At 36.6% G+C, this 144,179-nt stretch overlaps 3 protein-coding genes across 10 annotated transcripts in view; all 3 read right to left on the minus strand.

Moving 5' to 3' along the window:
• map3k9 (mitogen-activated protein kinase kinase kinase 9) overlaps positions 1 to 8,450 on the minus strand; it is a 32,838-nt gene extending 24,388 nt beyond the window's left edge. For all 4 annotated transcript variants that reach the window (XR_012388835.1, XR_012388834.1, XM_073920181.1 and 1 more), the window contains exons 1-2: positions 7,792 to 8,450; positions 3,260 to 3,673 (exon numbers count right to left, since the gene is read on the minus strand). Coding sequence is in view for 2 of the 4 variants with exons in the window: in XM_073920181.1 (XP_073776282.1) it covers positions 3,260 to 3,673; positions 7,792 to 8,173 (796 nt within the window). In the remaining 2 variants the exon portion in view is untranslated. The remainder of the gene's footprint in view (positions 1 to 3,259; positions 3,674 to 7,791) is intronic.
• A 9,827-nt stretch (positions 8,451 to 18,277) lies between these two features.
• Positions 18,278 to 114,456, minus strand: slc8a3 (solute carrier family 8 member 3). Of its 5 annotated transcripts, none has more exons than XM_009307477.5 (8): positions 113,827 to 114,456; positions 86,860 to 88,716; positions 47,529 to 47,635; positions 31,497 to 31,514; positions 30,079 to 30,203; positions 29,887 to 29,986; positions 24,563 to 24,832; positions 19,454 to 21,105 (listed from the first exon to the last, which is right to left on the minus strand). In XM_009307477.5, the coding sequence occupies exons 2-8, from the start codon at positions 88,629 to 88,631 to the stop codon at positions 20,729 to 20,731; spliced, it is 2,769 nt and encodes a 922-aa protein (XP_009305752.1). In that variant the 5' UTR covers positions 88,632 to 88,716; positions 113,827 to 114,456; the 3' UTR covers positions 19,454 to 20,728.
• Positions 114,457 to 135,694: 21,238 nt separating this feature from the next.
• On the minus strand, positions 135,695 to 143,050 carry cox16 (cytochrome c oxidase assembly factor COX16). Its single transcript, NM_001017594.1, is given in 4 exon segments — positions 135,695 to 136,499; positions 141,074 to 141,142; positions 142,645 to 142,722; positions 142,865 to 143,050. Coding segments are annotated over 4 exon segments (324 nt in total). The 5' UTR covers positions 142,928 to 143,050; the 3' UTR covers positions 135,695 to 136,385.
• Between the last annotated feature and the right edge of the window lie 1,129 nt (positions 143,051 to 144,179).

The raw sequence follows: 144,179 nt of genomic DNA on the forward strand, positions 1-144,179 counted from the left end.
ATCACCTTGACTCTCAGTAAAGACGTCTACATCCATATACATACATCCACATTCATATTCATCTGCTTTTCTGACACGCTGTCTCTGTTTTTGACTGTTTGGTGCCATCTTGTGGTTGCATTATGCACGCTCTATCAGCTGTTTTCGTTTCTGTAGGCGTTGCTTTAAATCAAAGAACGAATAGACTACAATGGTTCAGAGCAATGTTTTGTGTCTCAGTTTTGCGGCAGGTAGTCGTATAATAAGCAGGAAAAAGCTTGGGCTGCCAATAAGCCTGTCGGGATTTTTTCTGTGCTAACAAGCTCCTGGATGAACTTTATCGCTAACTTAATGTTCGTAGTAAACAAATGTTTCAAAAAGATTTGAAACAATTTACAGTAATGACTCCTTAGTCATCAACGTTGACAAATAGCTACATTTGTTACAGAAGTTCTTATTCTAATATTAGTTTAAAAATAAAACTGACCTTTATTATTTTTTAGCTATATTAATAAATAAGGAAGTTATGACTTTTGATTTGAATAAGTTATTAAAAATTAACATCACCCAAGATTAATAAATGCTTTACCAGTAGCTTTTATTGCTAACTAACTTGTGTTACGTTAACAAATGGAGCCTGTAGAACACTGTAAAAAATTTTGACAAAAAGTTGACAACAAAATATTTTTATGTTGCTTACAATTATTACAAAGTTCATCATGTTTCAAGAAATTTTTACTTAATATTTTTAGTCAGATGGATTGATGTAAGTTGAGATGACTAGAAAAGTTAATTTGATTCAACTAAAAAATTAAGGAGGCAAACATTTTTACAGTGTATAGTATAGTGTTAAAAAACAAAAGGTTTTTCTCGGCCATGTTACATGTTAGATAATAAACAGACTATTATGTTTTTTCAGTATTTTGTGTTGTGATCAGTTTTTTATCTACAATCTGATGATTCTTAAAAGGCAGTCTAAAGGTTTAAATAATAAATAATTATTTACTGAATTTTTAAGTGTCCACAATAACAATCTCATGCATATTTGTTATGTTCTTGTATTGAGTCACTGAATCACAAGGGATACAATATTCATAATCACAATAGTACTCTTGAATCATATCCAGTCATGCTTGGTGGTGCAGTCCAATATCAGAGTTTGTTTTTTGATTTGCATCACAGTTTGCGTTGATAAAATTAGCTGACTTTGTTTTTCAACACAGCACAGCCAATGAAAAGCTTAGAGACTTATCTTTGAACTACAGCGTCCAATGGTCTGCAAGGTCCTATGCTAATCATCTCTGAGTGGCCAATGAGAGGCAAGGAGATGTTTTGATCAGCCAATCAAGCGGCGGAAAGTGAAGGCGAGTGCAAATCCCCTGTAATAAGCTTTGGGTTTAAAGGATCCAATCAGACAAGTGAACTGCCAAACACAGGATTACAAACCACTTACACACTCGGAGAGCCAAAACATGAGTCTACACAACACAAACCAACGCACTCTTACCATGAACAATACCGTACACAACCACATGAGAAAAGCACCATACTGTACACAACCACTGCAAAGGGGTGTTAGGAAAAGTTTAAGGGGAAAAAACATTATGTTGCTAAAGTGAATACTGAAAATCAATATTCAGTTGACATGTTCATTTCAGACATAAAAAATATTATTAAATATACTGATGATATTAGTTCTTATAATATATAATAATCATTAAATCAATATACAGTCAAGCTCAACATTATTCACACCCTTGGCAAATTCAAACTTAAAGTTTGTGTTCAAATGTAAACATAAGTGGAGAAATATTATTTTCCACAATGATGCCTCTTGAACATCATCTTCTTATCTTTTGCGAGAAGCCTTTGTCATTTCCAGTCAAAAAATAAATAAAATATATAGTTGAAGTCAGAATTATTAGCCCTCCTGAATTATTAGCCCCGCTGTATATTTTTTAATACATTTCTAAACATAATACAACCCCAAATCAGAAATTGGGACAGTTTGAAAAATGCAAATAAAAAGAAAGTGATTTTTAAATTTACTTTAACTTGTATTTCATTGCAGACAATACAACAAACATTATATAATGTGTTCCTTATGATTTTTATAGTTTTTTTTTTTTCAAGATAAACATGTATTCCAATTTTGGTTATTGCAACACATTTCAAAACAATTTGCAACAGTAAAGCATTTACTACTTTGTAATGTTGCCATTCCTTTTCACACCACTTAAAATATGTTTAGGGACTGAAGACACCAAGTGAGGAAATGTTTCAGGTGTAATTTTGTCCCATTCGTCCTGCAAATAAGTTTTAAGGTGGGTAACAACGCAGATTCTTCGTTGTTTCATTTAGCGCTTCAAAAAACACCACAGATTCTCTGTTGGAGACAAGTTGGGACTACAGGCAGGCCAGTCAAGGACCTGTGTCCTCTTTCTCTGTAGCCAGGACTATGTAATGTATGCAGAATGTGGTTTATCATTGTCTTGTTGAAATATGCATGGGCATCCATGGAAAAGAAAGAACCATATTGTTCTCCAAAATCTTTATATACTTTTCAGCAATAATGGTGTCAGCACAAATGTGCAAGTTACCTTTGCTAAGGGCACTGACACAACCACATATCATGAGAGACCCTATATGAATGAGGATTTTTGATGCTGTGCTGTCTGAGGGATCAGAGAAGCTTAGGCTTGTGCCCTTGTCCTTTATGAACTGATTTTTTTTTTTTTAAACATTTCAATAATTTTCTCACGTATTTGTAGACAAACTGGTGATCCTCTGCTCATCTTAGCTCCTCAAGGACTAGACCATTCTAGGATGCTGCTTTTGTACCAAATCATAATTACAATCACCTGCTGAAATCACCTGTTTCAAATCGCATCATTATTTAACCAATTTACCTGATTACAAACTCTAAATTGCTCCTGTCCCAGCTTTTTTGTAATGTGCTGCAGGTCTGAATGATAGGAAAAGACGTATATTTACAAATGAAATGAAGTTTACCAGACAAAACATGAATTATTTTGGGCTCATATTGTCTGCAATAAAATACATGTCAGAGTAAATTTGGAAATCACTGCTTTCTTTTTTTATTATTGCATTTTCCATACTGTCCCAACTTTTTTCTGATTTAGGGTTGTATATATATATATATATATATATATATATATATATATATATATATATATATATATATATATATATATATATATATATATATATATATATAAGTAAAAAGTAATATAAGAGAATGTTAGTAATGAGGTCTTACTGTTGCTGGACTTGAGGTCTCTGTGGATAACAGGTACGATGGCCTGGCAGTGCAGGTACAGCATGGCGCGTGCGATCTGCACAGCCCAGTCCACCAGCGTGTGTGGAGGGATGCGTTTCCCTGCGAGGGCCCGGTTGAGCGGCCCGCCGCGGGCGTACTCCATAACCAGACACAGGTTGGGCTCCTGCAGACACACACCCAGAAGAGCCATGATGTTGGGGTGTGTGAGCATGGCAAAGAGCTTGGCCTCCTGACGAACACTCTCCAACGTCTGAGACACGTCCTCATCCGGGTCCCGGCGGGCCGCCTTTACCGCCACCTCCTGCCCATTCCAAATGGCACGGTACACTTTCCCAAAACCACCAACCCCGATCATCTCCTCCAGAGCCAGCTCACTGAAATCTATCTGCAGCACTGATGATAGACACACAATACAGGGAGATATTCATTTTAAACAAAACAGACCTGTTATCTTTTTCTCTAACGTGCTTATGAAATGATCACCCAACTATTACTAAACTATTAACCATATATAGTAGATATTTTTCATCAAATTTTCCTAGTGGAAGTGTGATTAGCCTAATACACTGTGACAGAAGTCTTGTCGCCTATCCAAATTTAGGAACAACAAATAATAACTTGACTTCTAGTTGAGCATTTGGTATTAGGAGTGACTAATATGAAAGGCAAAGGCCTCTAGATTAAGCTTATTTTACCTAATAAAATATGATCATGCCTTGATTTTTAATTATTTAATTAGAACAGTAAGGTCTGACTTTGCTTAGACAAAAGTCTTGTCACTTAACAGAAACAATGTATAGTATAGAATATAAAGTCATGGTGCAGTGGATAAATAATTAAAACTTGTGTATGGAGGACTGCATCCATACATCTCTGCAATGACTCAAATATCTTATTAATAAAGTCATCTTATTACTTAAAGAAAGCTCTTGCAGGACTCCTAGAGTTCATCAAGATTCTTTGGATTCATCTTCAATGCCTCCTCCTTCATCTTACCCCAGACATGCTCAATAATGTTCATGTCTAGTGACTGGGCTGGCCCATCCTGGAGCGCCTTGATCTTCTTTGCTTTCAGGAATTTTGATCTGGAGGTTGAAGTATAAGAAGGAGCGCTATCCTGCTGAAGAGTTCGCCCTCTCCTGTGGTTTATAATGTAATGGGAAGCACAAATGTCTTGATTCCTCAGGCTGTTGATGTTGCCATCCACTCTGCACATCTCTCTTACACCCCCCCCCCCCTCCCATAAACACACAGTGAATGAAACCCCAAACCGTGATTTTTCCTATTAGTTGTTGCCTTTTAAATGGGATCGATGACAAGCCTTTGTATGGTTACAATAATCAGTCACAAAAGCACTTTAACTGTTGCTCATTATTTAGTATTTTACATTACGTTGTTTTAAAACTGCTTATGGTGGTCTGTCTTTTAAATATTCTGGGGTATTGCTACTGAATAAACTGCCTGTGGATATTAAAAGCATTACAAATGTGGTTAGTTTTAGTTTCAAATCTAAAGCTGGCTCTTAAGCAGAACAGTATATTGATGGATTTTACAGGATTTTTAATGATTTTTTCTGATTGTTTTTGTATTTATTTTATAATGTAGTATCACCATGTGTCTGTTACTGAGAGTAGTATAATCTGTACTTCACATCAAGGACCACAATGGAAACAAGTTTAGTTTTTTAAACTTCATTGTGTATATTCTGGGCAGCGCTGTGGCAAAGTGGTTAGCACTGTCACCTCATAGCAAGAAGGTCGCAGGTTCAAGCTTTTAGTTAGCATTTCTGTGTGGAGTTAGCATGTTCTCCCCATGTTTGCGTGGGTTTCTCCAGGTGCTGGAAGGGCTTCTGCTGCCTAAAACATATGCTGGATAAGTTGGCGGTTCATTCCGCTGTGGCGACCTCAGATTAATAAAGAGACTAAGCCGAAAAGAAAATGAATGACTGAATGAATGAATGTGTATATCCTTGACGAATTAAGCATATTCACGACTTTTTGGTCAAATCAAGAGAAAGTATAATAGAAAACAATAGGCCAACTGTTTTTAAATGTGTTTAACTGCAGTTCAAGCTGTGAGATGATCCTGTTGGTTTTTGTAAAATTGCAAGATTTTATTTGTCTTTAAATAGACCTCCGAGGCTATATCTGTTGTGGTTTTATGTATTTGTTGGTAAGTAAAAATGAAGTAAAGAACTCAACCTATTAACATAAGCCAGTGGGTGCTTAATGTATTTATAATACATTTATCAAAATTATAAAACTGTTTTATTTGGCTGATGTTCAGTTATAAATATATGAACTATTTCATGTTTCATGATTTTACCCATGAGTCACAAGCTGCCAATTTTCCAAGTCTATCATTTCTTTTCTGAATCTGCATTTTCAAATGTGGATTTCCCATTTTGGATACACCTTGCAATACATCAAAGGATCTGAAACTCAAAAATCGTCCCACTTTGGGGTAATTCACTCACACTGCTGCAGATAATATTTCTCCACCTGTGAATCGTGTTTATTTGAGAGACCGAACTACTACTGTTACATGAAAATAAACCCTTATTCGGATTTGTGTGTCCTTCATACAGTATATGAGTAACAGCTGATAGACTGAGGCAGAAAGAGAGCCGCATTAATCGGCAGAAAGCAAATTTGGATGGCAGGATGCATGATTTAAAATGACGGATGACGTGGGAGAAAATGGAAAGCAGTAAAACAAAGATGTGCGTGAGATTGTCTCCTCTTCTCCTGTCTGTGGTGATGACGGTGTGTCTGGGCCACTGTGTCTCTTATTAATATTGCAGTTGGCAGGAACCACATGATAAAAAGTAGGCCAGCAGCCATTCAGGAAAAGCGAGACGACCACCGACATGCGACTGGCAACACGAGGACACACACACATGATAACCAATAATGTTTTAAAGGCTATTAAATATGGTAATGTTTTGTAAAAACATTTACAAATGTGGGGGCTCAACATTTTTGGTTATTTTGTGTAATACATACTTCAGCTATTTATGTATTTAAATATAGTTACGTGTAGTTTATTAATAAAACGTAACCTGTTTAAGTTTGTAATCTGGCATACATTATTCTCTGATTAGCCATTGCAGATGTTAGATTGTAGACTTTCAGACTAAATGTAGATACAAACACTTACTTTACGAGAAAACGATGTCTTTGTAAACACAATATCCATTGGTGCTCTAGATCGGACAATTTCAGACTTTTTTCTCGAATAGACTGATTGGCGCGATTATGCATTCACAATGGTTTGAACTGTTATAAGGGTGATTAAATGCATATTTATATTATCGATTATTTTAGTTATTAACATTATTATTTAAAATAGAGATCAGAGTGAAATATTTCTCAGTAAAGGATTGACCCACACACATCTTGTTCTAATGTCCTTTAGGTGGGATCAAGCATTAATTAGGGAGGTCAATCCCCCCCAACCCTGCCTGTATTTTGCACCCTGATCTGATGTTCAGTAAAAGTCCTGTTGTTTTGACCCCAGTAACTTTTTAAAGGCTGGAGTAAGATTTAGAGTAAATAAAGGTAAAAAAATGGTCTTTTGGAATTAGATAGTTCTTATAAGTTGGTCCAAACAGCTAGTACTTCTAGTTCTGCTTGACAAGCTACAGACCATTTTGGAAGAATCTGAAGCCAGATTTTAGATTTTAGTGTTGGTCTCCCAGCCCAGTCAAGGGTTGTTTATTTATTTCTTTATTTTTTTTTGAACTTCTGGGCTGGTAAGGCTGGGAAACCTGCCTAAAATCCAGATGAGCATCAGTTTGTACATATTGGATAAAGGGATAGTTCACCCAAAAATTTAAATTCTGTCATGAATTGGTGGTCCATAAGGAGATTCCACCCAAAAATGTGTAAAGCTCTTTGAGTGTCCAGAAAAGCTCTACATAAATGTAAGGAATTATTATTATTATTATTATTATTATTATTATTATTATTATTACCCTTGTTTCAAACCTTAATGAGTTTCCTTCTTCTGTTGAAAACAAATGAAAATATTTCCAAGAAAGCAGGAAACCTGTAACAATATTTGTACCTATGGAAGATTTCAGCTTTCTTCAAAATATCTTATTTTGAGTTCAACAGGAGAAAGAAGCTCATAAAGATCTAGAACAGGAGTGGGCAAACTCTGTCCTGGAGGGCCGATGCCCTGCACATTTTAGCTCCAACTCTAATTATACACACCTGCTTATAGATTTCTAGTGATCTTGAAGACACTGATTAGTTTGTTCAGGTGTGTTTGACTAGTGTTGGAACAAAACTCTGCAGGGACACCGGCCCTCGAGGATCAAGTTTGCCCATCCCTGGTCTAGAACCACTTAAATCACACTAAATAGTAAATTTTCATTTTTGGGTGAACTACCCTTTAACCAGAACAATCAAGGTGTGTTGAAGTGATTATAGATCAGTGTGGGCCAAATCAACTCAACCCTCTGCAGACACCTTTATGTTTTCTGTAGATGCGGTCAGCGTACTCACAGTGTAACGGTGGCACCGAATAGTCGCAATAGTCCTCCGGCGTGTCCCGGATCTTCTCCGAGATTCCGTTACTGCTCACGTAGTTACTAGGGAAAATACCGACCCGGTCCTCGATCATACCTGTCCACCAGCCCTCATCCCCGGACACCAGCGAGTCCTTGGACAGCACCTCTACCCGATCCCCCTTCCGCAGGCTGAGCTCGTCCTCGGCGGTCGCCTCGTAGTCGAACACGGCGGTCCAGTAACCGGCACCGGATGGGGTCGCCGCCGCCGCAGGGCCAAACCCGAGGAGACGAGCCCCCGGCTGAGGCTCTGCGGCGGCTCCATCTCCGTCTGCGCTGTCCGGGCCACTGCTGTTAAAGGGGAAACTGAAAGCATCCATGCTGCCGATCCATAGGGGCGACCGGCCCGGTTCTGCTGCTCCTCACCTGCCGCAGAGCTCAAGACCGGGCGCAAAGCCGCAGCATAAGTAGCGGTTAATCCGAGCAGCCTCTCGCCTCAACGAGCTCCAGACCTGCCGCCCTCCTCATACGGGACTGCTCAGGGTTCATGAAACGATCTTTCGGTCCCGAACATAAGGCACTTCTTGCGTTAATTGGCTACAACATTGTCCCGCACCCTCATCCGCTCCTGAGCCTGCACTCGCCCCCTCCCAGCACATGATTCCAGTGGTTTACCGTCTTGACGAATCCCCGGCTCTTGTGAGTTGAGTGGCAGAAATGCGCATCAATCCCATCTCGCCTCTTTATAAGACCCGCCCACTAAATCTCTGTCACAGCAAATGCGGGGAATGTTTCAGCACCGCGGGACCGGACAGCGCGCGCACCGCAGGAGGAAACAGTGGAGCTGAGAAGAATCGATCCATTTCTATTTAACACAGCAAACATGGTCAGAATCGCTTTCGTGAGTGGTTTCTTTTATCGCATTTATCTTTTAAAAAGACAAGGAAGAAAATTGAGGTCGAGATAGGGTTAACCGTTACGTGTACTCCCAGAATCAGAATCAGAGAGAGCTTTATTGCCAGGTAGCCTTCACACATACGAGGAATTTGTTTTCTTGGCAGAGCTTCTACAGTGCAACAGAATGACAGAGACAGGACAATAAAAAACAACAACAAAAAAACAAAACAAAACAGATAGGCTAATAAATACATTTAGAAGTAAATAGTGAATGCAAATATACACATTTGACTAGTGTAGATACAGGTATATTAATACATTGTTATATTTGCAGCTGTTATTTGCAACTAGGCATGTAAAGTACGTCGTTAAATAAATAAGTGTATATGTGAATAAAAAGTAGTGATGTTGTTTGTTTACAATTACTATCATAAAGTGTTCAAGAGATGGATTGCCTGAGGGAAGAAACTCTTTCTGTGTCGGGCTGTTCTGGTGCACTGTGCTCTGTAGCGTCTACCAGAAGGTAACAGTTCAAAGACACAGTGTGCTGGGTTTGAGGGGTCCAGAGAGACTTTGCCAGCCCGTCTGCTCGCAATGGATAAGTACAGTTCTTAATGAGTAGTGAGGGTTGTACCAGTGATTTGCTCTTTCTATATAAACATTGTAAAGATATTAAACAGTGGGCCTAATTGCTTAGAAATATAATGTAGTTCAGTGGCGTAGGTGTGAAAACATTCACTAGTTGCAGAGATCTTGTCAGACTTTAGGGTAGCCTAGATAACAATCCCATACCCTCTCGATTTTGGGTACAAATCTTAACAGTATTAGACACATGTATGAGAGTCATAAAGAGTGCCATGTCCATTCTAGCAGACGAGACCCACCCACTTTATTCAAAGTTTTGCCACCTGCCATCAGGCAGAAAGTATACTTATTCTACACTCAGAAAAACAAGATAAGTGGTACAAATAATGTTCCTTAAGGAACAGATTTGTACCTTGGTAAAAGTTGTACTTTATATGGCACAGAAAAGACCTCTTATGATACTGTTTTGTACCTTTTATGGTACAATTGACATGAAGGTACACAATTGTTCTCATAAAAAGGTACACAAGTGTTGGACAATTCTTCTTCATTACAATATCTATGAAAATAAATACTACTGGAAGGTAAAGTGATTTTTTGAATAACTTCTATATTAAAGCATGAATCATCAATTAAAAGCACATGTTTAAAGAACCTCAAAAATGTTAATTATTAAATTTTATAATACAAAACAATTGGTAAAACAAAACTATAGGTATTGTAAACTAAACATTTGTTAAGAATTTTTTGATAAATACATTTTCATTATTGATATCCGCACCTTTGGCATTTGCCTTCCACTATGCATGTGAGCAGGCAAAAGTCCTGCATATGCAAAGGGTTCATGCAGACATTTTAGTATTGTAAAGCTAATCAAACATTGTGCATATCTCGTTACAAAACATTTGCATAATTCTATTTTAAAATTAATTAAATTAAATGAACTGTTAAGTGATTATAAAAGTATTGTTTGAAAATTGGAGAAAAATGTTTTTATATTGTACATGGGAGAATGTTTCTGTAACATTTTTGTGAAAAGTGTTGTGAAATGTTTAGCATAAAATAGATCTTTCTGTTAAAGTATTTTTAATTCTTTATTGTAAATGGAAAAGGTGCATTTACACATTTTTTTATATTTACTGAAAAAAATGGACACATCTTGGATAAAGCAAAATGCCTTTAAAAAGTTCTTGAAGGAACACATTTGACACTGTTAAGGTACAAAGTGTCTTGTCACTGTTGTGGTACCTTCATGGGTCAGATTTGTACGTCTGATGAAGGTACAATATTGTATCTTCAGGTTTTAAAAACCAAAGGTACACTTTGGTTTCCCATGGTACAAATCATGTACTTAAAGGTTCAAACTGCAATGGTACAAATTAGTTTTTTGTCTTAAGGTACAATTCTGTTCCAGAAAAAGGTACTGCCCCAGTGACAAGAGTTTCTTTGGTACAGCATTGTACTATTTTTTCTGAGTGTGTAGATGGGCAAGGCCAAACAGATATTGGCATTCATTTGATACAACTTTTTTTACTTGATTATGATTCATTTTATTGTTTACTTTTACTTCTTTGTTGTCGAGTTTGATCTGTTGCTGTTAACTGTAAAATATTGCTGGAAACCTAATTACACTTCGGGGACAATAAAGACATTCCAACTCAATTCAATCAGGCATCAAAAGCTTTCTTTCAATAGTTATAAACCATAATGAAAATCATGCATAACAATTTTTAATGTTTTAGATGAAGAATATTGTAAGGAATTTGTCAAATTAAAACTGGTGTTTCCCAAACCCTGACAATTACGAACAATACTGTTATCCTAAGAACTGAGGTAAAGTTAAACTGTACCTTTTTTAGTTATGTATCTCTGTCCAGGACTTCTGTAATTTGACTTAAAATTGACCAAATTGAAGCATAAATTTAACCATAATTTTAAGTTTCTCAAAACAAAAGTGGTATTAATTTGAGAATGTATTTTGATTTTTGATGGATTTAACATTTTTTTACACTCTACAAATGAAGACCTTTAAGGCTTTAATTAGTGGAAGATCTAACTAACACTTATAAGGGCCTTTTTAAGACCTGCCAAAAACCCTGCATATGTTATTGTGCATTTATTGTATTATCGCTACAGAAAAATATAATGTTAAAATGTATAACATACAGCTCAATCTCAAATATATCACAACCAATACCAGAAAGATTTTTCAAATATATTTTTTTATTTTTCTGTTGACCAAAAGAATTCAAAATAAATAAACCAGCGGACATAAATTAATTAAATTAAGGTAAATTTCATGCATAATTCCCTGAAAATAAAACATGATATCCGTGTGTGTGTGTGTGTATGTGTGCGTGAGAGAGAGAGATAAGAGTATAAAACAAATCAAAACAAGAAAGAAAACAACAATAGATGAACATAACCACCATCTGCTTTATCACCAGGCTGAAGAGGAGTGTGTTTGTGTGTGCGCGAGTGTGTGTATGTGTAAGAGAGTCAGACCCCTGATACATTAGTAAGACTTGTGTGACTTCAAGGACATAAGTGTTATCATCTGAAATCTGGTTTAAACAAGTTCACCTGCATCTAAACAGCTGGAAGTGTGAGTTGGCAGTAGTAAAGCTGACTTTAACGTTAAACCATCCAACTACATCAAGACCCAACCGAACCTACAGCACCCTCCAATAATACTGGCAACCTTGTGGGAAAGAAAATATCTTTCGAAATGTTGATCGAAAATCAAGAAAAATTGCAAACACTTGAGTTTGTCTTTAGATGAGAGTAGAAGCTTTTGTTTCTTGAAACATTTCAAACTATTAGTGGTTTTAGTTTTGGAGACATTTTGACAGAAACAAATTTCTGCAATTCTACAGCTTGGTGATTCTGGTGAAATTTTATTGGCCCGTCCTAATGCATTTTAGACAAGATAAACAATTTCTTCAAGGCTGATTCTTTCAGTTGACTGTGAAATTAAAAGAATGTTTTTAAGATGTTAGTATCAGTATGTTAGTTTTAGGGATATCTTTAGGGGAATTACCCACCTACGTCACACATGACGTCACATGGGTTCAACTGCACATGTTGGGCAGCAGGATGCCAAAATCGAAAACCTAATATTTACCGTACACCACACTTGTTTTAATGCCAACCGCAGACGTCTTTGGCTAACAGCCATCAGAAGAGCTGAATGGAGTGAGGAACTAATTAAAATTGCTCGACTCTGCAGTTCTCATTTCATATCAGGTAAGTTCATGGTATTCTGAATCATACACATTACTCATTTTTGACTACAGCAATGATTTTAGCAAAACAGTTACATGTGGTTAATTAAACTGCGGACACTGAATGCTTAGAATGAAGTGTAAAAATCTAAGTTCACATACCCTGCCGTACAGGTGCAGTTTGCTGTCAGAATGCAGTTGTTTTGCTTGTTGATGATTACCCACAACATTACAGTTCTGTCCACATTACTTCCTTGTCTTCGGCTTGGCAGAACATCGGTTTTTAGCTCTACATAGTTTTGAATCCGGTAATCATGGAACATTATTTCTAGCACATGACCACACAGAACTAATTGTTGGCATCCAAAGACCTGTAGGCCCTTAACTTCTCTCTTGTAAAACCACTTGGCGTTTCAATGAGATAGTTGTATATTTGGGGCTGAATGCTTGGCCATTTCATCTGATCCAATATCCATAGGGTGCCCTCACAAATGGACCTGTCAGAAGAATGCCGCTTACTTTAACGTTAATTTTGCGGAATAACTGTGCTTATCACTAAGTGACAAACTGTTATAATATGCTGAAAGCATTATGTAAATAATATATATGTAGTCAATATAACTTATCTCTAATACAACAACAAACTCTGTACCGTATCGGATATCATTCCCTCGCTGTAAATGCTAGCACTCCCGGGTTTTTTCTGCAACCTCATTGCACACGCACGGTAATTTGTCTATATGCTGTGTGCTACAAAACAGTGATAAAATTTGTTTTTAGAAGATATAAAACTGATATAAACATCCAAAGCTTGCAGTTAGTAACTTCTGCCTAAATAGATCAACGTCTGTTTTATGTGTATCTTATAGAACAGGGGTGGAAAACTCGGCCCTGGAGGGCTGGTGTCCTTCACAGTTTAGCTCCAAAACTAATCTAACACACCTGCTTATAGATTTCTAGTGATCTTGAAGACACTGATTAGCATGTTCAGGTGTGTTTGATTAGTTTTGGAGCTAAACTATGCAGGACACCGGCCCTCCAGAACTGAGTTTGCCCACCCCTGTCATAGAATCTTGACGAATCAAATGCTCTCTAGTATCTGATATGCCCTGCCCCCTTTAAGACACTTCTCATTTGCTTTTCATTTGATGCGCTTGATCTCAACCACTCTCACTGGCAGAGCGATGATAAAAGAAAATACTATTGGCTGTTTTTGTAAAGGGGAGGAGCTGCTCTATGTCCCACCCTCCCTTCATGTTTCTGTTGAGATTACGCCAAACAATTAATAAGAAATGCTAATTTTAAAGCACTTTATGGGATCTTTCATTTAAATCATTGTTTAATATATTTTTGTTTTTCATATGTTGCTTAGAGGTTCAGATTTGAACTTTGTAAGTAGTGAGGGGGTGGGGGCTATGTTATGGTGGACATATCCCTTATTTTCACATACCATTGTGCAAATGTGTACATTTTGAAAAGCCTACTATAGCCTCACTGACTGCTTTTGTCTAGCCAAGCGACTTCCTACTTTGTGAAGCTTAACAACCTTCTGCTATAAATCACAACAATGTTATTTGGTTTTACATGACATAATGAATTACTTAGAATCTGTGTCTGAAATCACCCCTATACCCTTAAACAGTGCACTATTTGAGGGAGCATCTGTTTTAGTAGTGTCTGAAACCATAGTAGACGTTCTGAAGTGCACTCAATCAATCCCACAATGACGAGTGTACAACCCATGTACACTCAACAGCTGAAAAATACCTATAAAGCACTGTAAGAGTTAGCGCATCAAATAAACTTCCATGTGTAACCACAAGACGGCATCCGCAACAAAATCCTATACTCAAAAAATGACATTTGCTGTTTCTTCAAACTACTTATTTAAAATGAGCTGAAACAACACAATTCTTGGAGTTTTTAGATTCAATCCACTTAAAAATGTACAACTAATAATTCCTGTCAAGTCCAGGTGTCAAGTCCTGTTCCTGGAGGGCCACAGCTCTGCACAATTTAGTTCCAACCCTGCTCCAATATAGTTACTTGTAGGTTTCAAACAAACCTGAAGGACTCAACTAGTTTGATCAGGTGTGTTTAACCCTTTAAGGTGCACTCCTTGAAAATATATTTTTTAAATAATTTGCTGACACAACTCTGATAAATATTAATAAACAATTAAAATAATATTGATAACCTTTGGCTAACCAGGACAACCAGGTGGTTATGATGTCTGTTAAAGGGTGAATTAGGGTTGAAACTAAACTGTGCAGAGTTCAGTTCCCTCCTGGAACTGGAATTGACACCTGTGTGACCTAACACAAATTAGATTGTGTGGGACACAGCATTTTTTACAACGTATCAATGTGTTACAAAATAATTAAATATTAAATGAATGTTTGAGTACATTACGGATTTAAAATACTTTGTTTTATTACTAACAGACAGTTCGCTCAATGTTAAATAACTATCACAGGGTCAGACCAATAAGTTTAAAATCAAATTTATCTGGGGGATTTCAGCAAAACGCAAACAAAAGGGCATTACTTCCGGTGCACTGAGACATTAATTTATTAGTGGATCAATGTATAGGGGACAGATTTGGATATAGCATGAGTAAATTTGGCTTTTGTGTTTCCTCACATTTAGACTTTTGTGAAACAGTAGATCATGGATAAACAATCTCCTCTTCCTGTTCACCCAATTCATTAAAAAAATATTTTGCTCATATCAATGGTCAGCATAATTGAGTACACCCCATTTAGAAAAAGAATATTTTTATCGATTTCTCAGTGAATATGTGTAATATATTTTGGTGCATTTTAACAGAACAGATTTATTGAACAGATATTTATTAATAAAACATTTTAGTCACAAAACATTTTTAGAAATGGAAAGCTATACAGTTAAATTCATGCAAAATATTGCAAAAAGAAATTACAAACTGCACAATTTCAACAAAATTGTATATATATTTTGTTATGTATATGTTTTTATTTTTGGTATTTTTGAAAATTCTATTAAATATTTTCCCATAACATATAAATTTGGGCTGCTAATTTTTAAATCATTATTGTAAGTTATTTTGTTACGTCCGATTTACACGTGGCTTTAGCGTCAACGGATGACAGAGGGCATGTCTGAAGTTGGGGCCGACGCGATTGTCATAGCAGCTTCAGCCAATGAAATTAGTCCGCAATGGGCTACTGTTTGGGCCGGTGTATTTGCATAAAGTTATCTGATTGGCTGACACGTCCGTTGGCGCCTGAAAAGCCATTCAAAGTGAATGGGAAGCGTTGACATTGATGCCCCGTTGGAATGGGGCGTTAGATATATATATTTTTATATTATTTGAGTTAGTTTTTAAAAATTTTTTATAAAAGTAATGGAACATTTTATGGAATTAATTAGTTGAATCAATTAGGAATTAATTGATTTTACTTCATTAATACAACAAAAAGTACAAAAGCAGACACACTGCATTAAACTTTCATTCATCTGTAAATACGCCTTGAATAGATTTAGGGTCAGGAAGTTCTCAGATGACACTATCCTAAATTTTCATTGTATGATGTGTTTTTTAAAAGGAAATGAAGGTTATATAGTGTGTTGTTAATTGCAGAGCTCCTCTATTTCCAAAAAAAAAAAAAAAAAAACAATACTGCAAGTTCTGAAAGAAATCAAGCATCAGCCAGGTAATAAAAAGTAGCTCAAAAGTAACATAATTTATTACTTTAAATAAAAAGTAATGCAGCTAGTGACTTATTTTTGCAGAGTAACTCTATATTGTAATGCATTACTACTTAAAAGTAACTTTCCTCAACACAGATTTTGAGATAAAAGACATTTTCACAGCAGTCTTTACTAATATTTACCAAGGGTGCCAATACTAGTGTAGAGCACTGTATTCTTAACATCCCTCCCCTGGCATCAGGAGTGTTTAGTTAACTCAAGTGTAATGTGCGAGTGCATACTGCATGTGTAAGTGTGTGTGATTTGATGCAGGCAGGGCAATGCAAACTACAAAACGCTCCAAGACTGTCAGTCGAACTGGAAAATAAGCTTTATAAGACTGCTACTTCTACCATGAAGCATCTAAATGATACTCAAGCACACATGTGCACGGATGTGGTGAAGATCGGCTGTAGTTTAGCTGCCCTTTGACTCACACGGGACACATTCAGCAACACATGCTGGCAGGACAAAAAAAAAAAAAACTAAACAAAAACAAGCAGCGCACTGAGAGTCACAGAGTGAATACTGTATGAATGCACAGTTAATGTCAGAATTATTAGCCCCCCTATGATTTAAAAAAAAATATATTTCCCAAATGATGTTTAACAGAGCGAGGATATTTTCACTGTATGTCTGATAATATTTTTTCTTCTGGAGAAAGTCTTATTTGTTTTATTTCGGCTAGAATAAAAGAGGTTTTTAATTTAAAAAAAAACATTTTAAGGTCAATATTATTAGCCCCTTTCAGCTAGATTTTTTTTCGATGGTCTACAGAACAAATCATCGTTATACAATAACTTGCCTAATTACCCTAACCTGCCCTTTTAACCTAATTAACCTAGTTAAGCCTTTAAATGTTACTTTAAGCTGCATATAAGTGTCTTCAAAAATATCAAGTCAAATATTATTTACTGTCATCATGGCAAAGATTAAATAAATCAGTTATTAGAGATGAGTCATTAAAACAATTATGTTTAGAAATTTGCTGAAAACATCTGCTCTCTGTTAAACAGAAAATAAACAGGGGGTCAAATAATTCAGGGGGCTAATAATTCTGAGTTCAACTGTATACTGATATTTCTCTTCATAAAACATACTCATTATGCCTCATATTAGAACACAGACCAGCTTATGAGGTGTGTGAGTAGCTGTTTTAAACAATACAGTAGTGAGCTGTTTTGGTGTCACCTGCCTACATAGGGAACATCAGAAGTGACTGATTTGGAACGCTGCAAAGCACCAAAAAACTAAAAAAATCAATCAATCAATGAATAAAAATTACATTGCAAGGCAACATTTGTTTGATAAAAAAATTATCAAATAATTTTATATAATAATTAAAATGTTTTTTTTTTATATAATTTTATGTCATAAATAATTTATAATTTAATATTTTATTTTATTGCACAAAATTAAATAAATAAATAAATAAACTAACTTGTAGCTCTTATTGATTTAGAAATTTACTTAAATATTCAGAAATATAGAAAATGTGTTGCTTTATATTTCTGTTAAAACAAATAATTTCTTTCAGGATTCTTTGATGAACAGATAAATGAAAAGAACAGCATACTTTTGTTAAAGTATAAAAGTATTTACCGTATCTTTAAATCATAGGTCCTGGAGGGCTGCAGCTCTGCATAGTTTTGCTCCAACCATAATCAAACTCAGCTGATTCAAATAATCAAAGTATTCAAGACTCCGCGTCCCAATTCGCATACTATCCATCCTAAATAGTATTCGAAAATAGAATTAGTAAGTCCCAAACCATAGTATGTTGAAAAGAGTATGCCAAAGGTTCCTGGATGGTTTACCATTTCAGGTAAAAATTTGAAGTGTAGAAGCGTCCAAACTCTAACCGCTGATATTGTTTACAATACATTGCGCATTGAACGTGAATTTGATTAGAACTACAAACTAGGGTAAAAAGTGTAAACAAACTACAAACATGGCGCACACACAAGACCAACCATCAAGTAGAGAGGCTTTGGTAAAGTTGTTTGAATGACTATTAGTTAATATCTAGCCCACTGAAACATATTTAAGCCACATTTTCTGTTTTATTTCATCTGCAACAACAATGAGAACTTATATCAAGATATGTTTGGACATTAACGTCTGCATGCATAATTACCCAAAGACCTGAGAAGATTTCTCTGCATGAAAGACTCTTGATTTGCAGATTATCCTGCTGCTGCTTCTCAAATAAGGTAGGTAATTAAATATGAAAGAAATGTGGATGATGTACCGAGATTATTGACAGGGGACATAACTAAGCAACATAATGATCTGTTAATGAAGAAGTAGTATGTCCCGAAGCTTGCCTACTCTTCTTTTACTATTAAGCATGTGTGAGTCGGAGGTGGTTGGAGCTAAACTGAGCAGAGCTGTGGTCCTCCAGGAGTTTGAGACCATTGCTTTAAATCTAGGCTAGTCGTCAAATAGACAGATTAGACAGACTTTATATGTGTAGTCATTCATTTCTGTCTATTTGTTGACTAATCTAGTTTCTAATCTAGATTAGACTAATTAAGGCCTATTCTTAGATATTAGATTAAATCTTTATTGCATCTATTAGATTTTCAGAATCAGAATCAGAAAGAGCAAGTATGTGCGAACATACCTGGCAATAAAGCTCTTTCTGATTCTGATTCTGAAATCAATAAACTTTAATGCATTCTTGCGGAGTCAAATCATGAATGTGTTAAAAAAAATTACTATTCATACTTCGCGAAAAGGGGATTTTAAATTAAATAATTAAATTAATTTCCATTTAAAATTCACCACAAGCAACGCCGCTTAAAAGCTGGTCAAATTATGATATCTTACGGTATGTTGCATAATAATTGCATATATGAGATGTATATGATGCTGTCTATATAGGCAATACAAAGTCAGTGCTGTGTTTGCTAACACACTTTCCCGCCTTTGTGTACTCAAACAAATGTTTACCACTAATACCTGATGAGCTTGAGCCTGCATGAGCCATAAAGAGCATGAGCAAATGTTCAGTGTGATTGGTATCGATACTTGTGTTCTGAAGCACATTGATTATGAACAGAGTAGGAAGCACAGATCAGGCTGAAGCAATGCCGTCAGGTACATCCCCATTTTGCCTCTCTCTCTTCCACGCGCACACATAAACAACTGCATCTGAATGTAAACATAATACAAGTAGAACATATTAGCTGCAGGTGCTGTGATCCAAACACTGCTGTTCAGGATTCAAACAGTTTGGCTTGTATTTTAAATGAGACTGCTGAAATAAATATACAAAAACGTTTGAAGATCTAGAGGAGGAGCGGGACTGTGGCCTCCCTGTGGCCCAGAGAAACACTGCAGCTTCAGGGTGGCAATCCAAGGCTCTGTTCTTTGGTTCTAGGCTCCTATTGGCCAGCCTAAACAGCTCTTTATCACCTCACTTTCCTCTGATAATACACAAGCCCCACCCACAACCTCATGTTTTCAGTTCACTACAACAAAAATAGGCACAAAAACACTACAGACTTCAACGTAATGTTGCTCTCCTCATCTAGCGCTCCATTCTCACTCTATTCTGCTTGTAAACATTACAAACCACAGTAAAGGCCCCAATGAAACAGACTCCCAATTCACCACCAACACTTCAGACACTGTTTAGATGCACAGATAGGGAGCTCCTGGTAAAAATATTCATGTGTTTCTATATGGAGGGACACTCTGGGGGTGAAATGGGGAGTGGGGGATCTCCATGGGGTGCTTTATGTTTGTTCAAGAACACTGAGAGACTAAAATACAAACGGATAAAAAACAACAACAATGCAGTGTGCTCTCCTTTTCGGAAAATACACTAGTGATGAACGTGTTCGAATGCAAAAAGGCCTCTTTTTTTCCCCTCTGTATTTTTTTTTGCGGTCTGTTCTCCTCCAACACCTCTGTGATGCTTGCAAAAACAACACTTGGCAAGGAAATACACAGAAAATAAAAATATGGAAGCAGGTTATATCCATACGGGAATATCAGGGGGAAAATGCAGTGTTCAGCCGTAGTTCATATCCATCTCTCTAGTGTTTCCGTAGCCAGAAAGGCAAAAAGCTCTGTGAGTTCTTACCAAACTAAATGAGGAAAAAAATTCAATAAATAAATAAATAATGACTTTATGGGTCCTCCAAATGTCACTCAATAACAGATTTCATGTAGTTATATATATATATATTCGTTTTCTGTTGAAATATTATTTCTAATCCTGGAAGCAGATTTGAAAATAGTCATTTGAATCCTTTTTTGTTATTTTTTGTGTCTTTTTTTCCCAAAATACTTCATTTAGAAAAAAGTCGTTCTCAGCAGGTGTTGAGAAAAATATAGACTGTGAAAAGCTCAGACTCCAGGTTAAGACTGTCCCACTCGTCCTTCATCTTCAGCACGAATGTATCTGAAGAACGAATGTCCTGTTCACAGCTCTGATCTTGAAATCTTTCTGATGTAGTCCTGGTCTCCCTCCCCATCCCGCCCCTTTCAGAAGCCCTGTATATGACAGTAAGCTTCCAGACTGGAGAAGAGAATGTAGAGAAACCAAAGACTGAAGAAGAAGAGTGTGGTGAGGATGCGGTGTCCCCGTGGGCCGCCCAGCTCACCACCGATGTGAGGCCTGCGCCGGTACAGCAGGACACCCACTGCCAGAAAGGCAAAGATGGTGAAGAGAGTGACAGAAAATGCAAGGGAACCTGCAGGCACCTCGAACGCACGACCCTGCATGTGCCAGTAGATGGCAGCCACTGACCAGGCCACGCCGATTCCCAGGAAAACGTTCACGGCGTTGCTTCCGGTCACGTTACCGATGGACGCGTCTGCGTAACTGTCCTGCACCGCCGCCACTTTACTAGCAAAGGTGTCTGAGGAGAAAACAGACATCATTTACTGTAGTTATCAGTGCTTTAACAAGCCTTATCAAGAGGGAAATCAGAAGGAAACAGATGTACACTGATTTTATGAGGCAAAACATTGTAAAAAACAAAAAATACTGTTTAAAATTTCTCCCCATTTCAGAAAGAGTATTAGCTGAAACCACAGCTCTGAACCGTACCAGTAACACACATGGAAATGAAACCACTGAACAGAAATGCTTATTTAAAATCATCTTTAACTCATTAAAACATGTCAGAAACATTACTTTATTTTACTCAGTCATTTAATAATCTCTTACCGCGAGAGCAAGCTTTATATAATTAATTACTACAAAGAAGCAGCAATGAAAAGTGTTTATGAATGTTGTGAATGTTTTGCTATTTGACAGAAATTTGTTGAAGTTAAAATATAATTATTTAGACACAAGCCTCCCATCACGGTAGTTTAAACACATTATTAAGACAGTAGTTGAGCAGAATACAATGAATAAATATAATATAGTGCATACTTTAGCAAAGCACTCTTCAATACAGGTAGATTTATTGCTAAGTGATGCTGCTTACAAGCTGAAACACTGATTAAGCCATTAACATGAGATATGTGATCTTCATTCATGTTTGTTTTGTGCTATAACTAGTAGTAAAGACTAAGGAATACTTCTAATAAATAAATACTTTTAATAAAATGGACAGAATTTAAAGGATTCGACTGTTTCTAACTGAAGATTGGGCAGAAAATGTTCTATATAGAGTAACTTATATTTAAGTTATTTTCATGCATGAACTTAAAGTTAAAAAAAATAAATAATCGAATATAATTAAAACCAAAAATTGATCTTGGGATTGCAGAAATAATACATTTCAATAATATGTAAATTTATAAAAGTAAAAGATTACATGTAATGATGCTGTAAATTGTTTTAGGTTTCTTGCAGAGACAGGTTATTTTGCTTCATAAGACCTCAATGTATCGTCAGGAGCCATGAGTATCCATTTTGTGGTTTATTTGTTTTATTTTTGACTATTAAAGTTCCAGTATTTGTTGACTGGATTTAATGAATCACTAAGGACCACAGCTTCAACTAAAAAAAAGTTATTTAATGGTCTACTAACGACAAAAGTCACCTTGGATGGCCTGAGGGTGAGTAAATAGACTGCAAATTTTAATTTCCCTTAATTAAATTTTTTTTCCTGAATAAAAGTATTAAAGGGATAGTTCACCCAAAATAAAAATTCCTGTCAATTTACTCATAACTTTTTTTCTTTAGCAGAACATTCAAAATATATTTTTAGCTGAATCTGTAGTCCCTGGTGATTCATATAATGGCAGTCAATGGTTAACAATTTTTAGATTAAAAATCAAACATACAAACACAGCCACAGCCATATCACCCTGCAGCCCAAGACTCACTGAAGCTAAGCAGGGCTGAGCCTGGTCAGTCCCTGGATAGGAGACCACATGGGAAAACTAGGTTGCTGTTGGATGTGGCAGCAGGGGGCGCACAACCTGTGGTCTGTGTGAGTCCTAATGCCCTAGTAAAAGTGAAGGGGACACTACACTGTTAGTGGGTGCCGTCTATCGGATGAGGCGTTAAACCGAGGTCCTGACTCTCTGTGGTCATTAAAAATCCCATGGCACTTCTGGTATAGAGTATGCTTACAAAGCATGGCCTCCCAATCATCCCCATCAACTGAATTGACTCTAACTCCATCTCTCCACTCCAACAATTGCTGGTTTGTGGTGAGCGCACTGGCGCCGTTGTCCTGTGACCGCCGTTGCGTCACATCATCCAAGTGGATGCTGCACACTGGTGGTGGTGTGGAGAGACCCTGCCCATGATTGTGAAGCACTTTGGGTGGATAGCCATACACAATAAATGCGCTACATAAATACACAATACATAACAAACAATTCCAAATCAAAAGTTCTGGCGACAAACTGATGTCTTGTGAAGCAAAACAATCAATCTTTGTAGAAAACTGAACATTACTGAACAGTTCTCGGTGCTCTCAAGAGTGTAGTGAGCACAAGCTTCTGTTTGCTTGATGAAGTATGCGAGAGTGCATGTACAGACCCTAGTTTAATTAATCAGAGTGAGTGTAATTTATAGCAGTTGCCACCTTGGACAATCACAGGTAAGAATCGTTTTGACAAAAATGTGCCTTCTCAATCTCTTGTCACCTCATGCTTGAATGCGTGCTCATGCATACGTCATCAAGCAACCAGAGGTGACTATCAACTTTTTGCCCAGGCTGTGGATTAAAGCTAATAATATTGTAAATAATGCCATTTCTTGCACAAAACAATCAACCTCCAATTGACTTTTTGTTTTTAAAAGATGTCTAATAGACGTCTAAACATAGTCGTCTTGGCTAAAACAAGGCTAAACTTGGGCTTTCAGTGAAAATCTAATAGATTTAATAAAGATTTAATCTAATATCTAAGAATAGGCCAAAACTAGACTAGTTATTAAATAGACAGAAATGAATGACTACACATATAAAGTCTGTCTAATCTGTCTATTTGACGACTAGTCTAGTTTTGGGCTATTCTTAGATGTCTATTAGATTTTCACTGACAGCCCAAGTTTAGTCTTGTTATAGCCAAGCTGTCTACGTTTAGATGTCTACTAGACATTTATTAAACACAAAACTGTTTGCTAGGATGGGGATTAATTTGGACTAGTTTGTATTTAGTTTGTATTTATTGTGTTTATTTTTTATCTTAGAAACGAGTGACCACTAACTTGTATTTTATCAATCACTAAGGACTATGGATTCAGTTAACAAACTTTTTTTTTACTTCTACAAAAGAAAAAAAGCCAACTAAATCTTCAATAGCCTAAGGGTGACTAAATTAACAGCAAACTAGCATTTTAGGTAAACTAACTATTGTTACTGATCACAAACTTTCCAATAGTACTGTAAATGATGACCCTTTTAAAGGTCCGATGAAATTAATAAATGAAATAGTTTTTTAGATGTTCGTATCATTATGGTTAGTTTGTAGGACATCTATAAGCTAGTGTGCTCCAAAACAAAACAGTGACAAAATTCTTGTTTAGAAGAATTTAAACATGTAAGGCTTGTAGTTTGTCACTACCACTAAAATGAATCAATGATTTTATTCACTTCACCTCATACTTAAGTTTCCCATCAAATCATGACCAATCAAATGCTCTTTAGTATCTGGCATGCCCCGTCCCCTTCAAAACACTTTACATTTGATGCACTTGAGCTCAACAACTCTGGCAGAGCGGTGAAAAAACAAATGTTATTGGCTGTTTATTTTTTAAGGGGAGGAGCTACACTTTGTGCCACCCTCTCTTTGTGTTTTGGTTAAGATTACATCAAACATCAATTACAAAATGCACATTTCAAAGCCCTTCACATGACCTTTAAAAGATATTTGCAAAAATGCATTATATAAGCAAGCAATACTCACCAGGAATGGATGTTCCCAGAGCTACAAACACCACAGCAGTGACAGAGTCCTTGAGGCCGATAGTGCAGCCGAAGTGACTGGCCAGGTCACCAATCACAGCAGTCAGAAGACCGATGATGATGATGGAGACGATGAAGCAGGCCCATCCGTTCCAGTATTCTGTGGGCGGAACACAGGCAAACAGAACCTTCCAGAACACCGTCAGGAAGTGCATGACATAGTCAAAACAAGATGGCAGACGCTCCTCTGCACCCTCATCCTCGTCCTCATCTCCTGAGATAAATGCAGAGAGAAAGAGAGAGAGAAAGAAAAGAAAGGAGAACATGGTAGGGGAAAAATCAAAATAAAATGAAAAATGTTAGTATTGTTTTGTCATCGTACAGCTTCCACACCTGACCAAAGACATCGAGGGGTCTTGTTGCCTTGGAAACGCAGGCTGATTGATAGTCACGTAATTGATGGCTAGACAAGGCAAGAGCTGTGCTTATATTTCAACACTGGTCATAAAAGATTAACATGTGGGAAGTCCTATTGCATTTAAAATGAATGTTTTTTGGGTTTTAGTATTTAGCTAGTGCACTTGAAGATAAAATTTAGGTTAATTTAAAAACCAGCAAGCATTCTAATCTTGCATTTTACTTCTGCTAATATAGATAAATGATTTTCATGGCATCATTAAGTACTTTTCAGATATTCCGACCAATCAAATGCTATATTTCATCTTAAGTGTCCTACCCCCTAAGAGACGCTAAAGACTGACTTAGGCCACGTTTACACTGTCAGGTCTTGATGCTCAATTCCAATTTGTTGCCTGTATCTGATTTTTTTGCCAGTCCGTTTACACATTCTTTTAATCGTGACCCATATCTGATTCATGTTTTTACACTTGCCATACAAATTACGAGGTTGCGAATGCGTAAAGGCAGGTTCTAGCATCTGCGCCACACTAGCCATGATGGAAGAAATTGTCTTGCTTTTAGCTCTGCGAAAAATGGGAAGTTTGCCCAACTTTAAAATGATTTTGAGGCAGAGGAGGAGGGAAAGAATCGTCTTCACAGCTTGCACCTATGGTTTATATATGGTGTCCTCCACCATTCAGAGGAATTTGTAGGTACGAGAGAGATCTCAGGTTTGGTGGGAGCAAATTGTGGCAGGCTTTAATGAGGAGCACTGGGTTCGAAAATTTAGGATGAGCACCCACACGCTCTTTCTTCTACTTCATTAAACCAGAGAAGTACCACACTGTCACAAGTTTAATGATGTACAAAATGGAATGCCTAAAAAAATCCGATCTGCCTGTTTACATGATAGTTGCATTGTCACATATCCGATTTATAAATGATTTACTTCCACATATGTAGGACGCCTGAAACCGATGAATATCCGAATGCATGCTTTGTTTTCATGTTTACACGTTCATAGAACAGATCCGATCTGTCACATATGAGCAAAAAATTGGAATTGGGTCACTTTTAACTGGCAGTGTAAACAGGGCTTTATTCACATTTAACAGAGCAGTTTGCCATGGGTATTTTCATAATGTTTTAAAATATAATATTATAAATCAAATTAACTGATGCAGTATAAGTTTTTGAATTATAACTTAATGCAATAAAAACATAAACAATCACATTTATAACACAGTAGAGTTCAATGCTGATGCAGAATCTGCCTTTGCGTTTTCCTCTATCAGTCGGGTGACAGTATGTACATTTAAACAAAATATGATTAAAGGTGCTGTATGTCAGTTTGACACCCAGTGGTTTAACTAGGTATTGCATTCCTGGGTCAAAGTAAACACAAGCGCAGGTTGTAAAATTGAGGACCAAGGAGCGAGTATGACGATCGAGCCTAAAGGCTGATTTAAGTCATGTTCTAAATAAAAGCAGCGGCTCGAGATAGAAGGAATATTCTCCATATTAAAAGGAGTTTTTATTTTAACCAACACCTGAAATTTATATTTTAGAAACAGCTTCAGTTTCTTGCAGCTGAACAACAGAAAACTGACAATAGATCACCTCAGGTCCACCTTATGTGCTTTATTCAGTGTTAAATACTAATATTTTGAGTTTGAATGCCATTTTACATGACAATTATTGCTATACTACTGAAAGCAGCAGCAGATAGTTCACCTCAGATCTTGAAAATAAAATAAACTGTTTGAAATTGAACTTTAAAACTGTCAAATTATGCAAACTAACACATATCAGTGATTCAGCATGTGCATTTAATAATGTTAAATAGGTTTAATATGTATTAATTAGATTATAAACCTTACCATTTTGTGTTAGGACCCGAGGTTACAATGTTACCTGCTAGCCTAATGTTTACGCTTATAATATTTTTATTATTTGCTTATTAATAACCTCATGTGGAACTCTGAATCTGTCTCTCATTTCGGAATCTGCTACTGTCCACTGGAGGTCACATTTTGGTCATAAGCGCACGCTTTGAGAGCCTTTCTGAATGAATGAATGAAAAACGCTGTTTTCAAAGGCAATCCGGGGTGCTGAAATATAATTGGCTAAACTGGCATTGGGCAGGTTAAGGAGGCCAAAACAAAGACACATTCCGGCATGGAAAACACATTTTCAAAGCAGAATATCTGACTTTAGCGTTGTTTTTCAGATAAACAAGAATGTTCACTTGGCATGTTTCTTAAATATCTGCAAACATATTATGGTATTTTGATGCTTTAGAAGAGTCAAAAACTTACGTACAGCACCTTTAAGTTCCACTATTTCATTAAAATATTGAACTATTGTTAGAATTTAACAGTAAAACAAACAAACAAACAAACAAACAAACAAACAAACAAACAAACAAACAAACAAACAAACAAAAGATTAAATAAGATTTGTAATATCAAATCTCTTAACCATCCCCTTCATTTTCCTCCTCTTCTCAGATGGGATGGTGGGCCAAATTAAAGGGTACAATGGGCCAACTTTGGTCCGCAATCAAAAAAACCTAGTTTGGGCATCCCAAGCCTAAACATTTGCATATTTAAGAAAATAATAAATAGTAGCTGTGTTGATCTGAACCCCTTCACATTTATTAAGATAAAAATGCACAAACACAGTCTATACGCAAGTTGGTGCTGACCACAAAACATATTGTACTTGATTAAATTATACACTGAATGCAGTATTTTGATGCAGACTCAGCATTGCTATTAGTGACTGTGGCTCTAATGACTAAAATATGCTTTAATTTAATGACTCTGATTGGCAGAGATGTGCTATAAACAAAACTCCATTGGATATTTGTTAAAGAGAGGAGGGGCTAATCCAAAGGCCCTGCCCTGTTTTCAGTTGAAATTGTCACACATTAACCAAAACAAATGTAAAGAAGCGGATAATAATACACTGTAACTGAAAGCTGAAGCTGCTATCAAATTAGTCAAAATGTTAAGAAAATGGACACATTAGGGTTGTAGGATGAGTAGATCCATGTAGGAGTGTTGTGGGCACAGTTTTCATGTGGGCCGTGTGATGTGTCACAATAGATAAAAATAAATGTGTGTGTGTGCAGTATGACCATGAGTTTATGTTTATATAACAACTAAGATGTAAGCTTTTATTACATGTCATCAAAAACTAGGGTCCTTATGATTTCTGCAATGTGGAAAAACAGACAGAACCATTGAAAACAGCCATAACAATGGGATCTACTGGACAAGTTCAGGAATATGATTGAATGTGGCAAATTAAGGACGAATGAATCAAAAGTAGAACCGTGCACCTAAACAAATTGCAATTTAGACTCATGTTTAAGAATATCAAAACACAAAATGTATTTAAATATTGTATGGATGTTCAGATCACAAAGCATTTCTTAAAAAAATAAAATAAAAAAAATCATACTGAGGTATTAAAGCATTTATAAATGGCTCAATAGTAAGCATTTTATGAATCCAATTATTCACATAGGCTTTGTGGATTTATTAATTATTCCAAGCAAAAAATAATTAAATAAAAAAAAATTCCAGAAAATTTTTAAAGAAGATTAAATGAAATCTTATATTTGCCTCAAAACAAAACCCTTGCACACTCTACCATTTAATAGTCAGGGGTTGACATGATTTTAAAAATATGATTAAAAATAACAACTCAGGTTTATTATTGATATGTACCCCAATATACATTTCTGGAGATTGAAAAATACATCCTAGGAGCTACCTTTTAGCAGTTTTTGTTTTCTCGAATCCACCAGAGGGCACTGTGTAGGCTTTATCAGATCTCAAATTTTTCTCGCGAGTGCCATTCGTGCCGGCTGTTCTAACGGAAATCCTCTAGAAAGTGATGTCGAGTGACTGACTGATCGACCGTGACCCTCACCCACCCCCTTCCTAAACCCAATTGACAGTGTTTTCAAAAGCAATCCTAAAAAAGAAAACGCCTCGCCTAATTTTTACCATGCTTTAAGATCTTACCACTTTTTCACCCTGTTATGTATTTGTTTATTTAATTTTTTGCCTTTTTTTGTTTTACCTGCTTTTTGGAACTGTTCTTCGGCAGACTTGAACCCCGTCGTAGCAGTCCCTCCTCCCTGTGCCTCAAGCCCGCTGACATACATGACGAGCTACTGGGCAAACTGGTAACAGCGGAAAAGCCATGCACACGGAGGTAAGCGGTCAGCTAGTAGCGCGAAAAGAAACAGAAGCCGTCGGTGGCATCATACCGCCCTGTAGCATTTGTTTTAAAGACAAAATGCAGCCATAAATAGCTCTGGCCACATAATTCGCGCTCTCCAGAAATGTATAAAGGGGTACATTTCACAATGAGCCAGTATTGCAACAAGTAATATGGTAACACTTTACAACAGTTCATTAGTTAATGCGTTTACTAACATAAACTAATCATGAACAACACATGTACAGCATTTATTAATCATAATTGAACATTTCCTAATGCATTATTAACATCCAAGTCCATGCTTGTTAACATTAGTTAATGCACCATGAGTTAACATGAACTAACAATGAACTACTGTATTTTCATTAACTAACGTTAACTAACATGAACAAATACAGTAGTAAATGTATTGTTCATTATTTGTTCATGTTAGTAAATGCATTAATAAACATTAACTAATGAACCTTATTGTAAAGTGTGACCAGTGATATTGTTAAACATTATCGCAATGTATAATAATGACCCATCAAAAATGAACCTAATATGGTGAATGATTTGTGTGTGTGTGTGTGTGTGTGTGTGTGTGTGTGTGTGTGTGTGTGTGTGTGTGTGTGTGTGTGTTTGTGTGCTTGTAATATAAATGTGTTTAATGACACTTGTTGAGAGTTGTTCAGAGCTGATAGTCACCTGCACTGACAGTTATGGCCTCCATGAATTGCTCTCTCCAGGAATTTGTGCCCACGACCAAAGCCAAGTTAGTCTTTTTAATCAGCTTATCTACAGTACTCTACAGCAAAACACAAAAACAGACGAATTACAAAACATAGGCAGGCATATCAAAAATCTTCCTCATGAAAAAGTCTGCTGGTCTGAGTGTACCTTAAACTCATACGACTCCTCGATGATGATCTCTATTTTTGAATGCTCGCCCAATATAGGCTTTCCCATCTCTGCTATTCTTCTTGCTTCCTCTTCCTCTGATGACAACTTCCTGTCCTGAATATCTACAAGAGATGAAAAAACAGAGAGAAACTTTTGTGTCATTTTAGTAGTGAAGACTTAATTAAACAATGATTTCTATAAGAATAGACAGAAAAAACACAACATGCACCTGTCTTGGGGAACGTTTTGGCCAAATTAAAGAATTTTTTAAAATTTAAACACTCTTAATAAATCAATCAAATATTCACCTACTGTTCATTTGTGAATATTTATTGTGCATTTATTGTCACTATAAAAATTCAAAAGTGTATTTTTCTGTTGGCTAATTATTTAATTACGATCAAATTACTGGAAAAACAAATTATGTTTCATATTAAGTCTTAATTTCTTAATTTAGGTTCTAAAAAAGAATCAAGCGATTTTGTGCTTTAAACAAGAACTTACACTCACTGGCCACTTTATTAGGTACACCTTACTAATACTAGGTTGGTCCCGCTTTTGCCTTCAGAACTGCCTTTATCCTTCATGGCATAGATTCAAAAAGGTACTGGAAATATTCCTGAGAGATTTTGGTCCATATTGACATAATAGCATCACGCAGTTTATATGTGTTTACATGCCTAAATGCATTGAGTTGCTGCTATGTGATTAGCTGATTAGAAATTTGCGTCAACGAGCAGTTAGACAGATGTACTTAATAAAGTGGCCGGTGAGTGTATATTTTACTGGAGTCCAATATGTAAACTTAACTCAAAGACAAAAACAAGATACCTTTCCTGACATCTTTATATTTTTCCTTTTTAAAGAATGAACTCAATTAATTTGTATAAATACAAGTGACAAACCATTTTGCTTCATAAGTAACTATATCTTGATTTAGATATTTGTACTAGAAATACAAAGAAAATCTTATTTTACAGCATTTAGTCAAAAAGATTCATTTATGAAACAAGCCAAGTGAATTTGTGCAAAATGTTCATAAAATCATTCTTATGTAACTCGTCTCACCCAATTGAATGTGACTACTTACATAACACTACTTTTTACGAACTATTTATGCAGAAATTGGCTCTGCTTTTGTTTTATGAATGAAGCAGCAGTGTCACTAAAATTACTCTTATTAGAAAATCTACACATGCAAACACACACAGATTAATAGCCAAACTTACTTTGACTGAACCTTTGAGTTGAAGAAATAACAAGCACAACACTCACCAAACACACACCAACTGAAAGTTGAGATTACCACCTTCAACACATAGCTTATCTTCTCATGCATGTGAAAGTGAGGCAGACGAGACCACAATTTGTGCCTCATTATACCTCATAAAACACACATTCACGCTCCCACTTACCATCAGCTAATAACAGAGCTGTGTGTGGAAAAACAGAGAGAGAGAAAGAGAGAGAGGGAGGGGTGGAATGACATGAAGAGCACATTAGACAGATAATGGTGGAGGGAAATGCAGTGAGATGTTGGACAGGGTTTATTTGCTCAGGTAAACAGGAGTATAAATATTTGCAGCCTGTGGCGTTTCATCACACAGCCCAGACTCTGGAGCCGGACAGGTGTGAGCGGACAGATGTGATCAGATGTGATCCAGGGCGCCGAAGCAGGGGGTTGCCTGTGGCAACGGGAGTGTCGTAGTAACATTTGAGATGTGGAGACAGAATAAAGTAGTGCTTAGGATACGCTAATTACACACACACATACACGCGCACTTGCTTTCCAGTTGGGATTATTGCATGTTTTTACATTGATTTCAGTGGCTTTTACACTGAGCTAATTATAATGTCAGTCCTCTAACCCTGAGAAAAGAAGTTTTGTATTATTAGATTGTCATAAAAGTGCCATACGATTAAAATCTAGATATACCTAGGCAGAGGATATGACAATTATCTCACAGCAAGAAGGTTGCTTGTTCGAGCCTTGGCTTGGTCAGTTGGTGCTTGTGTGAAGCTTGCATGTTCTCCTTGTGTTGGTGTGGGTTTTCTCTGGGTGCCAAGTCCCAAAACATGCGCTATAGGTGAATTGGGTAAGCAAAAATTGTCCATAGTGCATGTGTGTGAATAAGTGTTTATTGATGTTTCCTAGTGATGGGTTGCAGCTAGAAGGGCATCCGCTGCGTAAAACATATGTGGTTCATTCCGCTGTGGCGACCCCAGATTAATAAAGGGACTGAGCCGAAAATAAAATAAATGAATGAATGATTTAGGCATAACTGATATATATATATAACAGTTAAGTGTGTGGCATAGAAACAATGGCACACCATGATCTGGAAAATCCAGTAAGTGCACAATGGCAGTGAAAAACAGGAGAATCAGAACAAAACAGACTGTTACACAGTAGATCGTTATTTGATTGATTGGAGACAACATTTTTCATTTGACTACTGCTGCATCCGAATTCGCATACTTCCATACTATATAAATAGCTAAAAGCAATATGCAGGCCAAGTATATGCTCAACGTATATGTCTGAAACCACCTTGGAACTTGGACGTATTATATCTGCCATTTTGTCATGATCCAACCCATCGCTTAAAGCATACATTAGATCTAATTCTGTCTTATGGAATCGAGGTTATTGACGTAGACATTATACCACAAAGTGATGATATTACAGATCACTACCTCTTACTATATAAGCTATGTTTACCTGAAATCAACAAACCCGCTCCAATACTCCGCCCTAGTAGAACTATTGTTCCGTCAACTAAAGATGAATTTATAAATAACTTACCTGATCTCTCTCTATTTCGTAATGCACCCGCAAACTCAAATGATCTTGATGTAGTAACCAGCAGTATGGATGCCATCTTTACTAGCACACTAAATACTGTGGCACCCATCAAATTAAAAAAGGCTAGAGAGATTAAAACTATACCATGGTATAATAGTCATACTCGTGCGCTCAAAACAGCAACCCGCGCCCTGGAACGTAAATGGAAAAAAACTAATTTAGAGGTCTTTAGAATTGCGTACAAAGACAGTATGTCCAGCTATAGGAGGGCTCTAAAATCTGCCAGGACCGAGCACCTGCGCAAACTGATAGAAAATAATCATAACAATCCTAGATTTTTATTTAACACCATCTCTAAATTAGCAAATAATCGGTCATCCTTGGAACAAACTACTCCACCGCAAATTAGTAGTGATGACTTCATGAATTTTTTCAGTAATAAAATAGAAGGCTTTAGACAGAAAATAGGAGATGCCAAACTTTCTGCACCGGCTTATACTCCAAATCCTGTAAATATTTCATTAAATCATAATAATAACCTACACTGCTTCAAAATCATAGAACATGAAGAGTTAGTAAAAATTATAAATAACTCTAAACCAGCTACGTGTATGCTGGACTCAATTCCAACAAAATTACTGAAAGAGCTGCTACCTGCTATAGGAGAACCTCTTCTTAACATTATCAACTCTTCTTTATCTATAGGCCATGTTCCAAACTCTTACAAGCTAGCTGTTATTAAGCCTATTATTAAGAAACCGCAACTAGACACCAACAACTTAGCTAACTATAGGCCTATTTCAAATATTCCATTTATGTCTAAAATACTAGAAAAAGTTGTTTCCACTCAATTATGCTCTTATCTGCAGACGAACAATATTTTTGAAGTGTTTCAGTCAGGTTTCAGGGCTCACCACAGTACAGAAACCGCCTTAGTGAAAATAACCAACGATTTACTCTTAGCTGCTGATCGAGGGTGCGTCTCGCTATTAGTTTTACTCGATCTTAGTGCGGCATTTGATACCATTGACCACAATATCCTCATAAATCGTTTAAAGTCTACAGGTGTCCAGGGACAGGCTCTACAATGGTTTAAGTCATACTTAACTGACCGCTACCAGTTTGTAAATCTTAATGGACAGCCTTCACAAATCTGCCCAGTAAAGTATGGGGTGCCTCAAGGATCAGTTTTAGGCCCTTTACTGTTTACAATTTACATGCTACCTATGGGAGACATTATTAGAAGACATGGGATCAGCTTTCACTGCTATGCAGATGATACTCAATTATATATTTCCACTAAACCTGACGAGACGTCTGAACTTTCTAAACTAACTGAGTGTATCAAAGACATCAAAGACTGGATGACCAACAATTTTCTTCTCTTAAACTCAGACAAAACAAAATTTATTACTTATTGGGCCTAAATCTTGCACACAGCAGATCTCGCAACTCAATTTACAATTAGAGGGATACAAAGTTAGCTTTAGCTCTACTATAAAAGATCTGGGTGTCATATTAGACAGCAATCTAACTTTTAAAAACCATATATCCCATGTCACAAAAACTGCCTTCTTTCATCTGAGAAATATCGCTAAATTACGAAATATGCTATCCATCTCAGATGCAGAAAAGCTAGTCCATGCTTTTATGACTTCGAGACTGGATTACTGTAATGCTCTATTTGCTGGCTGCCCAGCATCCTCTATTAACAAACTTCAATTAGTACAAAATGCAGCAGCCAGAGTTCTGACCAGGTCTAGAAAATATGATCATATAACCCCAATTTTATCCTCCTTACACTGGCTGCCTGTTAAATTTCGTATTGAATTTAAAATATTACTTCTCACCTATAAAGCTCTAAATAATCTAGCTCCTGTTTATCTAACCAACCTTCTGTCTCGCTACGAACCAACTCGCTCCTTAAGATCTCAAAATTCAGGGCTTCTGGTAGTACCTAGAATAGCAAAATCAAGTAAAGGAGGTCGAGCCTTCTCTTTCATGGCTCCTACACTCTGGAATAGCCTTCCTGGTAATGTCCGAGGCTCAGACACACTATCCCAGTTCAAAACTAGATTAAAGACCTATCTGTTTAGTAAAGCATACACTCAGTGCATCACCTAGCGGGTTCCACACTGGCTTCTACATCTTGCTTATATACACTATGAACAGCAGCTACGCTAATTATTCTCTTTTCTCTATTTTCACCTGGGGATACTCATCCCGAGGTCCTCAGATTAGGCGGAGTCACTGATTGGATCCAAGACCAGCGACGTGATGATCCCAAGGATTCCATATCCGGGACCAGGCCATATCCTGAGCTGCTGCTGCGCTGATGGTCGTGGGGAGTGGAGAACATGAGTCTGATTCCAGCGACGCTCCAGGGACAGACGAGTCTTCATTGAGGCCATCTTCCAGCATAAACCACGGCGAATGAAGTTCTGCACAAGACTTTTGGCCAGCGGAGAAATTAAAATGGTCGTGCCCAACTGAGTCTGGTTCTCTCAAGGTTTTTTTTCTTCACTCCCATCAGGTGAAGTTTTTTTTCCCTCTCCGCTGTCGCCACTGCCTCGCATGGTTCAGGATTGGTAGAGCTACGCATCGATGAATTTGCTCTTCGGTGTTTGAACTCTCAGTAATGATTAAATCACACTGAACTGAGCTAAACTGAACTGAACTGAACTTAAACACTAAAACCTGAACCACACTGTTCCAGTTACTATGACCATTTATGTGAAGCTGCTTTGACACAATCTACATTGTAAAAGCGCTATACAAATAAAGCTGAATTGAATTGAATTGAATTGAATCACCCGAACTACCCTTGAGAGATCCATTCACTCCCATTCATAAATTCTCTAAAGGGGCATCATGGGATAGCGCAGCGTGCCTGGGATGCGCACTTCAGAATCTCGCCGGAAATAGTAGGTCATCCGGGTACTTCTCACATACTGATTTTTGAATTCTATAAATTTGGACATACTACTCAGTAGGGCCGCACGATTAATCGAAAAAAGATCACAATCTCGATTCGACCCTACACACAATCTTAATTCTGCTTTTCTATGATTCAGCCAATTATATTTTCAAGGTCAGAAGAGAAGCTTAAAGGCTGTCGCACAAGTCTTCACAGGAACATGAACACCTTCCACTAAAAGTGGAACATTCTTTATTTATAAGGTATAATTCACCCATACATTTCTGTCTTCATGTAATGATGTTTTTTGTGGCTGCGAAATAACATGTGAGCTGACCACAAACTGTTTGTGTACTTCTGAGAACGCGCTCGTGCACGCAGTATGCCATTGATGGCTACTTTAGTGAATAGAACCTGCATAGGCTGTGAACAACAGGTAATAAATTTGTAAATAACATTCAGTTTGTTGCACAGAGCAATTGTTTGAGAGCCGCGCTGAAAGAATAATTTGCATGTGTGTGTTTTTTATCACAGTGACGGCAGCCATGTGCTGCACTCGTAAGTGAAAATGAAACTGGCCGCACATCATTTAAATGATCATATGGCATTTTACAATTATGATTATGACAAGCATTTGATGTGTTTTTTCTTTCATAGCTAACAAAAAGTGTTGTGCATGAAAATAAATGTTTTACAGTGTCAGTATAGCTACTCAAGCTTATATAATGTTAAATATAATGCAAGAAGAAATCTGATCATGACAAATGTCTGATTTTACCAGTGAAAACAAATGGTCTAATAATGTTGTCAATGACAAATGACAAGGACATGTCTTAAACATAATTCAGTTTTCTAATTATGAATAGTTGTATTCAGATGTCATCATTTAACTGTGAATTAACAAACAGTACATATTGAAAGTCCACCATAATGACTGTACAAAATTTAGCATTTTAAGCAACAGTAGACTTACAAATAGGCCTAATTTAATTATTGTTGTTTTAACATATCGTCATCTTAGAATTATAAGGTTCTGACATTTTTGTCAAAATTGAGTTATTGACATATTCTTATTAAATGACAAATTATTTACATTATGGGATGTTTTTTATAAGTTGTTTACATTTTAAGACTGTAAAAAAAATGTTACACACATACTGTTTGCTATATGGATTGCAAAAACTTTGAAGCATTACTTAGAATGCAAATAGAACCTTATAATTCCAAGGTGACAATATGTTTGAGAATTAACAATAATAATAGCCTACTCATATTAACCTTTATTTACATCTAAAGAATAGTGAGAAAATCGTGATCTTGATTTTAAGAATCGTGATTCACATTTTTAGCCAGAATCGAAGTTCTATTCTTAGCCAGAATAGAACCCTACTATTCAGCTGGCATACTGATTTTAGGGTACTTTATAGTATGGAAGTATGCAGTTTAAGATGCAGCCATTGAATCGAAAAACAGTATGTGAGAACTACCTGGATGACCTACTACTTTAGGTGAGATTTGTCGGATGGACGCTACGCTATCCCATGATGAATTTTTGAATGGGAGTGAAGCGGCACAACTGACATGGGTAAGTCACATGATGAGGACAAAATGGTGGATGTGGTACGTCTGAGTTGAGTAGTATGTTTAAATTCAATTGCAGTACCTACTAAGTAGCAGGCGATTTTGGACGCAGCTTCCGAGTAGCTAAAACGCTTTCATTCAGAGCATCCATGCAACAACTTTAATCATAAGGTAAACACAAAAAAAGTTTGCTAAAATCAACAACATGCTAAATCAACAACATCATATTTTAAGACACATATTTTGTGACTGAACTTACTGAACTCATAAAACAAATGCTATGTGCTGGGCTAAACAGTTATTGTATGTGTAAACATGTGGCCACATTTTTTTTTTAGTTGAAAAGGTTAGGAAGTTTGTAAAGGAGTCAAAACAGCACCTGGGATTCCTCTGTCACATTAATAAAAGAAAATATGAGAAAACATGTCCTTGTGCAGTCTTGCCATTTTTATTGCATCTTGTGACATTATGAGTTGTTTTTGGTTTGTGTAGATGTCACTGGCCTGTGCTGCTTTCATTTTTCAGTTATTAATTTGGAAGAGCCCCAAGACTCACCTATTTTGGGGTTTTAGTCTGCTTGTTTGGTGCACACAGGGTTTTTGAAAGCCATATTTTGATAGACTGTCCTAGTTAACTTTAATATTCTTCATGTTCTACAGAGGAAAGCAAGCCATGTAGGTTTGGAAGGACATCAGGGTGAATGAATCAATAGTTTTCACCTTTTTGACTTCAGCAACCCCACTGTCCTCAAATATAATTAAATGCTTCATAGTCTCAGCCTCAAATATCACGCCCATGGACTTTAGCCTGAACGTCTGAAAATAGTTCTTGAGTTTTGAAGTCATCATGTCATTGGTTGAACTCTACAGGATTTTCTAGAAGTGTGTCATGTTATTTAATGGCCTGTCTGAAAATAAACCTGTCATGATGCCAAACCCTCTCATGGAAAAAAAGAAACAGCTGTGTTTAAAGCTGTGACAATAAGCAGGATCAACTAAACACTGGATTTTCACAAGCACAAGAATTATACAGCATAGATTCTTGATGAATAATCACAACATTGCTTAAGGAATGATTAAATAATTGCATGTCAGACTGATGACCGGGTTTTATATTTTACACATGTTCTCCAGATCTAGAAACTGCACTTTTAGAACTATAACATCAGGATGATTGCAGCATTTTCAAGAAATTAAATATAAAATCATTTTTTATTTCTATTTTAGCTCACTGCTTGAGAACTATTGGTCTAAATCAGAGGTTCTCTAACTTTTTTCACCAAGCATCACCTCTGAAAAAAATTGTTTCTCCATGTACCACCATAATGACCAGTATCAAAATGCGACGCAGTGGCGCAGTAGGTAGTGCTGTCGCCTCACACAAGCAGGTTGCTGGTTCGAGCCTCGGCTAGGTCAGTTGGCGTGTCTGTGTGGAGTTTGCATGTTCTCCCTGCCTTTGTGTGTGTTTCCTCCGGGTGCTCCGGTTTCCCCCACAGGCCAAAGACATGCGATACAGTTGAATTGGGTAGACTAAATTGTTAGTAGTGTATGAGTGTGTGTGTGGATGTTTCCCAGAGATGGGTTGCTGCGGGAAGGACATCTGCTGTGTAAAAACGTGCTGGATAATTTGGGTAATTTGGGCTGGATAATAAAGAAACTGAGCCAAAAAGAAAATGAATGCATGAATGAATGAATGATAAAATGCAGTAGCGTAGCAGGCCTAAAGAAGCAGCTACAACTCTGCGCAGCTCAAAAACAAGGCAGATTAACTCCTATTATAAAGAATATTTATTATTGTCAGCCACTTTAAACATTATAAACAGTTTGAACATTAACAGTGCTTATAGGTGAAACATCCAAACAAATTAAACATCAACATTTAATTTAAAGTGTGTTCTTAAAAGTTTTTAAAAAAGGTACTGCTATTAAAAAATAAAAAGATAACTGCTGTACTTAAATGTAAAGTATTTAACATATAGTAGCCAATTCATCCAAACCTAGAAATGTTGTTGGACCTCATAAATATAGCCTATAATGTCATCATATCCATAAATAAAATATTTTTTGTTAATTTTTGAAATATATGTTGTACTTTATATACATATGACACATATCTTTGAAATCTAAACATACCAAAACATAACTAAACATATTTGCATATTTAAATTAGAAATTAGATCTGTTTACTGCGCTTAATTTTCAGTATGTGTCAGAAAATCGAGTGATTAAACGCATAAAGCGATTGAGATCACATCTTAAGTGAACCTTTAGCTGCACACAGAGACTTTAAGTGTGTTCTAACTCTAAGCTTCAAGCTTGGCAAAGTTGCTTAAATCTATGTTCTGTGTCCTGCGCCCGAATTAATTATTCTAAATCTGAAGTAACAAACTAAACCTAAAGCCACTCTGCTTTACAAAACAAATAAACTTTAGATATTGAAAACATACATTGTTTTACACGACTACGAACACACATTTAAACCTTTTGTAATATTATTTTACCTCAGCTCTGTGCCAAGCAGGTAGATTTTTAGCAGCAGATGAGGCAATGCACTAAAGTAAACATTCTAATCACACCGGTGTGATCGTATGCTCCTGGTAACAGCCAATGCTGATCACATTGGTTATCATACGCATCAAAGGATTACAAGTGTGTTATTTTCATTAATTATTTAGCAATTCCTCCGTGCACCACTAAAAGGAAGCAAACGTACCACTAGTGTTATGCGTACCACAGTTTGAGAACCTCTGGTCTAAATAAAGGCCTTAATTTACATTTCATTTCAGAACTATTTCCGTAACAGACGGCTTTTAATTAGTCAATGCATTATGCATCCAAAATTAACAACAAAGATAATTTTGCAACATTCATTAATCCAGAACTCTGACCCACACATATTACCACTAATATGAGTACCATCTATAGGAATCGTGTTGTTTGTCTCCTCATTACTTTTCCTTTCTCTCTGCGTGTAATGACTTTAATAGTTCTGTAATCAGTGCAGTAATTTTCTGTTGCTGAGGATGAATGAGACGCCGAACAAACAAGCTTTGATTAAGTGTGTGTATGTATGTGTGTGTGTGTGCTGAGATGAAAATATCGACCCATAATGAGGAGCTGGATGTGTAAATAAGCCTGTAATTTATGCTCTGCGAGCAGAGTTGGGGGTGTCTTGATGCACGTTATTAACCTATAATTTGCGTAGCGTCGTCAACTCAAACCATCTCAACATATCTGCTTGGTGATTATACGCGTAGATATGTCAAATTCACAAAGAAATTCTTTTCATCTGTTCGACATCTTCTCTCTCTCTCTCTCTCTCTCACTATTCTTCGATTCAACAGTTCAGATTGTAAGGCACATCAGCACCCGCAACAGCTGATGCTGCCCTGGCAACAGATACCAGACGGTGAGGTAATGGGTTCGTGGGATGTAGGTGTCGATATTCAGACGAAATCTCCCTTGTCGCTGGCTCATTCGCAGCTATTTCCTCAATGCACACATGTGAATGCAGAGATATCTCTCTCACACACACACATTTTCTAAGTGAGGTGATGTTTTTGTGAAGCGTTGGAAATTCTGTGTGATAAAACGCTTCGCTTCTGCTTATCTTCTCTTTAAATATACTCGTGTGTGGCATGCGGACAGTTTGGGCTCCACATGATGTTAATCGCACACAGATGCAGTGCAATAGATAGTCTGCTAGATTCCTGCTCTCGCGTCTCTGCTCAATTATATCACTCCATTTCCAGCGTAGGCTAATGAAAAATACATGGATTGAGATGACATTTTTGTAAAAATTATTTTACATTGAGGGCAGCATGGTGGCTTAGTGATTAGCACTGTTGCCTCATAGCAAGAAGGTCGCTGGTTCAAGTCCCAGCTGAGCCAGGAGACCTTTCTGTGTTTTTTTTTTCTTGTTCTTTCTGTGTTTGTGTGTTCTCCTTCAGGTGCTCTGGGTGAATTGGACAAAAGTATAATTGGAAAAAGTGAATGAGTGTATGTGTGAATAAGAGAGTGTATGAGTGTTTTCTCTACACTACCTGCCAAAAGTCTTGTCGTTGATCCCAGTTGTTAGAGCAACAAGTAATAACTTAATAACTTAAGTTATTAGAAGGTAGCTGCAGAAGGTAGATTTTCCCGAGAAATCATCTGTTGAACTGCATCCCAATCATCCCAATCACAAATACTGCAGAAGACCTATTGGAACCCACGTGAACCCAAGATTCTCACAGAAATCAGTCAAGTTTGGTGAAGGAAAAGTCATGGTTTGGGGCTACACTCAGTATGGGGGTATGCAAGAGATCTGCAGAGTGGATGGCAACATCAACAGCCTGAGGTATCAAGACATTTGTGCTGCCCGTTACATTATAAACCACAGGAGAGGGCAAATTCAGCAGGATAGCGCTCCTTCTCATACTTCAGCCTCCACAGCAAATTTCCTGAAAGCAAAGAAGGTCAAGGTGCTCCAGGATTGGTAAGCCCAGTCACCAGACATGAACATTATTAAGCATTTCTGTGGTAAAATGAAGGAGGAGGCATTGAAGATAAATCCAAAGAATCTTGATGAACTCTGGGAGTCCTGCAAGAACGCTTTCTTTGCAATTTAGCAAGAGGAGAACTGGTCATGCTCAGCTGAACCTGATTTTTCTCAAGTGTTTTTTTCCTTTACTTTCATCAATTGGTGAAGTTTGTTTCTTGTTTAGTGTGGGACATCATTGGATGTACTCTTCAGTGTTGTGACATTTACATTATAACACTGAACTAAACTTCAACTGTGAAAAGTGAAACTTGCTTTGGCACAATCTACATTGTAAAAAGCGTTATTGAAATAAAGATGAATTTTACAGTGCTGGATTACCACTGGAAGGGTATCCAGCACAAAAAACATATGCTTGCGTAATTGGTGGTTCATTCTGCTATGGCCACCCCTGATAAATCAGTCGAAGAACAGTGAGTGAGACATTTTACATTGCTTTTTGGAGAATTTGTGGTATTTTCAAAGACAAACGCGCAATTAGTGGCAAATAAAAAAAGTTCAAAATGTTGAGCTCACTAAGTTTGTGATTTGCTGCCATGATCACTTAAGTTGTTTAATCTCACCGCGTCTTACACACATAGCCTGAATGAAGCCAATCCCATACGTGATTAAATTCTGTTCCTCGTCAGGGAAAATAATTTACAGAGAAGACCTGACTCTCCTCTCGTCTACTGTCCAGAGCAGAAATGAAAAAAACATGCTGACGTACTGAAGCATCAGCGGTTTCACTGTGCTCGAGTCGACCACTGTGCTCCATGTTAACCCACAGCAAGAATTTTGACAGATTAATACTATCAGGTTTAAAACGTAATTTAAGTCATTGTTGATTTTGTTTCTTTCAAACTAAAAATAACTCTATTAATATACAATAACACACATCACATTATTTTCTTTAAATTTGATTGAAGCAGAGGATTATGTCTTACTTTATTACAGACTGTCTGAAAAACAATGTTCACGAGTAAATCTTAAAAATAAAGCTGTTCTGTGGATTCGTGGGACAATCGTGACCTTTAATCTGATACAAAAAATCTTGATTCTCTTTTTGTCCATGCAGCTTTTTGGTTTATAAGAGGGTATACTATATAAGTGGGAATGTTCCCTCAACTGTCCTCACACATTTTGCAGTGAGAGTGCAGGATCAGCAGTTCTGAAGTCATGTTTTAATGTAGGAAATTGAAAAAAATAAAATAAATAAATAAATAAGTGATGTGTCATCTGTTACTGGTTAAGTTTCAAAATCTTGCTTGATACAAAGTTTTTTTCTGTCTGTATAAAAATGAATTAATTAATGCATTTATTTATTTATAATTAACTATTTATTGATTGATTATTACTCGGCCTTTTAAGGCATAAGAATGAAGTGAACTAAAATACATATTTATATATTTTTGCAAATTAAATTATAATCAGTGACTTGTTTGTGTGTGTTTTTCCTCTCAACAATGCTGTTTTGACCCAGGGCGACTTACATTCACGTGTGACCTGCTTTTCAGAAAAATATGGAACATTCCAACAATTAACAACGCAGTTTTCCATGGAAACAGGACTAGAATGTTCCAACACAAAAGTAATTGCTTATTACTGGTTGTCAAAGCTAATTATTGTTATGAATGCGCATATATCTGACTTTGAGGAAGATTTTTTCTTTTTGAAATTCTAAATGAATTCTAACCCAAGTCCGTGTTGGCACAGAAATAAAGAAATATCTTTTGAATAATTAATAAACTGCTTGTTTACAAGCGCACAAGTGAGGAGACAAGCCAACATGTTGTTTTTCTGGGCTTAGGTAAGTTAATAAGTAGGTTGTTTAATGTTGTCCAGGCGAGAGGAGAGCTCAAACTGAGAAGACCAGCTGTTCTTCATCTCTCATTCTTTCTGAAGGGTATAATACTGGGACAAGGACACATGCATACATGCAAACACACCCACCCACCCACACCCACACACACACACACACACACACACACACACACACACACACACACACACACACAAACACACACACAGTACCGCAGTGCTGCAGTGTGGATGCTCGTAGCATTGAACACGTCTGTTTGATTTATGGAGAGATATTGAAAGGCTACTTGATAAGTGTGTGTTTAGACTCATTTCTTACACCCATTGAGATCCTGTACTGGCGTATAAGGTCAGTGTTTACATAAACTCCGAAAAAGTCAGTAAAAACACAATACTGCAAGCTAATTCTTAACATAGTTTTCTGAACAATACTCTCAAGGCGTATATAAATGGCAAGGAAAAAAAACAGCATGCTGCCATTTTTGAAGCATTACAAAGGCATGATGGCAGCATTTCTCTGGTGAGTGGGAGATGAGTCAGTCTGAGAGCCGAACCCTGAGGGTCTTCAATGGATTCATGTGCTTTGAGTCAAAGTCCCTTCAAGGCACATCAGGCCACTCGGTGGCCATCTTGGCCATGCCACTGGAAGAATATCTAGGCGATAGGCTCAAGAAAAAAATCTCAAGCTAGCAGTTCAATAATCATTCATTCATTTTCTTTTCGGCGTAGTCCCTTTATTAATCTGGGGTCGCCACAGTGGAATGAACCGCCGACTCATTGAGCATATGCTTTACGCAGCGGATGGCTTTCCAGTTACAACCTATCACTAGGAAACATCCTTATACACTCATTCACACACATACACTACGGACAATTAAGCTTACCCAATTCACCTATAGCGCATGTATTTGGACTTGTTGGGGAAACCGGAGCACCCGGAGGAAACCCACCTGAACACGGAGAGAACATGCAAACTCCACAGTTTAATAATTAAAGACATAAATTGTATTACCATAGTTGCTGTTTCAGCTATAAAACAGGTGAAAGAGGTTTTTTCTTGTTGGTTCACATTAGAGGTGTAATGAATCACAACCCATGGTTGGGAACGCACGTGACCCACTGATTAATTAACTTGTATATTAATCCAGCATTTGCAATGATCGCAGAAAGATAACCATTTGCGTCATTCAAATTGCATGTATGAAAGCATTTTAGTTTCCCTGTAAAATTTATTGATGATGGAAGAAGTTGGGGTAGCACCTAAATGCTTTCTTAGGTTATTAAGGGGTTTTCTGTCATAAATTGTTTAGCCTGTATTAACGCATTCAGTGTAAGCTCCACAATTTAGCATAAAAAAACGGGATCTCAATTTAAATCCACACAACAAATTATAAATGATATTGATTTGCATACGTCTATTAATCTTTCGACTCACTGCATTTAAATCAGCATTTGATCAAGAAAGACATTTAGTTTTTACCATTTTTAATTAGTTAAAAACAATGAAATATTACAGAAGTTCTAGAATACCAGTTTATAGTTTAGATAAAGCGTTGATATTTAAGGTAAAGATTAAAATCACGGTTTAATCACCGTCAAGTAACTTTAACTTGATGCTGTTGAAAGTTGTAGCACTTACATTATTTAACCAATAGGTGGCGATAAACAACCATCAAAAATATGGCACTGAATAGTTCTTCAAAAATGATCCATCTAGTAATGAAACATGAAGTTTTTTAAGTGAGTTACTGAATCATTTATTAATAATGAGTCTAAAAATAAATAGGTGTTGAATAAAATAATAAGGTTAGATACATTTTTTATATACATTTAGCATTATCAGGAACAGTAGCGAAGATCAAAGTACTGAATATTTCACCTTTTTTGTTTAGCTGGTTATTTCTTGATTGTTTATTAAAATTACAGGTTCTAAGTACTTGTTTGTCAAGTACCTCGCAGCAATGTTTTTATATTAAATTGAAAGTAAATTACATTTGTCTCCTCCCCTTTCTTGCTGATCTGAAAAATGGTCCAGTCTGTGACTCAAAAACCATAATGTGATCCGAACCATGAGATTTGAGATCAGTTATACCAATAGTCCTGATAGAGCAAAAGATCATGAGCCTTTCCTATTAGGCGGCTTTAGTTTTTATGTTTTGCATTGTGGCTCCAACACATTTTTGCGTTTTCATCTGCTCATATTAAAGGGGTATATTGCAATAATCCTCCTAAAGTCACTAGAGAGGCAGTGAGGGTCCTTTGAATTTGTAACACGCTGGTGGCTGAGACAGACACGGTGAGCCCAAGATGTTATTAGCAAAACCCTATATATATATATATATATATATATATATATATATATATATATATATATATATATATATATATATATATATATATAAATATACTTGAAACATGACAAACAAACAGCAAACTGTGGATTGAATACCTGTTGCGTTAAAGGCTGATTATTGCGTTGTAGTGATATAGGGTTGTTGCGTGCAGAGCTGGAGTGGGACTACTTTTCAGCCCTGGAGTTTCAGGCCTCAGACCGACCCACCTCAGTTCACGACTGACTATATTAAAAATAACGTCATTTCCAAATCAGTTTCTAATGGCACTATCACCTCTTTTTCAAGAAAACAGCTGCTTTAAAACTTCAAATGTTCAACAACCCTAACAGTATTAAATGTCCTAACAATGAAAATTAAAGAAAAAAAAAATTACTCAAATGAGATTCGAACCTGGGTCGGCGTCATTGTAATCCAACGTGCTGACCACTGGACCACAACAGAAAATAGATAAAAAGAGTGGAGCTGCGGCAAAATAATGAATAAAAAGACAGAGTCTGTGCTCAAAAAATATAAATAAATGAAAAAAGTGCGACTGCTAAGAGCAACAGAGTCTGGAGCTAGGGACACCGGCCCTCGCGGCCAAAAAACGGACCGGCCCACCGGGAATTTTCCCGGTCCTCCCGATTAGTCAATCCAGGCCTGGTTGCGTGTGCCGTGACGCTGTTGCGTGTGCCGTGGCGGTCAACAAAAAGTACGGCTACCCCACTCTCATTCTCTCCTCCTAACACCTGTGTGATTGTGCACGCGCTTTATTTGCTCTTGCAGGTGCCAGGTATGCCCACTTCACCAAAACATAAAACGTCGCTGTGAAACCCAAACTTATCAGTATACAAATAAACATTATAATTAAATGAAAAGTAATATGGCTCCTATAGGGTAGTTCACCCAAAAATGAAAATAACCTCATCATTTGCTCTCCTTTGTGTGGTTTTAAACCTTTATGAGTTTCTTTCTTCTGCTGAACATAAAAGAAGATATTATGAAGAATGCTGGTTTCTGGCACCCATCGACTTCCATGGTTGAAAAAATGCCATCAAAAAACTACCAGCATTCTTCACAATATCTTCTTTTGATATAGACTCAAATAGGTTACTAACAAGTGAAGGCAGGGTGAGTAAATTATGACAGAGATCATTTTTTGGGTGACCTATCAGTCAGTGTCACGTGATCCTTTAATAATCTATGCTGAATAAGGCTCAAGAAACATGTCTAGCAATCAATGTTGGAAAAGCTGTTTCTTTTAAAGCAATCAAACGCCACAATATTTTGAAAGGTAGTCTCAGATAACAACAAGATGAAAGAAGACACATAAACTCACAATGATTTTCATATGCTCTCAAGACCTGATAAAGAGTCACTGGATGAATGGAAGTGAATCAGGAAATGAATGACTAGATTAAAAGAATAGCAGAAGAGGAAGATATGTGTGTGTAAGTGTGTGTGTGCTTACCTTTCTGAAGACTCATGTCCACCATGCGTGGTTCTGCAAGCTCCAGGTAGAAGTTTTTGTTTTTTTCATACTCCTCATCATCAATAATCTTCACCTGTATGGTTTTACTGAGAGAGCAAGAGAGAAACACAACGTCAGGCTCTGTGATCAAGTGAGGGGTCAGCAAAATTTTCAAAAAAATACACAAGACACAACAAACCACCAACCAAAACCAAATACCATAAAGTCTTTTAAATGATAATAAAATCATCTTTTGAGCAAAGTTATTTAGTTGATTTTGTATGATTTTTTTTGGGAATGGAATGTATCAGTTGGTGCCATAATATATAATCCCTTTCCAAATTGAGGGCCTCTCCAGTAAATTATCGAATAAGGAGCTAGGAGGCGATACCGGAAACTGAGGAAGCATTTTACACACAAAATCGTGAATTTGGAGATAACAGAAAAAGCTGATATTTGGAATATGACACTTTTCACATATCTGCTAAAATGAAGAGAAAATTCCCTCATGGTACAAGTAATTTATTACCTTAACATCTTTAGTATGCCAGGATGCAAATGATTTATCAATTATTGATGGACTAAAAACTGGATTGGAATGAAGGGGAGATTTTGCAGATATGGTTTGCTAACCAAAATGACGTCTAATTTGCTTCCATACAAAAAATTATTATTACATATTTAAAAAAAAGTATCAAATCTGCATTTGAGACAGATTTTCAAAGGATCATGTGATAGTAAAAACTATGCCATGAAAAGAATAAATGTCATTTTAAATGACATTTCATTACAAAAAAAGGTATTTAGTGACAAATTTCATACGACTACTGATTAACCTAAGTATAAGAGAACCCTTTTAATAACATAAATATCTTACCAAACCTAACATGCATGCATTCACAAAAACACTTTGAATGCAGTGATTTGGTTGATCCGTAAACACCTATTAGCTCAAATTAAATGAAGAATTTAAAAGTCTTTTGCATTTAGCAAGCTAATACCCTTAAGGCAAGCTTTCACCTTAGCTTAGCTAATTTCTCTGCCATATTAACTAGCTTCATAGCTGTAGCCCAACACTGTTGTACAGCCTACATGACTGTTTATTTAAGGAACCAGTCTCTTAACACCTCTTATTTGTAACATCCATTTCTCCCTCTCGCTCTGTCACTCTTTCGCTGCTAAATTCTCAGCATGTGTGAGTGTATTTATAACTCAGCATGTGATTGATGTTGACCTGGTTTCTCAGTGACTGTGAGTAACACCTGTTTCAGCTGTGTTTCAATGAGCGTTTCTGTGTGTTTGTGCGCGTGTTTGACCTGTGAACATCTACCTCCCTTCATCGGGATCAGTTACTCTCAGTACAGCTGTCTGCAGACCCGCACCTCTTCATCTCACTCTAATATGTCTTTCGCTCTTACATACTCATGTTCTCATTCCCCTCTGCTCTGCTCTGTTTCTCCTCCATTAGCGGACACATTATACTCGAACGTCCTCTCACACAGCGAAGAAAGAGAAGACAACACACAGACACACACACACACACACACACACACACACACACACACACACACACACACACACACACACACACACACACACACACACACACACACACACACACACACACACACACACACACACACACACACGAGCGCACACTGACTGCATGTTTGGTCTGTGATCTGATGTAGGTCAGTTCTGCTATGCAGGACATTTTCATGTCTCCATCATTCATGTCTTAAAGGGACAGTAAAATTAGCTGTACACGGACTATTACTCCATGTTCCGAGTCACATTTTATTTTAAATCATTATAGTATTTGGATTTAGTGCACATGTACAGTAACTTAAAGTGTTATTAACAATGTTGAAAAAGATATGATAATTCATATATTTGTTGTGTACATTTTATACAGAATTATCTAATGACTAGAAGATTCAACCTGAGAAATATACTAAAAAAAAAACTGAATTATGTTCTGGGAGAAAATAGCATGACAACAGTTCTGTTTGCTTCTTGAATCTGATTGGCGGACAGTCGTGCAATATTCTGCAAATAACAGCACTGGTACAGCTTCTTCACACTTCACTCTTGTGTATTACTCTGCCCATATACTGCCGCAAGCAGAGGACACTACAGTTTGACAAATATTGCTGCTTTTAGACAACATCATGTACTTTTGAGGCTTTTTTAGTCGAGAATGTAGTTCTTTGGATTGCAACTATGCTGTTTATTTATAAGGATAATGCTTATTTTTAAACATTTATCATTTCGGAGCATCAGATTCAGTGCATCGGCTGCCATCGGCCTGTCTGAGCAGACCAAAGAAAGTGACAGTTGACGTTCGCCACAAGATGGCAACAGAGACAGCATAGTAAGTCCTTAGTGGAGAAAAACGCCATTTTCTCAGCATAAGTTTCAAAATACAGCTAAACAAATAAAAAAATCAGGAAAGTAAGATTTTAAGTTGATTTCTCTCTTTTGTATTTTGTAGTGCTGTGTTCATACCACAGACACTGGTAGGGCCGGTGTCCAAGAGAGTTTGGCTGTTTCTCAATTCCAAGAACGCAGAGAACGGACTTGCGTTCTTGTGGAGACCGGTCTTGCCAGGTGTCCTCGGAAGAACAAACTCAGGAGACCGCAAGGGCAGAGAATGCGTCCTTTGAGAATTGAGATGCTGCGTTCTTCCTGATGGTCACGTGACCTTCACATGTTTTAAATGGTAAATTATTTAAACATTACAGCCTTCATACAACGATTTATTGTTTTTCCCCTTTTCAAAATATATACTATGCATAAAAACATTATAAATATATGTTGCACAATATAAATAAAACAGTTTTTAATACGAATTTCAGCAAACAAACACCCTTAATGTGCTTATTCCTTTATTAAGATGTCCATGGTAATGTTTATATTCACCGTTTCATTTAGGGAAACTTCTGAGGTAAATAAGTTAAATCTCTGAACTTTAATAATAAATCAAAATAAAATGCAGCGCTTCCCACCTCCAGCCGCAATGACTTCTGGGACTTCCAGAGCGAGTTCGGTGCTCAAGTCTGCATCGTTGCGTCCTCGATATCAAGAACACATCCGGGAAGTTTCACGCGTCCTCCGTACTTGCGGTCTTGAGTATTGGAACTGAACTTAGGCAGCTGATGATGACGTTGCACGAGAACAGGAGGACGCAAGACCGCTGAAGAACGCATATTGAGAAACAGCCTTTGTCTCCAACCCTAATCAGACACACCTGAACCGGTAATCAAGCTCTTACTACTGTAGTTATACTAGAAACCTCTTGGCAGGTGTGTTAAAGCAAGTTGAAGCAAAACTCAGCAGGACACCAGCCTTCCAGGACCGAGTTTGGACACCCCTAGTATACGACAACAGTTCATGAGCTGAGTAGTACAAATACACTGTATTTGAAAAACAGTAGCCAAGAACTAACTGGGTGACCAACCACTTCCAGCAGGATTGTCAGCTCCTCATCCGATTGACACATTAATATCCCATAAGTCCAAATGATAGAATTTCTAAACAAAAGTAAGGTGATACAATTGATGCAGGAAGGTCAAGTCAATATAATAACATTCTATACATATTACTCATATTCATTTAGTTTTTCTAACAGTCAATTCACAGTCAAATGCAGTATCTACTTAGTATGCAATTTTGGATGCACCTCATCTCTGCTTCCTGCTACTCATTTGGTTACTGATTTGTTCTTTGCTTTCCCACAACTTTCCCTTGTTTTTACCTTCATTATTCAAGTGCCTATTTTGTCCTCAGTTTTGTGATAACTGTGAATTAAGGTATCTTTTTTTAGGTATTTTTCTGGCTACACTAATGGCTTAAAATGTAACTAAGTAACACATTTAACTACAACTTTTAAAAAATAACATTAGATTGTAACATTTAACTTTTTCCTAACACTGATATTGGTTGGGTAATAGGCTATGTGAAGCGTGATGATTTGGTTATGCTGATTTCACTATATGTATTATTGAATAGTCTAACCATGGGTTAGCTTGCATGTGTGGGAATAGTTTGACGTCTTTACCTAAAACGTTAAATATTTATATTATTTGAAATAAAATGAAAACAAATAAAGAGAAAAAAATATCATTTAAACCACTCGTTTGGTGTCTGTCTGCGTTTATGTAAACTCTATCGTTGCATAACCTTCATTGATAATCAGTAATAGCGAAACTGCATATTATTATTACTATAAAAAGTATATTACTGCCTTAAGTCAGTAACTTAGGCAGTTATGCAAAGTGATAATAAATAAGTGAATATATAGCCAGGGGCTAGGCAGTAGCGCAGTAGGTAGTGCTGTCGCCTCACAGCAAGAAGGTCGCTGGGTCGCTGGTTCGAACCTCGGCTCAGTTGGCGTTTCTGTGTGGAGTTTGCATGTTCTCCCTGCCTTAGCTTGGGTTTCCCCTGGGTGCTCCGGTTTCCCCCACAGTCCAAAGACATGCGGTACAGTTGAATTGGGTAGGCTAAATTGTTTGAGTGTATGAGTGTGTTTGAATGTGTGTGTGGATGTTTCCCAGAGATGGGTTGCGGCTGGAAGGACATCTGCTGCGTAAAAACTGCCTGGATATGTGGTGACCCGGATTAATAAAGGGACTAAGAAAAGAAGAAAATAAATAAGTGAATATATAGCCTAAACGAAAGGAACAAGAGGGACCAAAATCAGTCACCAGGTCAAGTGCCCCCCTATGGAACTAATATGCCCCCTCAGTTATACCATCCGGACGCTGGGCCTGCCTTGTACTGAACTCTTATTATTCAGCTATGCCTAGGTATATCCAGATTTTTTTTTTTTTTATCTATGGCACCTTTAAAATATAAAGTTAGGAATTGTGTTGCTCAGCTATCTTAGACCCATTTGCCTGAGCCACTTCCATGTCAAAAGTCAAGCCGTGTGTGTCTGTTTCAGTATGGATGCCAGCAGTAAAAAAAAAAATAATAAGGTAAACAAAATTTATTCCTGTATAGTAAAAAAAATAGTCCTTACAGTGCCTTGTCCAGCGTCTTTGAGCTCCAGTGACTCGCAGACTTCCTGAGCTCACCACAAACAAATCTAACCACTGCACATGTCCTCAAAATCAGACAAGACAACATTTCTCCGTTCCCCACTCTGGGAATTAAAGGCAATCTTAAGCCCAAAACACACTTTCATGCACCGCTGTGTTCCTGAAATGTGATCTAGGATGACCAGACATCCCATTTACCTGAGACAATCCCAGTTTCACAAGGTGTGTCCCCGTGTCATGACAATTCACTAAAAGGCATGAAGATCTTCGAGTCTCAGCAACAAAAAAACTGCCTTTCTGCAGTCTCTGGCATCATTTGTGGTTTTCAATAGAATCTGCAGAACTGCAGAAGTGTTTCAGTGCCATTGTAAGCTGATCTGCAGATACTTTCATTCTATCAGCAAATCTGCTTGGAATGTATCTGGTTGCCATAACAACTCCAGTCGCTTACTGCTGCTACTTAAGTACAGGCTCTAGAATGCTAGAAAATGTGGAATTCAATTAAAAAGCTTCATGTTCTGACAGTACTTTAAAAACGAATATATGCATTTAAGACAAAGTGAATGTTCAGTGTGGTTTTAAGTGCACCACATGACAAAAGTCTAGTCTTTGATCCCAATTGTAAGAGCAACAAACATTAACTTGACTTCTAGTTGATCAAGTGGCAGAAGGTAGATTTTTTTTTTTTTTTTTTTGATGAATTATCTGTTGAACAGCATCTCAATCATCACAAACACTGCAGAAGACCTATTGGAAACCGCATGGACCCAAGATTTTCACAGAAATCAGTCAAGTTTGGTGAAGGAAAAATCATGGTTTGGGGTTACAATCAGAGTTACAATCAGTTTGAGAGGTCTGCAGAGTGAATGGCAACATCAACAGCCTGAGGTATCAAGACATGTGTGCTGCCCATTACATTACAAACCACAAGAGAGGGTGAATTCTTCAGCAGGATAGTGCGACTTCTCGTACTTCAGCCTCCACATCAAATTTCCTAAAAGCAAAGAAAGTCAAGGTGCTCCAGGATTGGCCAGCCCAGTAACCAGACATGAACCTTATTGATCATGTCTGAAGTAGGAGGCACTAAAGATGAATTCAAAGAATCTTGATGAACTCTGGGAGTCCTGCAAGACATCTTTGACATTCCAGTTATTTTGAGTCATTGTGGAGATGTATAGATGCAGTCGTCCAAGCTCATGGGAGTCATACACAATTTTAATTATTTTTCCACTGCACCATGACTTTATATTCTATAGTAAAAGTATACCATCTGGGCTTTTTATGCTGTGTTACTGTATATCTGTTGAGGCTACAATATAAAATATATATTATTTAATTTCCTCCACCCAGAGCAAAAGTGTGACTGCAGTCTATGTGTGACAGTCTTACTAGCCAATTGAGTGACCACACTTTTATTCTTCCCAACCAAACTTGCACAACCGAACAATGCGGAACGCCCACAATAAAACAAACAAACAGGAAAGTACAAATGAGTGGGATGATGGCGTCTGCCACTTCAAAAGAATTAATAGACAAATTAATATCAAAGAAAAACAGCATGTAGGTAATATGGGAATATCTTGGTTTTAAAGTCACAGACACCGAACAAAAACAGGTAATTTGTAAGAGCTATGATAGAGTTGTTGCCACGGCACGAAAAAATACATCAACCAGCACCTAAAAAAGCACCACAGGCGGCTATATGAGGAGTGTCTTGCTAAAAAGTCAACTAAAGTATTGCCAGTGACACTCAATCTAGTAGCAAGCAACAGCAAAGTGCAGTTTCAGAGCACCAGGAAGATAACTAAAGGCACCAGGAGATAACTAATGCCATTACTCAGGACCTCGCTAAAGACACGGTGCCTTTTAATGTGTTGACCAAAGAGGAATTTAATACCTTGTCATCATGCTAGATAGGAGATATGCAATTTCATCTCACACAAATTTGTGCCATTTTGCTGTACTACAGCTGTACGTTGAATATCGTGATATTTAGAGTAGCATCTGATTAATTATTTTGTTTTTAGACAATATAAGCTACAGAAAGCCATGTTAGTTTGCTGAGGGTTCTGTATTTTTATAATTATTATTTTTGTTTGTATAATCTACCTCCCTAATTTGAGATAAGGTCATTTTATTTGTACTTAGATGAGAAAAATTAGTGTTTAATTTCTTAATATTTACAAACAAATTTAAATAAATGAGCTAAATAATTATTGAGCTAAAGCTTGACTACAAAATTAAATCGCAAATCAAATCGAAATCGCAAAATCTGTCCAAAAAATTTTTTAAAAATCCTAATTAGATATTTTCCCTAAATTGCACAGCACTGCTATGAAGTATAGGCGCATTGCAATAATAAGGGTAAAAACGTATCCGTTTATGTATTGTTCACTTAAACTATGATTGCCCATGGGAATTTGAGGAAACTGACAAAACTTTTATTTTAAGTAAAGTGCATCAAAAGTTCTACCTGCTTTCAGAAATCATCCCTATCAATCTCAATCAAATTGTAAAAAAACATCCTCACTGCCCACATGCAGTGTTCACACTGTTCAACAGGTTCTTCCCACTCAGAAACACACCTGCCCAGAAACCTGTTGAACAGAGAAAATGTAACTCTATTTTAAGCCAGTACTGTCAACTGCAGTCATGCTGCTTTCTTTAACCAAGCGTAACATTTTGATAGAATGACAATAAATACAGACATCTCTGAATTAGGGGTGTGCAATTCTGCAAAACACTACATATTTCTATATTTTGGGGATTTAAAAAAAATTACTCTTTTAAATTAACATGCATATTCAGCAACAAGTAGTCAGCTGAGACACTTTGCCTGTTAGTACTAACTAGGGATGTCATAATACTCAATATAATATTGAACCATTCTGTACGACCTCCAAGGTTCAATACGTATATGGAAGTTGCATATTTACAGTGTTGCATTAGCACTAATGAATGAACAAACTCATGTTACATGGCTTACAAGCAATTGAGTACAAACTTACATGGATTTTGATTATAATGCTTTAGTAAAATGCAGAAAAATATGGAAAAATAATGTATACAGTATTGTACCTGCAATGTCAGGAATTGTGAACAATACAAAAAGATTGAAGTCTCGTGTGCTGAATCTGATATTCAAGCTGCACTCCTACTGTAACTGTGTGACATTACATGAACAATATCACACATATAGCAGTGCTATGTGGCAGTATATCGGCACTGGTGGGAGGCGTGTGTTGCCTTATTGTCCCACCAGTGACGATATACAGCCACATCACACTGTTACGAGTGTGATATTGCATTTATACAACAGTTCGACTGCGTAATCGTGTATATAAAAAAGAAAATCAAACATAGAGAGTTTCAAAACTCTTTTGTAAAAGGAACTACTTTCTTCCACCATTCATCAACATTTGCAGCTTGCATCAGAACAGCAGAAACCATTACTAATTCACCAACATCACTTTAGAGCTATTTGAATGATTCTCTAGCGTAATGTCTAAAGTGATGGCAAAACGGGTGATTTTGCAATGCCATCAGTCTACAGAGAAATCTTCTAGCATTTCCTTATAAATAAACTGCATAGCTGCCATCTAAACATCTACATTCTATACTAAAAAGACTCAAAAGTACAGCATGTTGCCCAACAGCAGCAATATTTGTCAAACTGTAGAGTGTCTTTTACTTTTTGCTGTATCTGGGCGGAGTAATGCACAAGAGTGAAGGATTAAGATGCTGGACGAGTGCTGTTACAAGCAGAATAATGCACGGATGTCAGGCACTCAGATTCAAGAACCAGACAGAACTGTTGTAAAAACAATCATATACATTTTATATAGTATATACAGTATATGAGGAGTTCAGATGCAAAAGCCTCCAAGTGCCATTTGAAGTATCCTTCTAAACTGAGTCTTTTTCTGAGACTCTTGTGAGTACAGTAGGTTCAGTAATTTCACTTTTATGGCGATAAGAAGTTTCTCTTGATTGCCTTTGAACTGAAATAACTGAACATAAACATAAATGCTCATTTTACAAGTGCATTTTAGATGGCACTTTTGCATCTGAACCCTTCATACATAGCAGCAGTAATAATAAAATTTGATATGGTTCCTCAAGGGTCAGTGCTTGGACCCTTTATGTTCTCCCATCACCATATCTATGGGACCAATCTTTCAGGCACATGGTTTATCATGCCATTGCTATGCTAAATCTGATGACACACCGCTTTATTTTTTATTTCATTGATCCAATGGTAGCTGCACGGATTTCAGACTGCCTGAAGGACCTCAGCGTGGATGACAGATAATCATCTGCAGCTCAACCTGGCAAAAACAGAACTCCTTTTCTTACCAAATAGTCCAGCTGTACAACACAATCTCCCTCAGTAGAAATAGCCCATCAATCGAAAATCTCAAGTTGATCTTTGATGGCCAGCTGACCATCAAACACCACAATGCAAAAGTAGTCTGATAATGTTTTTAAAGATGTGTTGTGCTGCACAACATTAAAAATAAAATTAGTGTTTATTATAAGTCACAATTCATGATATTAACAAATCATTAACACTACCTGCTCAATAAACTACTAATTAGCTGCTTATTACTAGTTAACAGGGTAGTAGTCTGGCTTAAGTATTGGGTAGGGTTAGGGATGTATGATAAGATCAGACTTTATTGCTACTAATACACAGTTAATAACTTAATAATAGGCAGGTAATAACCCAGCAGTTAATAGCATGAATTGTGACTTGAACTAAAGTGTTACCGAAAAAAATCCGACTCTTCCTAATGGATCTTGCTGCACAACTGCTTGACTAGGCTTTTTAGGATGGACTATTGCAATGCTCTTTTGCTGGACTTCCATGTGCAACCACACGACTACAACAAATCATTCAAAATGACATTAATGATGACTGTCTTTAATAAATAATTTTGTTTTTTGTAAAGTGAGTCCTCAATAATGTTAGCTTGCACATTGCTAAACAAAACATAAATACATCTTTAATGTTGATAATAAACATCTCACCACTCTGAATTCAAATATTTCTATATTTTTATATATATTTTTTAACACTTGGAACAAACTGTGTTGTCAATATCTGGTATATTTTCACCAGTTGACAACCATCAGCACAATCCCACAATTCCATATAGTAGTTTTGAGAGCGAAAAGACTTTAACCTCCTAGGGCTTAGTGGCCACATACGTGAACAGCACATTTTAGCTCTTAAGTGGCTATACAATACTATGAATGTTTTCTATTTTGTTACAGACATACAGTGTCATCCTCCAACTGTTTTGCATGAAATGTCCCGAACACTATTTTAACTGTCCAAAATGGGCAAAAAAAAGTTGCTTTTACTCTCTGACAGTCAAAACATGTAAAAAAATGTACCTGTACATACAATGTACATGTTATGTATGCATAAAAAAAGTGTTTTTTGTAAATTCGGACCACGAATCCACATATATGGACATCCCTTTTCTCTTAAAGTACATCATATCAAAAGATGATACTTTTTTATTCTAATTTTATAATAATTAGGATACAATTAGTTCCAATAGCAAAGAGAAATAAAAAAAATTAAAAAACATGTAAAAAACACACTGGGCATTAAGAGGTTAAGTGTAAAGTCCTTGAGAGTAAAAAACGTTTCTGTGCCTGATCATCTTCCCATGAAGGAAATGCATACTGTTTATGTTCAGGCATACTCTATATAAAGTGTTCAAGACTTCTTCACTCAATCACCACTTATACATTTAAGTTGAAATCAAGAATTTCACACACAAATGCAACAACTTGAATGACACATGTATACTTTCAAGGGCACCTTTGATGAAAAATCATCTTTTGGAAGCAGTTTGGATAGAACTGTGTGTAGGTATAGTGTGTCCACAGTCATATTGGTGTGATATAAACACAATTAGTCTTTTTTTTATTTCCTGATGTTAAAATAGGATTCAAATCCCTCCCATTCTGAGGCCCATCACAGCGTGACGTAGAAGTGCAGTTTCCCCACCCCTCGGTTTGATTGAAAGCCGCAAATTAACATGTCTCTTTGGTAACGCATTTATCGTATCAACAAGACAGGACGAGCGCAAAGCAACCAGGATTAAAAGATCTATTAAGCTCTCTGTGATTATCAATCATGTGGTCAAGGATAAGTTTAATAAGTCTAAAACATTTTTAACACAGTGCATGTTTGTAATTTTGTAAAGCATTAAAGCCACAGGCAAAAAAAAACAGCTACATTGTGTTCAGAGCAGAAAATCCAATATTCTTAAAGGTATAATAAAAAATCTGATGGGAGATTGGAGCTGAAACTTTACAGACACATTCTGAAGATACAAAAGACTGATCTTAAATCTTGAAAAAGAGGTCAAAAAGGTGCCTTTTAAGTTGAAAATTACTGTTTAGAAGAGAAAATAAACAATAAATATTAAATCACACAATACAGTGTCAAAAATGCTGGGTTCCACACAATTCCTTTATCTTGTCCCAGCAAAAATTATGTTAACTTAATAATTTTCACAAATTTATGCGGATTAAACATAAAACAATTAAGTAAAAAACCCTTAAGAATTGCATTGTTTCATCTCATTTTAAAAAAAGTAGTTCAAGCAAGCAGCAAAAGTTACAGATAAGGAGAGCATGGACAATATTTACAGAATTAATGAGCTTTTTGTTTGTGATATTACAAATCATTAATTAAATGCATTACAGTTTTTATAATAAATAAATAAAAATGATTTCCTGTCTCACAATGCTTTGCACAATGCCCTAAATAAGCATGACTTAGAGACGAATGATAAAATCATGTTCGCGTTAATGAGAATTTGTGCCCTAAACAGCTGTGCCCATGTCCCCACGATAAGGCGGAACATTCTGTATTCAAATTCCTTAATTAATTTATTCGAACAAATCAGATATTTCAGCACACACAGAGATCCACTCTCCTGCAGAGTTTAGTGGCGTCTCTAATCAAACACACCTGAACCGGCTAATCAAGAGTTCTGCTCAAAATGATGTGTTCATATACAGTTCAGTGTAAACTTCTCAGATCTGCTGCGGAACAAGAACAATGTGGGAACACATGGAGAACGTAAAAACAAAGAGAAAGAACAGTCGGACTGGAGGAAGTGATAGGAAAAGGGTTTTAGGAGTACAGCCAGTTCAATCAAATGATGAGTCAAAAAGCATGTTTAAATGCCATTTATTGTTGCTTCTGGTTGATTTGTCACACTGAAAAATGAAAGGTCAAGCTGTGCGCCTGGCAATCTGGCATACAGTACTACATGCAAGTTGCTGGAAGCTTGGTGTGTTTCCATGGAATATTCAGATTAGCCGTAATAAATTGTAAGTATGTAAATGAAACCTAAAAAAAAAATATGTCAGTTCTTTCACATTATTATACAGTCTGGACTAAAAAAAGATGAGAACACAGTGTATTATATAATAGTATTTAGCTAAGTTTATTTTTAAAATAATATTTATCCTTTTGTTTTAATGTGTATAAACATTAAGCTGTATGTAAGTATTTGATTCTTCTAAAGCATAAAAATACCATAATATGTTTGCAGATATTTTAGAAACGTGCCAAGTTAAAAAAAAAAAAAAAAACAATGCTGAAGTCAGTTATTCTGCTTTGAAAATGTGTGTTATGTGCTGGAACGTCAGTCTTTGTTTTTGTTCTTTTGATATCCAATGCCACTTAAGCCAATTATACTTCAGCACCCCGGGTTGGCTTGATGGAAAACCGCATATTTCATTCATTCGTTCAAAAAGGCTCTAAAAGCATGCACTCATGACCAGTTGATGAGTTCCACATGAGGTTATTAATAAGCAAATAATATAAATATTGCGAAATTAAACATTAGGTGAGCAAGTTACATTGTTTTGATCCAGGAATGCAATACCTAGTTCAACCATTGGGTGTGAAACTTACATACTGCACTTTTAAATTTAAATTAATTATATAATATTTAAATATTTTAATTAAATATTTTAATTATTAATAAATATTATTATTTATTATTATTATTTAATAAAAAATATTTTTTATCTATAATTTTCTTCACTATTTAGCTTTATTATTATTATTATTATTATTTCCTTTTTACTTTTGGTAAAATTTTAAGTCATCCTAAAATTTGTAAGTTTAATTGAATTATTATGAAATATCTCAGATTTGAGTATAAATCAATAATCTGTGTACATGCTTATTGATTTTACATTTTTGTATGTTTTAATCAAAATTAACCCACAATCTTATAACAGAAATCTTCTCGACTGGTGTTTTTGGCAACAGGGCAGGCAGGGCCACCTGTCAGTCACATGAGATCAACCAATAGCAAACCACAACCATACATACAATTCCTGAGTTCCTCCTTAGATTTTTTTCTTCTTCAAGAATTGGTTTACTTAGGTATGTGTCAAAATGAGGAGCAAAAGTATCATAACTTCCATTGCAGCCTGGCTTTGAATCATATTATTTTAGTTTCCAATGCTGCATTTTTTTGTCTTTAATGTATGGATAATTTCAGCTTTATTTCAAATCAATGAAATATTTTAATAGTTAACTATAATAGTTAACTTAATAGTTTCAGTTAACTCAACACTGTAAAAAAAAAATAAAAGTTGGCTCAACTTAAAATTTTAAATAGGGATGCACCGATGTGGATTTTTTGGCTGATATCAATAACTGATAAGATTTGAAGGCCAATAGCTGATATATTATAGCAGATAAATACACATTTTTTAAAAATGTTCTAATGTTGTACAGTTGAATTCAGAATTATTATCCCCCCTTTTTATATTTCCCAATTGATGTTTAACATGCAGAGCAAGTACATTTTCACAGTATGTCTAATTATATTTTTTTTTCAGGAGAAAGTCTTTTTTGTTTTATTTCAGCTAGAATAAAAGCAGTTTTTAATATTTTAAAAAACATTTTAAGGTCAAAATTATTACCCCCTTTAAGCTATATATTTTTTTCGATAGTCTACAATACAAAAATACAATACAAACAATACAATAAAATACAAACTTGTCATAACTTTCCTGATTTTTCTAACCTGCCTAGTTAACCTAATCAACCTAGTTAAGCCTTTAATTGTCACTTTAAGCAGTATAGAAGTAACTAGAAAATTATATGGTAAAATATTATTTTCTGTCATCATGGAACAAATAAAATAAGTCAGTTATTAGAAATGAGTAATTTTGAACTGATCTTATGAACTAAATAGCCTCTTCCTCAATGTGAAAAAAGCAATAATTTCAAAATTGCAAGGTGATTATAGATATATTCACTATTCCACATAAATCAGCATGCTGAAAATAAAATAATTTCATTTTCTTCGCATAGCAAATTAACATGCGACTTGACTGTTGCATTAAAATCATAGGTTAAATAACAAAATGGGACTTAATTAACAAGTAAAATAAAGTTATTTTTAAACAAAATGAAAATGAAAGAGCTGAGAACTGAAACCAGCTGAAATGTTCTTGAATAAAACGTGTTACAGTGATGCCAAAAATTGCTAATTTGTGTACACATGTAGTATTTTTTCTGAGGCAATTTAAACCACAATACACAATGACACTCTATCAAACATATCTACAATGATAAGGAATATGGTTACTTACTAAGTTATTAATGCACAGCAATACCGCACAAAGAAAGGACGGACTTCAGGAATAAACAATGTGAGGAAAGCTCCATTAAAATGCACTAGACAAGTCTGAACAAGTTCGACCCACGCATGGACGAGGCAGACAGTTCTAGACAATTATGTAATCTATCGGCTTAAATATATCGGCTTAAATTTGATATCGGATCGATAACGATAACATAAAAAATAGCATTTATCGTCTGATAACGATATGACCATCTATACATCATGCATCCCTAATTTTGCGACAACAAACGTCAGGACATTTTTGAGTTGACTCAACTTTCAACCCAATTACTGCACTCGGTTTAAGTTGAGTAAACTCAAAAATGTTCTGAAGTTTGTTGCCTTAAAGTTTAAACTCGAGTCAACTTTTTTTTTTTTTTTTTTTACAGTTAATATACTAGGAAGGATACACTAGGAAATACACTAGGATACACTAGTAAATGGTTTACCATCAGCCCCTCAGCTAAATGACGACATAAATAAATTGAAAATTAATATGAACTTGAATGCACTAACATAAGCTTGCATTTTCTCCCATGCTCTGTGTGGTGTAATGTTGTGCGTCTGGGAGCTCTTCTGTGCACATTGGCTGTTTATGCACCATCTCTTTCCCGTCTATATTCAGTAATTCAGACCTGCAGGCACAGAGCTACTCTCGAGCATCATTACCACACCACAAATATGCAACTAAGAAAACCTCTGTGTTTCATCTGCGCACAAACACACACACAAAACACAGAAATCACGAGAGAGGTGGAAGGAGAGGGAGAGGAAAAGAGTCTATGTTCTCCCCAGTGTCACCCTGATTATATAAGAGACACGTGCTAAAAATAAACCCTGTAGTGAAAAGGGTGTGTGTGTGTGTGTTTGTGTGAGTGCATGCATGTCTGCACTGATGGGTGAATACACACTTAACCAGAGCTACACGTTCACAGACTAATTTGACTCAACGCAAACACACACACACACACACTAGTGCACATGCCTGCGAGCTCATGCTCTCTGTGGTTGCCAAGGAGACACAGCTTCCTTCAGCTGAAAAGGAGCAAAACTCTGGCTCACACACACACACCCAAACACTTATGCACATGCACTCTCACACACACACACACTTGCATATAGAAAGCAGTGAGTTTTTTGGTTAAATTACATAATATATCATAATTACATACCGTGTAACCAATGTGTCAGGCTCTGCTAGCGAGCACATGGCACTAAGCGAGAGTTCATTCGGAGCCTGGAAGTAAGTTGCAGGTTAATCAGAGGGTAACAGCGCAGCTCTCCGCTGTTGAATAAAGAAGTGGCCCCATCTGAGTCTCAGCGCCACGCTAGCAGCTAGCTAAGCATGTTATTAGCATCACTAGCGCTGACCACCCTGGGGTAATGAGGATCCGGTCTATTGTTATTAGCCGCCAGTGTAGTGTTACCTGAGGTGAGCTTCGGGAAACAGAGCTAACAAGAGTAAGTTATCTTGAATAGACATTTTCACATTCAGACTAATTGAGTGTGTGTGTGTGTGTGTACGTGTTTTTGTGACATGTCAGGACACAATCTGTATAATGACATAGGTATGACACAGGTATTACAAAAAGGAGGTGAAATATGAGGACATTGCTGATGTCCTCATTTCTTAAAAAGCTTATAAATCACACAAAATGAGTTCATTTCAGAGAGTAAAGCTGTGCACAGTCTCCTGTGATGGTTGAGTTTAGGGGTAGGGTGGGGTTAGGGCAATACAATATACAGTTTGGACAGTGTAAAATGGATAAAAAAAATACCTATGTATATTTGTCAGGATCAAAAATTATTCCAAGACCCCAAGAGGAAGATTCATTATAAAAGATTTAATGTTTATGCAGCAAGGGAACAAACTGAAGGAACACAAGAGGTTCCATTCTGGTTGCTCAAAGGGCAGTCCTTTGAGGCCAGTTTATTTCCAGGCATACACACAGACGATGATGCATTGTCTTTAATCATTGGTCTAAACAGTGTGTTTGGTAGAATCCTATTGATCATATAATCAAATCATTCTCAGCACAATATTCCTGCAACTGGCACATTACAACTATTAAACTGATTAAAACTACAGTTGAGCATGTGATTATATCGAGAAGCACACACATTTAACATTAACGTGGTTGGGTTCCTTTAAAAGTACATGTATTAAAAGAATATAAATAGAATATATGGAAATGAATAAAACTAATTTATCTTACAGTAATGTACCCACTTTTCACAAAAACAAACACGTGTGTGTGTTTGAATACTTAAATAGAAAGCTGTTATTAAATATGACATTTATTTTATGTATGGGTCAAATATGAGGCATCCAATTTTGAGGTCCATTATATGTCCAGATCCAATCACGTGGTTTCAGACTTGATTAGAATCGGACGTTACCTCCCGATCAGGACTCGAATATATATGTATATTATATATATATATATATATATATATATATATATTCTCTTTCCCAGAGATGGGTTGCGGCTGAAAAGGCATCCGCTGTGTAAAAATGTGCTGGATAAGTTGGCGGTTCATTCCGCTGTGGCGACCCAGGATTAATAAAGGGACTAAGCCTAAAAGAAAATGAATGAATGAATATATATTTTCATGATTTTTAACACATCTATAGTTATGCGGTGGCATAGAGCTAGACCTGTTTTTTTACTTTACACAGAAACAGCAACGCGTGCAGCATGACATCATTTTGTTGCAAAGATGCTATTGGTTAAATGCCGGCAAAGTATGGAAGCAGCTTGAAGCAAAACGTGCGAGTATGTCTGCGGCAAACTGTGAGATATGTAAACTTGGGATTGCCTGCCGGGTATTTTAAGTTGAGGTGCTGTTTGTTTTTATATTAGATTTTTCTTTATATTTACTGTTGCACTAAAGTCCAAAAGTGAAGAATTCATGTTATCTATCACTTGATTGTTCAAGCTACCTCACACAAGTTGTCTGTTTATTAACAGAGTTGATGAATGTTAAAATAAAGTGAATTAAATAATAAAATAAGGAACATCCTGGATCTGTTTCTTTGCTCTTCTTTATTCTTTATTTTTATGTATTATAGAAGTATCAGAAAATCAAAATCAAATGTCTCGGTTTCGAGGCAAAAAAAGCTAATCGTGCCATCCCTAGTGTCCACATTAAAATAAAATGCCAAAAGTGTTATTTTTATACATACATATATTTTATAAGTAAAGCGTCAACTTTAAACACTTTGCCTTTTTTTAATAATAATTAAATTTTTATGTTTTTCACTTTAATATGATAGAAATATGGAGATTACAGACAGGAAAGCATTAGGAACAGTGAGAGATGGAAAGGATAAAAAAAAAAAACCTGGAGCCAGGACTCGAACTCGGGTCGCCGTGCAGTATTATTAGGCTCTTGGTGCCGGCTAAAATAACTTTTGGTAAAACAATGTAAATATGAACTTAATAAGTGCTTAATAAGAACTTAAATAAGAAATAAGTGATCTTACTAAATTATTACTCTTTAATTTATTACAAAAGAAAAAGAAAAACCGGGCACTTATGATTCATAAACTCTACTCTTACTTTTCCACTCCATTTTCAATGTTTTGAGTTTGACTAAACAAAACTTGATGGTCTATATTATTTACTCTATATGGTGCATGTTTGATAGACTGAGGTTTGTTTAATATTATCATTATTATTATTATTATTTATTTTATTTCTATTTTTTTTATTATAATTTATAATGGGGCAACGCAGTTGCACAGTAGGTAGTGCTGTCGCCTCACAGCAAGAAGGTCGCTGGTTCGAGCCTCGGCTGGGTCAGTTGATGTTCTCGCTGTGTTTTTGTGGGTTTCCTCCGGGTGCTCCAGTTTCCCCCACAGTCCAAAGACATGCGGTACAGGTAAATTGGGCAGGCTAAATTGTTCATAGTGTGTGTGCGTGAATGAGTGTGTATGGATGTTTCCTAGACATGGTTTGCAGCTGGAAGGGAATCTGCTGCCTACAGTAAAACATATGCTGGATAAGTTGGCGGTTCAGTCCATTGTGGCGACCTCAGATTACAAATGGAATTAAACCGAAATGAAAATGAATGAATGAATGAATAATTTATAATAACTTTTTAAATTAACTTACTTATTTAAAAAGTTTTTTTTTGTTATCATTTGTTTAAAAATGTATTATAGATCATATAAATGTTTTTTTTTTTACATATTTATGTTTTTTTAATGTGTTTATATTTTTAAATATAATGTAAAAATAAAAAGGAAAACCTAGTAGTTTGAAAAATTGTGGCAAAAGCTGAAATAACTCATTTGTTTTTTGGCCGTATTGTCCTTTAAATTCTATGTGTCATCAAATCATTCTAGCATAAATCTGCACGACAGGATTGTTTGATAAGTTAACTCTAGCTACACTACACTGTAAAAAAATTTAATGACAAAAAGTCATGTTTACAAATGTGCTTATGCTACTTTTACTTTTAAAGTGTACAGTAGTGTAAATTATGGTAAAATGTGTGATTTTTCGTAAGATTTTGTGTATTTTAAAAATGGGTTTATTCGTTTATTTAGGAACAACAAACAACAGAAAGTGACATTAAAGGTATTTATGATTTTTATTCATTTTAATTCGGTTCATTTACTCTTTCTATTTATCAAAAATCTTGAAACTGTATACAGTCTCCTTTTTTCAGCATGGATAATAACAATAATAATAATAATAATAATAATAATAATAATAATAATGGCGAGGCAGTGGCGCAGTAGGTAGTGCTGTCGCCTCACAGCAAGAAGGTCGCTGGGTCGCTGGTTCAAACCTCGGTTCAGTTGGCGTTGCTGTGTGGAGTTTGCATGTTCTCCCTGCCTTCGCGTGGGTTTCCTCCGGGTGCTCCGGTTTCCCGCATAGGCCAAAGACATGCGGTACAGGTGAATTGTAGGCTAAACTGTCCGTAGTGTATGAGTGTGTGTGAATGTGTGTGTGGATGTTTCCCAGAAATGGTTGTGGATGGAAGGGAATCCGCTGCGTAAAAACTTGCTGGATAAGTTGGCAGTTCATTTCGCTGTGGCGACCCCGGATTAATAAAGGGACTAAGCCGACAAGAAAATGAATGAATAATAATAATAATAAAATTATAATAATAATGATATAATAATAATTTCTGAAGGATAATGTGACACTACAGGCTACATAAAATTAATTTTTGCTATTACAGAGACAATTTATATTTTACTGTACAGAATTGGTAAATAATTTTTTAAACTGTAAAAATATTTCATAATCTATATTTTTATATTTCTATAAAACAAATTCAGCCAAAGTGAGCATAAGAGAAAAAAAAAAAAAAAAAATATATATATATATATATATATATATACCCTTATCAGCCCCAACCTTTTGAATGAATATGTACAAATGTATAAATGTGTATTTGTATCATTTATAACTGTAATCTATTTTCATTTAAACACTAATGAGTCCGATACCATGCAAAAGCAAACCACAAACAATGCTAATACGCAAAAACACACTCACAGTTTGCTGTAATACTACCAAACCGTAACCTTTGTATTCAAACCAAGATCTCAGATGGCCAGACAGTGATTCATCTTTTATGAAATATTAAAATCCTGGTGACGATGTGAGAACAGAGACTGTAGAGCATAGACCATCCGTCTCTAAAAGCTTATCGTAAATGTGCTAAATGAACAAACGTTGCTCATAAATAAGTTAAAATAATTATTCTAGTTCAACAGACACAAATTCCACTGTGGTAAGAAGGAATATTTATGATCGGTCATGTGATATGCTTATGAAGTTCTTTACTCGCAAATTTGACACTCGTCTGGTGAATTTTAAGAACTACTACATCACCATGGAAACTATTTATGGGATGGAAAGGATGACACCCGACACGTGTCTGTTAACATTAGCAGCAGGTTTTACAGCAGAACTGAGATTTATGTTGCCGAGTTTGGATGCTTAGATCGCTGAAACTCAAGCCGGTTTGATCCACACAAAGCTTCAAGCTGGAGCCGCAGTGTGTTTGTTATTTAAGCATGTCCTTAATCAGCAATTCCTCGGCAGAAAATGGCTGTAAAGGGACTCTCAGATGGGCTTCTGATTCACAGAGGAGAGAGCTGTAATCATTTCATTGATCGATCCCTGTCTGTAATGTAACTGCCAGTGTTCAATCGAAGCTGTCTTGAGATTACAAAGGGCTCTTTCTGCGTATGGTAATTCTAACAGCTCACAAACTCACTGAAACTCGCTAAGAAACTTGTGCCACACTTCAGTATTGACCCAGGTTAAAGATTAAAACTAGAACTATTTATTTACACTACCACTTAAAAAGTTTGAAGTACATTTCAAATAAAGAATATAAACATTCTTTCAAGCTACACGGTGGCGCAGTAGGTAGTGCTGTGGCCCCACAGCAAGAAGGTCGCTGGTTGGAGCCTCGGCTGGGTCAGTTGGCATTTCTGTGTGTTGCTCCGGTTTACCCCACAAGACCAAAGAAGTGGTACAGGTGAATTGGGTAGGCTAAATTGTCTGTAGTGTATGAGTGTGCATGAGTGTGTATGGATGTTTCTCAGAGACGAGTTGCAGCTGAAAGAGCATCCGCTGCATAAAACATATGCTGGATAAATTGATGGTTCATTCCGCTGTGCCGATCCTAGATTTATAAAGGGACTAAGTCGAAAAGAAAATGAATGAATGAACAATTCTATTCCAAATAGTTACAAATGATTCTACTCCAAATAAGGCTACAAACAATTCTATTCCAGATGACTTTACAAAGGGTTTGCAATTAATGTTACAAACTATTTTAATTTAAATAATGTCACAAGCTATTAGATTCCAAACAATTTTACAAAACATTGTATTTCAAATAAAATATTTCAAATAATGTCACAAAAGATTCTATTCCAAATGTTCCATTCTATATAATGCTACAGAAGATTCTATTCTAAATAATGTTACAAAAATTGTATTAAATAATGTTACAAGTGATTCTATTTCAAAAAATGTTCCAAAAGATTCTATTTCAGTTAATGTCAAAAACATTTTATTCCAAATAATGTTACAAAGATTCTATTTCAGTTAATGTCACAAACATTTTATTTCAAATAATATTATAAAAGATTCTAAATTAAATAATGTTACAAACAATTCTGCTTCACTTCATCTATTCCAAATAATATTCTCGAGGATTCTATTGCAAATAATGTCCCAGAAGATTCTATCCAAATAATGTTCCGATAGATTCTACTTCAAATAAAGTCACAAATGATTCTTTTCCAAATAATTTTTCAAAAAATTCTATTCCAAATAATGTTACAAACGATTCTATCCAAATTAATCTATTCAATATAATCTTCTAAAAGATTCTTGTCCAAATAATGTTACAAATGATTCTGCTTTAAATAATGTTACAAACGATTTTACTCCAATTAATCTATTCCAAATAATGTTACAGAATATTCTATTTCAAATAATGTCACAAATGATTCTTTCCCAAATAGTTTTCCAAACAATTCTATTCCAAATAATGTTTCAAAAGATTCCATTTCAAAAATGTTACAAATAATTTTTTTCCAAATAATGTTACAAAAGTTTCTATTACAAATACGGTTACAAAGGATTCTATTACAAATAATGTTACAAGCGTATCTTTCAGGTAATGTCACAATACATTCCATTACAAATAATCTAATTCAAATGTTACAAACGATTCTAATCTAAATAATCTTACAAACGATTCTATTGCAAAAACTTTACATACTATTCTATTGTACATACACATACAAATGGTTCTTTTCCAATTAATGTTGCAAACTACAGTATTCTATTTCAAATAAATTTAAACAGTTAAATTCCAAACAATGTTCCAAAAGGTTAGATTTCAAATAATGTAACAAATGAATGTATTCTAAATGTTACACAGTATTCAACTGCAAACAATGTTACAAACGATTCTGCGCCATATAGTGTTACAAATGATTACATTCTAAATTAAATTCTTTTCAACTTTTTAAAAGAATCCTTTTTTTATTCACTATTAATCAACAAAACTGTTTTCAACATTCTGATTTCTTGAGCATCAAATCAGCATTTTGTAATGATTTCTGAAGGTTCATGTAGCACTGTACAATGGAATAATGGGCACTGAAAAAAATCTGCTTTACCATCACAGAAATCAATCACATATTTAAAAATTCATAAAAATAGGAACATTTTGTATAACAATACAGTGACTGTATAATAAAGAGAAAGAGCAATTAGGTTGAGGATCATAAATGAGATTTTTGTCCATGTTCAGACTCCGCTTAATTAACTGTACTTTTTGAGGTAATTAATTTCATATTTAGTTGGAAAAATGTTTAACCACAGCCTTGAAATTTCAGCCCAGAGAAGGAAAAAATAGCTGAGAAATCCATAATATCCATAATAATCCATAATAACTGAGATATGTAGTTTAGGAACACTTCAGATAAGATAAAAAAAAATGAGATGGGCTGTGGAAGAAACAATCTCAATCTTAACTTATTCTGTAACATCGATTAAGATTTCTCTAAGGATTTAGACAAAAATAAAAAATAAAAAAACTAAGATAATTTCCTTTTTACAAAGCTTGTGTGAGAAAATCATATCTGTGTTTCGACAGGATTGAAATCACAAAGCATGTCTGCAAACACACAAATTTTCCTAAACTCCTCAGGGAAAACTATGCCTAATAGGGCAAAATCAAACTGAATTAACACTCTTACATATGAAATTAGAGCCAAAGGAAACACAAGCAATATTAAAAACAATCTCTGTATATTTTGGCTGGGTTTTGTTATACAGTATGTGTCTCAGTATTTTCTTTGCTTTTATATTTGGATTAAAGATGAAGAAATCTTTGTATTCTGGCTGTCCAGTGTATCCATTTTCACTGAAACAAATACATAAAATTGTACATGATTGTTCAGAAGCATATATATTAGCAAAATGTACATTCAAAAAATTATTTTTACTGCTTGTTCCAACTACTTACTTATTTAAAATAAACTGAAACAACACAATTCTTGAGATCTTTTGGTTGACAAATTAATTGTTTTATGTTCAGTACACTTGAATTTGTTTAGTGAGCTGAATCGACATGAATTCAACATGAATTAATTGTGTGGAAACCTGCATTTGTTACAGTCTCTATTTGAGTCAGAGTTACACTTTGCTGGTTTGATGCACATCTGCACAATGACACTCAATCAAGTTGGTGAAGTTCAGCAGACACTTATACAGAAGCTCATGCATTCCTGACAGCAACATAAATGGAAATATTTCATTACTCTCTCTTAATATTTTTAGATGGAGAATAAGTACACACACAAAAAAAGTTCCACATAATGGTTTCACATAATTGATTGCATTGGGAAAAAACATGAAGAAATTAAGTTAACTTATTAGTTTTTACAAATTTAAGTGGATAGAACATAAAGCAATTAGGTTGTCCCCTCCTGTTTTATAAGTGTACCTGTGAAATTTAAGTTACACAACTTAGGAAAACACCACATCACAAACACATTAGCTTATGTAGCTGATCTCTCTGTGCACAAGCATCAGAGCATTTAAAGGAGAAATCCAATCCAAAATGTGTGTTAACTATTGTAAATCTTAAGAACTATTTCAAAGCTCTTAATGTAAAGCATGACCCATGTTAAGCACAAATAAGATTATACACTCTCTCCCTACTCTGTGCCCTCTTTTAATTTTTTTAATTATACAAAAAATGTATATTTTATGTATAACAACACATGTGTAATTTAATAGTTTGACTATACCTCCAAGGGCCTGTTTACACTTCATGCGTTTTCTCTGATCAGATATGTGAAAACGGTTCCATTTACATTTGGTCACATAAATGCCTCTCAGGTAAATGAGACTTTGTACTTGCACTTACAAACATCATTACAAGAGCACAAGGCGGACTCCTGAATTACAGTCATTACAGGCTAAATCAAACATCTATTTTTGTCTTACAGTTATGGGAAACACATCATTCATTTAATTTCTTTTAGGCTTAGTCCGTTTATTAATCTAGGGTCGCCACAGCGGAATGAACCGCCAATTTATCCAGCATATATTTTACACAACGGATGCCCTTCCAGCTGCAACCCATCACTGGGAAAACCCATACACTCTCATTCACACTCATACACTATGGACAGTAGCCTACCCTATTCACCTGTACCACGTCTTTAGGCTTGTAGGGGAAACCGGAAGCACCCGGAGGAAACCCAATGCGAACGCGGGGAGGATATGCAAACTCCACACAGAAGCGGAAACTGACCCAGCCGAGGCTCGACCGAGCGACCTTCCTGCTGTGAGGCGACAGCACTACCTGCATATTATTCACATTATACAGAGGATTTTCCTGTGTATCATTGCATGACTTTTATGCGGCATGATATGCATTTTATCTATCTGAATCAATTTTATTTACATCGTCTGTATGGTGTTATTTTCTGTCTGACCTAAGATGAACCAAATAAAGCCAAAAATTTTTAGACATGTAAAAAAGAAAGTCAGTGCAAACCAGCAACATCTGTCAGTCAGCCTACTGTATGTACCTAATATTAAATAAGTTAAATATGTATTAATTAGATTATAACCCTTACCATTTTGTCGGAAATACAGCGGCTGATGTTTAAAAGAAAGAACTTTCACTTTTGGAGGAAGAGTTCCTTGATATCCGAACGTATTTACCATTTGCATCATTCATCTTCTCTGCTGCTCAATCCATTATTCAGGAATTCTGCTCTCTCGCTCTTTGTCACGAGGGATCTTTCAGCACACAGGAGTCACCAAAATGTTCAAGCTGAAGTCTGGAGTCAATTTAGTACAACAAGAGTGAAGTGAACTCAAATTCACACCGACACAAACACAGGCCATCTAAAAGATCCTCGACAATACAGTGTTTTAAATGCATTTCTCTTAACCGTGTCAGACAGTTTGAGGGTTATAAATAACACAGCAGCATGTACAATAAAAGCACTGTATGTCTTTAAAATACTGTCATTACAAATAAAACATACAGGCATAGTGGTCAGTTTACAAATGGCTATAAAATAGACAGCTAATTACTGGACCATACACTCACCGGTCACTTTATTAGGTACACCTGTCCAACTGCTTGTTAATGCAAATTTCTAATCAGCCAATCACATGGAAGCAACTTGATGCATTTAGGCACAACACGTTATTGCTGTGACATTCAGATGGTAGGGTCAGAATTCGGCATCAACAACAAGAAAGCATGGATCCATCTTGCCTTGTATCAACAGATCAGGCTGGTGATGGTGGTGTAATGGTGTGGGGGATATTTTCTTAGCACACTTTGGCCTTTTAGTTCCAATTGAGCATCGTGTCAACGCCACAGCCTACCTAAGTATTGTTGCTGACCATGTCCATCCCTTTATGACCACAGTGTACCCATGTTCTGATGGCTACTTCCAGCACAATTACGTGCCATGTCATAAAGTGCGAATGATCTCAGACTGGTTTCCTGAGCACGACAATGAGTTCACTGTGCTCAAATGGCCTCCATAGTCATCAGATCTCAACCTAATAGAGCACCTTTGGGATGTATGGAACAATACAGGTGTATGTATTTTCAATAGATTGTTGAATCTATGCCACAGAGAACTAAAGAGCCCATAATATGGGTTTTTGAAAATGCCCTTCCATGTAGTTTGCAACACAGCTCTAAGTGAAGTGAAGTATCCAGCTAAGGCTTAAATCTGTTAGTGTACAGTGTTTAAAACTGTTGATTCATCTATTAAAGGGTCGACTCATAGTGCTTCAAACGAGTCGCCTTGATACCAGGTCATTAGGTGTTTCGCCATGACGTACTAACGAAACCAAGTCATTCACGTGCACGCGCAAACTCGGGAGATTTCAAACCTGCGGTCCCGCCCTCTGACATAGAAACCCAGAAACACACACACACAAACACACACACACAAACATGCCGGTCGATTGAAGTCACACTGCAGATGGATATTATTGAGTCTCTACCCAAAGATGAAACCTCAGCATTATAACCAAGCAGTTGGAAACTACTGGAAACTTCTGGAAACTACATGCTACAAAGAATACTTCATCGGCGTTTGTTAAAGGAACGATCAGTAAAGAGTAACTTACTGCTGGATGTCAGGATGGGTTTCTTCCTCCATTTCTCAAGTGTAAGTACGTGCGATTAAAGTTGCCTCGTTTACTCTAGCTTGAAAATGTATTTAGTTGTGATTTGTTACTTGTAACCGCGTGTACTGTATCAGGTTAACTCGCTTTATTCTCATATCGGGTGCAAAGCCACGTTTGAAACGTGACGCGTGCTGCTTTGTTTACGGAGCTTCGTGGAGGAGGAGTAGTGTGTGTGTCTGTGTGTGCGTGTGTGTGTGCATGTGCGTGCACTGTCGTCCAGAGGTGTGTGTGTGTGTGTGTGTGCGAGCGCGTTGTCGTCCGGAGCAGGGTTAAGTGTGTGTGTGTGTGCAATATGTGTGTGTGTGTGTCTGTGAAAAGAGCAGAGTGAGACAAGCTATGAGATCTCCTCAACTGTTTTTGGAGTTTTTGCTCAATAAAATGGATAGACGTCTGTATTTTCAAGTCCATAGTCTGTATTTACATTGACCCACTGGCAGCTAAAATCCACGCCTACACTATTGAGCGTGTATGAACTGTGATTACTTTTATATTGCTGATTAGCTGTTGGGCATTTCACTCTCTGACTGAAGGCAGTCGACCAATCACAACAGACTGTCATTGGTCCAATCAGCGCAGATTAGCTTCGCGCTAAGGAGGGGTTTGGGAACAAATGAATCACTGGACGATTCATACAGAAGTCGCTGAGATAATTAGGTAAAAAATAAATGCAGATTATAAGACCATGAAAGTGTTTTTTGACCTTGCATGCATATTAAACTGTTGTTGGAGACCCTTACAACCAAGATATGACCCTATTTCATGTATAATATGGGCTCTTTAAGGCAGTTCTGAAAGGCAAAAATGGGTTCAACTCGGTATTAGTAAGGTGTATTTAATAAAGTGGCCATTTAATGCATGGTATTTGTTAAACTTACTAAGCAAAAAAGAAACCAAAAAATACATTACACTTAACACAGCATATTTCTGGACAGTAAAAATTTGAAAAAAAAAAAAAAAACAGACCAGGGAGACAAAAGAGCCCCAGCAATCAGCAACAAAACACAAAGACAAGACACAACATTGCCACACGGGATGGGAACAATGGGGCGAAAACACTCACCAACATGATGAAAGGGTAGTAAATTTGAGTGTATTGTTTAATTTTTGAAAATTTTAAAAGCATTTTTCCAAAACATGTCTCAAAATAAGATTTATCACAAAAAATCATTCCATTTGCTTAAACACAGAGAAAGTTGTGGCCAATTTTAAGACTCAAAATCACCCCAGAGTGGATGAAAACATCCCCAACAGCACACAAAGGTAAAAAAATGATATGCACATAAGCTTTAAATATTTCTGCAGTTCATTTAAATGTTAAAATAAATAAACTAGAGTCTGCCCTCTTTTATTCCTGTTTAAATAAAACCCCTGATAACCAAATGAGTAATTATATCATTACAATAAAGTCCAACATGTTTTTATGCTCCACACTTTACATCTCACGTTTAAATTGCCACAAAACAAGCAAGAATCAACAAAATCAAATTCATCACAGGCACATACTGTATCTCTGTACTCTGGATTTCAATTCATAATATTAAGACGCCATAAGCCTGCAAAGACCTACTGATCACGACCTCTCTGTTTATTACACTTCATAGCAGCTCATTTACTTCTAATAACATGTTTGCCTGTTAGTTCAATACGGAAATCTAAATATTCTCTAGAAGCCCAACCAATTCATCATGATAAATTAATAATGTTGTTTACTAATCTAAATGATTCATTACACTGTGCAGCCCTGCTATAACTACAGATTTACAAAAATTGTTTGAAAGTCCAAAGGGAGCCAAGAGACAGAAAACAGGGCAGAGGAGAATCATGGCAGAAGGTTAATGATACAGATCATTTTGTGCTGTTGCTTTTCTTTCATCATGCCACTGACTGAACCACTGGCACAAAAAACTAGCATCACACAACCTCCAGACACTGCAACTAACCACATGAGACTGTTATCATTTATAAGCATTAAAATATTGTGCTACTTAATATTTTGTGGAAAATGTGATTTAACAATTTAACAGCTTATACATGCAGGGGCAGACTTAACCAATAAGCAAGGTAAGCAGCGGCTTAGAGCCCCAGGGAATAAGGGGGCCCCAACTAATGCCAAGAAGCCTATATTAATCATATAGCTCTGTTATAAATTTTCTATCATATGTTGTAAAATCTGTCATAAACCATTAAAATTTTAACCTAATAAAAGGGCCCCCATAAAAAGTGTAACGTTCCTTCCGTAGCGCACATGCAGATATTAAAAACTAGTCACAAATAACTGTACATACTGTAGTTTGTGAACTTGCTTTATATTTGTGAATTTATAGTATTTCATTTTACATTAAGAAGATAAAGGTTCTACTTAAAATAAAACCTTTGTAATTTATACCTCAGTGTAAGAATGGGTTTTAACCACAGCGGTTGTAATTAAAGTCCACACACCAGGCCCTCATCTAATCTGTATCTGCCTTTGAAATTTGTGTGAGCCTTCTTTGGTTACAAATACATATAAACAAATGCATATAATTTAGTCTCTTCCATCAGTCCTTACTGTACTTTTCAAACATTTTAACCATTTTAAAAAAGTCATGTTCAAAGAACTTTAATAAAATTTGCTAAATTCAATGCTGGTGATATTCAAATGTGGTTTCTGAGATATTGATAAAATGTGCATTATTTGTCAGTGTTATTGTACAAGATTTAAACATACACTTTACATTTTTTAATTCTGTTTTTACAATTGAGTACAATTGTTGAAATAAAACCATACATTTTATTTTACATTTATTTAAGCACTGTTTTTAATTACCTTCTAGGGCTAAAACTGTGCATTGCGATATTTTCTGCATTTTCAGCATTTTCTGCAAATTATATTGAGATTTTTCGCAAGATTACTAACTTAATAATTTTAGATTGACTGGGATCATTTTGTAAGGTAGGCCATAAAATATAATAAACGGATTACAAGCAGAGATAAAAAAGTAGAGCAAACATACAAATAAAGGAGTCTAACAGTATACAGGTACAGAAATAAAATAATCAAATGTACATTAAAGCTGTATATCCTTCATTGTGTAAAGATTAAATGCAATTAATCTTTGGTAAAGCTCCAAATGTAATAATACCCTGTGCCCAAATGTTTTAAACTCATCTAAAATGTTCACACAAGCCTTAAAAACACAAGCAATTGATAAAATTTTACTTTATTGTGATTGAACAGAAAATTTGCATGTGTTCTCAATTGTTGTACCTAGTAATATTTAATACTGACTCCACACTGCACGTCCTGCAATGTGACTATTGCATATTCACACATCCTTGCTTAAACAATATATTTTGCAGCCCAATTACTTTTCAGGCCTTGAATCCATGTCTGGATGCCTTTGCCTTCACTTTTTATAAAATTAAAGTCTGATTTAATTATTAACAATCGATATGTGCATCTGAATTTAAAATACTAATACAATGACTACTGCATACTAATTAATGTCCACAGAAAACTCACAAACTACAATGTCTCAAATGACAACAATTCAAACACACCACAACTACAGCTACTTCATAAAATCAGAAAGTAACTTGTGTTTTATCTGCTTTAACTAAGCTGACTCAAAATGCTTAAAGGCATAAACTACAAACACAGCTAACTATTAATGAGCCAACGAAAGCTATCAAAAACACAAGACCAACGTAAGCGGTATAATAAATGAGAGTCGATAAAACTGGGCCAGAAAGACAGTCCTAGTGATCTGAAATGAAATACTTGAGAGAACGAAGGAGAGAAAGAAAATTGGTTTCTGGTGCATTCTGGTGCATCGTGCTGCAGCATCATGGGAATATAGCAAGCACCAGCCGAAAAGGAGATCCCTCTCTCACACACACACACACACTACACATTCAAAAAATGAACACTGTACACTCAAAAAAACTTTTATTTGCTTGTTGAAACTACTTATTTAAAATAAGCTGAAACACAATAATTGAGATTTTGTTGTTACAACTCGATTTTGTTCAATCCACTTAAATTTGTTAAATCTGTAAAGTTAACTTAATTGATTTGTGTTGGGAAAATATGAATGAATTGTGTGGAAACCTGCAGTGTAAAACATGCAAAATTTGACAACTCATTCATGCTGTCCCAATAAAAAACAAATAAAGGTGCAGAAGGTGATCTGCCTCAATGCTAACCAGTTAGCATAATCTTTCAAACAAAACCCCTCTCCTGCCATCCAAAGCCATGCCGCCTGAAATCGCGAACGTGCACATTAGAGATGACAGAGACCCACTAGATCTTGTCATTCGCCAGTTAGAAAACTTAAGTACTTTTTAATACAGCAATTCTGAACAAAAAACTGTATTATATCTAGCACGCTTTCAAGAAAAACTTATCATAATGTTTAATATTTCATGCATGCAAGGATAGCTGGTGCTTAGTGCTTGGCCGGCGGGGTGCAGGAAATTCACTTATTATTAAGAAATACCTACATACTATTATAGACAGAATATTCAGAGTAGCACGGTAAACAATGTAGGAAGCGTGTCACAGGTTGTCGTTGTTTAAAAATGAAGCAATGTGAATATAAAACCAACTTCAGCTCAGTAAAGCAGGCTAGGCGGAACAGCGCTATTTACTTATGTTTTATTGTTAAACTAAATAAAAGTCTACATCATCGATGCTGTAAAAGGTCTCTTATGCAACTGAACATTGTCACATCAATCTTTCACTGGGAGATTTCAGTGGCTGAACAACACTTCTGTGCATATAACCCATTCATAAAACAACAGAATCTATCAGCTTTGCCTGACTAAAATAGTTTTCAAACATAACATTACCTGTCTAAAAGAAATACTTCAGCCATGGTGTCATCCTTTCAACAGCATGCAAAAGTAACTCCAATATTGATTCAGGATTTGAACATCTTTTCTGATTCAGCATTTGTTTGATGGTGGATCTGCATGAACAGAGGTGCGCAGTTGTACAAATCTATATTTGCTGACAGACAGTTTGGGCTACTTATCAGAACTATGGGAATTATCGGCCCGACAATATATAATTGGATGAACTTTTTTAGTCTTATGCATGACTCAGAAGATAAAAATACATTTAAATACATTTAGATCATTTACTTTGACACTTTATGTACACTGGAAGCTGCTGTAGCCAGAACAAATTCCTTGTGTGTGTAAAGCACACTTAGCAATAAAGCTGAATCTGATTTAATCAATTCTATTGGAATGTGAAAAAACTTTGAACCAGCACAACAACAAAAAATTCTGAAGATAATTAACTACTGCACCTTTAATCAACATAACAAATATAAGTAGTTTTGAACATAAAACAATTAAGTTGTCATTAAAAAATCGTAAGAATTGTGTTGTTTTCAGCTCATTTTATATAAGTAGCTTGAACAAGCAGCAAAATATATATTTATATATTACCCTAACCTACCTAGTCAACCTAATTAACCTAGTTAAGCCTTTAAATGTCATTTTAAGTTGTATAGAAGTGTCTAGAAATATATGTGGCAAAGTATTATTTACTGTCATCTGCATTACTGCAAAGATAAAATAAATCAGTTGTTAGAAATGAGTTATCAAAACTATTATGTTTAGAAATGTGTTGAAAAAATCTATATATAATCTTTTAATATAGTAAAAACTAAAATGAATTTAAAAACCTTAAGAATTCTGTTGTTTTCAGCTCATTTTAATAGTTGAACAAGGTTTTTTCCTCCACTTTCGTCAATTGGTGAATTGTTCCTCGCCACTGGCTTGCTTGGTTTTGGGACTTGTGGCGCTGCACATCGATGGATTCACTCTTCAGTGTTTTGGCTTTCAGCAGTGAAAATCAAACCACACAGAAATGAACTAAATTGAACTTGAATACTGGACTGACAGTTTCAATTTGACTAGAACTTCTATGGTGACCTGCTCTGACCCAATCTACATTGTAAAAGCGCCATAGAAATAAAGATGAATTGAACTGAACAGAAAACATCTCAGCACGTGCACATGCTTCTAAACTCACACAATGACACAATACATTAGAAAACAAAATGGCATGGAGATAATATAAGAAGAGCTTTAAAATAAGTGTCATCTGATGAATATTTTTTCTTTAAATATCTTGCATTCCTTCCATCTCATTTTCCTATAAAGTGTTAAAGGTCAGTAAAAAGTGACATAAGACTTCAGGTATGTACTACAAATGTGTGAGAGAGAGACAGATTGCCTATATCTGCAATGTGCTGACTGCTGACCTTTATTAAAGCAAAACAGAAGGCAGGACAGCAGCATATAATCCAGTTAGTTAGTGCATCGGTTAGGCTGTCTGTGATTTAAACCCTGCTGGTGGCAATAGCAGGTGCTCGGTTATGATAGATGCAGATGTCCGTACTTAACTTTCTTTCCGCTATAGCAATCCACTGGCTCGGCCATAACTGAGGAATGGTGCCTGCTATTTGTGTACTAGGGTTGTCACGATACCTGCATCACATTTTACGGGACAACGCCAGCTGAACTGTCAGTCTCTCAACATGATGGCACTCTCGCATTTTAGACGCATTGTTCCTTATGCAAGTTTGCAATGACAAGCAATTTGTCTCTGTATCTACAGATTTGTCAGCTCACTGAAGCTCAAAACTCTCAATTCATTTGTGTTATTTTACATCTTTAATAATGTGAGAGTATATTTTAGTAGTTAATAGGCACGTCCAGATCCGATTATGTGATCTTTCACGGTTTCAGACTCGATTGGAATCGGACATTACCACCCATTCAGGACTTAAATATATATATATATATATATATATATATATATATATATATATATATATATATATATATATATATATATATATATATATATATATTTATACAACAGTTCTGTCTGGTTCTCAAATCTGATTGGCTGATAGCTGTGCGATATTCTGCAATATCAGAACTCCTACAGCCTCTTTCCCCTTTGTGTTTTACTCCGCCCACATACAACCAGCAAAAAGCAGACACTACAGATCTAAAGTTTAAATGATGCACACTCAACTGTTTAACTGTCAGCTTATGATTTGAATCCGGAAGAAAGTAGTTCCTCATACAAAAGGGTTTTTGAGACTCTCCATGTTTGATTTTGCTTTTATATACACAATTATGCCGTCATACTGTTGTATAAACGCAATATCACACTCGTAGCAGTGCGATATTGCTGTATATCGGCACTGGTGGGGGCACTAAGGCACTCGCACACACACACACACACACACACGCACACACACACACACACACACACGCACACACACACACACACACACACACGCACGCACGCACCCACACACACACACACACACACACACACACACACACACACATATATATATATATATATATATATATATATATATATATATATATAAATGGGTGGTAATGTCCGATTCTGATTGATTGAAAGATCACAAAATCGGATCTAGACATGCCTGTTAACTACTAAAATATAATATTATATATATATATATATATATATATATATATATATATATATATATATATATATATATATATATATATATATATAATTAAAGTCTGAATTATTAGACCGCTTGTTTATTTTTTCCTCAATTTCTGTTTAACGGAGAGAAAAAAAATTCAACACATTACAAATCATAATAGTGTTAATAACTCATCTCTAATAACTGATTTATTTTCTCTTTGTCATGATGACAGTAAATAATATTAGACTAGATATTTTTCAAGACACTTGTATACAGCTTTAAGTGAGATTTAAAGGCTTAAAATTGTTTAAAGCCTTCAATCGTTCTGTTTTTGGTTGTTGGTGTGCCATTGACTGAGCATGTGCTTGTGTGAACACCCGCCCTACTCTGCCTCTGATTGGCAAATGATAGAAATGTAGTCTATCTAAGCCAAACTCACGCTCTCAGTTACACCACGTTCACAGACACACCAATCATCATTACTAGTTGGTTATTTGTCCCACAACAGCCCCAAACATATACACACGCACACCCTAGAGAAAGAGAGGTCCTATGGCTGAAGCAGGTCGCACACCAGAAGCGCAGCGACACGGCGTGTACATGACAGATTAAAGTATCGCACACCAGACGCGCACATTCGAATGATATTTAACATGAAACTAATCAGATGGCGCTCTGTGGTGCGGCTGAAAAATGAACTGCGTCCTGAGCCGTCGCCGGGCGCCGCCGACAGCCGCCGACTTGCGGCGCCGGTGTGTGTATCCTGATAGAAACCTATGTTTAGAATTCTAAAATACATGGCGCTGCGTGGCGCTGCGGGGCGCGCCGCCGAGCAGCGCTTCTGGTGTGCGACCTGCTTGAGAGAGATGCTGCTCACATGAAAACCGCTTCTCAATTATAGTAACGCACATTTTATTGTCAGTAACGGTGTGTTAACGCAGGAAACAGTAATTGTTTTGATTACTCATTACTGAAAAAGTATCGCCATTAGTAATGCTGTTTATTGATAGCGCCTTTATTCCCATCATTGGTCGTTTATGATCAATGTACTGCATCCATGCTGAATAACAGTATTCATTTGTTTCCAAAGAAAACTTGACTTGTAATCTTGCGTTCAGACACACACTGTTCCTCTTTATTCATTAACAAAAACAATTAAAAGAAGATTCCAAGCCAGGAGGAACACAGCTGCATATTAATGACAAGTAACACAACTTTCTTTCGAAGTGAGTTTAGAAACACTGTAATTCTGTTAAAACAGTCACTTAATGTGGATGAATGGAGTTCTTCATTTAGCATTCTAGGTAATGCACACAAGCACATGGGAAGATGACATGAAATACGTCTGAAGAGTTCACGTCTTCTGGAATATGACACGCTATGCTCCATATAAAACTATTTTATTCATTATAGCGCATGCATGTTTCATGATATCGCTTTAATTCCGTTCCTACTTGCGGTATTTGGGGTTAAAAATTCATTGGTGTCACCACAGGACCACTTAAAGTGACAAAATGTGAGTTTTGCAAACACTTACAGTAGTGACCAGACATAAAACATAAGATGTACATACTCCCATGTCTATAAATATAATTATGAACAATGTTAATTAAAAAAAAAAAGTCCATGAACACATTATGTATCAGCTACTCACATACTCTTACATATAGACCGTGGGTGGGTTGGAGTGTCATGTGAAATATGCTGTGAATATTCTAACTGCACTATTAATATCCTGTAGCATATCTGGACCGGCGCACCACACGTCTCTCTCGCTGTCTCTATCTAGTCTGTGTTACTGTATTAATGGATCTCTTTCCAAATCTCACATGATTGAACTGGATTAATTAAACGCCAGCATTCCTAAGAGAAATCTCAGAAAACCCATTCCTTAAACCTCAATAGTGTGCCTAATACGAAACCTGTACATATGTAAAAGTGATTAAATTGCACAACACTCATATTGCATGTCACGCTATTTTTAAAGTAGACTGAATATTAACAGCAGGTAACAGGTCAAATTCCATACACGTGCCTACAGATATTATAAAACAGCATCACACATGGTTGAAAATGTGTGAATGTCTTAGCAATTTGTCACAAAATATCAAAATAAGCAAAGTAGAGTGCAAGCAAAGAAGATTTCTAGCAAACCCTTACAAAAAACTCATGAAAATCACATGTGGAACTTGGGCTGCAGGATATTGAAAAATTTTGACATTGCAATGTTTTCTTTTGTCCCTGTAATATATCTAATATCTATATAAATATATCTATATAAAGCCATTACTTTAGATCAGAGGTGACCAAACTTTTTCTTACAAAGGGCCAAAAGGTACAAAGGGCTGTGGGGCGAAGTTAAATAAACCAAACCGTATTACATTAAACTTTCTCATTTGTTTGCTTATTATTTAAAATTAACTTGGAAAAAGTTGCTTTAAAACATGGTAAATGATGGTACTGTGTAATTTTTAACATTTTATAATCAACTTATTATAGTAAAAAGATAAACAATCCCTTTTATAACACAATAGAGCTCAATACTGAATACACTAAGCTACTCCTGCCTTTGCCTTGATTTGCTCACCTATGTCTTGTGCATTGTCCACTATCTGTCAAGTGACAGTTTTTACATTTTAAATGTCTAATTAATATGTAACATAATTTTAGTTGGCTTTTTTGTAGCTCCTTAATTAAACAAATAAACTAAAAGGTATATATTAAATTCAAAATGACGATCTCTGTCAAAGGCATTCACAACTCTCCATCATTTTCCCTCTCATTTCAGATGGGATGGCGGGCCAAACCAAAGGTCAACTTTGGCCCATCTCTGCTTTAGATTGATTGGGATGATTTGTATGGAAATGAAATAAAGATATTTTTATGTAATTTGTTATATACATATAATAAACAAACTACAGTCATAAAGAAACACAATGGAGCAAATGATAAAATGAAGTAAACAGAGTTTTAATGGTTTTCTGGGAAGCGTCTAACAGTGTTCAGGAACAGAAATTGAATAATAATATAGACTAAAACATATAAATAATTCAATAAAATGTTTGTTTTTTTTTTTTACTTTATGCTCTTTATGTTCTCTTAAAATGCTCACATAGGCCTTAAAAACACAAGAAAATGTTAAATGTTCATTGTATAATTGTATGATTCTGCAGTGTCTCCTCAAATCTCATGTATTTTGACCTGTAGATTCTGGCCAGCTATATTCATAACTCAACATTGTAGATTTTGTGATGTGACTATTGTGGACACACACATTGTGATATCAATGCTCAAACGATATATTGTGCGGCCCATGTGGAACACACATGAAATGTTTGGTTCTGGTAAACTTTGATGTGAAAAAACCCCACAATATTATAATTACCTTTTATATTTCACAAAACAATTTCCAATCAATGTTTTATTTGCTTTTCATGTGTACTTCAAGCTCACATGTTTTTTTAGTTAGCTAAGCATTCTAGTTTTAGGATGTTTTGTATAATAAAACAACAGATTTTAGGGGTGTAGCGGTTGAGCCGTGATCCGTACTAATCACAACCCATGGTTCGAAGCGCATGTGACCCGCGAATTAATAACATTTTTAACAGATAGATTAATCCTAAATTTGTAATGATCGCAGAGAGATCGTCTCTTGCGTCATTCAAATCGCATGTAAGAAAGCATTTAGGCTTTCCTGTAAAATATAATGACAATAAAATAAGTTGTGACAGGTCATTCGGGATGTGGTGGGTTTCTTAGGTTAATAAAGGTGTTTTCTGTCACTACTTGTTTAGCCTGCATTAATGCATTCAGTGTATCTGCATGATTAATCATTAAAAGATCGGGATCTTAACACCCACAAACATGAATTATATGTAATGGTGATTTGCATACGTTTATTAATCCTTCGATGCATTCAAATCTGAAAACGTAAAATTCAAGCAAGAGATTGAGTCTTTAGTCTGAGTTAGTTATGAACTTACAAACAGTCAAATAACACAGAAGTACTGAGATAGTTTAGATAAAACCACTGATGTTTATGGCAACGATTAAAATCACTGTCATATGCATTTAACGATGTCCAAAAATGAAAGTTGTAGGCAGCAACTACATTATTTAACCAATAAGTGGCGACAACCAGCCATTAAAAATTATTTCTTTAAAAATGACACATCTAGCAATGAAACATGATGTTTTATGAGTGAATAACTGAATCATTTATTGAAAATGAGACTAAAGATATATATGGGTTGTACAAGTTATATAGCTAGATTTCTACATTTAACGTTATCAACAACAGTAGTAGTAACATTGAATTTTTCACAGTACTGAATATTTTACAGTTTATTTTTATTCAGCTGATTATTTCTTCATTTCATTTTTATAAAATGACAGCTTCTAAGGTCTGTTTGTTGAAACCAAAAGTGTCTTGCAGTATTGTTTTTATAATAAATGGAAAGCAAATTACATTTGTCATTGGCTGATCTAAAAAATGGTTCGATACGTAATTAAAAAACCAATGTGATCCGAACCATAAGATTTGTGATCCGTTACATCACTAATAGATATGCTGTTAAACATTAAGACTTATAAGTAAGTTGACAAAAATAACCATGTGATTTTCAATCATATGTGTGTCTACATCAATTCATTAACTAAGCACCTTGACACCTGCTGGTGCCTACATAAATGCATAAATGTAATGTTAGCTAACTTTAGCTATATCTCTGAGCAGATGGCACTTGCTTAACATTTCTGCAATGAAATACTGTCATCCAATGCAACCTTCCAAAGTAAATCCAAAAGCCTCCACTGTGTATCTTTGTTCTTGCTAAATCCCACCATCTTTACCCTCTAGCCTTGAAAAAATATGAAGTAAAATACAGCATATTTACCAGGTCTCGTCGTTTTTGAACTCCAGCTCTCCATAAGCATCCTCAAAGTCCTCTCCGCCACCCTTAGCGAGTCCCTCCATTGTGCGGAAAGGAATGATGACTGTCCCTCTTGCTCCTGATGTCCGCAGCACTTTCACCTCCATGATGCCCACACTCTCACTCACGTGCATGGAATCGCTTTCAAATGTGAAGATGCCTGCATGGTCATCGTCGAGGATGGTAACCGTGGCAACAGCAGGAAACCCTATCAAGGCCTTGGGGTAGGGCAGGCTACTGGGCGACAGCACCTCATCCTCAGTCTCAAGAACACGAACGTTACTGAGACGCACAAAGAAATGCTCATCCTCCTCAAAGATGTCGTCATCGATGATGCCGACGGTGATCTCCTTGATGACCTCGCCAGGTTTGAACACCACAGTTCCTTCTGTGAACTCATAGTCCGCACCAGCATTCGCAGAGCCATCTTCTGTTTTATAATCCACATAGATTGTCTTAGTAATGTCCCCTCCTTTGCGTACAGCTGTGAGCAGAACGGCACCGCAGTTCTCCAGACATTGATAAATAGCCGGTTCGAACATAATACGGGACACAAACTCTTCAGGCTCTTCTACGTGAACTTCTTGAACGCTTGCGCTGCGTTTGGCCTGTTCGGCAACATGCTTCTTGAGAATGTTTCCAGCACCCGTCATCATCCTCGTGGCCTGGATTCGATAAAACGCTCTGCTCTTCTGTTGGTGTGACAGTGCATAGTAGTTGGCCATCTCCACCAGCTGGTCCAGCTCCTTCTCTGGGTGTTTCTGCTTCAGGTCCTTTAGGATGCGGATCATATCTCTGCGAGACTCGTCTACCTCCTTGCCCTCAATCAGGCCCATTAAGTTACTAGCAGCTCCGCCGTCGATAAAATGAGAATTCATCATCTTCCCGTCCATTTCAATGCCTTTCGTGCGATCCCCCTCCGTCTCGATAATGACACCTCTGTGTTTGTCTGTACGATATTTCTTGTGCATGAATTTATAGAAGAGAAGCCGGCGGTCGGCTACCCACGCCAGGATCACACAAATGGGGAAGAACGCCAAGGTGAGAAGACCTTCCCAAACTTGGACTACGTTGGGTGAGAACACGGCCAAGATCATGTAGAGCCAGATGTAGGCAAACACGCTCCATGCGGCCGTTACAAAAAACACACGAAGGTGTTTCACCTTTCGGACCTCCCCTTCTGGGATCACAGACACGCACAGGCCTATGATCACAAACATGTTGAATGCAGCGCTGCCCACAATGGTGGATGGTCCGAGTTCGCCAGCGTGGAACTCGTGCCCGCAAATCTCAATGAGAGAGAGAAGGATCTCAGGGGCCGAGGAGCCCAGCGCCATGAGCGTTAGATTGGACACGGTCTCGTTCCACACTCGGATTGTCGTTGTCGTCGTCTCTCCATTCGGCCTCTTAATGATGATTTCCTTCTCCTGGGAAGTGATGACTTCAATAGCAGCCATGAAGCGATCCGCAATAATCGACACCCCCAGGAACATGTAGATCATTGCCACGAAGTACACTATGACCCTGGCGATCTTGTCGCCCATTGAAGGGTCCTCAGGGTACCAGATGGGTAAGATGATGCCAGGCTTGCATCGATCCGTTTCCCCGACACATGTGGTGTTGTTTGTGAGAGGCGGGCTTGGTGTGACTCGTGCCTCTGCACAGAGAAAGGCTGTTGCCACGGAGACTACGCCTAACCAGAGGTAGGCAGAAGTCTTTGTCCTTGAGCGATCCATGCACCCTCCTTCACCTCAAGGGTCTGTGCTCTCTAGCTGTCCTTCGGGAATCCAGCACTGGGCTGTCTTTGGTTCCACTCGCCGCCTGTGAAAGAAAAAAAAGCAGGGAGTGAGAACAAGAAATCGGTATTTCCCTCTTCACAAACAATACCTTCCTGATGGAGGAAAGGCATCTGGCATGGGCAGCTGAGAGTCTAAGCAGTGCAAAAGTAATGCAAGGATGGGAACCTGAGATTTCTGCACATAAAGGCATTATAGTTTGTTAGATTTGTGAGCAGTGCGTGTGTGATATAATATGTGAACTACTAAAGGGCCACACAGCAGAAAGCAAAAAGGCCTCACTCAGCAGGTGTGAATGTTGCCAGAATAAGCAATGTCCAAAATGACGCACTGAAAAACATCAACAACAGAGCAAGGGCAGCGTGTTGCTCCGTTCCAACATGCTGCCTAGTGAAGAAGGATTTTAAGGTAACTTGATAATAATAACAACAATGCAACTTTTTCGAACCAAATCTGGCAAAGCAGCTGTTTTCCTCTCAGATAAAAATAAACAAGATGGTGGGGACAGACAAATAAATGCACACACAAAAGTAAATATAGTTCAAGTGCATGCCACTGCACAGAAACAAGTTTACAGCAATCTCCATTTTTAAAGATGAGCTTAAGTGTAAGGTTGAAGTCAAATTCTAAAAGGAAATCATATAAACAGTAGATGCTAATTAAAAAGGATCATCAATTTTTTATGCATTTATGTACACAGCATTTTGTTATTAGCTTTGAAACATACTAACAGCAATGTCTTTTAAAATGAGCTGCATTTTTATTTAGTGATGTACTAATATTTTGCTAAAAAATTATGACTACTTGTATTTGGAAGCTGATAAGCGATAAGAAAATAAATACTATCCCTTTCTCAGAATTTTTCTGAGACTGGTTACAAAATTTATATTCAAACAATTACAGAGCACTCTTATTATTTTGAAACTCCAGAAAACAAGAAAACAGCAAAGAAACATTTAAGATCTTTATTTTCTCAAAAATCAATTAACTAATCAACCAATTGCAAGTCTGAAGTCCACTTTAAAAAAAACTCTAAAGAAGGTTGCACACCAGAAGCGCCGCTCGGCGCCGCAAACGGCACGCACATGACATTTTAAAGTATCACACACCAGGCGCGCACATTCGAATGATATTTAACATGAAACTAATTAGCATACACGCCGGTGTGTGTATCCTGATAGAAACCTATGTTTAGAATTCTAAAGTGCGTGGCGCTGTGCGGCACGCCGCTAAGCGGCGCTTCTGGTGTGCGACTAGCTTCATACACTGTACCACTAAAATCTCTTCCCCCCAGCATAAACTCCAAAAAGTGGATAAACAGCCTGAAATAATAGTAAAAATATTAGAGCATAAATTAATTTCTTAATAATATAACATCAACATCAAATACACAACAATAACATTAAAAATAAGTATTTTTATCCAATACAGTGGTGTCTGGCCATCAATATACTGTGCAGCACTACTTTTAATTCAAGTGATACATATATGGCACACTTAGGCCCAATCCCAATTTTACCCCTTACCCCCTTTTCTCTTTTGCACTTGAAGGGGTAGGAGTGTTCCAATTGTCTTTAGCTTAAAGGCGTAGTGCTAAGGGAAAAGGCTCAGGGGTGCTGCTGGTGGAGGAAGTTAGGGCGATTCTAAGGGCCCACACCATTTTGAGGCCCCCAGAGATACTATTAGTGGCCACAAACCCTCCTAACCCCTCAGATCTTTACTTTTGTCCACAACTCAACACCCCTACCCCTGCTTTTAACTTACGTTCATAATCACCCCCCCAAAAAAAACACCGCCACCCCCCTCCCACATTTGTTTGCAAACCACCCCCCATTCTTCACTGTCCAGTTTCTTAATGGTAAAATGTGAAGCCCTTCCCATTCACACTCTGTTTCAAGGGCTAAGGGGAAGATGTAAAACAATGGAATTGGGATTGGGCTCTAGTTTTTTAAAAGTAGAGCATTACAAACCATATAAATATTACTATTGGCTCCAATTGGTTAATTCTATATTTACTCACTCTAATTTGATTCCACTCCTGTGTGACTTTCATTGTCAGGTAAAAAAAAAGTATATTTAGTAGGAGTTTCGAAGATATTCTCGTGTTCCACAGAATGAATCTGTCATCCAGGATCAGAAATATAAAATAAGAAGTAAACAAAGACAGAATTTATATTTGGGAAATTGGGGATGAACATAACCTTTTTTCTAGGATGACTAGTTATGTATGCTGCCAAGGTATAGGCTATAGGCAGTGAAGCAGCTTACTAGGTTTTGTAATAGAGCCTCTGTGTATCTGCTCTGGAAATGAAATGTGCGCAGGTATCACCCAGAGAGCTGGGAATAATTAACTAATATGGACACAGATTATTTCATTACATTTTTATCCCACAGCAGCAGCGGAGATCAGAGTGTGTGTGTGGGAGTGTGTGGGAGCAGCTCTGGTGAATCCACATGGAGATGTAGGTGGTGTGTTAGTGTCTCTCGAACAGAGAAACGCACCCAGAGGAAATCTGTTTTGCTCAGGGGTTGCTTTTTTTTGATAATGGATGTCTCATTTAAGTATTAACTATGTATCATTTTTCTGATCTGCTCCCACAGGAGAAATGACTATTGTATTGCTTGGAAGTAGAAAAGTTTGGGGTCAGTATAAGATTTGTCTTTTTTGAAAGTGATTACTGATGTATTTAGAAAGGAAGCATCACATTGATCAAAAGCGAGAGACATTTATAATGTTAAAAAAGGTAAGGGAGAGCAGGGACGAAGGTAAGGTGGGCTGAAAGTAACAATGTGATTTTCTCAAAGCCCTGACAAAAATTGCTTTCCAGGCTATAACAGTACATTCAGCATGCAACTCTTGATGGAGCTGCCAAATGTCATGTGATTTGGGGCCGTGTCCTGCAGTTAGGTCTGAATTTCAGTTTTTAAGTGCAAAATAAATTCTTGTAGCAGTTGTTTTTTTTTCTTATTACAAGTTGTGTTTCTTTTTTCATGCATTACACTAACGATCAATCTGCAGGTTATTTAGTGCAATAACACTTATCTGTTTATTTACTTATTCTTATTTTCTTTGCCCCGTGTTGTATTATCACTTTATTTACATGTGTATTTGTATGTGTGGGTGTGTGTATGTATATATATATATATATATATATATATATATATATATATATATATATATATATATATATATATATATATATATATATATATTGTGTGTGTGTGTGTGTGTGTGTGTGTGTGTGTGTGTGTGTGTGTGTGTGTGTGTGTGTGTGTGTGTGTGTGTGTGTGTGTGTGTATATATGTGTGTGTATATATATATGCTATTCACTTGTGTTCAATAAATAAAGTTTACCAAAAAAAAAAAAAAACACACTACAGAACATGTGAGTCATAGCAAAGTTTAACTTTAATCTAATAAATATGAAAGTATTTTATTTGGAGGGGTTTTCAAGGCCTGTGACGAATATTTCGAGTTAAATTAAACCACTTAGGGACAAGAAATTATAAAGTTTGCCACTTAAACAAAGATAAATATTGCTTAACTATGTAAAACAATAAAGGTTCACACTTTATTTTGATGGTCCATTATTGAATTTGAGTTACATTGCATCTACTGTACATGCCAACTAATTCTTATTATATTATAAGTAGACTGTAAGGTTGGGGCTAGGGTTAGGATTAGTGCAAGTTGACATGTCCCTGCAAAGTTTCTTATAGTCAGTTACATGTCTGTTTAGCAGCATAATATCAACAGATGTTAAGCAGACAGACTACTAATACTCAAATGGACCATCAAAATAAAGTGTTACCCAATAAAAATATGCATTTGATTATTGAATTTCTATACTTCAACGCTGTTAAACTCCAAATGAAAAGCTTAAAGCATGGTTTATTTCATTTTTATTCTTGTTCTGTTGTTTTCATCTGTGCTTTAATTTATTTGATTTTGTATAATTATATATTTTATGCAGCTGTCCTACCCTACAAATGCTTCCAATCAATATAAAATTAGAAATTATTTTCAAATAGAGTCATCTTGTGAAATCATATTCACATAGCAATGTATAATCACAGAAAAACAAAATGTCGCAATGTCATTTTTATCATTATCATGCAGCAAACAAGCCAAAACCAATGTCAAAATTTTAACAACCCCAAGGTTTTGAACAAAGTTTATGACTGTAATGGCTTAGAGCATACAGTAGGTCTTAAACTCAATTCCTGGAGGGCCACAGCTCTGCACAGTTTAGCTCCAACCCAATCAAACACAGCTGATCTAAATGATCGAGGTGTTCAAAAGAGTCATGAACACACAACAGTTAGATCAGCTGTGTTTGATCAGGGTTGGAGCAAAACTGTGCAGAGCTGCAGCCCTCCAGGAACTGAGTTTGAGACCTATGGTTTAGAGCTATGAAAAAAACTATATTATCTCCAAATATCTCCAATTATCTTTGGTCTTTGTAAATATTTGTGTGTACTGACTCTCTAGAGTTGCTAATTAGTCAACATCTGCATTTAATCCAAATTATTTTCCTCCAAAGTAAAAAAAAAAAAAACTAACTGTTTGTTCCTAATTAGTGGGAAGAATCATGAAACACTACACCATGCTTGACTTTTTATATTGAACGATCCATTGAATAGCCCATGAATCCTTCAAGTAACATTCAGAACTCAGACCTCAAAAACCCAAAAGACAGCAGGAGAGATGCAGATGGACAGAAGTGGAGTCCGAGAGAGCCATCAGGCCGGACCTGATTACAGTGAGTAAAATAAACACTCTCACACTCACACATATGCAGTGGGCTGTAAGTAAACAGCACAGTGTAGAAACAGAAGGCCTAATGAGGAAAAACTGTTTTGTAAAGCAAAAGAGCCCTGCCTGAAGCCTTGAGCTTCCCCCTACTCTCTCTGTCTACTCCACTATATACATACATATACAACATTCAAATAGAGCAAGTCAAAAATAGAGGAAGAAAAAGAGCCATATGGCGTTCTGTTTATACAGAGCTGAAAATCATCAACTTTACACACACACAATTATTAACATGATTTTATGTCACCAGTCTCAAGTTAACACTCAAACAGTGCATACCGAAATTTGAAAAACATTTTAAGTCTTAAAGTTAATAATATTGCCATAAATCTCTTGCAATTATCACTAAATACAGTTGAAGTCAGAATTGTTAGCCTCCCTGATTTATTAGCCACCCTGTTTTTTCTCCCAAATTCTGTTAAACAGAGAGAAGACGTTTTCAACACATTTCTTAACATAACAGTTTTAATAACTCATTTCTAATCACTGATATGTTTTTATCTTTGTCATGAAGACAGTGAATACTATTTGACTAGATATTTTTCAAGACACTTCTCTACAGCTAAAAGTGATGTTTAAAGGCTTAGCTAGGTTAATTAGGTTAACTAGGCAGGTCAGGGTAAGTTATTGTATAACGATGGTTTGTTCTGTAGACTATCGAAAAAATATAGCTTAAAGGGGCTAATAATATTGTCCTTAAAATGGCTTTTAAAAATAAAAACTGAAATAAAACAAATAAGACTTCCTCTAGAAGAAAAAATATTATCAGACATACTGTGAACCTTTCCTTGCTCTGTTAAACATAATTTAGGAAATATAAAAAAAAAATAATAATAAAATTGAAAGAGGGGCTAATAATTCTGACTTCAACTGTATATGTTTCTATTTACATCTATCTACCGCTGGGTAAAGTCTGTATATTAAGAACAGTTCACATGTTTTATTAACTGATTATGGTTTGTACAATTTTAAGCAATTTGGTGTTTGTGTGTGTTGTGATATGTGGTTCGTAACTTTGTCACATGCTGCCTGTCTTAAAGGTGCTTCTAGTTAAAAAAAAATCTATAAGTAAATAAATAACCATTTAAGAGAGTGATTTTTATTTTGATAATGTTAATACACAATATTTTAGATGATGCGATAACAGCACCCTTGTAAACCTGATTATGAAGTGAATCTTTATTTTTTTTGTCAATTAGTGTAGTACAAAACAGACATTGAAAAAGCCTTCAGAGATGCTTTTTAAATTTGATCTAATTTAATTGGTTTGAGTTGTGATGCAAAGTCATTATGAAATTATATTTAAACTTCACTTGTGCTCCACTGTTTAAAGAGGACAGGAGGACTTCCAAAAATAAAAAGCTAAATGAAAATCTGGTGGTCGAACAGTTTTGGTCACCACTGACTTTCATTGTCTGGGATGTTTCATTACTGTGTCTGCTACAAATTAAATTGAAAGTAAATTAGTGACCAAAAAAAAAAAAAATCAAAATTTTGGCGAAATATTATTCTGTTACTGTTGAGCTTAACAGTGATGTATATCTATGTAAAAATGAAACAACATACTTTTTCTGGCCTGTATTTCTTAAAGGACCTGTGAAATAGTTTTTTTAGATATTAGTATCAGTTGATATCTAATGATATCTATTGTACTCCAAAACAGTGACAAAATTCACATTTAGAAGACATAAAACTGATATAAACATCCAAAGACTGCAGTTTGTCACTTCCGTTTAAATGGATCAATGATTTTTTTGACGCCACCTCATACTTTAGTTTCTTGACCAATCAAATGCTCTCTAGTATATGACATGCCACGCCCCCTTCAAAACACTTCTTGTTTGCTTGTCATTTGTTGCATTTGTTGTTATTTTTAATCTATTCGATTGCCAGAAAGGTGTCAGAAAGTTTAACCTGGTGCCAAGGCTCTGAACCGGTTTAAGGAACGGAAACGAAAAACGGAAAACGAAGGACATTTTGCAGAAACAGAAACGACAAATGAAAAAAAGATAAACTTTAATTGTTCTAAACAGAAATTCCTACAGTTAACCGGTTAATAACGTTATTTTATCATTCTTTTTATTATATGAATTCGGGAGACAAAAAGCATTTATTAAAAGCTTGTGTACAAATGCGACGGTGACACATACAACATGAAATGCCCACGAAGCAGACGTCATAAGCATGGTCGTTTCTGATGCAACGAGCTTGTCTTAAAGGTTACCGAGAACCTGCTCTTTCATGTACAAAGGTATGTTTCGGTTTAAGTTATTGTTATTAAAACTTGTATTTATACTAAATGTATTATTGATTGTCTATTGTTTTTAGATGGGTCTCCATAAAGAAAATCCTTTTGTTATTATCTCTCTTATGACAAATCATCTGATAATTCGATCTGTAATATTGAAGGATGGGTGGGCAGATCATAAACATGATAGATAAATCAAGTTTTGAATGATGATATATTATCAAACAACCTAAACATTTTCCATTCGGAGAATTACAGTATTTATTAGCTTAGTCCTCATAAACAATCCATTAATAAATTACATTAACTACAAGGCTAATGAAGAATTAACCGAATATGCAATATGATGCGCAAAATGATCACAGTGAAATGAGGTAAGCTCTCTTTTTTTATATAAGCTATAAGGCCTATGCCAGTCTATAAAAAGATAATATAGCTTGAAACACTTTAATATTTTAGAGAAAGTAATAAAGTTTGCACAACCAATGTTTGGTCTGGTGCTAAAAATCAATCTACTGCATCTGACACCATCGCTGTGTCAGTAATCTAATATAAACACACCTAAAAGGCTGATGGCTTTTCATTTGGATATTGCTGTTTATGCAACTATTAACTACTATTTTTTTATCTTCTGTGAGTTATGAATAAAATATGGCAATTCTAATAGTTTAATGACATTTATTTGACTTTTGGAAATCACCAAGCGACCCCCTGTCATTGTCCCGTGACCCCCACTTTGTGAACCACTGCTTTACATCTAATAGCTACAGTATACACTCTATGAAATAATAATTTTATAAATTTTATAATAAACTACATTGTCCGTAATGTATGTGTGTGAAAGAGTGTGTATGGATAATTTCCATTACTGGGTTGCTGCTGGAAGGGCATTTATTTATTCAATTTCTTTTCGGCTTAGTCCTTTTATAAATCTGGGGTCACCACAGCGGAATGAACCGCCAACTTATCCAGCATGTTTTACGCAGCGAATGCCCTTCCAGCTGGAACCCATCACATAGAAACACCCATGCACACTCATTTACACACAAACACTACAGTTTTAGCTTACCCAATTCACCTATGGCACATGTTTTTGGACTTATGGGGGAAACCGGAGCACCTGGGAACCCACACGAGCACGATGAGAACATGCAAACTCCACACAGAAATGCCAACTGACCCAGCCGGGGCTCAAATCAGCGACCTTATTGCTGTGAGGCGAGTGCTACCCCACTGGAAGGGCATTCGCTGTGTAAAACATATGCTGGATAAGTTGGCGGTTCATTCCGCTGTGGTGACCCCTGATGAATAATGGGACTAAGCCAAAAGATAATGAAAGAATGAATGAAAACAATGCTACAGATGACGATGAAAAACTAAATTGAAACATAATAAAACTGAAATATTCAAATATCGATACAGAGATGCTTCAACACCGAGTCGCAGTGGTGTATAAAACAGTCAAGCAGGATTTCCTGTCTGTTGCATTTGTATGTATGTGTGTGTGTAACTGCATCAAAATTATGGAAGTAGCAAGCCCAGTGATTTTAGATGATTAGATTTAGACTTATGTGATTCAGACCGTGTGAGAGATTCACTATTGATGAGCTAGAAGATGCTGAGAAAATTTGCCAAAGCAAAAATCTAGTGTAACTACAAACACACCTTCACACACACAGACAGTTACAGTCTCGTTTGTGCTGACAGATTGACCTCTCTTCATATTTCGCTCTTATTTTTTACACTAACAGGACAGGCATCAGCAAAAATCCCCCGAACAACATCACATGCAAAAGAGGATCTGCTCCTCTGACAGCATAAGCAAAAGTGTGTGTGTGTGTCTGTGTGTGTGTGTGTGTGTGTGCGTGTGTCTCTGAGGTGGCACTCATAGGCATTTTATCCTTATAGCTGCTGAGTGTCTGAAGCTAAATATCCATCTTATCCCTACACATTAAGTAAAGGTGAGAAACTACAGGTTTTTTCCACACACCTGTCAATTTTTAGCTTTTCATATAGTGCAGGGTTCAACGCTAAGGATTTTTTCCACAGGCCCGATTCTGATTTTTACTTGCCTTGCCAAAATATTCACTGGCCCTATCAAAAATAAAAAGTTAATAGCTATTTCTTAGCCAAATGTTTTAAATTATATGTCAAAAGCCAAATATAACTTCAGCATAACTTTTCTTTAAATACAACTGACAATTTAAAATATTACAACTGTGATGTAAATAAATTTAGAAATATATAAATTTTAAATGCTTAAATTATAGAGAGAAATAACAGATGGACTGATATATTGATATTTAATATTCAATATTGATATATATTAATCTTTCTTTCCAAGTGTCAGTGCAGAAATGAACAAAACAATAGGCCTAAAGCAAAATATTATAAAATTAAAATATGGAAAAATGATCAGATGGTAATTTCTGTCAATTTTCCTAACAGATAAACAGCTCTCAGCACTATGTCAGCATGCTTTCACTTTCACATTCGGCATGAATCACACATTCGGCGGTAGAAATGACAACCGGCCCTACTCGTAATTTTTTCATATACCATGACTTTTACACAACCTTAATACACTGTGATATAGCCTGCTTCATTAGTTCGTTGGATCGTTTTGCGTTCTCATTACAGTTGATTTCAGATCGATTGTTTTGGCGCAGATCTGAGCATGTTTGCGGAATTCACATAAGTAAAATGAATCATGCTAACCTGGCAAACAAGACGAGTTCCAAATTAAAGTCTAGATGTGAAAGCACCCTGTATGCACGTCATTGAAAAACAGTCGCAGCCAAATAAAACTTTAGTGACAAGGCAGCACATGCCCGATCGGGCCACTAACAGTCCTGTCTACTGTCCCGAGAGTCCCGCATGCTGGCCCCGGGCCATCGGGCAGTCCTTATTGTTGAGCCCTGTAGTGTGTTTCAGTCTAATGTAAAGAATTGTTAAGAGTCTAATGTAATAGATGTTAATTACAATACATATTTTACTTGATTAGGCAGTTTTTTTCAAAATGAGTGGCATAAATCTTTACTTTAGCAACACACTGAAAAAAGATTTCTGCAAAACCATTGCAAACAATTTAAATGTGTTGAATTTAAACAAACTAAATTTAGTAATGTTCAACTTAATTTGTTTGTTTAAATTCAGCCCAAATAAATAGTTTTTAAACACTTACATTAAATCATTTAGTAAATCCAATAAATCATCTTAGAATCATTTTTTTCAGTGCACTTACTGCACACACTGTATAATAAGTGATTAGTTACTTAAAGCCAGTAAACCAACTGGCTTAAGAACAACATGTTGACTTCACAAAGATAATGTAAGTAAACCCAATGTAACTTGAAACTGTTAGGTTGACATTATTTTTATAATTATGCTAATTGAACTCATTTTTTTTAAAAATCAACTAATCCTTTTTACAGTGTCAGACTATTTTCCAAAAAATACAATATTTCATATTTGGTGCTTCATAAAATCTACAATTACAGCCTGTATTGAATTTAGAAGACAGACTGGAGTCTGGAAGAGCAGATATTTTACTGTATGTCATTTTGCTATATAGAGAAAAGCTAGAAAAAACTAATATAATAAAGATGTATTGGAAAAAAAGTGATTAGTTTACTTTTATTTAAAAAAAAGAGTGAGTAGAATTTGCATAATTACAAAAATAACTTAACAGTTCCAAGTTACAATGGGTTTACTTACATTATTTTGGTGAAGTCAACTTGATGCTTTATGTCTATTGGTTTACTCGCTTTAAATAACTAATCACTTTTTACAGTGCAGCAGTGTTACGCATGTTCCTTTAAATGAGTAATTAGTTATAGTTACTAGTTCCTTCTCACAAACAATTGAGTTATATAATTATAAAAGTAACTAATTACCAGGTAAAAGTAACTATTGTGTTACTTAAAAAAAATCTAATTTGTCAAATGACTATAAGATAAATATAAAACATTGTACTCTAATCTACACTATTTTAATGTTGTTTCACCTCCTCCTTTGATAGCAGAGCTCACATTATCACCTGCGTAGCCACTAATTTTGTGATTTTAGATTTTGTCCTTTTGTTGTTTGAGTAATGATAAAAACAGTCGGCAGTAAAATTACAGCACACTGTCACTTTAAGAGCTGCACAACTCTGATTTATGGTTTCACTTTCACATGTCTTTTGATTTTCGACTCGTTTGTTTATTACATAAATGATGGTTAATATAATCACTAAACACTGCGTAACACTGCGTGACTTTAGATGTGTGTGCTCTGCTCGTCTCTTTTGCACTTTTAAAAACATGAATGATTGGAATGTACATCAATGAACGATGTGCATACCATGCTGCAAAGTGACATTACAGTATATGCTTTTAGTCATTTTTACATGAAACTAATCTTTGCAGAGCAAAAAAGTGTATACAACTGGAAAGGGGCGGGATATGATGCAATAATCATTTTGTCACAACCAGCGATCGCTTCCCAGAGGATCGCTGGTTCTCACACGAACTCTAAACTACATTTCCGCATTTCCCAGGACTACATTTTCATCCATGCACTGCTCCCAAACACGCACGCCTGCTCACTCATATATCCTGATTGCAAGCACCAGCTGAACCTTGTTCACAGACTGATTTGATTCCATTCTTAAGCCACTCTCTCACGCTACCAGTTTGCCGAGTCTTGTTTTCCCTGAGTAACATTACAACGCGTTTCCCTGTCTTGTTTCTCCGTGTATAGATCCTAGCCTAGTACCCTTGTTATCCTGTTTAGCCGCCTGCCTTTTGACCTTTTGCCTGTTTAACTTTTATGATTCTGGACTGCCTTTATATACCCGTTTGCACCTGATAACCACTGCTTGTCTGACTTTTGAATAAAACTGCATATTGGATCTTACCTCCTGTTGTCTCCTGTCAATCCACCCCAGTCGAGGTAACACATTTCATCTCGATTAATGTTTTCTTTATAATCGTTATAAATCGAAATCGAAACTGAATTTCCATCAATTGCATAGCCCTAACCTCAACAAGGGAAAAATAGTGCTTATATTTCCTCCAATGCTACCTTTGAACTTGTTAGATTTGCCATCGTTCTGACTTCATGGTCATTGGTGTGTGCCACTGACTGTGCGTGTGCTTGTGTAAACACCCGCCTACTCTGCCTTTGTTTGGCAGACGATGGAAATGTAGTCTATTTAAGCCAATCATCACATTCTAAGTTACACCACATTCACAGACACACCAATCATAATCACTGGTTGGTTATGTGTCCCACCACTAGGGTTGGGTACCAAAACCCGATGCCATTACAGCACCGGTACCTTTGTAAGTACGCGTTGTCACACCATCTCTATACATTTAATTCTAAGCAACTTTGAGGAATACAGACAGGCGATGTCAGGCGTTTGTTCTTGTTCTTTGCATTCTCGACACCTGCGTTGCGAAATGCAGAGGTTTTTTTCTTTCCATTCAACATACGGAATAAATTCCATTAAAAGAGCACACTTCCACCAGTCCTTACTTAAAGCTTCCATCAAATACCTCAATTTGTCATGGGGGCATGAATGAAATGTTCCTAAATGAAAGTGAAACTGCAGTTAAAGTCAAAAATTTAAAATGAAACACCTGAAATTACATGAAACTCTGGAGGAAACATGGATAGCGTGGTAACACAATGACATTAATCGATCTATCTACTATAACATGTAAGACGGGATCATGAAAGGAACATTCAAAAAGCAACTCATGTAAATACCTTAATCATATTATTGTCACAAGCCCCAACTCTAGAAAAAAGGAGTTCAGTTTTTTGATGACAGGCTTTCCACAGGTTAGTAAGCTAAAGTAATTTTATAATGCAAATCTTAAATTCATGCTAACCAACAAATGATCAAAGGAAATATATTAATGTAATTTAAATACATAAAATATGAATTGATGTTTACTTTAAACTTTAATTATATTGTTCTATTAAGATTATTTTTAAAAAGATTTTGTCAAATAAAAGATTTTTCTAGAGTTATCCACCATCATTTTGTGGCTAAAAAGTATCGGTTCAGACACCATTTTGGCACTGGTACCATTTTAAAAGTATCGATTTAGCACCGGTATTGAAATAACCTCAAACGATACCCAACCCTACCCACCCCAGCCCCAAACACACACACACACGCACACACACACCCCAGAGAAACAGTGGTCCTATGGCTGAGAGAGATGCTGCTCGCATAAACATTTTTTTTTTGTCAGTAACAGTAGGACTTTGCAACGGGGGAAATAGTAATTCATTTGATTACTCGATACTGACAAAAGTATCGTCATTAGTGATGCTGTTTATTTATAGCACCATTATTCCTATCACTGCTTTACTCTTTTAGAGAGGAAAATGTACATCATCCATAACTTCTTTGATTATATACAATGTCAAATATTTGATGTCTTTCTGACCAATTGCTGTTTTTCGGAATTTGAAATGATAAAAGACATTCTCCTCTGCAAATCCTCTGACTCTAAATATGTCAAAAAGTGACAAGAATTATGAACCTGTCTTCATCCACAGTTCAGCATCTTGCGCTAGAAACATATGCAAATCAGTGCATATTTAATTAAATAAAGCCTCATTTGCATATTTTAACAGGAAACCACAATGCAAAGACATTCTGCAAGCCGTAAAGTGATCTATCAACTAGGGAAGTATGATGACAACTATTAATTTTTTTTACCCTATTCACCTGCAGTGTCTTGCCTGAAGTCAGCACCTGTTACCATAGCAACACAGTGGAACGCGTGGGACAAGAATATTTTTATGAGTCTCTGAAATCATGCTCATAAAAATCAAACAAAGCTGGGATGTGTGTGTGTGTGTGTGTGTATGTGTGTGTGTGTGTGCTCTGAGGCGGGTTTGTATCTGCTCGGACCACAGTGACTAGGCGGTTTATTTACTGCGAAACAACTGAACTATCACACAACATTTACGTCAAAGCAGAGCAAGCGTCACATGCGGTCGACGTCACATGCATGCAAAGTTACTGCTGTTTCACCACGATGAATACACGTGTGGCACACAGAACATCGCTGCTTAGTAAAGGGGGCATTTAAAGGGACGGTTCACCTAAAAATGCACTTGTCCTGGTTCTTTCTTCTGTTGAGCACAAAAGACTGACAATACAGCATTTGTACGATCACTATTACAAGACAGGTTGAGAAATGTATCCATTGCATGACAAAATATGGTATATAAATTAATGGGTACTGGTCAACATTCTTCCAATTATCTTCTTTTGTGCTTATCTGAAAAAAGAAACTCTAAAAGATTTACAACCACACTGTGTTTTGAATTGCATTATGGGATGTTGATCTCTGCTCTGTCAACTTTTGGGGCCCTATCATACACCCGGAGCAATAAGATGATATTTATAGTTGGTTGTAGGGTTACTTTTAAAATTTTTAACATCATGTTGTGCACATGTAACATAGCAGAGCGGTTGTACGACATGAAAAATTCTTAGGGCCTGATCATACACCCGACGCAATAAGGCGCAAGACATGTTCGGCTCAACGTGTTTCTATTTTCAGACCAGCGCAATTGTAATTTTCACGTTTTCCGCCACGTTGTTTAAATAGCAAATCCATTTGCACCGAAAATGAGATTGTTCTTTGCTATTGGTGTAAAAAGTATATTATAAAAAATTTAAAAAACATTTGCTGTATTATTTAATATAAAGCAATGTTGTCTAGTTGTTTTAAATATTATTAAATAAGTAAGAAAATTGCCCTCAAAAAATAACTCATTGGATGAACTCAATTTAACTGAGGGCAGGATATCCATCCAATAAATGTGTTTAGCACCAACTAAAAAAAACTATTAACACAATTAAATGCTATTGAGTTTGTCCAACAGGATTTTATTAAACAAAAGTTAAAATACAATAGTATTCTTATTTACTTAAACTCAAAGGTCTAATATTATCTTGTATGTCTATTACTTTATGTGTCGAAGTCTCACATTTTGAAGTTTTATTTGGAGTTTCCCTAAAAGAGACATTTTTAAGCATATTTCATGAGTTACATATTCAGTCAATTGAGATTAATCCCAGAACTATTGTTAATCCAGTTATTGCTCACTGGGCAAAGCAACAAACTGCATATTTGCTAATTAAGCGGCCAACACCCAAAGCATGGGTGCTTCTTTAAGGTGCTAATCTCAAAACTCAAAGCATTACATGAAAATCTTCTAAATCTTCAAACTGAAGTCAAGATTAAACTCCGGTCTTTCGGTTAACTTTAAACACCTAAAATTACTTTTATTGTCAACATTTACCCTCTATTAATTCAATCCCACGCAAAGCATGCTAGGAACTGCACATCCCCTAACCCAAGGGCGTAGATTAGCTCTTGACATTGGTGGGGACATACATTTCTAGAGCGCATGCAATGAACATCACAAATTTTGTTTCACGCTTTTAAAAACATGAGTAAAGTACTTAATAATATAAAATAAACACTTAATAATACAAATAACAATAATTTCCAATGCTGCAAAAGTCAATTTACATGACTTTACTGCAGTCAGGCTTTGAGGAGATTTGAATGTAGAGAAATTCAGAGAGGTGTGTGACGCAATTTAACTGTTTTATCCTGATTATTGTTTTGCATAATCATGGATAGGGCTGCACGATTCTGGCTAAAATGAGATCCACATATATGTTTTTATTTTTTTTTTTTTGCTTCAAATCAAGATCACAATTTTTTCGCGATTCTGTAGATGTAAAATAAAGGTTAATATGAGTAGGCTATTATTTTTGTTATTTCTCAAACATAGTAAAATTGTAGTAAAACTACAATAATATTAGGTCTATGTGAAGGTTTACAGTTGGTTAAAATGCAACATTTTGTATAGACTTGGAATGCTGGACTTTAACAGACTTTAATTTTGCCCTGATTGTTAATTCACAGTAAAGTGATGACATCAGATTAAAACTATTCATAATTATAAAGCTGAATAATTATGTTTGAGACATATGCTTGCCATTTGTCATTGACAACATTATTAGACCACACAGTAAACATTTATTTTCATGCACAACACATTGTGTTCGCCATAAAAGAAAAAAAAACATATCAATGTGTCGTAATGCTTTAAAATGCGATATGATCATTTAGCCCCGGTTTCACTTTCACTTCCAAGTGTGGCTCATGTATGGCCTCCGTCACTGTGAGAAAAAAAAACCTGTTAATTATGTTTAAATTGTTATTTACAACTCTATTACCTGTTATTCACAGCCTATGCAGGTTCTGTTTACTAAAGGCCCCAATGGCAGGCACGCACGCGATCTCTGGGTAGTAAACAAACTGCTCGCGGTCAGCTCAAGTGTGATTTCGCAGCCTGATTACATTAAAACTGAAATGACAATTTTGGGTGAATTATACTTTATAAATAGAGTATGGGACTCTTTCAATGCCATTTGGAGGTGTCCACGTTGCTGTGAAGACTTGTGCAATCGCCTTTATGCTTCTCTCCTGTCCTGACCTTGAAAATATAATTGGTTGAATCATAAAAAAGCAGAATTAAAATTGTGTGTAGGGTCAAAATCGAGAATGCAACCTTTTCGATTAATCGTGCAATTGGTTAATACTATAATGGTGAACTTGAAGCGAACTTGACTTTGAGCGGAGCATTATTTTATTTGGATATTGATTATGGGTAGGGACATTTCAGTAATTGGTGAATATTGGTGAGGACACGTCCCTTCAGTCCATGTAAATTCTATGCCCTTGCCCTAACCAAGTAGTAACACAATTGTCCATATTGTCCCAACACAAAACGCTTAAGTTAACTTAAAAATTTAACAAATTTAGGTAGACTGAACATCAAATAAATAAATTGGTCAAATAAATGACAAGAATTGTGTTGTTTCAGCTCCTTTTAAACACGTAGTTTGAACAAGCAGGAGTAATAATTTTTTAGGTGTACCCATGGCAACTATATCTACCCACTAGCCTCAATCAAGCTTGGTTTTTGGCCCTTCATAAGTGTCATAACCAATAATGCACATTGTTAAAACCACAATACCCAATATTCTAACCCTACTCTACTGTCTTGCATGTGTAGAAGCGAACATGATTATTTGTATTCATTTTTCACACAAACCAAAGACTTCAATGTATAATAAGGAAACTATTCTGACAATCTTCAAATAATGTGTTTGCATCGTAAATTAAGACTAGGAGGAAACATCTCATTACTGAACACCCACACAGAGGACCTCAGGAGACCTTCTGCTCTGGTTAAATGCACCCTTATTTGTGTACACGAGTAATCCCACGTTGACCCTCCAAAAGCACTGTGTAATAAAACCACAATTCAATTCAAGTCTCCAGCTGCAAGACTCTTTTGAGAGTGTGTGTGTGTGTGTGTGTGTGTGTGTCTCCTGGAGGTAAGCAAACACACTCCAGAACATGAAAAAGATCTTATACATTATTCCAAATACACCCATGAGATGGCAGAGTGCTGACAGAGACGACAAACACACACGCACACCACCTCTTTCACTCTCTCAGCATCAATGCCAGCATGAAAAAGTAATGCACTAAAAATACAGTGGAAGAGAAGACACGCACGCGTTCACACAGCTCTGCTTGGAAAGCCCACACACACAGATACGCAGATGGGGAAAGCAAGCGGCTCTTCCATTCTTACAATTACACATTTCACCTTTCATCCTCCTCTCTGCTCTTGATCTGCTCAGCAACATATTCAATGGTCTTAAATCATTTGGCTGCGTGACACCTAAAGACTAGACCCTATCTTGTATTTTTGGGCGGCCTGAAACGGAATGATATGAGTGTATGAGTTTACAAGACAACATTTTCAGTTAAAAACAGTAAACTTTCAATACATTCTGCCTGTTCGTTTACAGTTTTTGGGACTTAAAATGGGCTACAAGATAAATGTTTTTGAAAATGCAGCCATTGTCATGGCAGTGTCACCCCCAACCTGATTTCACCAAGTAAGACATGTTCCTGGATTAACGTCTATGTTGATCCTGGAACAACATTCCAATTAGCCAATCAGAATTAAGGGATACATTTACAGTTTATGTAAAGTTTAGGTTTATGGTTAGGTTAACTTCTACATGATTGCTATCCAACTATTACTTGGAAATTGGAAATAATTTACATTCATGGTTGGGTTTAGGGGTAGGGAATGGGCAGTGTCGGCCCGTTCAACAGGCAGTATAGGCATTTTTTGGAGGGCCCCCACAAACACTGCTCTTGATTATTAACTGTGAACATAAGAGTGAGGATGTATAAATCATGAACAATGCACATTTCGCAATCCACAAACCCCATTAAACGTGATACAATTCATAACGATGGTGAGAAAAAAACTCTACATTTAATTAAAAGAATAGTTCTGTATAATTCATACATGAGAAATAGCTGAAAACCTTAATAAATACACACAACAGTATGAATAAAAGCAGAAACTATTAGAGTTAAACCCAAAAGCACCACACTCTATCTGCGACAGGCTATTGGGTGAACGAGAATGGCGTAATGTATTCCAACACAGATTCCACATATATCTCCAAATTGCTCACGTTCGATATAAACCCGAAAAAGTCATAACATCACAAGTGTCGTTGCTATTTTCAATCAACCTTATTCGAATTTTAATTTGAAGTGAAATGAAAGAAAAGCAAGCTCAAAGTAAAGGTTTGTTCTGCTATGCATAATACATTAATTAGTAGTACTTCACAATACTTTGCAATACTTGTAAACTTATTTATTCAAATATGAGTAAGTATTTTTACATATGTTACAGTTAATAAAAATATATACACTTAAATATTAAAATTGTATTTTTTTTTGTCTCCTTCTTACTGTTTTTACACCAGTGGGCCCAATTTTTTTTTCATCTCACCTAGGGCCCCTCAACCCTACGGGGCAGCACTGGGAATGGGTATGGGGTACATTTTCCAACAAAAATGATGTTCCAGGACCAACATGATCACATTGTATTTGGCAAAAATCATGACATGTGTCTGTGTTAACAGCTGAAAACAAGAGTCTTTGCGGCGATGATGTCATGCCTGTGTACGGTACATGTTAAGGGAGGTGTAGAAGGCAAGCATGAACCAACACACAACAATGGTGCAGTATGTAGTAGTGTTGTTGTTGCTCAAGTGCTTGCTACCGCTTCATTCGCAAATTGTGGATTTGCTTCACATTTCAACCAATAGCAGAGATGCATCATACACTGCAAAAAAATGCTGGGTTCCACACAACAGATTTGTGTTGCGACAATATGAAGGAATTAAGTTAACTTATTCAATTTTACAAATTTAAGGGGATTGAACAAAAAACTATTTAGTTGTCCCCCCTCCCATCTTTTTGCAGATGTGTGAATGCGGATTATTTTTTTTAAATGTCATGTAAACATGAAACTTTTTTTAAAACGCAAAGGAAATACATCTGTTGTCGTCGTCATGCAAACACAGCCTTACTCTGGTCTCAAAAAAAGATATTTTGAAGAATATTAGTCCAAACAACCACTATTAGCTATAATAGTATTTAAGTATGTGTGTGAAATCAAAATTTACAATGTTTATTTTGATAGCACACATTGTTATTCTTTCAAATTAAATTCTGAACATTTGCTTCCTTCTCTGTTGACTTCAGTAAGTCTTACTGTTTATTCTCTATTTTGCGATTATTTTATTGACGTTTAAAAAGAAAGCCCCGCCCCCTACTTAATATTCTGATTTGGTTGGAAGTACATCAGCATACTAAAATAAAAAGTCTCCACAACTTCTGATTCAGGACGTCATTTTTTTTTTTTTTTTTGTTACTTTGCTTCTTATGAAAAAAGTAACAGACATAAATGAATAAAATTGTTTGTCATATCAGCTCTTTTCATGCAATAGGGGATCTTTACATATGAAATATATTAATTGATCAAAAATTTTACAATCCACTAAAGGATACATTAGTGCATCTCCATCAAAAAGCACAAAGCTTTTCAAATATCTCCTTTATAGAAGTTACAGAAGTTTGGAATGAATAAGTAAATAATGCAATATTTTTCGTTACTTGCTAAACTATGGCCCAATCCCAATTCTACCCCTTTGCTTTACGTGAAGGAGTAGGGGTGTCCTGATTCTCTTTTGCTTGAAGGCGTAGGGCTAAGGGGAAGGACTAGATAGCCCTTGAAACAGAGATTTTTCAGGACCACACTCGAAACCTCCTAAAATACAACTCCTAACTCGAAATTTCCTAAAATACACCATCTACAACAGTAGCATGGCTGCACACGGAAGTAAGGAGTTGCACAACAAACAAACATATATTTAAATACATTCATAACGGCGTTCATGTTTCACCGTCATGCTTTGTAAAAAAAAAAACACTAAAATAAAAACCGCTAAATTTCACTATAAATAAACCCTAATAATAACTATTGCACAGCCGTCCCACAACATTCTTTCACTCAACAGCTTTTTAGAGTGTCTTGTATAACGTTAATGTTGTTTTCATGTGTTTAGATGAAAATGGCAACAGTGTAAATACACAGCACAATTATGAGCTTATTGCCACATTTTATCGTTATGATAACATGATATCATTGCCTTCAGTGATTTCCTGAAGATAAATACCAAAAATAACGCAACTGGAATGATTACAGCAGTGGCCATTGTCATATGAAGTAAGAGATTGCGATGATATATGATGTTGTGTGCGGGTGTTGTAATGGTGTCCCATTTTTTAGACATAAATTTTGAAGCCCTTCCCCTTCACACTCTGTTTCATAGGCCAAGGGCAAGGGGTAGGGGTACAAAAATAAAATGGGGATTGGGTCTATATATCTTTATCTACTTTTTATTGTGAGCAGCTGGATCCTGGAAAGCCAGCTTTACATACTGATTATGAGAGTTCTTCAATGAAATCAACAGGTTAAACTATGAGCCGTTGGCAACGTCTGGGTCCAATCACACAGATGGAAGGTATGAATCTCATTCATACCAAGATCAGGTCAAACCTCTCAAGAAACACGACTGGCAGCGTTTCAGGGTGGTGAGCCAATCGTGGGTAACCTCCTTTCCACCGCCTCAGCTGTTCCCATGGCAATGAGATGCCTGTGGGCTGCAGGCTAATACCATCATGTAGATCTCAGCATGTGTTAAAGTACCTTGCTGGCACCTGTAAGCAATGGGCAAATAGCTGCCTTGATGCACTTTAGAGCGGGCAAACTAGGGCTGCACAATGTATCGTTTCAGCATCGATATTATAATGTCTGGAAAAGTCAGATCACAGCATCTGCAATGTTGAATCGGTTATATGGTTGGCCAGGAGCCACAGTTGAAAATGCATGTGATTACAAGTTTAACCATAAAAAGTTACCAAAACGTTTATCATCTGCATGAATTTTAAGGCCTGTAACTAATGTTTCATTTGTAACATTGCTCTACCCAATTTATCAGTGCATGTTATTGGTTTATTATTTGTTATGCAGATGCACTTCCATACAATATTATCCCAATCAATCTCATTCACTATCCTTCGGCTTAGTCAGATTACAATTATCAGGAATCATCACAGGGGAATGAACCGCCAATTACCAGCTGCAATCCAATCAATCTAAAATTACAAATTCTTTAAAAATAGAGCTATTCAAGTCATCTGATTAAATTATACTCTTTATAATTGCAGAATATATATATATATATATATATATATATATATATATATATATATATATATATATATATATATATATATATATATATATATATATATATATATAAAGCGCACCTATTTCACCCCCTTTTCAAGATTTAATTTACGTCTTTTGTGTCTCAGGAATGTGCCTGTAAAGTTTCAGCTTAAAACACCCGTCAGATTATTTATTAAACCTTTCAGAATATTGGATTTTCTGCTCTGAACACAATGTAGCTGTTTTTGCTGACTGTGCCTTTAATGCTAGTTCTCCCCATTCCTGTCAGAGTGTGCCTCAATATCCGGCTGGGTCAGATAAACAGCACAGTGACAGACATGAGGGAAGTAGATCTCACGTAACGTTTGTGTAAAATACTAGAGTAAGAACTTTCCCAATGATTATTTGATGTATTTGTTGTAAAATTAATTCAGGCCTTTCTGCAACGATAAGTCTTTACAAAGTTCACGCTCACACACAGTGCGAACATTTAATTTTGCACTGTTTTTGCAGGGCAAATGTGACAGGATACAGGTTAATATCCACTGCTGTATGGATATCCGTTAAGTTAATGTACAAAATAAACATGATTTAACGTCCACAAACCGTGATTGAAGCGACTTCTTTTATAATTATACTGACATGCGGCTGTGGTGATAAAGATGGTAAAATCGCTGTAATTCATTAAAAATATGCACTGTTTTAAAAACGTTTTAAACTTGTAAAACTCATTCTTGATCATATTTGATGATGATCACAGCGAGCTCAACAAATCTTTTAATCATAGTTGTTTTGGGCATGTCCTGTCTAGTTGATATGATTATACACGTTACTACAGAGACATGTTAATACGTGGCTGTCAATCAATCCAGTGGGCGGGGAAGCCACACTCCTATGTCATGTTGCGGTGCATGGGGCTTCAAAATGGGCAGGATTTGGATCCTATTTTAACATCAGGAAATAAATTTTAAAAAGAGACTTATTGTGTTTATATCAACTCAATATGACTGTGGACACACTATACATACACACAGTTCTGTCTAAACAGCTTACAAAAGATGATTTTCATCATAGGTGCCATTTAACACAAATACTAAAACATATATTTCCTCGTAAACGGCAACATGCCAGACGTAAAACGTGGAAGAAAAAAAACTATGTTTGGAAACTTCCATCCTCACTCCTCCGCTCTCTCCTTCTCATATATCACACCTCAGTCTGTGTAGCAGAACCCTCAGCAAATCCGCTCAGACGCAACTGTTGACAACTGCCGCTGAGAGGCATCTTAGTATTCTCACTTCAGACAATGAATAGACTACAAATATTCACACGCAAGGCCCATGAACAACTCAGGCTAATTAACATACTAATGAGGCCTCTAAGCTAACGAATTCCGCGTGCTCATTAGAGAAAAAATTGGAGCTAGTCAGTCATGTCTGCGAGTGTGTATACAAATTTATGTATTTTTGTCGCACACACAAACACTGTAAAACTAAATGCCAGACAAATGCATGACAGCAAGTTTGCCACAACCAGCATATCTGCTTCCCAAAGCTGTGCACTGCAAAAGAAAGAGTTTTTGTCTTGTTTCTAGTCCAAATATCTAAAACTTATTAAATATTGCAGCATTTTCTTGACAAGGAAAACATGTTGTTTTGTTTTGTTTTTAAAAATAATAAGCCGGAATGAAGTAGGTTTTTGCTTAAAATAAGCAGAATAATCCGCTAGTGGGGTAAATAAATTAAACTTGATTTCGGTTTGAAATAAGATTATTTTACTTGGCAGATTATTTAGCTTGTTTTACATAAAAACTCACTTAATTTTGACTTATTTTTGAAAACAAAACTATATTTTTCTACTCATCTAAAAATGCTCCTTTATTTAAGATTTTTAAAAGATATTTGGACTAAAAACAAGACCAAAACTGTAAGTAAGAAAGGCTTTTTTTTTTTTTTTTTTTGCTATGTGACTTTCGCCGACCTGGAGAAGCAGCAGCAGAAGTGCTACACATCTCTCAGGGTAACAGGAGACGGCGAACTAGAGAAACCCACAAGCACCAGCCTCCCCCCATACTATTTTAAGAAATGCCCAGTTGGGGCGACACCTGATAGGGATATAAACAGAGTGTAGGAGAGTGTGGCAGGTGGCAGCTGTCCTGAATTAATCACATATCTCAGCAAATTCTCCTTACCTGTTCAGAAACCTCAACAGAACCCGAGGAACCCACATCAGAAGACTGACTCAATTCCATAAGCACATCTTACAAAATATCATAAGTATGGGTTTTACCAACGTTTCTGATATAAATGCAGCTTGAGTGACCCTAACAGGGGAACCAAACCTGTCACGCTGAGATTGTGCAAAAGCATGAGGTGAGCAGGACGTTCAGAAACGCACGTAGAAAAGCGAACAGAGGAGAAAACAGTCAACAGACTACAAATGGATTCACACTCCGCCTCGAGTGACAGTTCTTTTTATAAATGATCCATGCAAATTGTAAGAAATTTAAGTGCTTTTGAGGGAAAAACACATTTATAGGAAATAAATTATTAAGTTTGCCTCCCTTCGGGATATTTTAAGTAGGACATGATAAAATTATTAACTTGGGGTCCGTGCGCCAGTCAAATAAATTCACTTGCGTCTCCGAGTGATCCAGAAGTGTTTTGGATTGAATAAAGCGAGTCATTCATTCCAGAGTCGAATCAAATTCATGTTTTAGACTCACTACGAGGAACCGCTTCAAAAGAGAAACTACGTCGTGGGCGACATGGGTTTTTGAGTCAATCAAAAAGAACCGATTCCCAAGAGTCATTTGTTCAGGGATCTAAACACACCGGCCACTAGATTCGGTTGTGCTGCCGCTTAATAGTGCAAGAAACACTATCAATAGTATTTTAGTAGGATGATCTGTCCGCATTATTGAATCAATGCATTTTTGCAAAACACATGTAAGGAAAAACATATTAATTAAGAAAACTGGACTGATAACATACACAAGCTAACACCGTAAACTACATCCACATATTCTAGCTTAAATATAAATGAACCACGATCAGCAGGATCCTTTCTGGAATCACTCCTATGCTGAATTCGGCACTGACAGTGATGATTTTACGTTTGGGTGGCATTGAGGAGGAAAGGATCCTGTGACGCAAATCTGGAGACATTCTCTGTCCACGGCAATCCCACATCGCGCTGATCATCACATTCAGTCTGAACAGAGTCTGCGGTTTACCGAGGCTTTCGCTTTATTCCAGCTACCCCTAAATAAAGCCGGTGGCGCCTCGAACTGCACTAATTATCGCTGACTAACCAATAGCGACGCACAAGCGCATTGAACGGAAGGTACGTACCTGTGATTTGAGCAAATGAGGAATGCTTTCCTCCTAAATGATTTTCGGCAACGGCAAATATTCCAGCCAGGTCCGTTTCCTCTCCGTTAAGCGTGCAGCTGGCTGCTCCTCGGTGGCAGAAATACCCCAGGGCCGCTTTCGCCCTCCTCACTCGTGCGCGCACGCACACGCACCGACTCCGGTGCCTGCCCAGTTCCGGCAGATCGATGGAACCGGCGAAGTGATGCCTCTTTCCCTCGCGCGGCTCTGATGGATGCGCCGGTCACCGGGGCTGTCAGCGCGCGCTCAGATCGAAGCGCCGTTGAAAAATGGACCCTTGGAGTCCATGTGATCGGTTCTTCCGCGAGCCCCGAGCAACAGCGGCGAACGAGCGCTCGCGCCCCCTCCTCCCTCTCTCTCGTTATAGCGCAGGAAACAAGTTAGTGTTCTCACAGGCGAGCGGGCCTCGTTTCATTTCATGACCAAGCATCCCGATTCAGCACCAGTGCAACCGCTGCATCACAAACCCTCATCCATCAGCAGCATCTGTGCACTTCATCTACAGGCGTCGCGTAATTACCGCTTCATCTGAGAGCTGAGAGCGAGCGCGCGCGGCTTGACCTGCTCACGCATCACGAGAGGGAGAATTTTAAGATGGCAAATATTGAGAATTAAAGTCACCTCTCCTCCCCCCCCCCCCCCCCCCCCCCTCAATCTCCGCCTCCCTTCTCCAGATTTCGCCTTGGAAACACACCCTCCGCCGAACACACGCGGACACACGCGCCTACGTCATCGCATCAGCTGGGACCGTGAAGATGCATCATAATTCATGTGCATGTAATATCGCATCTGCGCGCGTGCCTTGAAACACTGCAAAAGGACCACGTACGATCAGAAGTGGAATAATTACATGGGGGCAAGAGATCAAACATATTATATTTAGTCTCTAGATTACATACGGTCCAAAGGTTTCCTTATAGCATATACCTTTGCTTATAAAAAAATGTAAAAAGATTTTGTGATTTTGCACTGCTTACAAACCGATATTAGCCAAATCTGAATAACCAAACAATTTTCTCATAGTCTGAATTGGATCACAAACTTCTCCATACACTCACCGGCCACTTTATTAGGTACACCTTATCATTTTCGGGTTGGACCCCCTTTTGCCTTCAGAACTGCCTTATTCCTTCGTGACATAGATTCAACAAGGTTCTGGAAATACTCCTCAGAGATTTTGCTCCACATTGACATGATAGCATCATGCAATGTGTTATCCTGCTGAAAGTAGCCATCAGAAGATGTGGTCATAAAGGGATGGACATGGTCAGAAACAATACTCAGGTAGGCTGTGGAGTTGACGCGGTGCTCATTTGGTACTAATGGGCTAAAAGTGTGCCAAGAAAATATCCCCCACACCATTACACCACCATCACCAGGCTGAACCATTGATACAAGGCAGAATGGATCCATGCTTTCATGTTGTTGACGCCAAAATCTGACCCTACCATTTGAATGTCGCAGCAGAAATTGAATTTCATCAAACCAGGCAACATTTTTTACCAGTCTTCAATTGTCTAATTTTGGTGAGCCTGTGCAAATTGTAGCCTCAGTTTCCTGTTCTTAGCTGACAGGAGTGGCACCCGGTGAGGTCTTCTGATGCTGTAGCCCATCCGCCTCAAGGTTAGAATTGTTGTGCGTTCAGAGATGCTCTTCTGCATACTTCAGTTGTAACGAGTTGTTATTTGAGATACTGTTGCCTTTCTATCAGCTGGAACCAGTCTGGCCATTTTCCTCTGACCTCTGGCATCAACAAGGCATTTGCCCCCACAGAACTGCCGCTCGCTGGATATTTTCTCTTTTTGGACCATTCTCTGTTAACCCTAGAGATGGTTGTAAGTGAAAATCCCAGAATATCTCCCTGATTTTGATGCTCGGTTTGAATTGCAGCAGATCGTCTTGACCATGTCTACATGCCTAAATGCATTGAGTTGCTGCCATGTGATTGGCTGATTAGAAATTTGCGTTAACAATTGGACAGGTGTACCTAATAAAGTGGCCGGTGAGTGTATATTGCTGTATAAAAATTGTTACAATTAAATGCAGATTGCCCTGTAAATAAAAATATATAATTTTGTCCCACTCGTCATTTTGTCATCCAAACCTTTATGTCATTTTTATTTATTTATATATATATATTTTAATTTTACCATATTTACAACACACAAATGCAATACAAGACCAAATAGTATCAAGCAAATGTACACAGTAGACAAGATCAACCATTACCCTGACTCCTATAACCTCTAATGTTATAATACTCATAGTATTACTATAGTAGTAATACTACACAGTAACTCATAACGATATTAAGATATCAAGCACTAATAATAATGTTATGATCAATACAAAAAATAGCAATTAACCAAAATGTAAAACCAGTGTTCCATTTCAGCCAATAATCACCAAATTATTTCACAATGCTCTCTTCCAACTACCTGTCACACAGAGAAAAATCAAGTCCTGTCCGACCTTTTTTCTCATCGACTATCCTGTTTCACTTTGAAATGCCTCACATTATGTAACAGTTTGTTCCTGTGACTGCTGTAAAGCCAAGGTCAACTGGAACACATAAAGTGATACAAGTATACACACTGAAGGTTGCGCTGTAGGTTCCTTAGAAGAAAATCATCCGCTGACTGCATAAATGTAACAAGCAAATGGGTTGCAAACACCATTTAAAACCTCCTGAGACTCTACACAGCATATTCTGAGTGCATCACACGTAAAGATGTTTTCACACTGGCACCTTATACAAGAAAATACTATTTCAGGCTTTCTACTTTAATATTAAAGTCAGTATGGGTGCCATTTCTTAAGAAATATACACTCACCAGCCACTTTATAGGTACACCTGTCCAACTGCTCGTTAATGCAAATTTCTAATCAGCCAATCACATGGCAGCAACTCAATGCAGTTAGGCATGCAGACATGGTCAAGACGATCTGCTGCAGTTCAAACCGAGCATCAGAATGAGGAAGAAAGGTGATTTAAGTGGAGTTGAACGTGGCATGGTTGTTGGTGGCAGATGGGCTGGTCTGAGTATTTCAGAAACTGCTGATCAACTGGGATTTTCACGCACAACCATCTCTAGGGTTTCCATAGAATGATCTGAAATGGAGAAATATCCAGTGAGCGCAAATGCCTTGTTGATGCCAGAGGTAAGAGGTGAATTGCCAGACTGGGTCCAGCTGATAGAAAGGCAACAGTAATTCAAATAACCACTTGTTACAACCGAGGTCTGCAAAATAGCATCTCTGAATGCACAACACAGCCAACCTTGAAGCAGATAAGCTACAGGAGCAGAAAACCACACCTGGTGCCACTCCTGTCAGCTAAGAACAGGAAACTGAGGCTACAATTTGCACAGGCTCACCAAAATTGGACATTGGAAGATTGAAAAACGTTGCCTGGTCTGATGAGTCTCGATTTCTGCTGCCACATTCGGATGGTAGGGTCAGAATTTGGCATCAACAACATGAAAGCAAAAATTCATTCTGCCTTGCATCAACGATTTAGACTAGTGGTGGTGGTGTAATGGTGTGGGGGATATTTTCTTAACACTAAGCCCATTAGTACCATTTGAGCATCGTGACAGCCTAACTGAATATTGTTGCTGACCATGTCCATTCCTTTATGATCACAGTGTACCCATCATCATGTTTAATCTATGTCACAAAGGATAAAGGCAGTTCTATAGGCAAAAGGGGGTCCAACCCGGTACTAGTAAGGTGTACCTAATAAAGTGGCCGGTAATTGTATATGTATACACAAAATTTCTGAGTGAAAATTACTCTAGGAAATATTGCTTCACTGTATTATATCGGTAAAACTAAAAAAATAAATAAAATAAATTGATTGGAACTGAAGCTCAATTCTGTTGACAGTGTACAGGGTTAACAAATGATCTCCAATCAGCTGTTTACAAGTGAAAATCTATGAGACCTTTTACAGACAATCAGATCCAAAACATATCAGTCACCCAATCTGTGTTCCTGCAGATATCATTAATGCTGATATTATCAGTCTTACTTCCTGCCAAGGAAAGTGTGTTTATGTGTGTGTCTGTGTGTGTGTGTGTGTGTGTGTGGGAGAAAGATAGAGAGAGAGAGAAAGACTGTGCCCAGGGTAATCATCCCACTGTACCAGCCTCTTCTAATTATGGCTGCCCTTCACATGACCAAATCATTTATCACACATATAACAAAGCTAAAACAAATCACTACAGACACACACACAACGACCTGTTAACACACACACCAGCTGTTCATTTGGGGAGAATTGTGGGTATTCAGAGTGAAGGACAAATCAGCTGAGGAGTGAATCAATGAATGAATCGTTCCCGAGCCAATTGCCAGCGTCTCTCTGGTGTTTGTGAACGCATCCTCAATATTTTTTACCATGCGTTCCCAGCAGCTTCCAAATCACTGGATCTTTGATGCTCAATTGGCTGCCTAATGAGAGTCTTTTAATAATGCAAATTAAATAAAGAGCACTGCACAAGTACAAACTTAAGATTTAAAGAGACAGTTTTAGGTGGATTTTGAATTTCCACAACCAGTGAAGAGCCTCTGCCAGATGCACACATATACTATATATTGCAAGAATCCTGGGAATTTGTTATAGAAACAATTAGCATTATTTAAAGACACTTCTGAGCTCGGCCATTGGACTCTGCCTGTTCATGTGATCATTGAAGCCACATTTCAACCAGGAAAAGCATACAAGTTGTAAGAATGTGGTGATGCTGGTTGCTATTTACTGCCAATTTATGGATAAATGCAAGCAGGACATTTCATTTAATTCTTCCTTTTGTGGTCTGAAAAGAAAGAAGAGCATATGGCTTTAGAACTATACCTGGGTGAGTACATAATTACTGCACCGAATGTCCACTCATCAGTGAACTGACCCTTTAATCAAAACCTCAAACCTGCACATATTTCAACACGCAAAGTTTCATACACATCAAAATCCCTAACAAGCAAGAAATTTTACTTGCAGCCTTCTTTTAAACACCCCTCAGCTTCTGTATGTCAGACATACAAATGCAGCTACTGTACATCTCTTTAAATGGAGAATGGTTCAAATTCACTAAGCTTTGGAATGACCAATATATTTTAACAACGGTTATCATGCTCTTCTAATTTACAGTTTTTCTCAGTCGCTTTGGTGCATTTCTCACTACACTATTTACATTTGCACAACAGTTAATGCATTTCTCAAAACAATTAGTCATTTGTGCACATCCTAGTAGCAGTTTCTCATTCTTTTCAACAAATTGTGTATGCTTTTGGACAAGCATCAATTGCTTTCATACAACTCTCTGCTGTTTATAACATTATCATTTGCTTCTGTCATGTCAGTCAAAATGAACTAAACCTGTAAATGCTGAATAGTCATTCTATATAAAACTAATAGTCCTCATTTCATTACTTGAGTCATTACGTACAAAAATGTCGAACTAGTTGTCAAAATCTGTCGAACGAATTTTATAAAACAAATTTAAATCTTTATTTTCCTGAAAATGTCTTTAAAATTGAACAATTTGATGAAGGATTTACAGACCTGTGTATGTTATAGGCTCAGTTCCAATATGTATTGCAATATTGTGTACAGTTGTGCACAGCTGTACCTAAAGGGAGTTTATGTTTGTTGTAAATAAGGGTGTGTTTATTCTTTTGCACAATGCTGTGAGTAAATTAGGATTGCAAAGAGCAAATGCAGTAAAAATGTGAAACATACATATTCAGTGTCTTGTACTCAGATAACTCACTCAATGCAGTGAGGTCTCACTTTACTGTAGTTTTCAAATGGCTGTGCAAATAGTCTATAGTGCTGTCTTGAGCATTTTCAGGAAGTGTCACCAAAATCTGACTTTTTTTTGCATTGAAAAAATGTACAGAGTAAACTGTCATAATGAAAACATGACTAAGCCATTTGACTATCTTGTTCATAAACAATGGTGTCAGGACTTTTAATTTTGACAATACTGACACTTTGATTGACATGAATACTCGCTTTTGAGGAATGAACTATCCATTTTGAGCATCTGACGCGCTTTTGCAGGTTATCATCTAGGTTTGGCAGTTTGCACTAATTGTTTTGAGAAATGCATTAACTGTTGTGCAGATGTAAATAGTGTAGTGAGAAATACACCAAAGCGACTGAGAAAAACTGTAATAAGACAAGAAATCTTTCTTTCTTTCTTTCGTTCAATATTGCAGAACATTTGGAACTGAACCTATAACATATACAGGTCTGTTAGTCTTTCATGAAATTGTTCAATTTTTAAGACATTTTCAGGAAAATAAAGATTAAATATTTTTAATAAAATTTGCTAGTCAGATTTTGACAACTAGTTCAACATTTTTGTATGTAATGACTCAAGTAATGAAATGAGGACTATTAGTTTTATATGGAATTACTATTCAGCATTCACAAGTTTAGTTAATTTCGACTGACATGACATAAGCAAGTGATAAAGTTAGAAAACAGCCGAGAATTGTATGAAAGCAATTGGTGCATGTCCAAAAGCATTTGCAATCTGTTGAAAGGAATGAGAAACTGCTACTATGATGTGCACAAATGAATAATTGTTTTGAGGAAAAACTGTAATAGAAGAATAATGAGATATTTTTTGAGAAATTGTTATAACTTTTCTTGAAAGTCAAGTTAACATACAATAAGATTATTATACCTCTGAAAAAGCTCATGATGGTGTCAATGTTTTAGAAGTTTCTGATTGGTTAATTGACAACATTTAAGTTAATTGGAGGCACAACTGTAGAATAGTATTTAGGGAAAACCTCAAACACACTGCTTCCTTTTGTGACAACATGGGAAAATCAACAAGTCGGAATTAACAACAACAAAAAAGCCAGATTACAATTTGCTAAATTACATTGAGAAAAAGAATCATTTTTGAAGACATGTCCTGTGGTCTGATGGAACTAAGCTTGAACTGTTTGGCCATAACGATCAGTGTTACATTTGATGGACAAAGGGGAAAGCTTACAAGCTTAGGAACACCATCCCAACTGTGAAGTATAAGGATGGCAGCATCATGTTGTGGTGGTATTTTGCTGTAGGAGGGACTGGCCCACTTTACAGCATAGATGGCCTCACGAAGAAAGAACATTATGTAGAAATAGTAAAGCAACATCTCAAGACATCAGCCAGGGAAATTAAAACTTGGCCACGAATAGTTCTTTAAAACAGACCATGACCCTAAGCATACTGCCAAATTAGTTACAATGTGCTTTAAGGACAACAGAGTGAATGTTTTGGTGTGGCCATCACAAAGCCCGGAGCTCAATCCTATAGAAATAGCTTGTGAGAGTAAGACAGCAAACAAATCTGACTCAGTAGGAACGGGCCAAAATTCTACTATTGTGAGAAGCTTGTGGAAGGATACCCAAAACATTTGACCAGAGTTATACAGTTTAAAGGCAAAGCTAAAAAAATATCAAGGAAATGCATGAAACTTTTGACTCTCTAGAAATGAATAAAAACATCTCAAAAAACATTGTCTCATTATTCTTGCATTCAGCAAATGAAAATCATTTAGGTAATCATAACGGACCTAAAATAGAAAACGATATGTATGTAATAGTAAATGGTTATGTTCCTTTTATTAGAGTGTTTGTAAATTTCAACTGTATTTATTCATCCATACTGCCATTCATCTATGTACATATCCATCCATGTATATATATCCATCCATCTAACTACATATATCCATGCATCCATCCATCCGTCATGCCATTCATCCATGTATATATCCATCCACTTATCTATCTACATATATCTATACATCCATAAATCCATCCATCCATCCATCATGCCATTCATCCATGCACATATCCGTCCATTTATCAACATGTATATGCGTCCATTCATCCATCCATGTATATATCTTTCCATCCACCCATGTATTTATCCATCCATTCATCCATTGTGCTATTCATCCATGGATTTATGCATCCATCTTTCTACATATCTTTCCATCCATCATGCCATTTATCAAAGTATATATCCATCTATATATCTATCTATCAATCTTGCTGTACATCCATGTATATATCCATCCATCCATCCATCCATCTCGCCATTCATCCATGCATATATATCCATCTATGTATATATATGCATCAATCCATCCATCATTTGTCTGTCAGCTTATCTGTCAACCCATCCAATCATCCATCTGTCCATTCATTAGGCCTTCCTAAACATCTTTTAAAACATTCAAAAAAGATTTGGAATCCAAACTTGCTGCTTTTGGAGTTAATCATGAGAGCTAATCCTGTCTGTCATCTTCATCAGAGCTCAGACTGTGTGTTCATCCTCACAGTCTCCTCAAAACACTCCAGCACTGTGTTGGTGGTGGGTTCTGCACAAGCAAACACTATGTGGAGCGGGCAGAGACTCTGGCGGACACTGTGCCCACAGCAGTCACGGAGCGGCTGATGCAGTGAGATACAGAGCTCAGCTGTCTGTCTGTCTGTCTGTCTGTCTCGTCCTGCGGTGAGACAGGCAAAACACGTCCGTCAGCTAAATCAGCACGTCTGTCCACCCTCGGCAGTCTTACCTACTGGGGACAACACCTTAGTGACCGGCTCTAATGCACATTGATGGGAAATTAACACACGGACACACACACCATTCATCTCCGCTGTCATCTCTAACAGAGGTCAAACTGTGTGTGTGTATCCGCATACTCTCCTCTGACTCCTCAACGCCACAGCTGCTCCAATGCCAAAGCTATCTAAAGAACATCCTAGGACAGAGAGAATCTGCTCAATTCACACACACACACACACACACACACACACACACACACACTTGTATTTACAGTTTATGAGCACTTTTCATAGGCATAATATATTTTATACTGTAAAAAAAGCTCATTATACAGCCTTACCACGCGATGGCACAGTGGGTAGAGCTGTCGCCACACTGCAAGAAGGTCGCTTGTTCAAGCCTCAACTTGGTCAGTTGGCATTTCTGTATGGAGTTTGCATGTTCTCCCAGTGTTTGCGTGGGTTTCCTCTGGGTGCTCCCATTTCCCCCACAAGACATGCGCTATAGATAAATGGGGTAAGCTAAATTGTCTGTAGTGTGTGTGTGTGAGAGACAGAGAGAGAGAGAGAATGAGATTTTATGGGTGCTTCCCATTGATTGGTTGCTGGTGGAATGGTATCTGCTGTGTAAAACATATGCTGGATAAATTGGCGGTTCATTCCGCTGTGGCGACCCCTGATGAATAAAGGGACTAAGTTAAAAGAAAATGAATAAATATGACCTTACCATACCCCTACCCTTAAAAACAAACCCTCACAAGAAACCTGTGGCACAATTTGAATGTCAATGGACCCATTAGATATGATTTATAAGCACTTAAAATTATGAAGACACTTGGCATGTCCTTGTAAACCACCTTAACAGCGACTACCCATGTCACTATACAATTCTTGTAAACCATATTGTTATGTTTCACATTAGTTGTGTATTTTCTTCACCCTTCTCTCTCCACTCTTAGGTTTCTTATTGGTTCAGTTACCTGTCCATCATTGTTATGACTACTCCGGTTCCACCAATCCCCAAGTGAGCCGCAAGGTTTAAAGATCTGCCAGATCAGTGTGTGATGTGTGCTCTGCCTCGGCGTACCTTTGTGCTCCACGCTTTTGGCAAGCTTATTTGGTGATTCATTATCTTAGTTTTACTGTGGTAATTTGAGTTTACTTGTTAAACTTGGCTGGCTTTAAGTAACAGCGTTGATGGTTGTGTGATTCTAAACTGAGCCTTCTGATAGTTTTGTTTGTTTTGTTTTAGTTTAGCTTGTTTTTGTTAGATTAGCTTGAGTGTTTTGCCATCTGTGTAATTTTGGGTTTTGTAGGAACGAACCGCCAACTTATCCAGCATATGTTTTAGGCAGCAGATGCCCTTCCAGCTGCAACCCATCACTGGGAAACATCCATACACTCTCATTCACATATATACACTGCTGACAATTTAACTGATCCAATTCACCTATATGGCATGTCTTTGAACTGTGAGGGAAACAGGAGCAGCCAGAGGAAACCCACGCTAACACGGGGAGAACATGCAAACTCCACACAGAAACGCCAATTGAGCCGAGGTTCGAACCAGTGACCCAGCGACCTTCTTGCTGTTAGGCGACAGCACTACCTAGTGCGCCACTGCCTCGCCCCAGCATAATCTTGCTGAGTCCAAATATTTTAAAGCATAGGTTTCAAACTCAACTCCTGTAGGGCCTCAGCTCTGCACAGTTTTGCTCCAACCCCATCAAACACAGCTGATCCAAATAACCTAGGTGTTCAAAAGAGTCATGAACACCTTCATTAGTTGGATCAGCTGAGTTTAATCAGGGTTGGAGCAAAAATGTGCAGAGCTGAGGCCCTACAGGAGTTGAGTTTGAGGCCTATGTTTTAAAGGGTAGAGTATATGTTGTGAAACATTAGATAAGTGGAGAAAACACAGGGGCTAAAAGATCAATTGTAATTGCAGTTTAAGTACAGTATTGGCACAGTATTAAGAAGAGAAGCTCACACGTTAACAAACTAATTATTACTCTCTAAAACTGATCTCTTGAGTACATTCCTCTGTTTCTGTGACGTAACATCACCAACATCACCACAGTATTGTACGTCTTTGATGCCAAATAGTAAAGTAGTGGCGTCTGTGTTCTATATGTTGATGCCCATCTGGCTTGTTAGTGCCAGTATGTTTGTGTATGCAAACATTATTGGCAGAGTTGAACCATGTGTGTTTGTGTGTGTGTGTGTGTGTGTGTGTGTGTGTGTGTGTGTGTGTGTATGTGCTGAACTATGAATGAATCCGAGATTGTGTGTTCATGAGATAATGCATTCATGTGTGTGTGTGCCACAGTTTTGCCAGAGGGTGTGTATGTGTGTATTTTCTGCCTGAACAGTTCTTCTGCTGCAGAGCATCCGGATATTTATAGAACGCAGAATTATGACAAAGAAAAACAATAAGCTATGCGTAAAACAGCATCACACACAGCATTATCAGTTAAGGTGTAGTGCAATTTGAATTTTGTTGAATATAATCATTTGTGTGTGTGCGCATGTGACAATTCAGAGTAGAAATGTGTGTGTGTGTGTGTGTGTGTGTGTGTGTGTGTGTGTGTGTGTGAGAGAGGTTAATTACCCACTATCAGCTTTTAAAGATAATTACAACACTAAGAGTTGATGTGTGTGTTTGTTCTTCAAGGGGGGAAAGGGCTTTTCCTCTAAACGTTGCCGATTTCACAGCAGGGCCCCTTGTGTAACCTTCACACACACCTTTGCGTCCTCTCTGCCATGTGATTTGCTAGCTCAGGAAGTCTGCGGTAAATATTGAATTTGATTTTTTCTTTTCTTAGTGCTGCGATTAATAATTGATGGCGTTTTCTTGCAGTTTGTGATGAAAAATTGAAGCACACGTGTGAGGGAGTCTCAAACCACCACAGTTGGAGAACACCACTGCACACTTACAAATATAAAACACTTACACACACACACACAACCTCTATACACATGACATGCAGGCCAATATAGTACTGTGCCATATATAGGCATGTTTACTTGCAGAAGGGCGGTTATTAATTACTGTGCTTGCAAGGCGGAACTTTATTAATAATCCAACATACTCTAGTATTCTGGTTAAATCCTGAATTCCAAATAATTATCTGTCTCAAATCCCTAATATGCAAAATTTATATTTATTTGGATTAGAATTTCAGCCTTAGGATTGGTCTAGTGAATATGTAAATAGATAAAGTTAATTATTAGCAACTATCATTCAGTTTTTTGTATTTAGTTGCAATAGTTATGTCATGTTAAATACAATCAAAAACAATAAATGTTAAAAAATATACACTTACTGGCCACTTTATTAGGTACATTTTACTAGTTCCGGGTTAGACCCACTTTTGCCTTCAGAACTGCCATAAACCTTCATGGCTTAGATTCAAAAAGGTACTGGAAATATTCCTCAGAGATTTGGGTCCATATTGACATGATTAAATCACACAGTTGCTGCAGATTTGTCGGCTGCACATCCATGATGCGAAACTCCCGTTCCCCCACGTCCCAAAGGTGCTATATTGGATTGAGATCTGTTGACTGTGGAGGTCATTTGAGTACAGTGAACTCATTGTCATGTTTAAGAAACCAGTCTGAGATGATTCACGCTTTATGATGCGTTATCTTGTTGGAAGTGGCCATCAGAAGATGGGTACACTGTGGTCATAAAGGGATGGACATGGTCAGCAACAATACTCAGGTAGGCTGTGGAGTGGACACAATGCTCAATTGGTACCAATGGCCCCAAAGTGTGTCAATAAAATATCCCCCACACCCTTACACCACTACCAGCAGCCTGAACTGTTGATACAAGGCAGGATGGATCCATGTTTTCATCTTGTTGATGCCAAATTCTGACGCTACCATCTGAATGTCGCAGCAGTTATCGAGACTTATTAGACCATGCAATGTTACTGTTGCCTTTCTATCAGCTGGAACCAGTCTGGCTATTCTCCTCTGACCTCTGGCATCAACACGGCATTTGAGCACACAGAACTGCCGCTTTAATATATTCTCTTTTAAAGACCATTCTCTGTAAACCCATTCTCTGATGGTTGTGCATGAAAATCCCAGTAGATCAGGAGTTTCTGAAATACTCAGACCAAAGTCCCTTAAATCAACTAACTTTCCCATTCTGATGCTCGGTTTGACCATGTCTACATGCATTGAGTTGCAGCTATGTGAGCAGTTGGACAGGTGTACCTAATAAAGTGGCCGGCGAGTGTGGTATCCTATTATTTTGTCGCGTATGTTTATTAATATTACAGACAAAAAAAAAGTAAAATAATGCATTATGGCCACTAGGGTAATTATCTGGCTGGTGTTGTTTACTAAAGCATTACCAGCCAGATAATTACCCTGGTGACCAAAAAATAATATTTTGAAGTAAAAACCCCTTTGCAATTTCAAAGCAACACCCTGGCAACAGCCAACAATGTCTAAGTGTTAGCATTCTTATTTCATTTCAAAATATGCAAAACATCTGTTGAAAAGCATTATACACTCAAAAAAATATTATTTTTTTGCTCGTTCAAACTATAAAATAAGCTATAACAACACAATTATTGAGATTTCATTGGGACAACTTAAATTATGTTTAATCCACATAAATTTGTAAAAAATGATTAAGCTAACTTAATAAATTTGTGTTGGGACAACATGAATGAATTGTGTGGATAGTGTGGACTGTGTGGACACTGCACTGTATAACAAATGCTGGGTTCCACAAAACTCTTTCAAGTTGTCCCAACGCAAATCAATTAAGTTAACCTCATCTTTTATTTATTTATTTTTTACAAGTTTAACTATGTTGAACATAAAACAATTAAGCCCCCCACCACCCCCCTCATTTTAAATAAGTAGATAGAACAAGCAGCAAAAATAATTTGAGTGTAGCAAAATACCACACTGTAGGTAAAATAAGGTTGTGAAATGGTTGCGAAAAGAAATCTGTACAAGGATTTACACTGTACATGTGTCTGTGTGTGAAGCTTGACAATACCTATAAGCCATAGTTCTAAAAGCCCTGTTAAAGGCTTAATCTGCAAAACTAATCTTAGAAGCACACACATGCACATAAACCCACCAGGCAACATCATACATTTAAACATTTGCAGGACCATTTTGTTTCTCTGAGGCGGTGAAAGTGGAATGAGTTAGACTGAAATGTTCCATTTCATACATCAATAAAGCAATGAAAAAGTTAACTTTTAGTGAACTTCAGTCGATAAAGCCCAGAGTATACTTCGGTTCTATCAAGGCGGGGTACACTCTCTCTCAGTGTGTGAATTTCACTAAGAGGAAATGCGATTTAGACCAAGCATGACATCCCCCGGAATACGATTTCTACCAAGGGGACCTTTAAACCTTTCCAGAAAATGATCTGTACTGATTTCTACTGCGAGGGAATTTGATTTCTACCGAGGGGGCCACTGAACGTGACTTATACTGCAAGGAATGAGACTGTACTGACGGGGACACCCCTGAATAAAATTTCTACTGTGAAAAATGTGATTCCAAGGGAAAACCCCCTGCAGAACAGCATTTCTACGCAGAAAGGGAGTGATGTCTACATAAAGGGAGTGTGATTTCTAGAAAAAGTGAATGGAATTTCTACAGAAAAGTAATGTGATTTTGACAATAGAGAACAGGATTTCTACAAAACATGATTTCTGGAAGGGAATGTGACTGACAAAAAGAAATATGATTTTATAGATTGAGAATGGGATTTTTACTGAAAGGGAATGCCATTTTAACAGAAAGGAAATATGATTTCTGCATGAAGGGAAAAGGGAATGTGATTTTGACAATAGAACAATACTTTCGGCAAAAAGTAGTGTAATCTCTACAGAAAAGGGCATGTGATTCTACAGAAATTAGATATGATTTCTTCAACAAAAAAAGTCATTTTGACAAATAGAGAATTACATTTTTACAGAAAGGGAACATTATTTCGACAAAAACATAATATGATTTCTACATAAAAGGAATGTAATTTCTACAGAACAGGAAACCCCCCTAAAAAAGACTATTTTCACTAAACAGAAAGGGAATTGTATTCCAACAATAAAGGAATGTGATTTCTACAACAAAATAATGTAATTTCTACAGAAGGGGTGCGTGATTCTATAAAAGAAATCTCCTATACAAAAAGGAATGCGATTTTACAGAAAGGTAACGTGATTTCAACAGAAAGGGAACATGGTTTCTATATAAAGGACATGTAATTTCTACTGATCAGAAAACCACTCTGAAAAATATAATTTTCACTAAACAGAAAGGGAATGTTATTCCTACAAAAAGGTAACATGGTTATTAAAGAAAAGGAATGTGATTGATTCCTACAAAAAGGCAACATGACTGGCAAAAAAATTTATTTCAAAAAAGGTAATGAATCGCTCTCAAGTAATTGCTTTGTACTGTTTTTAATTTTTCTTTCTCTTAAATTCAGTAATCTCTTACATTCCCCTCAGTGTGGAAGGCATTGTGCTGAAACGTCTGTGTCTTTTAATCACCAGTAGAATGTAAGAGCAAGAAAAAATAAAAACAGTACGAAGCAATTACTTGAGTGTGAATCATTACCTTTTTTAAATAATAGCATTGACAAGATTGACGCACCAAACCAAAGAAGTTCCTTAAAAAAACGCACACGAGCAGGGCAAACTTCAAAAACTCTATGCAAAAAAATTTATTTCAACAATAAATAAATAAATAAAATCTACAGAAAGGAAATATGATTTCAATAAAAAGAATATGATTTAAAAATATATATATATTTCCACAGAAAGGGAATGTGATTTCAACAAAAAGAAATGGGATTTCTACAGAAAGAATGTGTCTTCTACAAAAGGTGATTTTGACCAAAAGAATAATGTGATTTACAAAAAAAAAAAAAAAAGATTTCTACAAAAAGGAAAGCTATTTTACAGAAAATGAATGAGATTTCAACAGAAAGAGAATGTAATTTTTACAGAAAGGCAATATGATTTATAAAGAAAGATGGGATTTCTATTAATCGGACACACACTACCCAGAAGATTCAAATCAAGTCATTATTTCTATAGCCCTTTATACAGTACAACAGAGAATGTGTCAAAAAAGCTTGACAAGAATGAAAAATCAAATAATAAAACTCAATATAATAATAATTGAGCGACGCAGTGGCGCAGTAGGTAATGCTGTCGCCTCACAGCAAGAAGGTTGCTGGTTTAAGCCACGGCTGTGTCAGTTGGCAGTTCTGTGTGGAGTCTGCATGTTCCCTGTGTTCGAGTGGGTTTCCTCCGGGTGCTCCGGTTTCCCCCACAGTCCAAAGACATGCGGTACAGGTTATATGGGAAGGCTAAATTGTCCCTGGTGTATGTGTGTGAATGAGTATGGATGTTTCACAAAGATGGGTTGCAGCTGGAAGGGCATTCGCTGCGTAAAACATATGCTGGAAAAGTTGGCGGTTCATTCCGCTGTGGCGACCCCAGATCAATAAAGGGATTAAGCTGAACAGAAAATGAATAATAATAATTGTAGAATATATTCAATACATTGGGCAAGTAGTAGAATTCTGGTGTATTTCTAAAAGGATAAACTTCAGTTCAATCTGAATGTCACAGTTGAAGGACGATACACTAAAGGGCAGCTCCACTGACCCCAACCAAGCAAGCAAAAAGGCGAAGGGGAACACAATCCCACCCGAGGGAATGTGATGTCTACTGGACCGGACACCCTCCTGAACATGAACATGCTTTCCACTGAGGGGAATGGTATTTCTTCTGAAGAGGACACCCCTCTCAAAACACAATATCTACCAATGATGCCACCATCCTGGAAATGGGATTTCCAATAAATTGAGAGGTACTACCGAGGGGGGAAAAGGCCCACAAAACATGATCTCTTCAGTGCAGAAACCCTACCAAACAGGTGAAAGCTTAAATGTAAACCATTTTATTACACCCCATGATACTCTGCACAAATTTTTACCTCACTCAAAGAACACAATAAGCACTGCTCACATACTGGACATTACAAGACATTCTAAAAGTGTGAAGACATTAACAAATGACTTTCAGCAAGTCAGGAATAACCCCAAAGGCTCAATTATTTCTGCAGCAATACGCAGATGTGTTAGCAATAATATGCCTCTACATTATATAACAAAAGGTTTAGTATCTGAAACATCCAAAATATTTGACAAAGTGACTTCTGCCATTTTGACAACCAACAAATATTTCATTCACCTGCTTTAGAAAGATCCCAGTCAAGGCTTCAAAAGGGATTACAAGTGGAAAAGGGAGACGATTACATTTGAAAGCATCTGTGTGAAATCAAGCTTGGAAAGAGATGTGAGGATTTGGGAAGGAAAACGAGAGATTCTTGGTGCATTTCAGTGAATTATTCATGGGATATGTTGTAAATTAAATCAGGAGAGCAGACAACAAATGCACCGTATATGCTGTCTTTTTCATAATACAACGGAAAGGGGAGAATAATCAGGAGGAAATTAAAGCGGTGTACTGAAAAGAGTGCTTGCAATATTCTTCTTACGTCACTTCGCATTAAAATACCAAGCGTTATGCTGCTCTTATATGAAAATAGAATATTAGAAAATATTCTCATTCAGTCAACCTGATGGATATGGAACATTAGCATAGCAAAATCCTCATGATTTAACATAATTTTGCTTCAGGCTTTTTTGTGAAACTTGTAAAAATCATGTGGAGCCCCAAAGCAAAAGTGCTTCCAGTCGCTGCAGACTTCTTTGTTTATTTTGGTCTTTGGTTATATTTATACTTAGCTCTGTTGCGGAGGTCTGACTATAGTTTAGGAGATCTAATTGAAATGCAAGTGCTACCCTTCAGTCAGATAGATTGCACCATGGCCTCCTCACACTGCAGTAAAAGAGGCTTGTCCACATAAATCTGTTAGTGGGTTGTTAATCTAATGGTTAAAGATCCGGGCAGAAGAGGTTACAGGTTAAGTCACTTCTATACGTCAATTTGAAGCGACTGAAGAGCTGTTGAGACCACAGGGTTGGGGAAATCATATAAATATGACAGTGACAGTAATATAGCTATATTTACAGTAGAAGTCAGAATTATTAGCCCCCCTTTGATTTTTTTTTTTTTTTTTCTTTTTTAAAGGTTCAGGACACCTCTGAGAACTTTTTTTTTTTATATTAACAGATGTGTGTGTGTTGAGCACCTGTCAGCTTTAATTGGGGGGGAAACTGGATAATTTAGAGCTTTTGTCAGCTAATTTCAGGTTCCGGGTTTAAAATGATTTTTGGGGCGGGATTAAAATCGGCGACGTAGCGCAGTACTGCAAGTGCAATGTTGACGCGTCGGTTTCTCATTATTATTCATAGCGGAGTTTTCTTATCCTATGAGAAGAGCCGGCTGCTTAATTATTCATGAGACCTGCCAGAGTCAAGCCCGAGCTGAGAGACACGGAAACCACGGCACAGTATTTAGCCGTTCATGAAGGCTCATATGCGTTTGTTTCCATCATCCACCGGGTTTGTTGCATGTTTTCCCCCGCGATCTTGTCAGGGCCGATCATACAGCAAAGCTGTGTGCGTGCTGCTAGCATTTTTGTCGGGAGAGCAGCACGAGAATTAGAGAATGGCGGACGCTGTCTTTTATCAGGAGTTCGTTCACATTCAGACACATCGCCGTGCTGCTGTGTTTGCCTAAATCCTCCAGATTACCAGCAGGGTTAATGGTTAAAATAGACGGGTCAGGAGACCTGCTGCACTGAGTCTGCTGGATACGGAGATTGAGGGAGAAGTCCTCATTTATAGTGTTTACATAAACACACTTATCTTTATAATGATATAAATTGTGGTTGTGTATATGAAATTACGAATAACAAATGTAGCAGGGCATTAAATCACTGTTCATTTCTTTGCATTTTAACTTTGCAAACTATAAACTCATGCGTTTCCTTTGTGTCTCATTTTGTGAGCTAACTGACAACAGCAGTTATTCGCTCCCCTTCTCCCCTGCTGGCCACGCCCACTCCTGCCCGATGCTCGCGGAGCTCCACGCCCATTAATCATGCATCTTTTGAAAAAATTCTGAAGTAGACTTCAACCGAAAGAGGGGGGTGTCATGGCCCTTTAAATATTTCCAAGATAATGTTAAACAGAGCAAGGACATTTTTACAGTGTGTCTGATAATATTTTTTCTTCTAGAGAAAGTCTGATTTGTTTTAATTCGACTAGAATAAAAGCAGTTTTTAACTGATTACCCTATTCTGTCTAGTTAATCTAATTAACCTAGTTAAGCCTTTAAATACTTTAAGCTGTATAGAAGTGTCTTAAAAAATATCTAGTAAAATATTATTTACTGTCATCATGGCAAAGATAAAATAAATCAGTTGTTAGAAATAAGTTGTTAAAACTGTTATGTTTAGAAATGTGTTGAGAAAAATCTCTCTGTTAAACAGAAAAATGTGGGCTAATAATTTAGGGGGGTTAATAATTCTTACTTTAACTGTTAATATTTTATGCATATCTATTCATCTTTGTTAACATTAGTTAATAAAAAATAAAGTTGTTCATTGTTAGTTCATTTTAAATCACAGCCAGTGCATCAACTAATGTTAACATGCATGATTTTACCAATAAATGCATCAGTAAATGCTGAACTATGAAGTATTGTTCATTATTTGTCCACGCTAATAAATACATGAACTAATAATAAAACATTAATGCAAAGTGAGACCTACAAATCGATTTACTAGCTAAAAAGGTAGGCTAATAACAAATAAATGACAAATGAATAATAAACTAAACGCTTTCATCCAGCATCAAATGAAAGTCCTACAGAGGCACTTCTTTGGCACGTTGACACTTGTCAAATCGAATTAGTCAGTCTCTTTTCGCGTTCCTCACCTGAGCAGCCAAAACATCTCAAAAGTTTATTGAAACATACTGGAGCCTTTCCCTGTCAGCTCTGTTTTGACTTGAACTGGACACACGAGTGGCTTTAAAGCCCCCTGAGGATTTCAGGACTCCTGAAGTCAGATTTGTTGACGTGTTCCCTTTCGGCCCCTGAGGATCATTCCCACTTGAGCAATTAAAGTGACGAAGCACATGATATGACAGTGCTGGAATTTCCAGCAGGAGAGTGACAAGGAGAAGCAGGGAAAGTCAGCAGGGGCTTGTTAAAATGTGCCTGGGAACAAAGCTTCACATCACAGGAATGAGTCAGAGCTGGCGTTAACATTAGCCTGAGAGCGGCAGCCTGTGCCCGGATCCTGTCGGAAATACACGTGCACTCCAGGACTGAAGCGAGGCGCAGCGGGATGCCATGATTAGACCTTTTCAATCACGCAGCCATAGGTGGAGCATTGATTAAAGCAGCAGGAGGTGATATTTCAGAGATATTAGCACTTCGGCTTTCTCGCTGATGCGTTCATGCCATATGGATGATGATGAGGAGGAGGAGGAGGCTGTGTAGCACATGCAAAGCAGCATTTACAACCACAACGTGAGCACATACACTCTCAGCCAACAGGTTTGGGGGCAAAAGGTTGGAATATCACAATAAATTATGATGTGAATCTCAACGTTAAAGAGGGCCAGCTGGCCTGGAGCCAGAATGAGAGATTTTAAAGCCAAATGACAGAACAATGGTTGACAGTCACTGCTCCTTTCAGATTACCGGAGCAAAGCTGTGGAAAAATCTTGCTTTTGTTGATGTTGTGCACATATGTTTGTGTGTTACAAATGTTTGGTGTCCTGAGTTGTTTCATTAGGTACATCTGATAAATATGCTTGTTAATGTAAATATCTGACCATCCAATCAGATGACAGCAATTCAATTCATTAAGGCATGCAGTGTTATGTGAGGCCAAGATGATCAAATTGAGCATAAGAATGAGAAAGGGTGATTTTAGATATTATGATTTATGGTTGCGACATAGTGTGTCTTTATCAGATCTAGAGCCATTCATTAATTATGGATTTTAAAACTATTGACAAAAAATATAGCAGCCTTTTGCCATGTAACTTTCATGTTTATGTTTGTTCATGAAATACAAGAATTCAAAAATATGTTTGCCAGGCCGAACACCTATTTAAAGAATAAAATATTCACTTCAGCCCTGAAATTTTAATTAATGTGTCAATAATTTGTTTGCATGTTCAAAATTCTTTGATGACCAAAGCATTAAGGTAAAAACAACGCACGCACACACAAACATTCACACACACAACATATAAAAAATGTATATAATATATATACAGTTGAAATATTAGCCATCTTTTTCTTTTTTTTTTTTTCTTTTTTTATATATATTTCCCAAATTACGATTAACAAAGCAAGGACATTTTCACAGTATGTCTGATAATATTTTTTCTTCTGGAGAAAGTCTTATTTGTTTTAACTTGGCTAGTATAAAAGCAGCTTTTAATTTTTAGGGTCAAAATTATTCACCCCTTTAAGCTATATATTTTTTCGATAGTATACAGAACAAACTTTCTTTATACAATAACTTGCCTAATTACCCTAACTTGCCTAGTTAACCTAATTAATCTAGTTAAGCCTTTAAATGTCACTTTAAGCTGTATAGAAGTGTCTAGTAAAATATTATTTACTGTCATCATGGCAAAGATAAAATAAATCAGTTATTAGAAATAAGTTATTAAAACTATTGTTTAGAAATGTGTTGAAAAAAATCTTCTCTCCGCCAAACAGAAATTGGAGAAAAAAATAAAGAAGGGGCCAAAAATTCTGGGGGGTTAATAATTCTGACTTCAACTGTATATATGAGCAGTATTACACGAGTAGCTGTGCGATTATGGCTGTATATTGGCACTGGTGGGAGGTGAAGAACACCAGAAACCATTGCTACTTCACAAATATCATATTAGAGCTAGTGTTTGAATGATTCTCTAGCGTAGAAACAGGTGATTTTGCTCACATTTTAAGATTATTAGGCTATCTACAGAGATTTTCTAGTATTTCTCTGTTGCAATCAGGAGATCACAATGATTAACCCAGAAAAAGCCAAAGCAAACACTACCAGATTACTATGGTATAAATACAGACCTACAACATAGAAAAGAGAGAGACTTACTTAGAATCTCTCTTACCTGTTTAGCCGAATGCTTCATTTATGTAGTTTATATGCAAAACGCTGTTTCGATGTTATTCTCACATGCTAACGATAACGAATTTTGGGGTACTAAAACTCTGAGGTAAACAATTGAACATGTTTCATGACAGTTTACATGAAGTTTTTATTGACAGTTGTTTTGCAGTTAAAACACAGATTCATTGATTATTGTATATATTTTAGGAAGCTTTACGGTTTCTTTTAACATACCTTATAATGCTCATTCATGTTCTTGTATCTTGTAATAATTGCAATGAATCATCTTCGTGTCAGACTTCATAATCTTCTGCTCTTTAGAGCAACCACCGCATACTGAAATTCCCGCCTACACTAACTGCAAATGAATCGATATGGAAATATGATTGGACTTTAATTTCATTTTTTGAAAAACACTACGAGATGATTGGCTACCATTGATTACACTATTTTCGTACGCCTGGTAGCCTAGATTGAAATAAACAAGAGGATATTTTCCTACAGGCCAGAGTCCTGAATTAAACATTATTATATACTGGTAACATAATTTATGCACAAAAGACACTGGAGAGAGCAAAATATACATACTACAGTGTATTAGAAAAGACACCTCCCACCCCCACAAAAAAAAACTGACGTTTCATGTGTCTGTAAAATCCAAATTTGCAGTCTATCTAGTTTAGATAGAGTCTTTGTTATTCTATAACAAAATCAGATAAATAGTGCCGATTTTTATCCAGGAATGAGCAATGTACACTGCACTGGTTTGGCTAAGTGTCTTACATCTTCAGGCCAGTAGAGGGAGTTTCAAGTGTTCAGTGTTATGTGCCTTTATTGAGTCGAGCGCGCTGCTCATTCTGCTGCTCCTTTGAATCCTCCCATGGACGCGGACCACGAATGTTCTTCCATCCGTCCAAATCCTGATCCTTTAATTTCTGTAAAAACAAAACACATTATATTACATTTCTAGAAGTATTTCATAGCAAATGCATTCAATTTGTAACAAAGTTTGCTAAATTAGAAAAAGACTTGAAGGCTACAAAAACAGAACAAGACCCTACAGTAAAGCTCAAAAGATTTTTTTTAAGTTGTTGAAAATCATATTTTCTGCTTGAACATATTTTAATGGATAACTAATTTATGTGCAGGCAAAGCTGAATCGTTCATTCAGTGTCACATGATCCTTCTGACATATAGGCAAGGGCAAATTTAACCAATAGGTAAGCGCCTGCTTAGGGCCCAAGGAAATCTGAGCCACTTCTGAGCCAATTCTGCCACTTGAGAGCGCTCTTCTACTACACGTTCGCTAGCAGAAGATCATATTTAATAGCATTGTATCTTCTCATAAATGGCTGGATGGATAAAAATAAAGTTTTAAAAGTCAGAGAGAATCAACACTTCAGTATAATGGCAGTCTGCTTTTTCTGCGCTGGACAGCCTCAACCACACACAACCAGAAACGCAGAAGCTAAATGAACCATCCAGTGCACTTTACATGGGGACCAAACAGCCAACTAGACACTTTCTGTCCAGAATAACTTACAGCACGTTAATTACCAGCTCGGTCAGTCAGTCTCCCTGGAGCAACCTAGCGTTACATGACAAACAGCATGACAAAATTGTGATTACAGTCTCCCTGCGTCAGGTCCAAACCTGCACCGACTGCATTTAACAAGCCAGATGTTTAAGCATTAGGCCAACATAACCTGACTACTGAGTAAACATGACCACCATCTTGCAGCAAAACAGCAGATGGCTCAATAAAACATTATAACACAATAAAACATTAGTACACATGCACAGATTCATCTATCGATATAGCCCTCTCTATCTTATATTCCTCCTGAAGGATGACAGACTAAAATATTGTGAATATTGTTTTTAAAAGTAATAATTTTGTAAAGCAATTCAAAATAATCTTTTATTTCATATAAATATTTTACGTTTTTTATTCAATTCAATGAATGAAAAGATTGGTTTTTAGGATTATTCAGCTGTTTAATGAATCTTTCTCTCCTGAATTATTTATAATGAGTTTTACAAGCAGGTGTGTCAACCGATTAGCTTTGTTTTAGGACAAGCAAGAATGGCTACATATTTAAGCAGGAAAAGCAGAGTGCAATAAAAACCTTGTCAATGTGTCCCAGGGTTGTTTTTAATAGCTGTTAAAGCAAGAGTGATTTATTAATATTTAAACAGATTCAGTGTAGTAAGAATGTTATGTTTGTAAAGGAGAAAAAAATGAATTGATTTATCTGATTCTATTTTAATGTGTCCAAAAATAGTTTTGCATATTAAGTGTTTTTGTAAAAGCAAGTTAAATCTCTTTTTCACGTTCAAGTTGCTTAATTGGCATGACATTTTTGTTGGAGTATTGCAATCATTATACAATAATTATAGAAAACTCATTATCAAAATAATCAAATATACAAATGACAGAAAAAGACAATACCTGTATTATAATTTTAACTTTCATATGTGGATTGTTTAAATAAGGCTAATTAATTCAGTGAATTAACAATTTCTTATGGCATATACATAATTTGTACCCAGTTTAAATGTCATGTCATTCAATTTTCAATTCAAAAGAGCTTTATTGGCATGACCAAAGCATAGCACGTTACATGAACAATGAATAAAATAGCAGTGATCATAAGACAGACAGACAGACAGACACAGACACAGACACACACACACACACACACACACACACACACACACACACACACACACACACACACACACACACACACACACACACACACACACACACACACACACACACACACACACACACACACACACACACACACACACACACACACACACACAAATATCCAAACCTTTTAACCAGTATTCATCTGAATTAACAGTCTCTTGTCAATAATGGGGTTGATCGAGAAAGCCAGAGAGGAGCAGAAGCAGGAGATGAAGTAATGATGATAAAGGAAGAGCAGAGTTTATTGAATAACTGATCCGACTTTGGGTTTTCCAAAAAACGCCCCAGAAAATGTCAAAAAATCCCACTGACTTTACATTGGGTCAAACTTTGTAAGCTCATAACTCTGCATCAGACTGTCCTACAGACTAGAGTCTGGCCTCATTTAACCCAGTCTAGCCAGCAGCCAACCACTGAAGATTCCTGAGGATTCCTAGCCACTCCTTAGCAACCAATTTCAGCATTAATAGCCAAACATGTTAACCAGTATTCAACTGAATTAACAGTCTCTTATCAATATAGGAGTTGACTGAGAAAGCCAGAGAGGAGCAGATGCATGAGATAAAGTAATGATGATAAAAAGAGCAGAGTTTATTGAATAATGGAAAATGACGGCGTCACAATATTGTTCAGAGTCTATACAGACCTTGAAATGAAGACATTCTCTAATCTCATACTTATGAAAACAAGTGAATCCACAGAGTCAAAAGATTATAACAATATGAAAAAGTAATAATAAAGCAAGAAGTATAGACAAGCATTAATAATAATAAAACACAAATGTATGGCTTTTCTTGAAGCAACACACAGAAGTTTGCTACAAGGATTCTAAGATCCTTAGTTGGATTCTTCATTATTAATAATTCATAGTAAATACAATATACAGCTGTGCATTCATGCAAACAGTTTTAAACAATGTTTCAGACTAGTTTTGTCCACTGTTTATGACAGGCTAATACATAATTTCAGCTGTTGATATCAGAGTTTCTCTCTCAGAATATGACTCAGTGTTTCTATATTTTATAAAGATGTCAAATTTGCTGTAATTATCTAGAAATTGGAGAAGAATGTGGATATAATGTTGTGGTAATGTTCACAGCGCAGAAGGAAATGCTCCTCAGATTCCACTGATAGATAGATAGATTGATAGATTGATAGATTGATTGATTGATTGATAGATTGATAGATTGATAGATTGATAGATAGATTGATAGATAGATAGATAGATCTATCTATCTATCTATCTATCTATCTATCTATCTATCTATCTATCTATCTATCTATCTGTCTGTCCTTCTAGGCGGTCTGTCTTATTTCAGCCTCTTTAACATAGATCAGGTACTCTGCTGTTTCCAAAAGGTGATGTTATTTCTGTGCCTGTATGACGTGTTTGTGCCCGATTATGTTGTGCTGGTTGAGTTTCAGCAGTAGATGTGAGTGTCAGCGTGCTCTTGTGTATCTGCTGTTCTGGACGGTGCATTGCTTCAGCCTGATACCAGCTCACATCAATGCATTTCAGATGATTAGAAAACTTCACAGCTCTTTTTTTAAAGGCTGATCAGTAAATGGTATGGAGCCTTTTCACAAGCTGATTATCTTAAATCCTTGAAACTTTTTCATATTTTGATGAAAAAAAACATATGTACATTTATAATGATTTATCTACGTATTATGTCATCATTGCAGCAAAAAAAAAAAAATTATATATATATATATATATATATATATATATATAGGTATGTATGTATGTATGTATGTATATATATATATAAATATATAAATATATATATATATACCACTTATGCGCATCAATGGATTTGCTCGTCAGTGTTTGAACTTTCAGCAGCGATTATTAAACCACACTGAACAGAACTTTAACTCTTAAAACTGGACTGACATTATTTCAATTTATTATAATCTTCTATTTTAAGCTTCTTTGACACAATCTACACTGTAAAAATGCTATACAAATAAAGATAAATTGAATTATGCGGAGTGTTTCTAATGCAGCGTCTATGAGCAGGACAATAAAGTTAATGTCAGTCTCTCCTCTGGCTATCTGAGCTTATCACTTATTCTTAATATTCATTCTCACGCATTTTTTTTTTGAAAATCTTGATGACACTATTGTTGAGTTTTATTTTATTATTTAAGAAAATAAGATTGTAATATATTTGTTGTACTCTCCCATTTACTGTGCTCTAAGTTTACCCAACTATGACGATTTTCACTGCTGAGAAACTCAGAAATGAGAAAATGTCCAGTTCCGCTCTAAATAAGTTGTTTGGCGTAGCTTGATGTTCTTTAGTATAATCTTACATTATTTAATTACATCATACACACACACACATGGCGACACGGTGGCTCAGTGGTTAGCATTGTCGCCTCACAGCAAGAAGGTCGCTGGTTTGAGTCCCGCCTGGGCCAGTTGGCATTTCTGTGAGGAGTTTGCATGTTCTCCCCGTGTTGGCGTGGGTTTCCTCCGGGTGCTTCGTTTTCCCCCACAGTACAAAGACTAGCGCTATAGGTGAATTGAATGAACTAAATAGGCTGTAGTGTATGTGTGTGAACAAGTGTGTATAGATGTTTCTCAGTACTGGGTTGCAGCTGGAAGGGCCTCACTCACATATAATGCAATCAGCTTATGGTTTTAGTATTTTTAGCCAGATCTGAACTAGTTTCACAAGGAACTCTATTTTTTAATCATATAAAAGACACTTATAACATTTACAGCCAGCTAAAAGTTTCAGTTTTAGAAATACTTCATAGGGTGTCTTTCTCTCTCATTACCTCATATTCCTCCTGAAGGATGACAGACTGTTTCTGACTCTTCACTCTGGCTTCCAGTGCCGGGTCCAGCTAAATTTAACACCAAAATCAACCAAAGGATAAAAAGAAAAAAATATTTACGTTAAGAACAATAAAATTTTATTATAGGTTTTTTTTCTATACTCACCGGCCACTTTATTAGGTACACCTGTCCAACTGCTGATTAATGCATATTTCTAATCAGCCAATCACATGGCAGCAACTCAATGCGTTTAGGCATGCAGACATGGTCAAGACGATCTGCTGCAGTTTAAACCGAGCATCAGAATGGAGAAGAAAGGTGATTTAAGTGGTTTTGAATGTGGCATGGTTGTTGGTGCCAGATGGGCTGGTCTGAGTATTTAAAAATATGCTAATCGACTGGGATTTCCATGCACAACCATCTCTAAGCTTTACAGAGTGTGGTCCAAAAGGAGAAAATATCCAGAGGGTGGCAGCTCTGTGGGTGCAAATGCCTTGTTACTGCCAGAGGAGAATGGCCAGACTGGCTGATAGAAAGGCAACAGTGACTCAAATAACAACTCGTTACAACCGAGGTATGCAGAAGAGCATCTCTAAATGCACAACACGTCCAAACTTAAGTCGGATGGGTTACAGCAGCAGAAAACCACACCGGGTGCCACTCCTGTCAGCCAGGAACAGGAAACTGAGGCTACAATTCGCACAGGCTCACTGAAATTGAACAATAGAAGATTAGAAAAATGTTGCCTGATCTGATGAGTCTCGATTTCTGCTGTGACATTTGGATGGTAGGCTCAGAATTTAGCGTCAACACCATGAAAGCATGGATCCATCTAGCCTGTATTAACAGTTCAGGCTGCTTGTGTAATGGTGTGGGGGATACATTCTTGGCACACTTTGGGTCCTTTAGTACCAACTGAGCATCGTGTCAACACCACAGCCTACCTAAGTACTGTTGCCAACCATTCCTTTCTGACCACATAACACACCATGTCATAAAGCGTGAATCATCTCAGACTGGTTTCTTAAACATGACAATAAGTTCACTGTACTCAAATGGCCTTCACAGTCACCAATTCTCAATCCAATAGAGCAACTTTGGAATGTGGTAAAATAGGAGATTCACATCATGAATGTGGAGCCGACTAATCTGGAGCAATTGTAAGATGCCATTATGTCAATATGGACCAAAATTTTTTGAGGAATATTTTACAGTGCTTTGTTGAATCTTTGCCATGAAAGATTAAGGCAGTTCTGAAGGCAAAGGGGGGTCCAACACGGTACTTGTAAGTAAGGTGTATCTAATAAAGTGGCCGGTGACTCTAGCTTTCAATATTGATGTAAAATAGATTTTTTTATTCCAACATTTAGACTTTTACCTTCTTAATATAATTTCAGAAAATAATTCTTTGCAAATTCTAAAAAGGGAAATCATATTAGCGGCCAATCACTATCAAAGTACCACATTGTTCCTTACATGCTATTTAAGACCGAATGTTCAAAGCACCAAGTCACAAATCATCAAAAACTAACGAATATTAAATCAACTTTACCTCAATACTTTCACTTACCTTTCTTTGGATCTTCTGAGCATCATATCTAATCTGAGTGAATTCTCTCAAACCAAACGAGCCTCCCACGATCAGCAGCTTCAGACAAACATCATACAAACAAGACATATGAGCAGATACATTACTGGTTGATTTCACAAAAACAGAAACTATACAATAGCGTTTAACATTGTTGGAAGAGTTTAAAATAAATATATTTCAGTACAGTCAAGACACTTACCAGCATCGGGACCCCGTATTTTACTGTCCGGTTATTTTGCAGCTTACGAACTTGATTCCACATGTTTAGTTCATCTACGTCATGCTACAATTACACATATTTTATAGTAAAGTCAGTAGGACATAACTAAACATCTCTCTACAGGGCGCCGCCATGTAAACCCACAATCCCTTGTACAGCCGCATAATACGTCCGTGTGGGACTGAAGAGAGGCTAATGGGTTCCACTTTTAAAAATCGTTAAAAAGTTGAGTAATAAATAAAAAAAAGATTAGTAATAATTAATATATCTATTTACAGAAGAAGCTATAGAGCAGATAAGCTGGCCACCAACTACATTTTTATTAAATCTGTGACATAGAAGTCAAAAGATTTGTTAATGTATCAAAGCACAAAATAATGAAATTTTCGTTTTCCTCTCAGTGTGCTAGTTTTGAGACACTCTATATGTCTGTGTACCTTTGACCGAATTAAAAATGCCATTTTTTTCTCTCATAGGGACAGTCCCAGTGTTGTTTTATCAGGAAGAACAATAATCAAACTGTTTCCTTGTATATGCTGTCACAACATATTCATGTACATCAACATTGATTCATGTTACAGGAGAGTAGCCGATTGCCAAGACTTGAATATTTTTTTCTACAGCATATTTAAGTGATTGTTATCATTATAAATAATAAGTAAATAATGTTATAAATAATAAACAATGAGTAACTCAAAACATTTATCCATAAACGCAATGTAAACACTTGAGAAAAATTACTGTGAGAAAGTTTACTATGGCTTGTGTACTTTTATTTCTTGGTTCATTATTTTTATTTGCAAAATGAATTCTATTTATATACAAACATAACAAATGTATTTTTATGCAGTTTCTTGCTCAAATTTCTTTGATCAAAATGTTGACACTTGACACCTACTGTCAGGTTTTGTAAGAGCAGATAGTTATGAAATCTAACATGATATATTTTGCATTCAGTGTATTATTGGTGTTTATTTTCAGAAGGGATGAGAGACCTAAGAGGACCCCCGTATGCAGACTGATGGAGAGAGTCATACTGTGGGTTATAGTGGTTATGGACCAGGACTATGAAAAAAGTCTGTTAGGGCAAATCAACGACCAGAATGTTCCTAAGGGTCTCCCATCCAAGGTGAGCATAAAAACAAGTTGATCTGTGATATATATATGTGATGTACAGTTGAAGTCAGAATTATTAGCCCTCTTGAATTATATTAGCCCCCCTGTATATTGTTTTCCCCAATTTCTGTTTAACTGAAAGATTTTTTTTCAATACATTTATAAACATAATAGTTTT

The sequence above is a fragment of the Danio rerio genome, chromosome 13, assembly GCF_049306965.1.
Source record: "Danio rerio strain Tuebingen ecotype United States chromosome 13, GRCz12tu, whole genome shotgun sequence".
In the NCBI taxonomy this organism is placed as follows: domain Eukaryota; kingdom Metazoa; phylum Chordata; class Actinopteri; order Cypriniformes; family Danionidae; genus Danio; species Danio rerio.

Coding starts and splice junctions, on each gene's coding strand:
- slc8a3 (XM_005156997.6), bottom strand. CDS start 88,631: ATGGATCGCTCAAGGACAAAGACTTCTGCCTACCTCTGGTTAGGCGTA. Junction 29,987..30,078: donor AGGAGTCGTATGAGTTTAAG/GTACACTCAGAC, acceptor GTTTTGCTGTAG/AGTACTGTAGATAAGCTGAT. Junction 24,836..29,886: donor GGCCATAACTGTCAGTGCAG/GTGACTATCAGC, acceptor CATTTATCTCAG/GAGATGAGGACGAGGATGAG.